General features: G+C 41.9%; 3 protein-coding genes and 1 pseudogene across 8 annotated transcripts; 1 reads left to right on the top strand and 3 right to left on the bottom strand.

Annotated features, from left to right (window-relative positions):
* Positions 1–13,632: 13,632 nt before the first annotated feature.
* Positions 13,633–84,402, top strand: ARMC8 (armadillo repeat containing 8). Of its 6 annotated transcripts, XM_066620449.1 has the most exons (23): positions 13,633–13,847; positions 20,375–20,451; positions 39,487–39,558; positions 52,090–52,232; positions 52,316–52,413; positions 56,031–56,123; positions 58,838–58,897; positions 63,849–63,929; positions 65,754–65,829; positions 65,920–66,010; positions 68,350–68,410; positions 70,202–70,402; positions 71,473–71,568; positions 72,935–73,017; positions 73,305–73,386; positions 75,152–75,238; positions 76,744–76,836; positions 77,325–77,474; positions 77,871–77,966; positions 79,752–79,847; positions 80,201–80,273; positions 81,335–81,428; positions 82,361–84,402. In XM_066620449.1, exons 1-23 carry the CDS (start codon positions 13,803–13,805, stop codon positions 82,392–82,394), a joined length of 2,082 nt encoding a protein of 693 aa, XP_066476546.1. In that variant the 5' UTR covers positions 13,633–13,802; the 3' UTR covers positions 82,395–84,402. The 6 variants fall into 6 exon arrangements, with proteins under 6 accessions (XP_066476546.1, XP_066476548.1, XP_066476549.1 ...); XM_066620451.1 differs by lacking the exon at positions 39,487–39,558; XM_066620452.1 differs by lacking the exon at positions 56,031–56,123.
* Positions 84,403–89,053: 4,651 nt separating this feature from the next.
* Positions 89,054–99,278, bottom strand: AGXT (alanine--glyoxylate aminotransferase). Its single transcript, XM_066621911.1, has 11 exons — positions 99,033–99,278; positions 97,390–97,582; positions 95,721–95,785; positions 95,255–95,355; positions 94,397–94,467; positions 93,451–93,535; positions 92,557–92,652; positions 91,966–92,035; positions 90,890–90,985; positions 90,101–90,229; positions 89,054–89,161 (listed from the first exon to the last, which is right to left on the bottom strand). The coding sequence occupies exons 1-11, from the start codon at positions 99,276–99,278 to the stop codon at positions 89,054–89,056; spliced, it is 1,260 nt and encodes a 419-aa protein (XP_066478008.1).
* Positions 92,789–92,911, bottom strand: LOC136647200 (5S ribosomal RNA; annotated as a pseudogene).
* A 4,194-nt stretch (positions 99,279–103,472) lies between the features above and the next one.
* On the bottom strand, positions 103,473–122,913 carry LOC136645254 (allantoinase, mitochondrial-like). The gene is made up of 12 exons (XM_066621490.1): positions 122,880–122,913; positions 121,127–121,284; positions 119,100–119,251; positions 114,036–114,150; positions 112,971–113,117; positions 111,831–111,876; positions 111,075–111,168; positions 109,884–110,070; positions 107,836–107,974; positions 106,063–106,235; positions 105,326–105,358; positions 103,473–103,634 (listed from the first exon to the last, which is right to left on the bottom strand). Exons 1-12 carry the CDS (start codon positions 122,911–122,913, stop codon positions 103,473–103,475), a joined length of 1,440 nt encoding a protein of 479 aa, XP_066477587.1.
* Positions 122,914–126,170: the final 3,257 nt, after the last annotated feature.

Below are 126,170 nucleotides of genomic sequence, written 5' to 3'. Positions count from 1 at the left end.
GCTTGGAAAGGGAAGCAGCTCAGGCTGCAATCCTGTCCTGTCCACACTTTCCTGGGAGTAAGCCCATTGACTAGAATGGGACTTACTTCTGAGTAGTCAGGCAGAGGACTGAACTCTTAAGTGCACCTAAGGCTGCAATCCTATCCACACTTTTCCTGGGAGTAAGCCCACTGACTAGAATGGGACTTACTTCTCTGTAGACAGGCATAGGTTTGGGCTCTTAGTGTGTCAGCATTCACTTTCTAAACCACACAACTGTAAAGCTCTGGCTCAAGGCTGTGGAACCTTTGGGTCTGTCTGGCATCTCCAAAATGCCAGCTGCAGTTTCCTGTCTCGTTTGACTCCAGGGCTATTCCAGTTCTCTTCCCATACTCAGTACACCCGCCCCATGTTATTTGGCTCATACTTGCTCTCACCGCACCCATCTTGTGCACTCATCAGCTCCATCCCCGCTGGGCTGACTTTGGCTCTGATTTCTTTATTCAGTTCAGCCATGCATCTACAGCTGGAATAATGTGCGCCTAGCCCCACTTTCTGGAAAAGCTTTGGATCAGCCCAGAATGAACAGCCAAGGTTCTTGTGGCGCAGATATTTTAGCATAAGTGTTTGTGGACTGGAGCCCACATCGGGTTTGTAAAAACTTAGGCTAAAATAAAATTGGTTAGTCTTTAAGGTGGTGACACAAGGTTCTTTGTTGTTGCAGCAACCGACTGTAATTTACAGCTACTGTACATCTCTGGAAGGTGTCACTATGCTGATAGGGGCCTGGTCCTTGTGAGATGCCAACCCAAAGCTTTTTTTGCGAGAAAGCCCTCAAGCATAGTGGCATTGAGAATCCAGTTGTTCAGATATGGATACAGAACTGGGAATGGATCAATGCTACACACCCCAAATAGGTTCTTGGTCACGTCAAATGACCTCACAGTGACCGCACTGGAGGGCTGTTACTAGTGGCATGTCCAGCCCCCAAGCAACTATTACCAATACTAATCTGCTTACATTTATTTGTGTACCCTAAGTTCCCAACATGCATACTGGTTCCTTTCCAGAGGTCTGTCCAGAATTTGGAATGTACCAGCCCTATTGCGCCTGCACAAAAGCATGACAAAGGATGTACTGCACCTGTGCTAAAGTGCCAACACAGCTTTTCACAATCCAGATGTCCATACTGTAATAATAATAACAATAACAACACCTCAGGAAGCCAATACATTTGCTTGCTCCATAGGTACCTATAGACCTTTCCTTCCTTGGGGTGTTGCAGCATGATGGAAAGGAGATAAATGTCCCATCTCTGCATACGTCTTGATCCTGATTTCTCCCTGAAGCTGCTATTTAATTTTATTGGGGGGGGGGGGAGAAATGGAAGCTGCAATGATGTGTTTAGCATAATGTCTAGTTTGAACCTTATATACCATCTTTTCTCCAAAGCACTTGAGGCGGCTTAAATTTTATAAAAATGTATACATTCTTAATAAATATACATGCAAACTTTAAACATAACCAAAAAAAGTACACTAGCTTGTTTTCAAGTTCAGGGGTTAACAAAATTAGAGATGAGCCCTAGTGCCAATTAGATGGGTTCTCAGAAATTGCTGTCGAACCACATTCCCTACCTAGAGCACTGTTTTTTATCTCAGCTCAACACAGCAAAATGTCACACATCCCCCACTTTCCCAAGTGGTGAGAAGGCAGTGCTTCAGGGGTTAGCTTCCTTTGGATGAGAGAAGCAACATGGGCACTTCTTTAGCAGGAAGCAAATTCCCAGAATGTAATACACCCAAGGATGCTTCAACATCAACCAGTTTATAGCTCTTTCTTCAGCTTTATGTGTGTCTCCCAATTCAAATTGCAAATCTGCCTTTAGCTGCTCTCTACCCCTCCTTTTAGCTCAGAGGTATATCATCTTCTTTACTTTGGAGACTGGACAATCACTCTTAGTATCAAGAGCATGGCTTTTAACCATACGCTATTGGCTCCAATTACATTATAACGTGAAACCAGGCAGTCTCCTATCCAGAATGCTATCTGAGTCTGGTTCTTCTAAATGGTATAGCCAAATTAAATCAAAAATTGAATCAATTGGTTTTTCATTGGATTTTTTAAGTTTCTATCCATTCCCTGGAGTTTATCAAAGGGTAAAGCAAAGAATGCTAGACATTGAGGCACAAAACCTCTTTGAACTTGCTTCTAGAATTTGCTCCCCTCTTAATTTCTCTATTCTGCTAAAGTATGGGCAAATGGCTCCTTATCTGAGTATTCTGATCAACCCTTCTGAACGTCGTGCAATCTCCTTGGCAAGATTCAATGTGTTCCCATCCAAGGTCACAGAAGGCAGATATAGGCAAATACCATATAAAGAACGCCTCTGCCCTTGTAATTTGGGAAATGTTGAATCAATCATACACATTCTTTTTTATTGTCCTCGGCACACTAGATTCCGCCACACTTACATGACTCCACTTCTAGGCAAAATGAATGGGCTTTCGGATGAGGCAAAACTGAAGTGTCTCTTAAATGACTGCTCACCAGATGTGCTAGAGGGAGTTTCTAAATTTTTACTTTTGGCGATTTCTAAGCCTTCTTAATGTAATTTGTCAAAAATGTTGATATTTTATGTTGGACTGTAAATGTTTTATTAGTAATTTAGTTTAACTCCGTTTTTGATAAACGGGATTAGGACTAATTATGTTTGCTTTTATGATTTCTCTATCTATGCCTAATAAAGGTTCATTCATTCATTCATTCATTCTTTACTTTGGCTGAAATCCAGACCATCAAGAAAAACATCCACAGTCATTACAAAACATTAAGATTTTCTTGTCAACTCTCTGGCTTCCATCAGGTGACACGTCAGGCAAAATCACAATGAGAGAGTGATGGTGATCTTTATTGGAAAAACCTGCATCAAGCCTGACTGTTAGCACAATCATATGAATGTCTACTTAGAAATGTTCCACTGTGTTCAATGGGGCTTACTCCCAGAAAAGTATGTATAGGATTGTGGCCTGTATTAGATAATTTCTGGCAAGCTTTATCAATCTTGTACAAAGTGCTCAAGTGTATGGTGGTGGCCAACCCCAACTCCAGTGTTTTCTGATTAACATTACCAGTATCTATTATTCTTTTCAGTCTGGCTTCTGCTCCTTGTTTTGGAATTGAAATGACCTTGGTTTCCCTGGAGGGTGATCTATGCTGGAAAATAGATAGGGAATATGCTGACGGGAACTAGACAGATAACCAAAACCATGTCCCCGTTATTTTGGTTGACTTTTCAGTGACTTTTAATATCTTTCTTAAACCACAGTTGGCTGAGCTAGGTATTGGGGGGCACCATCTTCCAACAGCTCTGGAAGGAATGGTCTGAGAAAGTTATGCCAGGGAATTCTGCTTGACATCATGGCCATTGACTTATAATGTGTCATAAGGTCCCATTTGTCCTCTTACCTAAGTTATTTAACATCTAAATGGAACTGCTGTAGGCATTTGGAAATTTGGTTAGCTGATGACATTCAGGGCCAAATCCTATGGCCCTCCATTGCTGGTTCTGAGCTCCAGCATTGGCTCTGGGTTTTGTAAACATGCTGTAAAGCACATTTATGACATCCTGTGAGGAGAGATTGCCAGTGCTGGCCCAGCACTAGTTGGCAAAATAAGAGCTCTGAGTGGCAGCAAGGGCCTTCGGGGAGGGGGATAGGTGTTCCGGGGCAGGGGGGAGGGTGGATGGAGGGCAGGGCAGGGGGAGTGACTAGCCCAGGAGGGGGTGGGACCCACCAGATCCTATATTTTGGGCTGCAAAGCCCTACACAAAGGTTATCTCGTCTGCACCAGCAAAATAGCCAGTGCAGACTTGAGAAGCCCCATTGCAGGGCCTGGGGCTTTCTCAGGGGAAGGGGACAAAAGTCTCTTCCCCTGAGGAAACATCTGGTGGCCCTGGTGGGGCCACTAGATACAGCAGTTTCCATTTTAGCGCTGCTGCACCTGGCAGTGTCACTGGGGCTAGGAGGCGAGGGAGGTTATGGAGGTTCAAAACCAGTGCCTGGAATCAAAAAAGGACTGGTGGCCGATACTGTTGGCCAATACACTGAAATTTAATTCAGACAAAACTGCTTCTGGACAGTAAGACAGCTGATCAGAGAATAAAGGTTCAACCTATTTCGGACTGGATTGCACTCACCTGGATTATTTGGTTTCATAGTGTAGGAGTGCTCCTGAACCCAATTTTGTTCCTGGATTCTTGTTCAGCAGCTGTGGCCCAAAGCAACTTTGCCCAGATTAGTTGGTTCACCCAATGGGTAAATTGGGTCTCTACCGGTTCCTAAAGAAGATAGATCTGGCCAAATTTACAGACATCTTTGTTACCTAGTTACATCTTTGTAACTAGGTACTGTAATGTACTATTATGCACTGACTTTGAAAAGTGTTGGAAACTTCTGCTGGAACAAATGCAGCAGCCAAAGTTCTGACTGGAGCCAGAGTATCTGATCCTTTGTTGTTCTGACTTTCACTGGTTACTGGTTCATTTTCAGGGTCAGGTTAGAGCACTGGTCCTAAATGGTCTTGTCCTGAATGGTTTGGGACTAGCACACTTCAAAGACTGTCTCTTATCATGCAGTTCTGTCCATTCACAGAATAGAGGGCCTTCTGCATACCCTGCTTCTATCAGAGGCAGAGTTGGTCAGAATACATGAAAGGGCATTCACTTTTGCATCACCCAGATTATGGCACTTTCTGCCCCAAAGGATTTGTTGGGCAGATTATTGTTGTATTCTGCAGGTTGCTGAGGACATTCTTATTCAGGCAGGCATTTAACCTTGCCACAGGTTGAATATCCCTGTCTGCCTTCTACAATTACATTAATTGTGGGCCCAATCTCATCCAACTTTCCAGCCCTGATAAATATGCAATGCAGCCCTGAGGTAAGGGAATAAATTTTCTCTTACCTTGAAGAGGCCTCCGTGACTGCACCCACACTGCTGGATCCAGCACACACCCTATTGTCATGATTGGGTAGGATAGGATTGGGCCCTTTATCTGCTTCGTCTGGGTGTGTGGTTTTGTTTCTTTGTTTGGATTGTTCTTAAATGGTTTCTGAACTGTTTTTAACAAATTGCTTTGTCCTTCCTTTGACAGTTCGCCACCTTGAACATTTCTTCCCTAACTTGAAAAGCTTATGTAAAAGTGTTCTTATGAATGGTACATAAATAATGATAATCTTTCAAACAAATGGCTCAGTCTTATCCAATTGCTGCATCAACATTGCATGGATGCTGGTACAGTGACCCCCAAATGCTGTGCCAGGAATTATACTATAGCATAGAGAGCAAGGCAAAAACAACTGGTGTGTGTAAAATCAAAGGACCAACAAGTTGTCAATGAACCTCTAGAAGACTGCTGCAAGAGCAGGGCTAGCGTAGCAACCAAGGTGTGCAGTGGCCAGTTAGTGACCAAGCCTTACATACCTAGCAATTGAGGCACGTTCATAGCCAAGCAGATCATAGCTGGTGATCTGGTTCATCTCCTCAGCATGTACCTGGGCGGGGAAGGTTGGAGCCCCATCCAGTCCATCAAGGAAAAGCAGCCCATCCAGCCCATCCAGAATGGGATCCAGGTAGGGCTGCACCACTTCCTCCCTCCTGCTGGAACACAATGGACTTGGGGATAGGAAAGACATGGAATCAGAACAGAAGATGACCACACTCACCCAGCCCTCAGAGATCCTCACTATTGTCTCCATCTGGGACAGCTGAGGAGCGCCCATGTGCAGACAGTGAGAGGGCTGGCACAGCTGCTAAGCTGAGGAAGGCAGCCCATGTGAGTGGTCTGGGGGAGGCAGAGGAAGGCCCTGAAGACTCCCCACTGTAGGACAGCTCTACTGCTGTATATGTGATATACAGTTCAGGGTAAGCTGGATGGGATTGGAGAGCAGACCCCCAGCCAGGGCCTCTGAGAGGAATTTTATCAGGGGGTACAAAGGTTTTGGGACTCCTTTTGGAAGTTCAAAGATTCTTTTGGGACCTTTCTCTTGTCAATTGGATCATAATTTCATATGATAATTGGACCATAATTTCTACAAATTACAGTATATAAGATTGTTTGGGCTTACCCAAAATGTGAATACTAGTCTTCCCACAATATATGCAAACATTTTCTGAGATCCCAGGAAATTTCCAGCTCCCTTACTTTAGCTCCCAGGCCCATTTTTGACATTGGGCCCAATGTATCCCCTGCACTCCCCTCTTATGGGACCCGATGAGAAACAAAAATGTCAAATTGCATGAAATTTTTTGACCCTATCCTTTGGTTCCTGGGCCCCCTTTTTGACACTGGGCCCAGGTACAAATGACTTCCTGCAACCCCTTCTCATGGGCCCTGCTCTCCAACTATTACAATACAACTTGTAACTTCTTGTAAAATGCAAGTTGAAAAATGCAGTTTACAAATGCACCCCCCATCTAAGCTGCTCTAAGGCCCATTTTGTACATTGCACATCAACAAAAGCAGAGTTACCAGAGTGTACATTCACTTGGGAGTGAATTATTATTGATTCTATAGACCTGTGGTTTTCAAACTCTCCCAGAGTTTGAAACTCACAGTAAGTCCTTGCGAGGGCGGGGTAGAGGCAGCAGGGGGAGGGCAGCGATGCGATCTCCAGGATTGCGCAGCTCAGGGGGCTATAGGGACAGGGATGCACTCACCAGTCCCTGCAGTAGCCGTCCCAGGGTGTGGGGAGCCCTGCGCGGGCGTCTGCAGGGCTCCCTAGGTCAGCAGAAGTGAAAGTGGAGCAATCGCGCCCCACCTCCACAAAATTGGAAGTGGAGCGCAGTTGCTCCACTTTCACTTCTGCTGACCTGGGGAGCCCTGCAGAGACTTGAGCAGGGCTCCCCGCACCCTGGGATGGCTGCTGCAGAAACTGGTGAGTGCACCCCAGTGGAGCGATCGCGCTCCACTTCCAGTTTAGCGGAGGCGGGGCTCGATCGCTCCACTTTCACTTCTAAAGCATCAGGGAGTCCTGCAGATGGTCGTGCAGGGCTCCCCACACCCCCAGGAGGTTGCAAGAGGCTCAGGTCAGTGCAGCCAAGCCCCTGCAGCCCCCTAAGCGGTGCAATCCTGGGGATCACGCCGCTGCCTCCTCCCTGCCTCCTCACTGCCCCTCCCCCTTAAGGGGAAAGAGGCCAGGGCCCTCAGGCTGGGGTGTTGCTGGGGTGAAAACCTCTGCTATGGACAATCATTTAATTATATAAATATTTATTTCTATACAGTACTTTTTTTTCAACAACCCAACATGTTCTCTTGGACCTATCAGATTTATACCAGTAAAGGAGCTGGCATAGATGTGAGGAGGCCCATTGGTGACCAGATGGCAAAGGTAAGTAATAAATTTCTTCTCTCCTGCTGACCAAGCCCCAGCTGGCCTGTGGGATGCAGCAGAGGCTGTGTCAGCACCACTGCACCCCACAAGCCAGCCAAGGATAGGATTGGGCTATGAATGTGTTAGGGTTATGGAGAGTGTAAAATCCTGGACTGCCACCACCTTTGTGTTTCTGGTACATTGTGGAGCAGGTGAGAAGGGTATAAAAATCCATCCTTGCTACTCTGCTGCTGCTCCCACCTGTCAACAGGTAAGTAAAGTCTAGGGGGAGTGTGCTTTGGGAAGGTGAAGAGCTGACGGAGGGCTGGAGGGGAGGGAGTTGGACTTTCCTCAACCAAGAATTGTCTTGGAAAATCATTTGGGAAATTTTCTTGAGGAATAGTGATAGCAATGTTGTGCTGCTTCTTCCTAATTGTGCAGTCTGCTGTTTTCATTACAAAGGTCCTCTTACCCAATCAGAGTTAGGCTCTTTGTGATGTCAGAGGTTTTTTCCAAGGAAAGTCAAGGTCTGGTCCAGAAACATGTCTTTGGTCACAAGGTAGCATCATGTTTGTGCTCATGATGGACATGCCCTACTGTGACTTTGTTGCAGGGCTGGAGCAGCTCTTGTTTCTGTTTCTCTTCACCATCTGGGGTTTCAGGTTGGTTTACCACTCCTGGGAAATGGAAAAGCCTCGGTGTGGGAGGAAAGATGAGTCCTGATCTGACTTGGTGGTCTCCCTTCAGGGTGTGTCTTCACCCAGGGAGGAGGAACTGAACCTGTTCACTAATGTTAAGAACATAAGAATAGCCCCACTGGATCAGGCCATAGGCCCATTTAGTTCAGCTTCCTGTAACACACAGTGGCCCACCAAATGCCCCAGGGAGCACACCAGATAACAATACACCTGCATCCTGGTGCCTCCCTTGCATCTGGCATTCTGACATAGTCCATTTCTAAAATCAGGAGGTTGCACATACACATCAGGGCTTGTAACCCATAATGGATTTTTCCTCCAGAAACTTGTCCAATCCCATTTTAAAGGCATCCAGGCCAGATGCCATCACCACATCCTGTGGCAAGGAGTTCCACAGACCATCCACATGCTGAGTAAAGAAATATTTTCTTTTGTCTGTTCTAACTCTTCCAACACTCAATTTTAGTGGATGACACCTGGTACTGGTGTTATGTCAGAGTGTAAAGAGCATCTCTCTATCCACTCTGTCCATCCCCTGCATAATTTTGTATGTATCAATCATGTCTCCCCTCAGGCACCTCTTTTCTAGGCTGAAGAGGCCCAAACGCCATAGCCTTTCCTCATAAGGAAGGTGCCCCAGCCCAGTAATAATCTTAGTCGTTCTCTTTTGCACCTTTTCCATTTCCACTATGTCTTTTTTGAGATGTGGCAACCAGAACTGGACACAATACTCCAGGTGTGGCCTTACCATCGATTTGTACAATGGCATTATAATATTAGCCATTTTGTTCTCAATACCTTTTCTAATGATCCCAAGCATAGAATTGGCCTTCTTTACTGCCGCCGCACATTGGGTCGACATTGGATCGACACTTTCATCGACCTGTCCACCACCACCCCAAGATCTCTCTCCTGATCTGTCACAGACAGCTCAGAACCCATCAGTCTATATGTAAAGTTTTGATTTTTTGCCCCAATGTGCATGCCTTTACACTTACTGACATTGAAGCACATCTGCCATTTTGCTGCCCATTCTGCCAGTCTAGAGAGATCCTTCTGGAGCTCCTCACAATCACTTCTGGTCTTCACCACTCAGAAAAGTTTGGTGTCGTCTGCAAACTTTGCCACCTCACTGCTCAACCCTGTCTCCAGGTCATTTATGTTGAAAAGCACCGGTCCCAGGACAGATCCTTGGGGCACACCGCTTTTCACTTCTCTCCATTGTGAAAATTGCCCATTGACACCCACTTTCTGTTTCCTGGTCTTCAACCGGTCCTCAATCCATGAGAGGACTGTGGAGTTTTTTTAGTAGCCTTTGGTGAGGGACCATGTCAAATGCCTTCTGAAAGTCCAGATATATAATGTCTATGGGTTCTCCCGCATCCACATGCCTGTTGACCTTTTCAAAGAATTCTAAAAGGTTCGTGAGGCAATACTTACCCTTACAGAAGCCATGCTGATTCTCTCTCAGCAAGGCCTGAAGACCGTGAAGGAGGGTTGCCAAAACTGCTCAGGTTCAGACTCTAGGACTGTTCACACATGTAAGTGAATGGAGAAGACCCTGGCTGATGGAGCACTCAGCAGTCAATGACTAACACCTATCTCCCCGCTTCACACTTTTAACTGGGAGTAAATAGGGAACAGGTAGCTCACACTGCCACCACCCAGTTAGAGAGCCTACATGGAAGGAAATTTTCTTGAGAAAACCTCCCCCAAAGGAAAAGTAGCCCCCAAACCTGGGGAATCTCCAAAGAATCAAGCAGCAATGGAATGTGTGTGGCAGTCTGTAACTGAAAAATAACATGAATTCAAAAGAAACAAAAACCAGATATCCTGGACAAATGGATAGGCTAGACAAATGGCAGATCTGCTCTTCCTGAGAGTTATTCTTATTGCATTTTTGCAGTTGCATTTATTGTAGTTGCATTTCTTACATGGGTTAAAAAAACAATCTGCATAAAGGTCAGCCCCTCAAAGGTCAGTACTGTGCCCCCTGAGGCCTGTGCCTTAGGCAGCTGCCTAGTTGTCCTAATGATTGCACTGACCCTGGTCACACCTGTGCACATTTTTTCCTCAGTTGTAGCAGGCGCAGCTCTTTTTCAGCTAGAGGCAAGGAAGCAAGCAGGAGAAAACACTCTCTGCTATTCAGGGCTTTCATCATAGTGGAAGCCATGCTAGTCCCTTTTCCTGCACTGCCAGTCAACCTTTGGCAGACTTCCTGACTCTGTGGGAATACCAGAAGCCCTTGTAGCAAACAGTGTGGGAGCTTTCCTCTTTGCCCCTCTGAGGGCAGGAAACTAAATGGTGTGCCCATATCATATGATTCCTCATTACAACTTTCACAGGGGAGTTCTTCCCCATGTTCTGCATCTCTGGTTTTCAACCAAGGAAAGTGGGGTTCCCTTTAAAGGGAACCCTTTTTGATAAGATGTATTGCCTAACCCTGGTTTGTTTCAAGGATGTTTCCCAAGAATAAAGTAAAGTTCGGGTCTTACTGTTGCAACCCACTGACCAAATCACTCACAGTGCCCAATATATCAGTCATGCCTCTCCTTCCTTCCCCAGGGCCTCTGAGTGGAATTTTATCAGGGGGTACAAAGTTTCTTTTGGGCCCCTTCCCAAAGGGGGAGGGGAGGGGATGAAACAGAGCAGAGTTGAGTAATGACAAAGGTGGGCAGAACAGGGGTGGGGAGGGGGCAAAACATGGCGGGAGGAAGGTGGCAACAGCCAGAAAAATCTTTGGAGTCCAGGTCTACTGGGCTTCCCAATGCAGAGCCCAAGTCAACCTGCCCATACAGTGTTGGCAGCAGATACAGTTGTATGGAAAACCACACAAACTTAATTCTCTCTAAAATCTTTTAAATATAGAAAATCATTGCAGAAAATTAGCTTCATTGTACTTAGGCTCACACTGTAATGGAAAATGTCCTGTTTGCACTAAAACATATTTTAGCAGCTGTAACCCCACAACTGTGTCCCTGAGCTCCTATACACTCCTTCATGGCAAGAAGATCTATACCCCAAAATGCTACTGTAGCAGACCAGTTTCTTTCCAGATTTGACACTGTGTTAAGGAGTGTCATGTATGCATTCCTTGGCCCTGCACATATGGCTTTTGGTAGCAGTAGCCACCGTGTACCTAGCATCCCATGTGGGCAGAGAGTCCAGGTAAGATAGGAAAACATAAGATTGCAGGAATTTCTGGGCTCTCTTCTTTGGCTCCTGAGTCCCCTTTCTGATCCTGGGCCTGAGTTCAAATTGCCCCCTTTATCCCCGTCTCATGGGCCTTACCCCCAGCAACCACTCACAGTATGAATCCATAGTATATTGACACCAGCATATTGATCCATCGGGGCTGTTCTTATGTTCTTATGACACCTCAGCCCTGGATAAGGTTGCGATGGAGAAGAGTGCAAAGGGGCTGCTGCCCACTGTTCAGGACATGGAACACAGCAGTCTCGTCATCTACTTTGGTGGCCAAGGCCATCCTTGCAGCCTTCTGGAGTCAACCCAGAATGTCAGATGTTTGTGGCATGTCATCCCCAAATTGGCACGGCAGCTCAGGGTACAAACAGCCTCACCTATGGCATAAATAAGCTGTGTACTGCCTGGTGTAACCATTGCCAAGACCCTAGCCAAATACCAGTACAGGGTCCTCTGTGGCCTGCTGATAGAGCTGTGCCAGCTCAGCCCATGTCCAGTTAAGGGCACAGGAGGACTGGGCCTTCTTTCCCTCAGAAGCAGAGGCAGGAGGTCAGGTCCTGCAGCATTTGCTGCAGAATGGGCAGGTCCTGCCTGGGCATCAGTGCACTGGCCATTGGAGCATCTATTACAACACTCCCTAAAACCTGACACCCAAACAGTCACAGCAGCAAAAGTCCTTTGAAACCCACACAGGAAGGGTACTTTCCCTGCAACAGATGGACACAGCACCACATTGGGAGGGTATTGTACTCACATCAAGAGGGTGTTACCACATCTTCTCCCCCATATAAGGGCACCTTACCTGGTGGATATAGTCATGAGGTTACAATGGAGCAGCAGCAGCATGAGGAACATCTGCAGGCAGCACCTGGTGTAGTAATTGCCCTGCACCTGAGCATTGGGCAGCCAGAGCCTAGGGGCTCATAGCAATGGGCTATGGCAGGCCCTGGTGCATGTTGGGGGTGGTGTGAGTTAATGTCTAGAGACTCTAGACCAGGGGCGTCAAACATAAGACCTGTGGCTGAATGCAGCCCATGGAAGCAATTTATCTGACCCCTGTTATAATTTGGGCTCTCCCAGCTTGATAACTGGTTCTCTCATATCTTGAAAATATGATTTGCACATGCTCTCTTCTGTCATTTGCAGCTAATGAGTTTCTGTGTGAGAACAAAGTGCTTATTTCTGGGCCATCTGCTTAATGACATCATTTTCTGCTTAATGATGTCACTTCCTGCCCTTAGCAGGCAACATGATTACTAATTTCAGCCCTCTTTATGAAACGAGTTTGACACACACACACACCCTCTAGGCCATCATTTTTCCCACGGGCTGCCTGGGAGATAGTATGTAGCATTCATGTGGAGCCCTTTGGTTTTTCAGAACTGCCACATGGGGGCAGAACAGTCATTTCTCACACATTGCAGACTCAGTCAGTGGAGGGAAAGGTATGGGAGGGAAAGGAGATCTCATGCTGTCACCCCCAACTGTTTGGGATTGTCATACTGTGTTCACTCACTCTTTACCAAGTAAGGTAAATGTGGCATCATGAACTGTTGCCATTCTTCTGAATTTTCCCTGCAAAGTCAAGGGTGGCCAAACTTTCAACTTTAGGGCTCCTGGACCTTTAACAACTGTGTAGTGGAGGAAATTTCAGCTGTTGCAGCTTGTCGTCTGTGAGATGACAAGTGGCAGGGCTAAAATTTCCTCTGCTACACAATTGGTAAAGGTCCAGGAGACCTAAAGTTGAAAGGTTGGCCAAACCTGACTTAGAGCCCAATCCTATGCATATCTACCAGGGAGATGCAGTGGGTGGGGAGGCAGGTGAGGCAGAGCCTCCCCACTGGAGCCCTTTGAAAAGTGCTGCCGCTTTGTGAGGTGCTTGAGCTCAAAGGGCTCCAGTGGGGAGGCTCTGCCTCACCTGCTTCCCCACCCACTGCACCTCCCTGATACCTACTCAGAAGTAAGTCCCATGGGGCTTACTCCCAGGTAAGTGTGGCTAGGATTGCAGTGTGAGTGCCTGGTCCTCATCAGATCCACAGCTGCACAAAGTACTAGAGCTCCCTTACACCCCCAAACCCGCAGCTCTACTGAGCCAAAGAACCTCTCCTGTGCAGGGGACTCTAATAAGGTGCTAGCAACTCGGCTCTTTTTCTCAGATTCTCCAGCAGGTGGCGCGCCTGTCCCGTAGCTGGTGCCCACACTGCGCATGCGCGGAACGCTCAAATGCCTGCCCAGCCTTTCCGTTAACGCCCGCGTCTGCAAAAGAAGGGCTCGCGCGCTGCGCCGGAAGAGTCTGGGCGCGGATGCACCTACTTCCGGAAATAGTACCGCCCCCTCGGACGCATTCCCACGACGCATGCGCACTGCTGGCCGGACGGAGAAGCAGTTTATTTTTTTCGTTAGCCGATTCGTGCCGAACGGACGTGCGCCGCTCGCCCTCCCCTCCCCCGCGCCCCCTCCCCTCCCGGCGATGTGGCCGCGCTTGGCGGCGGCAGTCGTGGCAGCGGCTCTCGCGTGGGGCTGAACGGCCGGCACTGGCGCGCATCAAGATGGCGTGTGTGCTGGAGGCGCCGCTCCGCATGAGTGTCCTGTCGGTGAGTGGAGGAGGCCTGGGGCGGCGGCGCTGGGTCCGGCGGGGCTAGCTCAGCGTGGGCGCCTGGGCTTGTCTGGTCCTGCGGTGCCCAGCGAGGGGAGCGAGCAAGGGACTGCCTACTGAGGCTGTTCTAGCGGGTCCCGCCCTCGCTGGCCGCCCATCCCGCTCTTCGCCGTCTACTACGGCTACAGCAGCAGCAGCAGCAGCCCCTCCTCTGGCGGGGCTGACACGGAGCCTCTGCCTCCTTCCCCCCCTGGGCAGGCGTTGTCGGGGCGCTCCGCAGAGGAGCCCCGCGTGCCCTGCAGGATCAGACCCCAGCCCTAGGCTGGTCTACTCAGAAGTAACTCCCATTAAAGTCAATGGGGCTTACACCCAGGAAAGTGTGGCTAGGATGACAGCCTCAGAGCCCAAGCCTTTGCATGTCTACTCAGAAGTAAGTTCTATTCAGTGGGGCTTACTCCCAGGAAAGTGCGGATAGGATGGCAGCCTCAGAGTCCACTCCCATTGTAGTCAATGCAGCTTACTCCCAAGAAAGTGTGATAGGATTGCAGCCTTGGGTGTGCTTAGGGCCTAGTCCTCTGCCTGTCTACTCGGAAGTTCCATTATAGTTAATGGGGCTTACTCCTGCAAAAGTGTGGATAGTATTGCAGCCTCTGTCTCCTGCTCCTCCCTAGGTCTCCAGACAGATGTGTCCAAAGACAGGCAGCCACAGTCTGATGGATGAGCCACAACTCTTGTATTGGGGTGTGTGTGAATGATTTGTCCTACTTCCATTATTCTCTTTCTCCTCAACTTGTGACTTCAGGGAAGTTTGTTTATAAGCAGGTTTCCCCTTGATCCAATTTTTTGTTGTTGTTTTAAACCTCTAACAACACCATCAGCAACACCAACAACAAACTTCATGTAGCATCAGAACCAGGAGAAATCTGCTAAAACTGAATGTTGGGAGAGTTAGGACAGAGAAAAGAGAATATTTCCTTATTCAGTGTGTAGTTAGTCTGTGGAACCCCTTGCCACAGGATGTGGTGATGGCATCTGGCCTAGATTGGACAGAGGGCATTGGACAAATTTCCCAAGGAAAAGTCCTCCACAGATTACTGCGGTGGGTATGTGCAACCACCTGATTTTAGAAGTTGGTTACCTCAGAATGCCAGGTGCAAGGGACAGCACCAGTGTGCTTGACCATCTCACATGGTGGCATGTTTTTCAAAGGGCTCCAGTGGGCAGACTCTGCCTCACCTGCCTCCCCACCCCACTGCATGTCCCTGATATCTACTCAGAAGTAAGTCCCATTATAGTCAATGAGGCTTACTGCCAGGTAAGTGTGGATAGGATTGCTGCTTTTCTTTCTGTCTTGTGTGCTCCCTGAGGCATTTGGTGGGCCTCTGTGAGATACAGGAAGGTGGACTAGGTGGGCCTGATCCAGCAGGTTTGTTATGTTCTATCACTGATACCACCACACTGCTTTGCTGAAGCCATTTTTGCCCAATGTTGCATATATGTAACAGGGATCAAATGTGTACACCTGTGAGCTGGACAGAAATGGGTTAAACAGAGCAACCAGCGTTGTAGACAGTAACTAACCATGGAAGTGCAGGCTTTCATGTATTTGTTGTAGTTCTTAGGGTCTCTTACTAATTAATGTGGGCTATTTGCCCCTTTCCAGACTGCAGTACAAAAAGGTTGTATGTTTGGTGAGCATTCTGTAATTACTGTAAGAGATCTTCATTTTAATTTTAATTAGCTGTTACACAGTAGAAATTTTACTTTGAATGAATATTTACTTTGAACATTGTATTTTGCTTTTTGTTTTTTTGCCTTCTTGGCAGGTTCATGAAGATTCTGTTTTAACTCTTTAGACTTATTTGGATTGTACTCTCATGCATTTGTACATATACTGTAATATTACCAGCCAGTTCGACTTGTTTCTAGATTGCTTAAGAAAATGTGAAAAGGTTGGTTCTTGTACAAACTCATGAAGGATTTACTGTCTCTCTTCTGCAAAATTTTCTAGATTTTCTTGGAACAGAAGTCATAGATAAGTTCTCAGTCTTGAATAGGGGCAATCCTTTCATTCAGTTGCTGTTTATATTTATCAAGAGCATGAGTCATAGGTCTTATGAAAAATCCATGTATATTATATTCTAAGAGTCAACCCCTCTGTGATTCTTGCATATTGTCTTGCATATTGTATATTGTTCACAGGTTGAGCAGTATAGAGCCTAATTCAGAAGAAGTGGTGTTCAGTGGGTCAGAAGTACAACAAACTTCCCCTGGGTAGGACCTGTAGCTTTAATTATGATTTCTACCAGCTTACTGGGCAGAAGCTGAGTTGCAAAGTATCTATTTCCCTGTATTCTGTCTGGATCTTTTAAAAAAGAAAAGGCAGAAAGGTAATCAAGTAATATTATTTTTTCTGTCTGGTATGGAGATCCTCTTTAATAGAAATTGGACTCTACATCCATTTCACACTTCAATTCTTCTAGATCTCTTCTGTGAAGATCTAATAGTGACTTTGCTACTGTTTTATTATTAGATTTTTCTGTGTTACAGTTCTTTCCAAAACATTGCTTCAAAAGTGCTTTGGATGTAGTTCTACAATGCCCTGCACGTTAAAAGGGGAATGTGAAAAATTCATTAGTTTTCCCATCTTGCTTTTTATGTGTCTAACATTTGGTAGTTTTGCTATGTCTGTGGCCAGTTTCTTGCTTCTGATGTATTTACCAATTTTATTACTGGTGACTTTTTAGATATTGTCATGGCATGCTTTATGGCAAACTTCTAATTTGCTGGGGCTTGTGGTGTTTGTTCTGCTTCTCTACCCTGTCACACGGCTTCACTTTGGCTTTCTGTCACTGGCATGGATGAAGTTGTGATGCCTTGGCTTTCGACATTTACAATTGGATGTAAAACCTGGGCTCTCAGGGCTGTCCCTTATCGGCAAAAAAAACTAGAAGTCTGTTTTGAGTAACTGTTTGAGAGCATTTAGGGGTGAGTTTTTAAAAATTTGGTTGAGGAAGGATATTGGCTAATGCAGTGGTTCTCAGACTTTTAGCACTGGGACCCATTTTTTCAGAATTAGAATCTGGTGGGTCCTGACAGAAGTGATGTCATGACTGCAAGTGACACCATCAAGCAGGAAAATTTTTGCAATCCTAGGCTGTAATCCTACCCAAACTTACCCAGGTGTAAGTCCCATTTACTATCATTGTTAAAAGCATTTAGAGAGTAACCTGTTAAAAGTATAGATCTGTAACATTTTCCCCAATGCATGGTAGCATCAAGTCTAATATATTAAAAATAAAATATTGAAAGGAATGGAAACCCACCTGAAATCAGTTTGCGACCCACCTAGTGGGTCTCAACCCACAGTTTGAGAAATACTGGGATGGATTCTGTTTTGTCTGTGACAGCTCAGGGGAGAGATCTTGGGGTGCTGGTGGGCAGCTTTTTGAAAGTGTCAACCCAATGTGTGGCAGCAATGAAGGAAGATTGGAATATTTTTCTGTCATTTGAATTGGCCATGGATGGCAGTTTTTTTTTGCCTACCCCAGACTAGTGAGGGAGGGAAGTTGTGTTCAGTAGGTTTCATGCATTAAAAATTGGTCAGTTGTGTTTAATAAAGTGGTCCAAGTTAAATCTAAGTGCAGTATCTTCATTAGGGGGGGGGGTGCAAGGGTAAATAGAATGCCAGATGCAGGGGAGTGGCAGTGAGATGCAAATATCTTGCCCACTGTGTGCTCTCTGAGGCATCTTGTGGGCCACTGTGAGATACAGGAAGCTGGACTAGACTGGCCCTGGGCCTGATCCAACAGGGCTCTTATGTTCTTAGTGTCTGCAGTAATTACCCCACCACCTGTGGTTTTTGTGTACCAGATTGGGTGCATGTGGTTTTGAAATGTATGCAAGACAAGTTAACATTTGTGTTTAAAATTTTGATTGGAATCTTTGTTGTAGTGAGTAGCAGTATGGCAGCTTTTCTTTCTTTGCATCTCTATGGGCAGCAGCAACTTCAAAAACATTTGAAGCACTGATTATGTTCCTGGCAGCCAGTTTGTGCTCTTTCCCTATAAAATACGAGGAAGTGACTATGTTGTGACATAGGGTGCATCATGAAGGACAACAAAAAGTGAAGTAGAAAGAGCTTGCCACCTGGAACGGTATCAGCATGCAAGGCCTGACCAAGTATGTCTAGCACATGCCCGAGAATCTTCTGCAACACACTGGTGGTACATGGCAAACATGCATGTGAATTTTGGCAGAAAATGAACAGTATTCTTTTGAGGCAGAAACTTTGGAAATCACAGGCTTTAATTTTTCTTGCAGTGCTGTCCTATGCACATTTACTCAGAAGTAATGTTCAGTGTGCATAAGATTTCATCCTAAGTGAACCACAAGAACTTGTTCATCAGCTAAAGATGCAGTCTTCTTTCTCTGTATTCCTGAGCTGGCACTTGGGGAGCAGGTTATCCTCTGAACCAATACACTACTGGAGGTGCTGCTGGATCCGTGTGTCATTTGTGACCCGCTTCCACTCTTTGTTATTGTTACCTATGTTTCTAGCCTTGTCAATGATCAATGCTGATTCCTCAGGTCTTCCTTCATGTGTCTTATCGACACTTTCTTTGGTGCTGTTGAACCCTCCAATAGGGAAGTCACTCGTACCAGAGGAGCATGTGTGGCAACTGGCTGGTATTCATTCTGCAAATGTGGCCAAATAATTGGAATCTGCGTTTTTGAATTTGTTCTTCAACTCATGGTTGATGATTGCACCATATCCAAATTGTCTAATTACAGTGGTGATTACAAAGAGAGACACCCTGGATCAGTCTCAAGTATTGCATTTGGAAGACCTTGAGCTTATCTGAGGAGACTCCATGTTTCTGATCCATATAGCAGAATTGGCAGGATCAGCGTTTAGAAGAGGTGAATTTTGGTCTTGATAACCTACTTCCAGAGGCACCATTTGAGTGATGCAAATGCTACTGTTGCATGACCAATCCTGCTGTGGACTTCAGTGATGGATGCCACTTTTTTCTCTGTACTAGCGATCCCAGGTATTTGCCTTTTTGGATCTGCTCAATTTGGGCTCCATTGAGATGAACGTTTGTCTGTGATCCCTCTGAGGTTATAACCTTGGTCTTAATCCACATTGATTCTTAGGCTGTAGGGTTGGGCAGTGAGGCCGATGTCAGTGGCCTCTACATCTGTCGGCAAATATGGCACTATGATCTACGAACTTCTAGCTGGTCAGGAAGTTGTTTACATCGTACGGAACTCAACGCCGGTCCTCGAATGCTTTCCTCAAAAAGGCGTTAATCAAAATATTGAAAAGCAAAGTCAATATTTTCAGTATCCTGCTTTTCAGTTTTCAAAGATGCAATAGCCTTAGCTCAGTTACCATAAAGTGAATGGAAATCTATATTAACCTATTTCTACCTGACCCACAGGTGTACCCATTTGGTCCCTGCAGCGTATATGCAATGTTGGGCAGAAATGGCTTAATGTTGAGAGGCTTAAATCATGTTCAACTATAATTTAACTTCAGCAAAGGGAACAAAATGAAGATACTAGATTTAGAATATTGTCCAGTAAAGATTTGTTTGTGCTTATTGATTCCACCACTTGTAAAAATGCATTGTGTATCCCACATAGAAAAGATTCACAGTGATACTAGCATGCATGTTCCTATGTCTTGAACCTGTCAAGAGCAAACAAAGCATCCTTTCAAGTTACAGAAATGTTATCCAAATGAAAAAAAATCCTGAAGTTGTTCCTGGAAAAACCAAGGCTACAGTCATATGTCTGCTTGCTTGCAAGGAAGTTGCTTGCATGGAAGTTGCATTGAGTCAGTGGTTGGTTGGTTATCAGTAAATATGTGTACAATATAGTTTTTTTAAGCATAAACAAAGACATTTTGATTGCAGAATTAATCTTGTGAAAACCAAAAGAATTGATACAAATATTTTCTCTACAATGCAATATGCCTCTCAGAATATAAATTTCAAAAATGTTTTGTAAATAAGCTTGTCTTTAATCAGTTTATTTCTGATAACTGAAGCTGGAAGCATGCATAGAGGACGGTTTTAGGAGGACCCCAGCTGAACACGAACTCACTAGGTCAAATCAATGTTCACCTGGGAATTCAGAAGGCAGGATAAAAATGATTGCTGTTTCTGGTGGTGGTTGTGAGTAGGCATCATTTCTGAACATGTATAAATGCTTTTGTGTTAAATTTATGTGGGTTTACTTCCTATAGAAATTAAAGACACCATGTGTGCTGCAGTACTTCTTTTAATATGTAGGTTTTACATGGGGGAAGAGTACATCTGAGTTTGGAGGAAATATAATGAAGGGCATTGTTTGAAGTTGCTCTGCCTGGCAATAAGTGATGAATTCAGTTCTAGTAAAATACCTTGGACAGAACTTGGAGCAACCCAAAAATACCCCTATTTTGTTGTGTGATTATGGATTTTTGCTTTATTTGAGTGTTTAAAACTAATGATATGCATATGTTTTTGCCAACAGGAAGTCACGGCTAGTAGTCGCCATTATGTTGACAGATTATTTGATCCTGATCCTCAGAAAGTCCTGCAGGGTGTCATGTAAGTAATACAGACTTTTTGCTGTCTTGTTGTTACTTGCCTAGGTTTATTTGTACCTTTCTTGTAGCTTGCCTTTAGCCATTCATATTCGTAACTGTGTTGCACATCACTTGGCTTTTTCTGAGTTGTTACTGATTGTATTCAGCCGCTATGGCCTCATTTAAATGTAAGAAACAACTGTAGTTCAGATCTATAACTGATTTGAGAACACATTTAAGTTTTGCACAAGCAGAGTTTGCCACACTTGAATTGACAAACTAGAAGTGAAGCCTCTAATCTGTTTTCATACATGAAGGAGAAGAAACCATGTGCAAGGCCAGAGGTTGCTGTGTCTTGTTACCATAATAGCAAACTGAGGGCCCAATCCAGAGACCTTTGCACTGGCTTACCACTGGCACACACTGTTGCAAACGTGCTATGAGGCGTGTCTGCAACCATTACTGCAGACACAGTGCTGGAGCTAACACAACGTGAGCCCATGCTGGACCAGCTTCAGCGCTGGGCCTGCATTCTGCCAGCTGGCACTTGCTTGAACTATCAAGTGGCGGAAAAGTGAGTGGGGCATGGGGGGGAGGCATTCTAGGGTAGGGGGAGGGTGGGATGGTAGAGCTCTGCCAGATCCTGAGCCCCATGTCAGTCCTCACACAGGGCTTCATTCTGTTCCAGCTCAAGATCTGCTGCAGAATCAAGTAACCCCATTACAGGGCTACTTCCCTTACTCAAGGGAAGGTGATGAAAGCTGCAGCAGGCTACCTGGTGTGTGTTGGATGTCGCAGTAGTCATTCTGGTACCGCTGCAGCTTCATGCACTGGGCAGCTCAGGATTGGGCTGCCTGCCTATGTTCGGATGTGAACTCTTTGCCTACAGGGAACCATTTCTTTTACATTGTCTAGAAAGGCAGCAAATGAATATTCTAAATAAGAGGCTAATTTTTTTTATAGTTCAGAGGTGTTTGTTTCCAGTGAGTAAGGTAGGATTACAGCCCAATCCTATCCAACTTTCCAGAGCCAGTGCAGCCATGCTGCAACCTCAAATTAAGGGAACAAATGTACCCTTATCTTGAAGAGGTCTCTGACTAACCCCATACTGCAGGATGCAGCGCACGCCCCATTGGCATGACTGAACCAGTACTGGAAAGTTGAATAGGGTTGGGCTGTTAGTCTTACTGAACACGATGGGCTTACTTCTGAGAAAGCTAACATTGTTACCTATAACTAGAGGTGTTTGTAAACAGTCTCATTCTTCTTTTAAACCACCTGCTTTTGGCAGTTTTGAAGTTATCCAAGTTACTACCTTAGGGTGCAATCCTGACCAGGTCTACTCAGAAGTAAATCTTATTGTGTTCAATGGGTCTTACTTCCAGGAAAGTGAGGTTAGGTTTGCAGCCTTAGATGCACCTAATGATTAATCTGTCAAGCCTAATGGAATCCACGTCCTTTGTGTAGCACGCATACTAGTTTTCACCTATAATTGTAGTGAGAGTTCTGGGTAAACTAAATCAGATTATTAAATAAAATAGTTTTTTGTCAATTATAGTACCTGTCTTCAAAAATAACGTCATCTTAAAATGAACAGTTCGTGCGAAATGTATGTATTCAAGCATGTACACGATTTCCCAAAATTCAATCACCAAAATACCTGCCTATAAGCTGAGGGCAGGTTTTTGAACCAAAAATAATGGAATTTTCTATGACTCTCAAACAAATTGGGGAGGGGGAGGGCTTAAACTTAGGGGGGGGTATCTGACTATAGTTTTGTCTGATTTTACCTGAGGCCAGATCCTGAAAAATAAGCTACCAGTAATTACCTAAGAACTGTACAGTCTCTATTAAATAAAAATGTATTTTTTACTATATTTTTAAGTTTTTAAATTCTGGTCTTCACAGCCTTTTTGTAAACACTTATCAGAGTAAACGCCCTATAAAGAACATGCCACTAGTCCAGCCTGGGGTACATGTACCCCCAGGGGCATTTGATAGGATCTTTAGGGGTACTTGAGAGAGAATTGAATAATGGCAGTAGTATGGGTCAATGTGTGTTCTGGTCACGAAAAGGAGACCGGATTCCTTGACATGTTAAATGACTGTGCCTTAGAGCAGCTAGTCATGGAGCCCACCAGAGGACAGGTGACTCTGGATTTAATATTGTGCGGTACTCAGGACCTGGTTAGAGATGTCAGTGTTACGGACCCGTTGGGGAACAGTGATCATGCTGTGATCCGTTTCGACATGCATGTTGGGGTAAGAATACCGGACAAATCTCTCACAAAAACCCTTGACTTCTGATGAGCGGACTTCCCTCAAATGAGGAGGCTGGTTAGAAGAAGGTTGAAAGGGAAGGTAAAAAGAGTCCGATCTCTCCAGAGTGCACGGATGTTGCTTAAAACAATAGTCATAGAGGCGCAGCGGAAATGTATACCACAAAGGAAGAAGGGCTCAACTAAGTCCAGGAGGGTCCCCGCCTGGCTAACGCGTCAAGTTAGAGAGACCATAAAGGGCAAGGAAGCTTCCTTCCGTAAATGGAAGTCCTGACCTAATGAAGAGAATAAAAAGAAACATAAACTGTGGCAAAAGAATGTAAGAAGGTGATATGGGAGGCCAAGCGAGACTATGAGGAACTCATGGCCAGCAACATTAAGGGGAAAGATAAAAGCTTCTTCAAATATGTTAGAAGCAGGAAACCTGCCAGAGAAGCGGTTGACCCTCTGGATGGTGAGGGAGGGAAAGGGGAGATAAAAGGAGACTTAGAGATGGCAGAGAAATTAAATGAGTTCTTTGCATCTATCTTCACGGCAGAAGACCTCGGGCAAATACTGCTGCCCGAACGACCACTCCTGACCAAGGAATTAACTCGGATAGAGGTTGAAAGAGAAGATGTTTTAGACCTCATTGATAAATTAAAGATCAATAAGCCACCAGGCCCTGATGGCATTCACCCAAGAGTTATTAAGGAATTGAAGAATGAAGTTGCTGATCTCTTGACTAAAATATGCAACTTGTCCCTCAAAACGGCCACGGTTCAGAGGATTGGAGGATAGCAAATGTCATACCAATCTTAAAAAAGGGAAAGAGGGGGGACCCAGGAAACTATAGGCAGCCTAACATCTGTACCGGATAAGATGGTGGAATGCCTCATCAAAGATAGGATCTCAAAACACATAGACGAACAGGCCTTGCTGGGGGAGAATCAGCGTGGCTTCTGTAAGGGTAAGTCTTGGCTCACAAACTTTTTAGAATTCTTTGAAAAGGTCAACAGGCATGTGGATGTGGGAGAACCCGTGGACATTATATATCTGGACTTTCAGAAGGCGTTCGACACGGTCCCTCACCAAAAGGTACTGAAAAAACCCCACAGTCAGGGAATTAGAGGGCAGGTCCTCTCCTAGATTGAAACCTGGTTGAAGACCAGGAAACAGAGAGTGGGTGTCAATGGACAGTTTTCACAATGGAGAGAAGTGAAAAGCGGTGTGCCCCAAGGATTTGTCCTGGGACCGGTGCTTTTCAACCTCTTCATAAATGACCTGGAGACAGGGGTTAGCAGTGAGGTGACAAAGTTTGCCGACGGCACCAAACTTTTCCGAGTGGTGAAGACCAGACGTGATTGTTAGGAGCTCCAGACGGATCTCTTCAAACTGGCAGAATGGGCAGCAAAATGGCAGATGCGCTTCAATGTCAGTAAGTGTAAAGTCATGCACGTTGGGGCAAAGAATCAAAACTTTTGCAGATGATACTAAACTTTTCCGAGTGGTGAAGACTGGAAGAGACTGTGAAGAGCTGCAGAAGGATCTCTCCAAACTGGAAGACTGGGCAGAAAAATGGCAGATGCGTTTTGATGAGTGTAAAGTAATGCACATTGGGGCAAAGAATCAAAACTGTACATATAGGCTAATGGGTTCTGAGCTGTCTGAGACAGATCAGGAGGGAGATCTTGGGGTCCTTGTGGACAGCTCGATGAAAGTGTCGACCGAATGTGCAGCGGCAGTGAAGAGGACTAATGCCATGCTTGGGATCATTAGGAAAGGCATTGAGAATAAGTCAGCTAATATTGTAATACCGTTGTACAAATCGATGGTAAGGTCACACCTGGAGTATTGTGTTCAGTTCTGGTTGCCACATCTCGAAAAAGGTATAGTGGAGATGGAAAAGGTGCAAAAGAGAGCAACCAAAATGATTACTGGGCTGGGGCACCTTCCCTATGAGGAAAGGCTACAGCGTTTGGGCGTCTTCAGTCTAGAAAAGAGGCACCTGAGGGGGACATGACTGGGACATACAAAATCATGCAGGGGATGGACATAGTGGATAGAGAGACACTCTTTTCCCCCTCACATAACACCAGGACCAGGGGACATCCACGAAAGTTGAGTGTTGGGAAAGTTAGGACAGACAGAATATTTCTTTACCCAGCTTGTAATTAGTTTGTGGAAGTTTCTCTTTGCCACAGAAAGTAGTGATGGCATCTTGCCTGGATGCCTTTAAGAGGGAATTTGACAAATTTCTGGAGGAAAAGATTATTATGTGTTTCAAGTCATAGTAGGTATGTGCAAGCTCTTGGTTTTAGAGGCAGTCTTCCTCTTGATTGCCAGATGCAGGGGAGGGCACCAGGATGCAGTTTGTGTCTGTTGTCTTGTGCGCTCCCTGGGGCATTTGGTGGGCCACTGTGTGATACAGGAAATTGGACTAGATGGGCCTTTGGCCTGATCTTCTTATGTTCTTAAGTGAAAAAAGTTTGGGAACCACTGCAGGAGTACCATTAATCAAATCCTCTTTTAAGGTATCTTGTATGTTAAACCAGAGACTCTACATATAACATGCAACATAAAACTGGGAGTGTGCAATTCACCTTGGAGAGACAGACAACAAGAAATGACTGTGACAAATGCAGCTGCACATAGTTGCAACCTTGTTTAGTCTGAAGTAGACCTATTGCTTTCCATGAGTGTTCTTAAATAATGGTGCACTGAATTGTAGCCTCGGACTTTGTTTCAAGGAAACAAGGATTACACCCTGGTGTTTTTAAAAAAAAGACCTCTGCAAAATGCAAGCATTTGCAAAATGGAAAGAGGCTGCAGCAGGCTCTGCTAAAGAGAAAGAGACTTGCTTGTATTCAATAGAAGTCTCAGGAGCAGTGAAAAGTTTAACTTTGGCTGGATCTTGCCAGGGGTTGCCTTGGATATTAGTCCTCTAATTATCTCTGCCTTACTTCTCTTGTGCCACTTGAAAAGCAGCTTCTCTGGAGTTGCTTGATAAGCTCTGACCCTGAGCAATCTTGGAGATCAGGTGGTGATGATCTAAGCTTCATATATTGGCAGAAATTTCTTGCCCTATAGGCGAGTAACTACGGTATGTTCATTTATCAAACATAGATTGAAATGCAACAGGAAAGCATGGTTTGTTTAGCCAGATCATGGATTTGCATTATGCTGGAACTGGAATCTGTCCATAATTTATAGTCTGTTTGAAACCAGCAAATCAGGTTCTGAAACCATGATTGAAGTTGATTTGCAAACCACAGTTTCTGCTTTGTTAATGTTATGTCTGAATTCAGACCATTGATAGGGGTGTTGCTGTTGGGTTAAGACCGTTGTTCTGTCCCAAGAGGTTGTTGCACTGCAGAGATAAGATTGAATTTATGAAGATTATTCCCAAGCAGATGGATAACAAAAGCAAACAACAAACTCTAAATCATGGTTTGCCTGTTATACATATAGGAACTCAAACCATGGTCTGAGTTCTTAGCAATATTTTGCATAAACCATGCTTTTAGTGTTATGTCTGCACCCAGCCATTATGTCTACTTTTCTAGGTTAAAAGATAATGAAGTCAAGTATCATAACAGTAGTACCAACTTTAGTGATTATAGCCAAAGGGCATCCCAATTCAGAAATGGGGGAAAACACTTTAATACATGCCAAACTAGATATCTTCGCCACCAGTTAAAAACACTTTTAAAAATTCTTGAAGTGCAGTTTTTATAAAGACGACAGCAATGTGTCAAGAAGACCTCCAAAATGCTAAATATTGGATAAAATGATCAAGAGCGCAAAACGTGCCATAATATTTTAAATACTAGTCTTGAATTTTCTTTATCAAGACAAATGTTGCAACACTCATTGCCAGTTTTGCAACTTTCAGTCCTCCATGTCCCTCCTGTCAATTAACATTGTTTAGAGCCATACCGCTGCAAAAATGTTCTTACTTTTTATAGGTCACTATAAGTATACAACCATATCGATGCTGGCTGCAGGCAGCCTGAATGGGCTCCCTGGATCTGAGGATAACTGAATCTGCAGATATAGGGGTCCATACGTACTGGCAAAAATGTCCCTTGGGTGATTGCATAAAAGGATAATTTTAGTAAAGAGTAGCATCCTTAACTTCTCCAGATTCACATATGCAGAATTTTTGTTTGACTGTTTAGTGAATTGCCCCTTTGGAGAAGCAGTAGGTGTGCACTGAAGACACAAAGATGTGACAGATTTCTTAAAAGGAATGACATTAAAGACTATAAATTACTGCTTCCAATCCAACGGATATTTTATACAAAATACTATGGAGAATAAGCTGTATTTGCAACATAGCACAAATCTAATAGCTTGGAACAAAAACACATTTTTTTTTCCTTTGGGGCAGCTGTTTGTTCTTCTAGAAGGGAGGGAAGGATAAACCCTCAACGTGAATTCAGTTGGCATAGAAAAGGGCTCCAGTGGAATTCATGCAAGAATGTCATGACGCAACTTGCTGTTTTTCTTAACCATTCTAGGCTGCCAAAGTGTGTTAAGGTAACAAACCTTCAACCAATGAAATTAATGCTGGATGTAGAATGCAATTCTGCTAATCTAGCATCTGCCCTTAAAAGAGCAGCAGGTGTATCTTGAGAAACTGCTAATAGGAATTTCACAAATATTTTGTGCCTCTTCTAAAGTGGACTCCTCTCTCATCTATTTGTGTGTGCTTTTTACTGGTCTAAAGAAGTAGCAAATTATTGCAGATACTGGTGCTCAGGAGATGTCATTCTGTATTTCAGCAGGATCATCTATATGGCTGATCTTGTATTCATATTTTCTTTCTCCAGTGTATGAACTCTGATATGATCAAATCTGAGTGCTAGCAGTTTTCCTAGAAGCTTGTTTTTCTTCTATTTTGTCTAATAACTGCAAGTCCTTGCTTTTAAATTGTTCTGGACACATTAGGTTATCTTAACTCAAGGTCCTGCGACAGTGTGAGCGTAAGATCTTTCCTGCATGCTTGTCTCCAATGTAGATACCCAAACAGTAACTTCTAAAGGTTGCAGGGGACCTCAGAAATGGAATTTAGGGAGCAAAAGGAGGGGAAATTGCATAAAACTGGGTGCATGCATTTCCCTGCAAACAGATGTAATTTTTTAGCAAATGTGTACTGTATGGCAAAATGTTGAGGCTATGCCTTTAAGTTGTATCAATATAAAATGTTAGCTGCAAACTAGCATGTTTTAACTGTTATAACAACCACAACCAACATGAAGATGCGGAGAGGATTCTTGTTGGTGTGAGGTCACCCACATGCATACTTGACCCTTGCCTGCTCTGCTTTATAATGCTGCCGGAGGTGGTGGGCAGGAAGGTTGACTAATTATCTCATTATCAGAGGATTCTGTTCCTTCCTGACTTATGATAATAGTACTTTCACCCCATTTCTGTTAAAAACAAAACGGGTCCATGGACCCACCTGTGGAGGACAATTACTGCCTGGTCTCTGATTTTTTTGTGTGCAGGCAGCTCAAGCATATGAGGGCTACCCATCTGTAGGAATTCATGGTTGAAACCGATCATCTTGATCAGTCTGGCTTCTAATTTAGGTTTGGGACTGAAATTGGTAGATCACACTGGTAGATGACCAGTACCCAGAGCTAGATGAGAAGAATGCATCTATTTTGGTTCTGCTGGATCCTCAACAGCTTTTAGTAATAGTCAGTCAGTATTGCTCAGTCAATTGGTCAGTCAGATTAGTCAATTGATCACAGTCAGTAGTGTTCCTGGGGGTCCCCATGCCTGGGGCAACCCCCAGGATTCTGCCCCCACCCCGTTTCGCCCCCCACGCACCTGACCCGGGAGTAATTGTGGTGACGTCATCATCATTGCAATTACGTCCGCGAAGCTGCCTCCTCCATTCCCCCTTTGAAACAAGGTAGAATGGAGGAGGCAGCCAAGGCCCCCATGGAGCCTTCCGCATTGCGGGGGTCTCCATGGCAGCAGTCTTGGGGCTGCTTCCAGTGGCCCCAGACCACTGCAGTGGAGACCTCCGCGCAGCTTGTAAGCTGCGCAGAATGCACCGTGGGGGCTGGGACGGCACATGTCTCCTCCGAAGTCGGAGGGGGTGTGTGCGACTTCCTCTCCGCCTCTGAGGGCCACCGTCAGAGGCAAAGCGGGGCGACCCGGGCCGGGAAGCGGTGCACATCCCCTCCAAACTCGGAGTGGGCGCGCGCCGCTTCTGCTCTGCCCCTGAGGGATCCCTCAGAGGTGAAGCATGAGCGACCCGGCCGGGAAGTGGTGCACGTCCCCTCCAGCCTCGGAGGGGGTGCATCCTGCTTCTTCTCTGCCTCTGAGGGATGCCTGCAGAGGCAGAGCAGGGGCGCCCAGGAGCAGCTCCTGGGAGGCAGCATCTCGGCGCAGACTGGGCCGCCCCCTCCCTTCCTCCTTTATAGGAGGAGACGAAATGGGCGCCGTAGAGCGCCAGTGCCTCTCTAGGGCGCCTGTCTCCTATCCTCCTAAAAAGGAGGAGGGGAGGGGCGGCTCCTGGGGTGCGGGGGGCGGCTCCTGGGGGGGCTCCTAAAAAGGGGAGGGGCGGCTTCTGGGGGGGCAGGGTGAGGCTCTGAGGCACCCCTGGAGGGTGCTCGGGACATTTGCCCCATTTGCTCCTCCCCAGGTACGCCAGTGATCACAGTAGCCTTCTGGAATGTCTTGTAGGAATGTGCTTAGGGGACTAGTTTTGAGCATGCAAGATTGATTCCAGAAGATGGTCCTGGGTGCTCATGTGTAGTTCTTTGGCTTTGGGGATCTTGCAGGTGGAGTTCTGTTCCCATACTTTTAACATCTATGTGAAACTGCTTGGTGACCTCTGAGCATTTGGAGTTGCATATTGGTAATATGCATAGCACCCAATGTACCTTTTCTGTCTTTGGAACAGGCAGCAGTAGATGTCTGGAGTCAATAATGGGCTGGATGGGGGCAGACAAATTGAAATTGAATCTGTACAAAGTGGAGGCCCTGTAAATCTGTACAGGGCCCTGTACAAAGTGGAGGCCCTGTTGAGGTGAAACTTTGTAATTTGAAGAAACTATTCATCTTAAAAAGCAGGGAAGCATATGATGTAGAATCACAATTCATAGTTCCACCCTGATAAGGTGCTAAAAATTTCAAGGCACACTACCAGTTTTTTGACAAGGCACACTGTGCTTCCAAGGGGGGGGGGGCTTACATCCCCAAAGTCCCTCAGAATTACCCTCCCCCAAACTCCCATGACGCACCTGCAAATCTTTTGCAGCATATTAATGTGCTGCAGCACACTGATTGAAAATTGCTGCTACTAGGTATTCAAAACTGTAAATGTAGCTGAAGAGCAAAACGCAAACAGATCAGTGGACTAAACTCAGAACAGGACAAGTATGTGTTGAGCAAATTTTGAGCTGTTAACAAAAAAACTTGTGGGTTTTTGTATTAGTTTGGGTCTGTAACCTTGTGTATTATGTATATAATTGCATTTAGAATAGTTGTGTGTTAACAATAATACATGTTCAGCTATCCTCATTCATACTGTTTCAAAATTCCGTATGGAATAAATTCAAAGGAAAATAGTTTGTACTTTGAAGCTAAATAGCCTGTGAGTTATTGATGGCTACATTGCTATCCTGCACACCTCCGAAGATATTTTGCACGCAGAAAAGATTGCCACACTTTGTAAATGTATGTGTTCAGTATTTATTAAGCAGTTTTTAAAAACCTGGAAGTTTCTTATTGCTAGCACAAGTGGCAGTCCAGCCCTGCATTATATCATGTGGCACCCTCAATTTTCCAATTCCATGCACCTTTTAAATTAAGAAACACCCAGTTGCCATGAATTCCTCTTCAAATGTCCTCATGACTTCAGAAATTGGAGTTGTCTCAAAAAGTAATGTAAGAAAATAACTCTGATGCATGCACTTGGTCTTGAGAAATGCTTCCCCTATTGCCAGAACATTGCTGTGTGACACAGTAGGACCTTCACATTACATGTGATGTGGGTTTCTGTATCCCCCAAATGATTTGACCTATAACTTTTGAGGTTTTTCATGTGACTGGGTATAATTATTGTATCCTAGTACACTAATGGCCATAACAACAGCCACTAATCTCATCTGATCTCGGAAGCTAAGCGGGGTCAGGCTTGGTTAGTACTTGGATGGGAGACCGCTTGGAAATACCAGGTGCTGTAGGTTTATACCAGGGGTGTCCAAACATTTTGGCAGGAGGGCCACATAATCTCTCTGACACTGTGTCAGGGGCCAGGGGAAAAAAGAATTAATTTACATTTAAAATTTGAATAAATTTACATAAATGAATTTATTAGGGATGGAATTTATATGAATGAATGACGGTCATGCAGTAGCTCAAGGCTGTAAAAGGCCTTGCACAAAGCAAGGCCAACCTTTCCTTTTCTGCCACTGCTGCATCACAGATGTGAAACAGCAAGTAGTGGAAGGAGCTCTCATCCCACAACTGAGGTGAAAGGTCGAACAGTCGTCCTCATGCTGAAAGCAGTTGCGTCAGGCCAGCACAGGCTCTAGCAAGTCTCCAGAGGGCCAGATGCTCATTGGAGACTGGGGGCTCCCTGCGGGCCTGATTGGGAGCCCCTGAGGGCCGCATGTGGCCCCCGGGCCGGGGTTTGGGCACCCCTGGTTTATACCATAGTCTTTCGAGACTGAAGGTTGCCAACCAACAAACCAATGGCCATAAGGCCAAAATTACTTTGGGCACTCCTTGAATAAGGTATTAAGAAACTGCAGTACACAGACATCTAAACACAAACCTCTGGTCAGCTGACAATGTAAACCAAATATTGTGGCAACTATGCAGGAAGAAGCAAGTTTGTATCTGTTGTAACTGTGCAGCGTTGTTTGGTGTGCTGTAATGATTAGGAAAACTGCTTCTTCCTCTTTGAAGGATAGAAAATTTCCTGTAAATGGGGAGGGGAGTTCTTTTCTAGTGCAAACTTATCCATAACTAAAAAGAGGTTTATTTAAAACTTTGTATTGGCAACCTTCAGTCTCGAAAGACTATGGTATCGCGCTCTGAAAGGTGGTTCTGGCACAGCGTCTAGTGTGGCTGAAAAGGCCAATCCGGGAGTGACAATCCCTTCCACACCGGGAGCAAGTGCAGTCTGTTATTTAAAACTACTGTTTGGGAATTATTGTTTATATGTAATTTTTTTCTATGAAGTGGAATGTAGTGTCTGCAAAGACCAATGTGTTCAGATTGAACACTATGAGTTTAACTTATTAAGAAACTTGGCCTCTTTCTACACTTGGTTGAAAGAAGAAATCTTCATTTTAAAGTATTTACTTTGCCTTTTGGGGTGGGTGGGATGGAAGAAAGGAGGGTGGGTGGGTGTAGAAGTCTGAATTTCTGCAAGTTTTCAGTGCCTTGTGATACTACTGGAATTTCACACAAGAATAGCAATGTGAAATTTGTCTGCTGAAGGACATCTGAAGTAGGGGCGAAATCATTCAGTATTGAAGTAATAGGAAAGATTTCCTTTTTAGGTTTGAAGAACAAGGAGTCAATTCCAAGGAGATTATCAAGTTAGTTTTTTATGTTTTAATTCTATAACATGGCAAAGTATTGCAGTTGATTCTTTTCTGTTGAATGACAATTTCAATATGTTGCCTGGGGCTGTTTTTTCTAGAGATGTAAAATGCTTTGTATGGGGGTGGGCCTATTGGACTGCATATAAAGTTATGACTTCTTGATGTCACTGCAGCTGACTTTATTGATGAAGTTGTCAAACTACTTCTTGGGATGGTAGAAAACATGAAGAAATAGGAAGGGATTAAAGATGAAATTGCATTGGGAAGGATGTATTGCTACATGGGGTCCCCTTTGTAAATCAGGGTAAGGGACCAGAAAGCTTGGACAGACTGGAATGACATGAAAAGGGGAATTTTCCTCCTTGGGAAATAGTGTAAATGGGGGGTAATGTGGGCCATATATGTTGCTGCCACTACTAGTGGAGGGAATGTTAAGAGCCCGTCATTCTCTCTGCAGCCAATAGAGGAAGTAGCAGCGGCGGAAGCAGTAGATGCTTCAGAAGAGAAGTAAATGGGCAGGAGTTGGGTTTCACTCTTCCTATTGTTCAAATTAAAGCAATAATGGCAACAGTGTCAATATTGGCAATAATGTGAGTAATTTCCACTTAAGAGCTTGGACGATGTAGGGAGGAGAAAGCATGCAGGCCCAGCAATGGCAAAAGCTAAATATTGGGGATGTCCCTTCTAAGAGCTGGGAGGAAAAAGATATGTGCAAGCGGGACTACAGCAGTAAAGGATGCAAGTGTGGTGAATTCTTATGCTTAGTTTTTTAAAAGGTTGAGGACTTAAATGCTGGGAAATGTAGAACAGAGACTTACAACAGGGACCCTCTGTAATCGGTGTTTCAGTGGTGTGTATTGTATGATGGGTCTAGGAGAGTGTTTTCCAAACTGGGTCGGGATCCACCAGTGCTTTGCAAAAACTTTTTGAAACATTTTTTTAAAAAGCTTTGCAAGCACCCTTGCCTGGTTTGCAGAAGAAAATCATTAATTGGAATGTTAATCTGTTGTATGAGGTAACCTTCATACCCACAAATTAAAATGTTGCATTTTCTGATTTTCTCTAGTAATTAGTGTGTTGTACATCATGTGTGAACCCAGTTTCAGCCTTTTGTGTGGCCTGGAAGACCCTATCTGTGTAACTTGCTCTTCAGTTTGGCCTGCTGTGTACCCTAGAGTGACTGTAAATGTTTTGGGGAGTGGTCCTTGAACTCCATTTCTAAAGAGGGTGTAGCAAATGTCTACACACACATACTACAATGTGTAATTATTTAAATTGAAATCTTTAGACTAGAGTTTCTCAGTTTCTTGCAACCTGATTGTTGTTGGGTCGTGAAGCTGAAAATGACACACTGATAGCCCTGAACAAAAATGCACAGAGCCCTATGGGAAGTGAAACTCAGCCACACTACATATTTACTCATGAGTAGATGACTGTGCCTTGGTCCGTTGCAATGGGCAGGCCAAGAGGAATGCAACACCATCAGGATGGTCCTGATCCATTAAATGCAGCCCTCCACAAAGGGCTTCTCCTATGGAGAAGTCCCTCCCTCCAAGCTGACAAATATATTGAGTCCTATGAAAAGCAAAACTAAGCTACATGTTTGCATTTACTTGCAAGTAAGCAAATGTGCCTTGGCTCATGTTGAAGGTCAGGCAAAGGGGAATGCAAGGCCACCAGAATGGTCCCAATTTGATGAATGTGGAGTTCAGCAAATGGTCTAGAAGGCAGCCCCTACCCGAAGGATAAAGCTAGAGGCTTCAGCTGGGAAGGTGAAACATTTTTCTTTTTTAGTCTTGCAATGCCAGGTCTTGACTGTCATTTTAAAAAAAATGGTTTCCAGTGCTGAAAGGTTTGGGAATCACTGCTTTATTAGAATGCGTTGTTGTCTTTTCCAAACTCCCCTTCCTCTTCCCCTCCCCCCATGGAGCCTCATTTTCTCTCTTGATAACTCTGGGATTTTAATGATGTTTAGAGGGAAGCTTTAAAACTCAGTCCAGCCCAAACAAAAAATAAGTTGGATTTAAGACTGATTTTTATCCTGAACTGGCTTAAATACAAGAACTTCAATTGAACTGGGAACTGGGTTGGGCTGAAAATCTTACTGGTCTATTTTTTTTGGGGGGGGGAGGTAGGAGGTAGGAGGTTGAGATTATTGCAAGCAGGCTACAGAGAGAACTCACTTGGTAGAACAGGGCTGGCTTCCCCTTGTCATATCCCCTTATTTGTTTTACTTTAATTATTTATAGCCAGCCTTTCTGGGGAAAATGGTGCAATTCCAGTGCTTGCCATGGGCAATTTCAGTGCTTGCTGCACTCAGGAAAGCATTTCGTGCTTGATGATGTCACTTCCAGCCATGACATCACTTCCAGGTTAAGTGGATCCCCATGCTAAAACGTTTGAGAAGCACTGCTTTCAACATTTTTGCTGTCACACTGACACTTGCCAAGTTTTCCTATGGCCACATGGGTTGAAAATGTTCTTGTTAATGCTTGGTTTATGTATTAAATCAGTAGTTCCTGAACTTACTGTGTTCATGGCACTCCTACAGTTCCATTGTTGTGTTTCAGTTTAAAATTTAAACTTTCCCATGATGCCCCTGTGAGTTTGCTGTGGCGCCCCGGGGTGCACCAGTGCACAGTTTAGGAACTGCAGTATTAAAACAAACTTGTACCATTCACTGGTGAGATTTTGTGAGGAGGGTGATGCTAAAACGTAAAAAGCTGAAAAATTTATCTAGCTCCTAAACTTTTGGCCTGGTTTCTAGGTCTAATATCAAGACCTACTGTAAGAGGCCTTGCTCCATTTGTATATTTATTCATGAGAAAATGCCATGTATGGAGAAGTGGGGCTCACTCTTCTATGTATAAATAATTATTTCAAGAGTTAATCTTGTAACACACAACTCTTCCAGTAAGTGTCATTACAAGCTAGGCATACCTAGTCCTCAATTGAAAGAATTAGTGTGATTTTATGTTTTTTGTATTTTCAAATCACTTTGGAAGTTCATAAATTAGAATAAAAATTCAGTGACTTTGCTGCTTAAACTTTAACCATATATACCACCAGTCATTCAAGTTACTTTTTTCCCCTAATATAAAGCCTTTGAGTAGGAAAAAGGTACCAGGGTCATAAACTCACATGTTGGGGGAAAAAAATTCACTGTCTAAATCTTAACTAATAGCTCTTTCCACTGGAGCCTGTTTTCAAACAGATCCCTGATCTGTAGAATACGAATACCAAGTTAAATTTCCACATTAAAAGCATCCTGGTTCCATTCAGGAGGTTTGTCTGGAACATAAAGAAGTGGAAACAACCAGCTTTTCCTGCCTCAGCACTATTGCCCCTATATGAAAGCCCCAGAACAAGTAGACTGTGCCTGCGAGAACGTGCCAGCCTGCACATTTGTCTGTAAATCAGACATCTGTAATTTGGGAACCCAGTGTATACAAATGATTTCCCAAAAGAGTTTGCTGCTTTCAAAGATTTTCCTGTGGGTTTGTTTGTACTACATCTCATGAATATAATTTCTGATATACCTATATTAAGCGTTTTAATCTCCAGTACCTCTTAGCAATTTAGGTCACTAACTGGAAGTGCCAAAATACTGGTGCAATTTTGTTTCTTCTTTTTGGGCAATATCCAAAAGTGGTGACTTTGCATACATTGCTCCTTGAGGAGATATTTGTAATGCCATAACTCAGTAGTTCTCAGGCGTTTTAGACCAGGACCCACTTTTCATGATGACAATCTGTCTGGGACCCACCAGAAGTGATTTCAGTAACCTGGAAGTGATGTCATGCCCGGAAAAGAGATCATCAAGCAGGAAGTGACATCACTGTGATGCTGATGTCGGAAGTGATGCCATTAAGCAGGTGGGCCAGGTTCTCACCTAGGAACTCGTAAACTTCAAATGACAAGAGGAAACATTCCAGCACAGAAGCTTTTCCAATTCTCTGTCCCATGCTACCATTGCTACCAAGCATTCCACCTGTAAAATTCAATATACTCCTTGTAATGAGGTGTGTTTGAAGAGTGTGCTTGCTTCCGGCTAGTGTTGAACATGGCCCTGATATGTTTTGAATATGCCCATCAGTGTTCATGGCACTAACTAATCTGAAGTCTCCTACAGATGGAGCAAAACCAGACTTGTCTGCACACGTATAAGACGTATAAGGAGTCCTCCATGTCACTTAGCCCTACAGATCACCCACATGCTCAGTCCAGGTCCCCCACCCCTCCCTCTCCTGGGTGTCTCAGTGCTTTGTAGGAAGAATTACACCTTCTGCATTTTGTTGCATATCAAAACTTTCACCAAGTGAATCCTTCATTGTGGGAAGGAAGATCCTTTTCTGAGCCCTGAATCCCCCCTCCCAAATTTTGTGCAAGAAGCTTTTCAAAGGAGCCCATCTGAGGCAAGGGGGGAGGGGCAGCTTCAGACTCCCACCTAAAATTCAAGAGATAGGCTCTTCTTTGCTCTGCCAACACAGCCATGCTCACTGGAGAAATGAAACGGGTGCTGCCTCGCTCCTTTGTGCCTGCGCATGCTGCTCTTTTAGACCTCGAGGGAGAGAAGCTTCTCCCATACACGACTGATGCAGGCTTGGAAAATGGTGGTGCCCACTGCCAGAATCCATGATGGCACTGCCCAGTTCATTTTGCCAGAATCCAAGATGGCGTCACCCAGCTTTTTTCGACCCACCCAAAATCGAGTCGCGACCCACAGTTTGAGAACCTCTGCCATAACTAGTTATGCACATCTAGTTATGCACCTAGTTATGTACATCTTGCCATTGAGTGGTATGTACTTTGCTGTTTCCTAAATGTGGGTGTGTCTTTTCAGTACTAATGCATAGTGTTCAAAACTGTCTTCAGTTGCCAGCGAAATAGTAGACATGGGACTTGTGCAGTCCAAAATCCTCATAGTACCACCAACCATTGCTTTAGTTCCTGGAGACTGTAAAACTTAACATGTTCCTTAAATTCCTTTTCTGTATTAATAACCTCTGATGACAAATGATTTTTTAAAAATATTGTAAAGTGTCTTCTATGCATTTAAGAACAGAGGGTCTAAGGCAGGTTTGTCCAAACTCTGGCCCTCAGGAGGATTTTAGCCGGCACCCAAGGTTCCTTAGTTTAGCTTTATTTTAGCTTTCAGAGCTAAAAATAAATCAAAAGACCCACTTCTGAATGTATGCCACATTCAACCATTAGAGCTGCAGAATGTAATACAATGTAATGGGAAAAAAATTATTACATTACATTGCATTACATTCAGCACCTCTATTGGCTGAATGAGATATACAGGTTTAGTCTCATTATTCGTGAGGGTTCTGTTCCAAGAACTCACGTGGATGGCACTATAGCAGTGTTTCTCAGACTGTGGGTTGGTACCCACTAGGTGGTCGCGAGCCAATTTCAGGTAGGTCCCCATTCATTTCAATATTTTTTTTAATGTATTAGACTTGATGCTATCATGGTATGTGACTGCATTTGGGGAAATGTTACAGACCTGTACTTTGAACAGGCTACTCTGTATATGCTTTTAATAATGATAGTCAATGGGGCTTACTCCTGGGTAAGCGTGGGTAGGATTGCAGCCTAGGCTTGTTAAAAAATTTTCTGCTTGATGTTGTCACTTCCAGTCATGACATCTCTTCTGGTGGGTCCTAACAGATTCTCATTCTAAAAAGTGGGTCCCAGTGCTAAGTGTGAGAACCACTGCACTATAACATATCAATTTAAAAAACAAAGTTTCTTTGCTCTGGTGATTTAAAAACAGCCCTGATGTCTTTTGTAATGCACACAGTCAGTCACTCTATCTCTAGGAGCTTAGGCTTCACTAGGAGGCAGCAATCCCTCCCTTCACCAGGAGCCCCAGCAAGGGGGAAAGAATGGAGAAGGTGATAATTGCTGCCATTTAGCCTTCTTTCATGTACTGGGGGGGGGGGAAGGATTGTCAGCCGGCTGCCCATTCTGGCATTATGAAAGGACTGTTTTCCTTTAATTTAAAGGGCCCTTCTCATCAACTTTGAGATAGAAAAATCTGTGGATACTTAGGTTATACCTGTAATCACTTGTGTGACTGTCTCTGCAACAGTAAAAAGCAGTTTTTAAAACTGATTTTAAAGGAGTGCATTTTTCCCCTTCTCCAGGGATCATCAAATTCCTTCTCATTTGCAGGGGCCATTTGTGTTGAGTCAAATCCGTGTATAACAAGGCTGAACCTGAATACTGATACTGAGAGACACGGAATATAAATATAGATATATTAAACTTAAAATGGAACAGAAACTGACAAAAGTTTGAGATTTGCATCATAGGTTCCTTGACACTTTTTCAAAATCTATTCCCCCCCTTTTCCTGTGCAAATCAATTTTGCCTTCTGCTCTCCTCCTCCTTCCCCTCCCCCACTCATTGTATTCAATCAAACTCTCAGCACATCAATCCTCCATATATTTATTATTTATTTATTTTCTGGCCCTTGACACTGTGTCAGATACACGATGCAGCCCTTGTGCCTAAAAGTTTGGACAGCCCTGTTCTAAGGTAATGTTATAAAAAGACTCTGTGGCAAATCTGAATTGACTGTATTTAAATGAGGGTGGAGGTGCTGAGGAGGGGTGCAGAAAGGTTTGCGGATTACAGTTGTATTTTGTTGCATCACAAATATGGCTGGATATGAATGGACAGAAAATGGCTTCAGCATAAAGATTGAAGTTGAGGAAGCATAGTAAGATTGTAGTTTCCAAAGAGGGAAATACTGCAAGCCCAGAATATACACATAAGCACTATGACTATGCGAAGAGTACAAGAAAATGTGGGATGTGCATCTTTATAAATGCTTTCCTTTTCATTTTCTATTCTTCCAGTCTGTCCCCCGATATATTATGTTAACTTGATGAATCCTTAGTTTCTTTACCAGAATTTCACAACTTGATATGTAACACGGATGCCAGATGAATTTACTATGAATGACCAATGTCATCTAACTTTCTACACTGCTTCCTAGTATGCAAGAATGAGCATTTCTGCTGTTTGAATGACTGGGGCACAGAGAAATACTAGCAATTTAAGTTGTTGTCAGAAGTCGTGGGAACTGTTGCCTGCATCCTCTTCAGTTATAGTGTGGCATACTTATTGAACTACATTATGCAAAACTGAGCCCATAGTACCTCAGCATAATTTACTAGGGTCTTTTTCTTTCTGGATTTACAGAGATATGAAAAATGCTGTAATTGGAAACAACAAACAAAAAGCCAACTTGATTGTGTTGGGAGCAGTTCCAAGGTATGTCTTCTGCTACTCTCCTTTTCACTGATTCACAGCTGGTCTTAAGTTAAGCTGTTAAGATTCTGGCACTTGTGTTGGCTCTGTCTTCACAGTAACTGAGATTAGCATACCTTTTCTTTTTACAGGGGTAATTGTGTAGACTTGTCTATGCTACAAAAGTTAAATTTGTGTATTTTAAAATTTTGAAAATATGATACCCAAGGCATGCTGTTAGCAAAGCCTCAAAGAAACAGTGCCATTGGGAGTAACTGTAGAGAAATGTCTATCTTCCACTTACATTTGGATTGCATAGATTAATTAAAAAAACAAAAACAGTAATTTTGACATAGCCTGCAATCCTAACGACACTTTCCTGAGAGTAAGCCCCATTGAACAGAATAAGACTTACTTCTGAGTAGACCTGGTTAGAATTGTGCCCTTAGTCTTCCTCTTACTATAAATTCCATTTTGGATTGCAGTATTTAATATATTTTGTAGCTGAAACTAAATGTCAAAATTTGTGGATAAACTATGGACTCGGAGACCTGCTAACTGCAAGCCTTTTGCAGTGTAACATCCTACTTGCATGTTGCATGTGAGGGGAAAAATTACAAGCAGGCTGGTTTGATTATTTTCCTAAGATCATTGTGGGCAGCACATTAAAGTAGTTGTATGTGTATAGTACATTGGTTCCTGGAGCCCACCTTGTCCTCAGTGGTGGGTCACAATACGATGCTCCTGATGGTGTCGGAATGCTTTTGGGAGGCCCTAGAGGCCAATTCCATGTTGTGCAGGGCCAGTGGGCCTCCATGGGCCCCAGAATGACTGCAGAAGAGACTGGAAGTTGCATCACCAAACTGAAAGTTACTTTTGCAGACAATCCTGAAGTCCACAGAGGCCAAAAGAGTGGGTCATGAGCCTGGCACAACCTGGAAGAGGTCTCTGGGGCCTCCCAAAAGCATTCTAGCATCACCAGGAGCATTGCGTTGGGCCAGGTAATGTGGGCTTTTGACCCACCAGTGGGATCATGATCCACAGTTTGATAAATGTTGGTCTAGCTGATACTGATATCCTTAGAGTCACTTAATCCAACATTCTTGAGCGTTTCTGGTGGTGGGAAATTTTTCTTTTCTGCCTGTGGGTATGAAGGTTCATTGTCAAAGGCCAAGCCTTGAATTCAGTACGCCTTTTCCTCTTTATATGTACCTAATCTGGTCCTGAAAATTATTGTTATAGTGAAAATATGCCAATAAAGGTACTGAAGTGTGTGAAGTGTGTGTGAAAATATGGATGAATACAATTATTGCATTAATTTAAATGGGAAAAATTCTCATTCCAAAGCCATTTCAAGTTCACTACAAAATCACCCTGAATGCTTAATTCCAGAAGGAAAAAGTTGTGTAACATGATAAAATAGAATAACAATAACATTATGTGGCATCTGTAAAGTGCTAAACTCAGTTATGAAAATGTTTCAGAAGTTTTAGCATCTCCACTTTTTCCATGATTTGTTTCATGTTCTTTAGGACCTATATTCATAGTAATTTGTAGAAACACAACACAAAAACAGATACAGTACACTCTAAAAGGAAGTATGTAATGCACATGCCTTGAAGGTGTGGTGACACACTTCCCATCAAGCAGTGCATCTCACAGGGAGAGCACTTCTTCCCCAGCCATTGTTGATCCTCTGAGGGTCCTGAAGTATGCTTCCCCTAAAGCCTGCAGGAGCACACCAGAGAAAGGGGACACTTCAGGACTTCTGTCCTATCCGGGAGAAATCCAAAATTCGATCCAACTTCCTGGAACTCCTTCTTTGGCACGTGAGGCAAATTCGTTCTCTGTCTCCAGAACTCAAAGGGGGAGGTGTACTCATTGGATCAAATGGGAGATTGACCTTGCCTCCTGAAAAGATCCTTCCTCCTTCCTGTTCCTGAACCTTATATAAAAAGTATTGGTGTGGATAAAGAGGGATGGTCTTAATGTCTCCAGTATGGATAAGTGAAAATCCTTATAGTGAAAGTATTTCTAAAAATGAAAGTATGTAGTGATATCAATGATATCCATCAATAAGCCTAACTGGCTCAAGATAGACCTTTTGTATGTCTAAGGGTGCAATCCTAAGCCACTTTCCAGCAGTGACGTAAAGGCAATGCAGCTCTGAGGTAAGGGAACAAACATTCCCTTACTTTGAGGAGGACTCCATGAGTGCCCCCCCACTGCAGGATGCAGCACATGCCCCACTGGCACAGCTATGCCAGTGTTGGTTAGGATTGCGCCCTAAGTGCTGGTGAGGGCTACTTTTAAAATAATGTTTTGAAGACACAGCTACATATTTTTAGATATGAACAAATTATACAAACGTAGACAGTCATATACATATTTTCTGGGCAAGTTAATACTTTTTTTGTCCTCCTTCCAGTGTTGTGAAGAATTGCTGACTAAGGCAGATTCAGGCACTCATTTAAATTATGGTTTAGATCAGCCATTCTCAACCTTTTTTTTAGTTTACAGCTCTTCTCAGGTTCCAGTCCCCCCAGCAAATAAAGATACAACGTGAACATAAAATCTTGTATTGAACACCAAGAAAATCTGAACATTCTGACATTCCGTGCTCCCCAGGGGGCCATATGGCTTCCGCTGAGAATGGTTGGTTTAAATCAGTGGCACTGAAACCCACAACTGCTGTGTGTTGGGAATGTGATCCCCGCCCTGATTGTATCCAACTGCGCAAAGTCTTCCTCATTCAGAGGATAGGAGCACTCTGGGCAGTCGCATCTGTTGCCTGGCATCCCAGAAGACTGCTCAACAGAAAGTCCAGGCAGATGCCACTGCCCTGAGTGTCCCTGTCCCTCAAACGATGAAGACTTGGCATGGTGCCCATGTGGAACGGAATGGTCTGCTCACCAGGTGAATGGATCTGCCCAAATCCCGGATCCGTTCCCTGGGCCAGAATTTGAGCGGCCCTGGTTTAGATTGTTGTGAATGAGCTTCAGCAATCTTTGGGCTACATACTCCTCCTCCTCTTTTATGCACAAGGGCAGGTGATTGAAAACCTCCACTGTCAGTTTGAATGAAACACAGTTTTCCATTTTATCTGAACTTGGGAAACTGTTTTTTTTTCTAACTGTAGTTAGTTCAAACATACCAGGATCTGAAGCCATGTTTTGGTCCTAGCTTGTTAAAATAAGCCATACTTCCTGGTTTTGGTTGTAATGAGAAACTAGTGAATTCAAAAGTAGAAGTTTCCAATTTCCTTGCTGTGTGTTGAGGACGGAAGGGCAAGCATGCAAGCCTGAGGCTTGCTGTGGGTCATTCATGATTATCTGAACCATGAAACTTGAACAGTATCTTTCCTCTGCGAATGGACTTGCTGTGTTTAAAAAAAACAAAACAAAAACCCAAAGCCATAATTTTTCTGCAGAAAACGTGTTGCTGTATCTTAAGTTTAGGTAGTAATGAATAAAAATGTGGGATGACCTGTATTTGTGCTACCCCCTTTACTGATCTCTTGTTTGGAACATAAAAGAAACCCAAACCAGAAATCATATGGCCCCCTCAAATTAACAACTAGTTTTTAAAGCAGCTCTGCATAAATAAGGAGTTCTGAAGTCTGTAACACATTGATTTTCAACAATAGGCATTCAGTTTTGTACTTAACCAGAGTATTTTCTTCCAGCCTTCTCCATGAAATAGTTCATGAAAGTATGGAAAGTTATGTTTTTGAAGAAACAGATGGATATATATTCATCTGAGTATAGTCAAAAGGAAACTTTGGGCCATGTGGATTACTTTCACCCCAATGTGCAATACCAATGGAACTGTGAATCAGCTTGATCTGATTTCACTTGAGAGTTTCAGGACATAGATATTTTAAAGGACTATCACTTAGTTTTTCAGTGATTGATATAGGCATGCTTTTCCCCTTCAGGCTTGTGTGCTCCTCCTACCCATCCCTGCTTTAATTCTCCCCTCTGTTTTCAGTGTTAACAAAGTTTCATGGCAGGTAGCACCTGCATGGTTAACCTTTACTTTAAATAAAAAGTTTGATATCCTAGCTAGACATAAGTTCAAATTACCATTCAAAATTGATGTTGGTATTCTATTTAATGCAGATATATTACTAACTGTAGTTACCACTGGAAAGGGACAATGTGATTGAAGTGGGGGAGTTGCAACATGTAGCATTATGGCAGGTGAGGAGCACATTAACAGGAGTGATACATGTGCTGTCATAATGGTAATCGGAGATCAGAAAGTATTTGCACTAAAATAGTAAAATGCACTCTGAATGGTACTGTAGAATGTTTAGAGACTTTTGTAAAAATTTGGTCAGTTATTCTTCATCTGTCAAAAGAAAAGTTGGTGGCAATAGTTCTCTTGAAACCACTCTCAGGAAAACTGTTCTATGCAGAAAACTTTCCCATGTTGTAGACGCTTAGGTAGACCTTTATCCTGAAGGTGCATCTCTAAAGTTAATGGCAAAAAAGTATTTGCAAAGCTACATCTTGGTAAAATTTTGCTAAAGAGCAATAATGCCCTTTATTTAAAAAAAATAGCATAAAAGAAGCTGGAAAAATGAAAACATATTTTTAGAAAATAAATGCCACTGACACTTAGAAATGCCTCTTTAGGTTTTTTTAAGGGTATCTAACATGGCCAAGTGTATCTGGACAGAGTATTTTTAAAGTCCAAACTCTCCCAACTCTGATAGACACCACTGTCTCAGCAAACAAACAAACCTGGCATTTCAAGAATCATTTTTGCTTTAAGGCCACATTACTAAGCAAAGGTGATCCTTTCATATCCTAAGAAAGGTAATTAAATCATGTGGGACTATTAAACTATGTGTAGATGAATGGGCTGTATAGTTAATGGTACAATTTTAAGACTCTTCATCTTGATGCAGAGTAGAAAGAGTGATGCATATATCACTACTATGATAGTGATGTAGGTAAACCCTACAGATCAATGAGAAGCTCTCATGATCCATTGGTGTTTAGCCTGGCAGACATATGCCTTTCTGAGAATAATACTAAGCAAATAGACCAGCCAATAGTCAGTTGTACAGAATTCTGTCTAGAATTTGAAGTGCTAGTTGGACACTATTTGCCACTCAAAAAGTCAAATGGTGCAAGTTCACTGCAAGTAGAATTTGTACAAATAAAAACTATGCAGACTCTAATAAATTTATCTTAGTTTATTAAACAGAAACTGATGTTATTAAAGATGTTATTCTTGCTTGGTTAAAATACTGTCCTAAGGATTTGTACACTAACTCACTGACCCTTTTAATTTTAGAGAGACTCTTTATAGGAGCACAATCTTTTTACCTTGTAGCTAAAAAAGCAGTAGTGGGAAGGCAGAAATATCTATTTCTCTTTTTTAGCCTTGCTTTCTTTCTAACCAAAGCTGATGGTGATGAAACAAATAATGTTTGCACTTGCACATTTTTTCTGAGAGTGCAAAGAGCATCACATGTGTTGTTTTGATATTTTAATGTTGCTCTTGTAATGTCCCTGTAAGGTGAGCATTGTTATCCCCATATAGCAACTGGGGAACTGAGACTGAGGAGTTGCCTGCCTAAGGCCGCTTGATAATTTCATCCCAGAAGTTAGATTTGACCTGGAAAATTCTGATTCAGAGCTCAGTCTCTTAACCCTAATCTGTACCAGCTCTTGATAAAGTTGTGAATGAAGGTGGCTTATCAGGAGCATGTCTGAGATCCCTAACTAGACAGCATTTTTCTGTATAGGTGTTCTCCATCAACTGTGGGCAGTCTGATTACCTCTTTGAGTCCTATCTATCTTCTCTGACATATGAAGAATCAAGGGGCTAGCACTGATTGCTTGAAATTTCTCATTTCCTTACTGGAAAGCATGTGGAAATGAGGAAGAACCACAAACAATGGTGTGGATTAGATTCAGTCTGAATTGCTATTTGTCTATTCCTAGTTCAATATGTCATTCTTGCAGTTGGCTTATACATTCCTTGGCTGTCTAATACTCTGAACTGGATGAAATCCTTCAGTGCATATGCAATTATGAACATGTCTCAAAGTATTTAAATGAAGTAAAGTTAGGTAAACCGTATTGGCGATCGGATTATCTGTGGATTCAATGCAGAGGAGAGAATCTAGTGGAGATAGGTAGTAAAAGTTAGGTTTTATAGTTCTCAGTTTTAATTACCAAAGCTATTGAGGAAGATGATTAAAAAATTATAAATGCAATTTTTACAATACTCTACTTGATAGATATGCTGAGCATGAGAAACTATGATCATGATGATAAACTGAGTCTTTGTTCCATTAAGCCTATCTTGTTAAGCTTGTTCATTCTCGGCACTTGGAGCTGTTTGGACCTGAAGAAAGTAGTTACCTACATGCATTAAAAAGATTGTTTTGTGCAATTTCTTGTTGCTGAAAAAAGGCATTGATTGGTTGTAGTCAATCACTGCTTATGGTGCTTTGTCAATACCTGTACTATCTGCTGGTTTGGATTCTGTTGCAATAGTGATTATGTCCCATTCTCCCCCCCTTAGCTAACAGCTCCCCCCCCAATGGCTAGTCCTTGTTCTTGAAAAAATCAGTTTATGAGGGGAAGGGCTGTGCAATTTTACTTACCTAGTTCAAAGAGTTAGCACCCTGTATTAACAAGATCAGTATTAATTGTCCTCAGTAGGTTATAAGTACAATCTTGCTGTATTCTATGCTTTATGCCTTTAGTACATTGGTTCCCAAACTGGTGGATCATGACCCACCAGCCAGGAAAGCACTCATCTCTGCCCCCTGAAGAGGTGGGGCAGGGGATGGCAGCAACACGATCCCCAGGATTGCACTGCTGCCAGGGACAGAAGCGTTTTTTTCACACTACACCTGGCAGCGATGGCCTCTAAGGGGAGGGGGTTGCTCCGCAGACACTTCCTCAGACTCCTCAAGCCTCAGAATGAGTAAAATTAGCATTTGGAACCCACTTCCAGTTTCGCGGTTGAAAAGAGTTTGGCCTACAGTTTGGGAAACACCGTCTTAGACTCACTCACCAGAGAGCTGTGAACTCCCTGTTGACTGTACATCTTAGTGGCAAATACAAATTTTTTCCTCATCTAATGACCCCATGAGATATTTGCATTAAGAACTGTTTGTTATATTGAGTTAGATAGGGGCACCACTAATATATAAAAACTTTAGTAATGAGATCTGAATAATCTTAAGTTTAGGTAATTGTGATTTTGCTATATTACACCTTTGACATCTTCCAGTTGATTTAGAAATAAAACTAGTAATGTTTCTTGAGTGCCTACGTTTTCAGTCACTTTGGTTTAAAGGCCTTGTCAAACATCAACTGTTCTGTTCAAATTTTTTTGATGTCCATGTTCCAGTGGACTCTTTCTTTTGCATGTACTATTTGAAACATGCTCTACAGAGACTCCTGCTAAAGAGGATTAATATAATCTCGTCTTATTAAGGAAATTGCTTTTCTTCATGGGATATAAAATAAAAGGTTGAAGTGCTAACTTTAATTGGCGAGTGAGGGAGGGAGAGAATATAGGAGTGTTGTCTTCATGAAATCTTCATGAAGTCTGATATGCATCTAGATTAGAAATAATGTTTAACCCTTTAGAACAGTTGTTCCCAAAGGTGCATTGTGACACCCTAGGGCCAACATGGATCAACTCAAACTTGCACTGGCACATTAGCAGATGTAGGTCCGAGTAGACCTGTTGCTGCAGCTGACAAATGTCCCCTTACCTCAAGGAGACCTCCAGACCTCATCCAGGATAAAGTGCAAGCAGTGCTGCCATTGCTGTGGGGGAATTTCAATAGAATTGGGCTTCTCACCTTGCATACAAGTCTTCAAAATTATGAGCACGTGCGTTTTTACAAGCTTGCTTGCCCACATGTACCTGTGCTTAGTTGTTCATGTTGTCAGACCCTGCATATCTATAATGCTGGAAGAGTATGGGAGTGTTTCTTGTAAAACAAGTGTGTATATGTATAAAATTTCAGATTTATACAGTGGGCTCTCAGTATCCATGGGGAAACCATTCCAGAACCCACCACAGATAATTTACTCTGCTGTTGGAGCACCGCAGAGGAACTCCTGGAAGTGAATCCATAACTCAGTTTCTTTCAGTGCTGTACTCTCCTGTTGTAGGGGGGCTGCAGATGATAAATTTTAAGCTTTGAACTCTGCATGTGCAACCTGTGGCTTCTTTCATGTAGCTTTGCAAGGGTCACACACACAAACAGCTAAAAATCAGAGGACGTGGCACAATTTCTAGTCACCATGGTGAGTGGGTGACCTGGTAATTTATAAGCCTGATGTACCTGTATTTGGATAATTAGGAAATCCTATTCTTTGTCTAGTCTCATTGGATGTTTGTTCCATACCATGACTGAGAAAGTCAAAATATTATATAGTCAGCTTCTCCAGTATTTAGCCTTTGCCAGTGAAAAGATACTTTACCAGTATTTAACCTTTGCCAGTGGCTTATACAAAAGGTCTAGTGTTACCAACATGGGAAACTTATCTCCAGTACAGGTTCAGTCATACTCTGTAACTTACGTTATTGAAATAGTACAAGATTTGAAGTTATGTAGAACTCTTTCCTTCTGCCTTTTAGTTATGGTTATGGTCTACTGAGTTATGGTCTCCAGCTCTTGCTGAATTTCAGGAAAAGCTTTCTGTAGGCATCAAATAACTTTCCTTTTTCTAGGTGATTATTTAGGTGATTTCCAGTCAGAAGTAACATTTCCATTACACCAAATATTCTTCTTGAATTATTGCTCACTCACAGTTAAATCTCAACAAACAGATCATGTTTGTTTCTAAATGAGCCTGTATTTGTCATTTCGGACATCAGAGCTGGTTGTGGCTCATTACAGTCCATGAAAAGCAGCATCAATTCTTCCCTCGCATATCAGAGTGGGGAGTGGTATGTGTTCCTGAGGCTAGGAGATGTTGCATGAATCCATGGTTTAATTCTGACTTTGTGTCTGAACTGGCTATGCCTAATGCAAGCAAAAAGAAGCTGCTATAAACAGGCGTTCAACTAAAGTCTGTTGTAATAAGGCAAATATATTCCTTTAAATGGAAACAGCTCTACACATTGTTGAGAGTTACATTTTATCTGTGACGTCTTTGACCTCAAATAAATTTGAGTCTGAATGTGTGGGTGTTGAGCACACAGATGTATTAAAGATGATACTCTTATGAGAGTGGGTTGTTTACAGATTCTTATTTTAATGTACAAACCTCATGTTAAAAGACAGAAATTACATATTTACAGCAACTTATAACAGTTTATGATTTTAAAAAATTAATGTAGGAAAAACCACCTAATGACACTAGTTGTATTCTCTGAAAATCTCCAGTTATTCCCATGTGAACTAGCTATTTTTATTGTCCACTGAAGAGTAGCTAGGAATTGAACATACTGTTTGTACCTCTTTGCAAAAATCTGGATGACTGTTTAAAACAGGGGTGCCCAAACCCCGGCCCTGGGGCCACTTGCGGCCTTCGAGGTCTCTCAGTGTGGCCCTCAGGGAGCCCCTAGTCTCCAATGAGCCTCTGGCCCTCTGGAGATTTGTTGGAGCCCTCACTGGCCCGACGCAACTGCTCTCAGCATGAGGGCGACTATTTGACCTCTCCCATGAGCTGTGGGATGAGAGCTCCCTCCACTGCTTGCTGTTTCACTCTGTGATGCAGTAGCGGCAGCAAAGGAAAGGCCAGCCTTGCTTTGTGCAAGGCCTTTTATAGGCCTTGAGCTATTGGAAGACCTTCATTCATTTATATAAGTTCATCTTTAATATATTCATTTATGTAAATTTATTCAAATTTTAAATGTAAATTAATTCTTTTTTTCCCTGGCCCCCAACACAGTGTCAGGGAGATGATGTGGCCCTCCTTCCAAAAACTTTGGACACCCCTGGTTTAAAATATATAACCATTATTCATGAGTACTTTGTATGATTTGCAACTTAAAGCAATTATCAGTAAAGTAGAAGAAAGTAAAAACCAAAAATAACAAAAAGAGGAAGTATAGATGAAAACAATATAGAGCAAGACATAGCAGCAATTAATTCTTAAAGGTCAATTGAAACAAAGTTTTACTTTGAGTGCTGCCTTATCTCCCTACAGCACTCTTTTCCCAAGCTGAACATACTCAGTTCCTTTAAATGCCTGTGCAACTTTCTCTGTTCATCCTGTGTAGATTTATCCTGGGATTTCACAGTTCCACCCAAACTTCAGTGTGTGTGGCTTCCAATTTTTGCATACAAACACCCATGAGCATTGTGATCTTTTCTTTTTTTGTTTCTAACTTTGCTGCTATAAATGTTTTCCCCCTTTTACTATTTGACTTTTAGTTGTCCCTGCCTGCTCATGGTTGTCTTGTTCATGGTTTGAAGGCATAAAATATTCAGATATGGGAAACTTAGTCTTGTCTTTTGTGCTCTTCCATGGCCTTTTGGCTCTCTGTTTTTAGTACTAATCTCAGATACAGGTATAACTTAATTATTCAGATTATTCAACCTATTCTTCCTCCTTATCCATATGTTGTTCATCATGAATGCACTTCCTGTGTTTTGTACAGCACTAAATTAAATATGGTAGAGAGTGGCATTTTCCTAGTGAGATGTATGGTGACATACAGATTCCCATCATGCCTCACGTTGCCAGAGTTCACTGTGATCTGCCTTAGAAGCACTCAGCCATGATGTCATCACTGCACATCTCTAGTCTTAGGGCTGAGTGACAGCTACTCAGCTGAAATAGATGGCAGCTGAGAGCTGGCATTGGCCTTCAAAGGGAACTGTGGAAGAGGGAAACTGAGAAAGGTGGGTGAAAGAAGGAAAGCAGAACAGGGAAGAGGAAGGAGGCAGGCAAGGAGAATAGGAGGGGTTCTATGAAGAGGGAGCTGCAGTGGGGTAGGGGGCAGTTCATCCTAGGTGCCAGCTTTTGGGGGGGGGGTGACACCACAAGTAATCAAAATTGCTAAAATTGTAATTTTTAGGAATAATACCATCATGTCATATACTGTTGGATGCGGAATTTACAACAGAATGCAATGAAATAAACTGGAGTGAAATATCCATTCTATCAAAAGTTATGGCTGAAAAATCAGAAAACAAATGTTTGGAGTTCTATAGAAAGTGAAACTGAGACATATTGCGCATTTACTCATGAGTAGGCGAACTTGCCTTAGTCCATTGGGAAGGGCAGGCTGAGGGGAATCCAATGGCACCAGAATGGTCCCAATCCAATGAACACAGTTCCCAAAAAACACCTGAGAAGGAAGTCCTTTCCTCCAATCTGAAGAATGTATTGAGCCCTATGGAAAGTGAAATTAAGTATTCATGAGCAAGTATTTACTCATGAGTAAGCAAGTGTGTCTTGGCTCGTGGTCAGATCAGGCAAAGGGGAATGCAAGGCTACCAGAATGGCTTCACGTGATGGAACTGGAGCTCAACAAAAACTCTAGAAGGCAGCCCCCCTCCCAAATAAAAAGAATAAAACTGAGGCTTGAGCTGGTAAGGTGATTTTTTTTTCTATTTTAGACTTGTAAAGGTAGGTAGATCCTGATAGTTATGTGCTTGAAATGTAAAAACTTAAATTGAACTGGGCAGGGCTGAAAATGTCACTGACCTTTTTGTGGGCGAAGGGGTGTTATTGCAGGCAGGCTACAGAGAAAATTCACTTGGTGGATTAGGGCTGGCTTTCCCTTATTTGTTTTTCTTTAATTTAATTATAATTTTCATTTGCTTGATGTCACTTCCAGCCATGACATCACGTGAAAAATTATGTCGTATGGGTTGACAAAAATTTATGGACCCCTGGTGTCAAATGTCCTAGCTGGGGAGCTGCAACTGCAGAAGGGAAGGAAGAACAGGCTCCAGAGCATGTGGAAAGAAGCAAGGAGGGAAGGGGCTGGGGAAAACATAAGGGGAATGAGTGCATGGTGACAAAGAAAAGGAAGTTGGGGAAGGAGCAGCGCCCCACAAAATGTCTAGAAGTCTGTCTATACTGATGTAGAGCTCTTGGAAGAGTTGGAAGACCAGAGGAAGGAGAGGGATGAGGTTTAGTGCTTGTGGAGTGGATTGAGGGCTCCCCTTTGTTAAAGAACACCCCCAAAGACTTGGTGCCCCTGAGGTGGAGAACTCTGTAGAGCGCTTGGTTGGGCATGCTAATTGGGCACTGTGGATCCCCTTGCACAAAACTTATGGGGGTCAGCATGCCCCCGCTTGAGGGCAGTAAACTCCCTGGACTGAGGGGGGAGGAGTTTAGCATGGTGTGAGGCAACCCATATCTTTCTGTTATCTCCCTGCTGGGAGATATTTATTTAAATAATTTATATTTATTGCATAATAGAGAGTGTAGATTGTGGCCCACTGGCCTCCTTGGCCATGATATGTCGACCCCCTTGGGATGAGAGGGAGGGTGGGATGGCTGTCACAGGCTAGAACCTGTTTCCTTTTATGTAGAAGTAAACCATTGTGCACAGTGTTTGGTTGTCTTTAGTCAAAATGTTCCTTTGTATTTCCATGCATAGGTTGTTATACTTACTTCAGCAAGAAACCTCTAGCACAGAGCTGAAGACTGAATGTGCAGTGGTGCTAGGAAGTCTTGCAATGGGTACAGAAAACAATGTAAAATCTCTACTGGACTGCCATATCATACCAGCCTTATTACAAGGTACCATCATTTTCATGACTGTTTGGCTACTTACTTGTGCAACTTATAAGAACCGGAAAAAGTATCTCAACTTGTATTCACAGGATTACTGTCACCAGATCTTAAATTTATTGAAGCTTGCCTCAGGTGTCTTCGCACCATTTTCACCAGTCCAGTAACTCCTGAAGAACTGCTGTACACGGTAGGTTGCAAGCAGCAGATGGATATCTTCAATTTCCATTTACACACCATACCTTTACTTAGCACATGTTTGCCAGAGCATGTGTGTTGCTATAATTTAAACTTTTGCAACTCTAATATGGCCAGTAATTTTTTTATAGTCTTAAAACGACTACATGTAGTGACATGCCTTAGTAGAAGGAGAGCTGGCTTTGTAGAATCATAGGAATTCAAATCTAGAAAAAAATTTCTAAAGCTTTCTTTCTCAGTGAGGCACTTGCAGCATGTACCTTCAAATACCTATTTATTTGGTTGGATCTAAGTTATTAAAGTGAATGAATGAGAATTCTGTAACTCAGCACAAGGCATATGCCACTGCTGCCATCTGTTGGGACTTAAGCAAGCAAGATGTTCTCTTAGTACTTATAGGTAATAGCTTCCCCCATATATGTTTGCTGCTGATATCATGAATATTATTCAATCTCAGAGATTGCAATAGAAAAACCCCTTTGTATTATAGCAGGGGTGCTCAATAGGTGGATCGTGATCTACCGGTAGATCGCGAGGCAAAATGAGTAGATCGCGGAGCCCTGTCTCTCCAAACTGTTAATGTCAGTTTTGTCTAGTGACTAGACGAAACTGACATATTTAGCTGACACTAAACTGACACTGAAACTGACACTTTAGCTGCTCTTCAGGCATGCAGCAACAAAACTGACGAAACTGACTAGACTCCAGCAGGGGCTCCATACATTAGAGGGGGTGTCTGTCAGATGCTTCCTTCCCCCCTGGTAGATCTCTGGGCCTTGGTGGGTTTCAAAGTAGCTCTCGAGCCAAAAAAAGTGTGAGCACCCCTGTATTATAGGAATGACTGCTGGCAGTTTCCTCTGTTAAGTCTTGAATTGAAAGCCATTTGTAACTAAATTATGTATTTACATTTTTCTTAAGTAGAAAGCATCTCGTTTTTTAATCATGGAAAAAATTCATATTCTTGAAGAAATCGAATACAGAAACTGAAGAACCAACACAAGACATCTTAATTTTCTTGTTGGTATTTGTTTCTAAAGAAAAATATACAATAGTACAGTTTTTAATTTGTTGATGCTTGTTAAGAATACAAGAATCTCTGCTCTGTGATTAAGGGGTAGGTTGCCCAAATTTCCTTCCCTTGAAACTTACTGTGTGTGGTTTCCTAACTGCCATTGTTAGCTAGTCACATCCACCTCCCCTTTGCATTACTTGAAGAAAATAGCAAGAACTGAATGGGTATTTGTCACTGCTTGTTTCTGGGTTTGAGCCCTGAGTAAGCTGCCAACAGCCAGAGGAATGTGGCCAAGCAAGGCTACCTTGCTTCTAGAACTTCTTTTGCAGTTGGATACCAGCAGTAGTGGACCCAACTCCTAGTGGTAGTAAAAGGGCAGTACAAAACCTGTTGCAGGACATCTGACCTATTTCCAGGTCCAAGCCCTGAAGAAGCTGCCAGAGGCCACAATGTAGGGGCGATCCGAAGGGCTGCACCAAAGGATCTTTTGGAGCAGTGAAAAAGAATGAAGGGGATCTTCAAGTTGCAAGCAGAGTTTAAGGGAGACTAAATATATACAGTTAAGTAGATTTGGGCTATTTGATAGTTCAAATTTGTACTGATCATAACATTTCTATGGAGAACAGAATTACATTCTAATGGATTCTGAAATTATGGGTAATATTCTTCCCATTACATAAACTTGGCAGTGATGGTGATATATTGGTAATTGATGGTGGTGTTTTGTGGAGAATGTAAAAGAAAATTGCTAAAGGAACTTGGTGATTATCTGTAATTTTAGTTCTTGACCAATGAATGGCTATTGACTAGCAATTATGACAACTGGAACTGCTTTTACAACTAAATTAGGGTTGAAAGTTTAGTTGCTAATCAGTTAGAAACCTCTCAATCAATTAAAAGGGCAATCTTGATTATTCAACTAAGATTTATTTAAATGAGTAATAACCTTAACCTTAATAAATAACCTTCCATGTTTATATGTATGGTTCTGTTTAAAGATTTATGATTTTGTGATTAATGAGGTGAATTTATTTGTAGACTTCCCTGTTGACCTAAAATGTATAAGTGATGCTTATGGTGGTCATGTGTTACAGTGGAGAAATAACTTCTTTGCATGTGTAACTTGAGTGTGAGAGCAGAGCTGTGATGTGTATCCCAAGCTCAAATTATCTAATTCCTTACAACAGTTTCTGAGAGTATTTATTGTGTTTGTGTTCATATACTTGTATGTATACGTATGGGCACTCTGTCAGATGTAGATGATTGAAGCAATACAGCAAGCTTATGAATGATAGATGTGATTGGTGATACCTGATTTCTACTCTTTCATTGTTATACCTTGATGATAGAAATATTTTCATTGTCTGTACTAGTTCTTTAGTCTGCATTCCCACTATTTCCTCAGTCAGGTCTTCTATGACTAGGAGGATAAGAGTGCAGACTTACAAAAATGTTATTATCAGTCAGTGTCGGAGTCAGTGCCAGAGTTTGCAGTTACTCTCTCACCTTGTCATTCCCATTGTGCGGATAATTTTCAGAGACTAGATTTCTAGACTTCCCAGTTCCATTATAAGAATGCATTACATTTTTATTTAAAATAGATAAAACCCAGACAGTTTGTGATCTTCTAAGCTTGAACATATCCAACTAATCATGAATTGTAGCCAGACAAGTGGGTGACAGCCCCAGTGTCCACATTGTCCCAGAAAAGCAGCAAAAATGGAAGTTTTATTTAGCTCTGATAGGCTGATATTCATGGCTGATAAGCTGAGTTGGGGATGGTGGGGTTATGGTTTATATAGGCCTGGAATAGATTATGAAATTGACACATTCATATTTATCTTTGCATGTTTTATTTTGCCTTTAGGATATATAATTTTGTAGCATTTTGAATTCTTTAGGAAGGGAGTGGCAGCCCAGTGGGGTCTCAAACATTAGGACAGCCAGTTGAAATTTAGATTAAGCTCCTATCGGGCTGGTCATGCTATTCTATAAAGCACTCTGTATGACAGTAAAAGTGAGTTCTATCAAACTAATGCAAGACTTTGTTTTAAAGATTACTAAAAAGTCCCTTCAGGTCCCTGCTGACTTATAAGTCTTTAGCAGATACTCTCCCTATTACTAAACTTTCTTTCAACTATCCTTTTATAAACGAAGCCTAAAGATACTCACCTATCAGTCAAAAAACTTATGTCTAAAAACTGACCCTGAAAACCTGGCTTGACTTATACATGGGTCAATACAGTGAATGAAGCAGAAGCTTCTGGGAAGCTTAGCAGCTGTCTGGTGAAGTGGGGGGGGGGGAGGGTTAGAACTGGGCTGAGAAGCAGGACATGGGGGTGGAAGAAAAAGGAGAATTTTGACTAGTAATTATGATATTCAGAGGCAGCCATTTTAGCTTTTCTAAACAGGAAAAGAAATGAAGATACTTCCAGATACAGAAAATTTAAGCACCCTGTGTTAGAGCTTTAGGCTGTATGTCTTTGTGAACCTCAGCAGAATATGAAAGGGTAGTCTAATGCATGTTGCAAGTATAACTGCTTGCTGGTGTTTACGTCTTTAGTTTTAATGTTCAGTTTTCTTTCCTGACTTTCTAGGATGCTACAGTTATTCCCCACCTCATGGCACTGCTCAGTAGGTCTCGATATACTCAAGAATACATATGTCAGATCTTCTCACATTGCTGCAAAGTAAGAAAGGAGCATGAATATTCTCTTCAGGGATCTGTAAAACCAAGTATCTTACCTTTTTGACTTTCAAAATACTGGTTTATTAAGATAACTGTTGTCTTTGAGCGAAAGCAGTGAGCTAGACACAATAAAATCTTTTCTTTCAGTTGCTTAACGAGCTTCTAGGGTTTTGCTCTTAAAAGCAAAAAGAAGGGAAAACAGGAATTATGATATACAATTTATAAGCAAGTTATCTAGACATAAGGCCCCTTACATTGATAAAGTGAGTTTCTTATTGAAGCTTTCAAATCGGAGCAACACGAACCATATTTTGACTTTGCAGAAAAATTAACCTGTCCCTTTGATCTCATTCCAGGTGGTCTGTCTGGGCAAAGAAAGGGTTCTTGTATTTCAGACTTTGTTTTCTTAATCTTTAAAGTTCAGATTTGGCCAACTGCAGCTTATACCTTACAATGTTTTTTGTCTTCAGATTGACTGACTAAAAAATTAGCAGTAATTACTTGCAGAAACTACGTAGGACATTGCATTCCCCAAGTTCAAAATCAGACAAGAAAAAGTAATTTAGACTGTGGTTAAGTCATTAACTTTGCTTCATTATTTCTACCCTGACTAGTCTTACCCTGATCTGCAGCTTATTGTGTTATCTCACATGTTTCCAGTGTTTGGCTGTATGCATATGACAGAGTTGCAGCAATATTTTGAGTTAGCTTTGCATAAACAATGTATAGAGATTTTTCTAGAATGTTACTAGACTGTTACTTCCATTAAAATGTCTAATATCCTTAAAACAGTTGTTCTCTTGGGAAATTCTTGTGAGTCTCTGACTCTTGGCACATGCATCAGAGCTTTTCTTGATGGGAGGGGGTAGGGTTAAAGCTTCCTGCTCTCACCCCATCTTTCAAGGTATTCTGGATTGGGCCTTGTACATGACCAATTTACACACAAAAGGGCTAAAGGATATAAGATAGGATATGATTAATATAATGGCTAGTTTTGTTTACCTAAGTTTTGGAAATAGTTCCTGAAAAAGAGGACAGAATGTTATAGTTCTGTGCTACAGCATCACTTCTTACCCTATGTAGACTATGGTATACATGAGTTTTTCCTGTCTTTTCTTACATCTCTCCTGTGTCAAGAATTTGTGCAGGCTATAAATAGGAATTGAATGACTCATAGGGATTAATTAGGTTCACTGAATGACCTCAGCAAAGCCCTGAAAAAGTCCTATACTTGAAGCACCGAAAAGCCAAAAATTAATAGGTTGTGCTTGAGGTGGAACAAGAGATCTGCACTCAAAAAATCTCACAATTGGATGATTTTCCTCCAAATATCTATTTCAAACTAGAGTAGTTTTAAAGTAACAGCCTATCGACAATTCTGAAAGAGTCAGACAAGGAGACTTTGAAACATGTGGTTTCACACCTGCATTTTGAAGTGCAGATAAAGAAGGGCACTGTTGCTGTGTGCTGTTTCTGAGTTTCTGTATCTGTTCATCTTGTGTGACAGATACAAAATGTTCTGTTGGTCAGGGTCTTGTGCAATTATTGCTCAAACAGATGCAAGTATTACAAAGCAGAAATAAATTGTAACAGCTGATGTTGGACTAGAACACACTACAAGTGATTTTGTCAAGGAATGTGTGTCATTTTAGAAATGTGCCATGCTTTATATGTTGCCTTTTTAAAGTTATAAATTCCAGGTGATCAGGATCAAGTATTTAACTGTATTGTCTGCTAGTTTAGTGGAGATTGCTTCACAGTAAAATCTGGGTATTTGTAACGTAGTATTGATGGAACAGAGAATGCTTGGAAAAATATTTGTTCTACTGTAACATTCAAACATGAGAGAATTTCTGTGAAATGTAAAGGATTTTGAACCCTGTGTGAATTGGAATAATTACAATTTAGTACCCTTGATCTTATGTTTAAAATTTATTATTTTGGTACAAAGCAAAACTAGTAGTGTTGCACCAGAGAGTTGGAAAGATTGCAAGTATTCTTAAAGTTTATTGTTGGAAAAGCTGTTTTGTGTAAGTTGAAATTCACCAGGAAAAAGTTGAACCTTTCACAGTTCTTCCCTGCCCTTAATTAAAACTGCCCCTCCCCAAGTTTTAGAAACGGTTTGAGATAGTGTGCTATAAATAATACTTAGCCTTTATTTAGCTTTTAGAGCCTCCAAAGCACTTCACATACACTAATATCAGTAGTCCTTACAACAGATTAATTTTTGGTAGGTAGCTCAGTGTTGCTGATGGCAGACTGGGGCTATGGGATAGTAACTTCCCAGAGGCTGTCTAGAAAATTCATGGCAGAAGTGACATTTGAATTAGAGATTCCATAGTTCCCAGCTCAGTTTCATTATGACTACACTAGCTGTTGGTCGCAGAGTATGTGTCCATTTTTTGAAATGTATACACTGCTCTACTATTAAAATGTATTGCTTTGTTGTGCATTGAATAGTATTTGAATTCCCAATGGGGTCCATAGTGGTCCATTGTATAGAATATTGGACATAGACCTGGCAGGCCATGGGTCAAATTCCAACTTTGAAGTCACTGTGTCATGTGTGAGAGAGTTTATGGGGGCTGGATGGTAGCAGAAGTAAGGGTGTAGACTTGCTATGCCCAGAAACTGCAGGGTAAAAAAAAAAATAGGCAGACAAAATTATATTTGACTTTAATTTTATTTTTACATCTTTCAATATCTGTTCTTCAGCTTCGACACTGGCATAGCTGCGGCTTTAAATCCTCGCCTCAGCCACTTCTATGTGCCAATGTAAGTTTTTTTTCCTTACAAAATGGTATTTTAATTGCATTTTTAACCAGAAAAGTAGTCAGTGGTACTAGCTGAAGTATCTCTTAAGAGTTTATATTCTTTTTGTGTGTTACTAAGTTGGGTATTTGTAGCACGACATCACATTCCCTTGATTTAGTGTATGTTTTGTTGGCAAATCAATTTATTGGGGGGAAAAAAGGATGTTCTGTTGCTCTGATTTGGAGCTGCGAATCTTATGGGAAGAACAAAACAATACTGTTAAGTTGTAAATTGAATGGGGCTACTCTTCATTTTGATTGATATGTATATTTTGAAGTTAATAGCTCTAGAAGAGCCCAAAAGGCAGTAAAATCTGAAATTGCCTGCCTGAAGCCAGGGTTCTCCAGTTATCAACTCCTCATAGATTAACTCACATAATTTGGTTTTAATGTATTGCAGCTATAACGAAGCAAGGTTCTTCATATCACATCATAGGTGCCTATGGAAAATCACTCTGGATTAACTTGAGTCTAGCCACATGTTATGGGGAAGGGGGAAAAATATGATAAATCCTGGACACAAAGCAAAATCTAGATATTGGGCCTCATCAACCTCTTGGCATGTGTTAATCGTTTTCTTTTGTGATGGGACTTGGCTGTTCATTCCTTTTGCTTGATATACAGAAGACTGTGATGGTCTAATTGCTATCACATAACATCCACAGGACTTCCTTAAAGGAACCAAGAATAAGTGAATAAAGGTGCAATCCTAACCCCCTTTCTAGCACCAACATATGGGCAATGCAGCTCCAAGGTAAAGGAACAAGCATTCCCTTACTTTGAGGAGACCTCCATGAATGCCACCCAACTGCAGAATGCAGCACATGTCCTATTGGCACAGTTATGCCAGTGCTGGAAAGCTGGTTAGGATTTGGACCTAAGTTTCTGATGGACTAATACAGTAGTTCTCAAATGTTTCAGTCTCCCGAGTTCTTTACACTCCTAAATAGAGTCTTGGGGAGCCCTGCCAGTGCATGTGTGCAGTCTTAGGTAGGCCCAGAGCACTGGCACGTGTGCTGAGTAGTGCAGCATCAAGCAGATGTCAGCCCCTTAAGGTGTCCTTGGGAGCCCACAGCTTATGGAGAGCACATTTTGAGAAATGCTGGACTAATAGATATTTTGTATGATCTGTAGTGTTTCTGAAACTTTTTGTTTTATTGACATAGAACTTTGACTTTATGGTTCATGTTCATTGTTTTTAAATATGTGTAATTAGGCATAGAGTACTGTGGCAATTAATAATGAATTTATTATAAGATTACAAAGTTCTGTGAAAATATGAGGACACAGGGCTTGACGTAGGTTTACAGTCTACTTATAAATAGAGAATACAGTTGAACGTCGGTTTCCAGAATTCTGTTCCTGAATCCACCACAGATACTGAAACCTGTGGATAAGCGGATCCATAGGTTCAGTCCAATATGCCTTCCAGACATGACCAGAGGTGTTCTGAGACCTGGAGAGGCTGCATGTAAAAACTGGAAGTGCTTTACTGGCACCGCATATGGCCTCTGTGGTCCTCAGAACGCCTCCTGGTCATGACTGAAGAACAGCTCTAGTCGAATCCAGGAGTTCAGGTCGCCCCCCCCCCACTGCAGTTTTGGAACCCACAGTGAGTTGTCTGTGGTTCCAAACCTATGGATAAGCAGTGCAGACCTGTATAGGAAATGGGGCAGAAGAATGGAGGAAGGAAAGGCAGTGAATCAAGCAATATATTAAAAAGGGACAAGAGGGATTGCAATTAAACAGGTTTTCAGGTGTTTTATAAATAGGGTTTTAGTGAGAAGAGTGTATGTAGCATGGAAGGTAATAGAGTGCAACTCAAGAAAAGGGATGAACATGAGCTATTTATGAAGAAATGTTGAACACCTGCAAAAACTGCAGCAAAAAAGCAAAAGCTTGATCAGTATTTTTGATCAGTATCTTTATAAAAACCCAATTGTAATTGCATCTCGTTTCCAGTCATTACAGAAACATTACAAATATGATGAATACCCATCCCAAGCACAAGCAGGAAATTTTTTCTTTTAACATTTAAACTGAAAAAAAACTCAGGACTTTCTAAAGTCTTAAAAAAATAAACATACATTTATAAACTAGGGAAATTAACTTAGATTTCTTTTGCCTGGCCAGGCTGTAAACTGGAGTGACTCCACTCACTTTTAAAAAATCACTGCCGTTAACATAGCTGACTTTACTAGTCAACTAGAAGCACTAATTGCAACTAGAGGAATTAGAGAAGTTTACATAACTTATTTAGACAATAGGAGATAAGGCACATGTGATAGACAACATGAAACAAAGAAACATGAAATAAACTGGCAGCATAAAGTTAAAATCATAATGAGTTCATTACTTAAGTTCACAGTCACTTTGGAAGTGACGCTTACTAACGTTTACATAACAATTAGCAATTCCTGTGAGGGAAGAACTTTGACAAAGAGCACATCATAATACTACAACATGTATTATATTTACTTTATTACTTTCATTTTTACATTTTACATATGTCTATGGACTTTAAATACTTTAAACACATTACTTACTTTATATACATTTACACTTATAAATAGCATATTTTACATTACACATGCTTATAATTTACAGCTCCAATGTACATGCAAAAGAATTAAACATTTCATACTTACTTTAGACTTCTCTTCATTTTGAGGTTTTTAACACTGAAAGTACACTTACAGTACAATTTTATTTCTCTTCTCTTCAGATGGTACGACAGTCTTATTACTTTAGGTACTAACTTCTGTTAGATCTTATTGTTGGATCAACAATAAGCACATTGTCTTTTTTAACTTAACTTTCTGCGTATTTGCTCCTCTTAAATTTTTACTTTGCCTTATATTTTTTTTAAACTAGCACACAAAAGCACACAGCTCTGTTTAACTCACTCTAGCTTAAAACAACACAGCCTTAGACAGGAAGCAGATTCACTGACTATGTTAGGAGAACTGCCAAGTTGCTAAGCTGCTAAGGCGAACTTTTCATTACAGAAACTACTTAAGTAACAAAGCATCACTCTAATATTTACAAATTTAAACTCTCTTTCTCTGTCTCTAAAACAGTGAGCACTATAAAGTTCGCTTACTAACTTCCCCACAGGTATGTCTACCACACACAAGGGTCCAGACAATTTTTTTCCTGTTTCACCACAGTTCTGGCCACCCAGAACTGGAACCTGCCTTACCCAGACAGTAAAATCACCGGGGATACACACAATTGTCCCCAAGAGCCCTTATTTACCCAACAAGGTTTACTTAAGGTACTAGACTAGCAGGTTTCCTAGTCTCCTGCTCCTACTGTACCCTGTACTTACCTTGTTGTATGGTACCCTGTACATTACTGTACTACTGTACCCTGTACTACTATACCCTGTACTTACCTTGAGGTCCACACCCTCATGCAGCAACTCCACTGCAGCAACTCTACTGCAGCTCCACTGCAGTAGCCTCTAACCTCTGATCGACCAGACAGAAAGACACTTAGACAACACTTACTTGCTTGCACCACTCACACCAGTAGACATCATGTGCAATCGGGAGAAATCATCATGTACAGGGAGAACCTGTATCCCATGTCCTTTCCAATTTAAGTTGCTTGGTTTTTGTTTTTTCTAACTGCTTAGCAGAGAACAACCAGAGTCCCATCTGGGTCGCCAACTGATAGAGAGCTTTCCGGGACTTGGTCTCTGGGTCAAATGCTAAGCAGACATAGACTCCTTTAAAGCATATAAAAAATTTATTTACATGCTATTTACAGATTAAGAATAGATTAGGATGGATACAGGTTCAAAGTTACTCCATAGTGGATCTTTGATTTCTCCCTGAACCACACCCAAAACTCCTTTACTTATACTCTGTCACAAACAAGTGACCCATGTTATATTCATGTCACTTCCCTCTCCTTATTTGGCATACTGGTGCATGGTTCTAGCTCTAACTGGGAAGTCTGTTAGCCATGTATGGAGAAGTTCTGGCCTGCAACTTTGATTACCCTGGAATGTACCCTGGAACAAAACCCTGGAATGTTTCTTTTGGGAAAGCTATGACGCACATGTTTTTCTCTCTCTGCAGGTCATCTTGACATTTTCTACCCTGTTTTTAACAGAAAAACACTAGTCATGCTTTTTCCTAATGTTCCTCCTCTGAGAGAAGTTAGGTTAACCCCTAAAATCTCTATCACCATTTACCAGTATCTTCTTTAGATCTCATTGCTCTACTCATGTAGAGCATCTTCTTTAGATCTCATTGTCCATACCCATGTTTCTACAGCTTGTATTCTTTCTTCACCACCATTGTCTTTACTTGTTCCTTACCAAGACCAGTGATGGACATGCTTTCTGTAGACACCTCCTGCAACAGTTGCATCCACTGCCAGCCAATTTAAATCTTTCTCTTTTATATTTTTGTCCAAAGTGCTTAGTAATGTACTGCCAACTGGTGGTTTCACAGCACTCTGATATAGGACTTGAAAAAATTTATCAATACTCAGATACCCACCAGTCACACACAACAGTTGGTGTAGGCAGAAAGACTGAGAATTTCCACTTTAAAGTGTAAACTGAGGGTGCCTTTATCACCACCTGATATTCAGTTCTTGGAAAGCTCAGGTGATTGGTGCAGTGGTTGCAATGGTTATGCAAAAGGGTGCAGTGGTTATGCATTTTTAAGGGTGCAGTGATTCTTTGTCGATTTGAGATGCACATCTTGCAAAGTGCTCAAATCCTTTTTCTTTGTTTTATGCTGAAATACCAGTTTTAGTCTTGACTCTTAATTAAAAATATTCAATTTTGAAAAGTAATAGACCCACAATAAAGTGTGCTCTTAATTACAAATTTCAAAAATAATTCTCTATTCTCCCTTTGCAATGTGTTTAAAGATCACTGACTTTTTTTATAGGGTCCAGACCACCAGACAGTCCTGTTCAACCACGGAGCAGTGCAGAATATTGCTCATCTGTTAACTTCTACATCCTATAAAGTAAGGAACTACTGTAATATAATCCGTTTTGTTAAGTAAGCTACTATTTAGAAATCTTGATGAAACATTGATGGAGAGAAGATCCACCAGCTTCCATTCAAGCAGAGAAAGGGCAGTAAATATTTTCATTGTAGGCTGAGACTGTATACAAAGATGAGGAAAACAAAGGAATATGAAAGAGATAAAGTATTCTTTTGTATTTCCTATGAAGGAATATTTTTGGATCAGGTCTCATAGTCAAAGCTTCTAGGTCCTGGAATATGTGATACTGTTAGGTGTGTTGGAACCTCAAGGTTCTGGAAGGTCTTGATTATTCTGGACCCTTTCAGTCTTGCCAAATATGGTTACTACAGGGTTCATTAGCAACTCTTAATGTTTGTAAATTGAGCAAATATTAGGGTTGTGTGCTGTTGAATGGATAATAAATTGTGTTAAGAACTATGGCGTCCCTACTAGCCTTCTAGCGGGAACTAAAATCTTCTCTCTCATTTAGCCTTTTTAATTTGTTTTGTTTTGGTTTTTTGTTTTATTTTTGCACTATTTTATGAGTTCTTAAATGTGTGAATTGCTGGCTTTTAAATTTTTCTACAGTTGGGATTTCATGAATTTTGTAAGCTGCCTTGTAATCAGAATGAAAGGCAGAGTATAAATATTTTAAATGTTCATTAGGAGATTCAGTGGATAAAATTGTATATGTATGCAGCTGGCACTTATTTATTAGCAGTGGAGAACATAATGTGCTCATCAGTATGAAAAGATTAAGTAGTTACCCCAGGGGTTCTCAAAATAGGCTATCCTGAGCATCCCTATGTTATGGGTGAAAAAATAACTGCCAAAGGGCCCAATCCTGTCCAACTTTCCAGCACCAGTGCAGCCCTGAGGTAAGTGAAGGAATGTTCCTTTACCTTAAGCAGTCCTCCATGAGTTATCTCTCCACTGCATGATGCATTGCACATCCCATTGGCACTGCTGCCCTGGAACACTAGATAGGATTGGGCCTACAGTGTGTTAAATGGAATGGAGGAGAATGAAGATGTCTATATGTTGTCCATGTTAGCCCTCAGTGAGCAACAAGTGAGCTTGTGAGTATAGTACTGGTTAGGAGGAAATCAGAGGTGGGTAAGCTCACTTTCAGACCAAATCATGATGCACATAGAACAGTTTCAGAGGGATTGGAGGGAAAGTCATATCTCTTTAGTAATGAGCAGTGCCTCTCTTTAGGATGACAGCTTCTTACTTTGACTATAGCTCTAGACCAGCAGGCACCAAACCCCAGCCCACAGGCTGAATCTGGTGCCTGCAAAATGCTTCCCCCTTGAGAGCAGTGCTTACCATTCTGTGCTGCACCCTGTTAACTTCCCAGCCAAACTTCTTGTAAAGTCATGCTGGGCAGCTGTTTGTTGCCCCAGCAGTTTCTGCGCCCAGATTTCCAGGTGGTAGCAGCTGACCAGAGTGACTTTGCAAGAAGATCAGCTGGCAAGATAACAGGCCATGGCATGGAATTGTAAGCTCTGCTCCTGATGGGGAAGGCTTTATTTGAGAAATAAAGTTCTCTGGGTTCTCTGGGTTGGAGGGACTGCTCTAGACTCTTATAGCACAATTATGTGCATAACTACTGAGAAGTCCCATTGTTCACTGGGGCTTATTTCCAGAAGAGTGTATATAGGATTGCAACCTCAATTTTATTAATTCTTTGTGAGAACTCTCTTTGGTGTACTTATGTTTATTTTCCCCCAATGTTGTCCCAACAATCTTGCATCAAAAGTAATATTGTTGCTTTCCCTGAGCTTACATCAAACATAACTGTAAATTCTGTGTGTACAGGTTCGAATGCAAGCACTGAAATGCTTCTCAGTACTCGCCTTTGAAAATCCCCAAGTATCAATGACTCTTGTAAATGGTAAGCTGGAAGCTTCAATGTTAAGTTTGCAAATTCAGAAAGTAATTATAACTGAATTATTTCCTGTAAATTATTTGCTTTTGTTTTCAGTGTTGGTTGATGGAGAATTGTTACCACAGATTTTTGTGAAGATGTTACAGAGAGACAAGCCCATTGAAATGCAGCTCACATCAGCCAAATGGTAATACTTTTGAGAATCTACAAGGGGAGACACTTTAAAGTACTTGATGTCTTTACCTGTGAGCTAAAATAATATAAAAAAGTTAGTCATGGACACAGTGCACTAACACATACACCAAATCTCTAAACTGAAACAGAAGTTTTTTAAACCTTTGTGATCAGCCTATATATAATGAATTTGCCTCTTTCTTAGTCTAATACTTGCCTATACAATCAAACTCCAAATCTGATAATTGAAAAGTGTGTGTATTTAATTCTGCCCCACCCTTTCCCTTTGGGGGATTTGAGGAACAGTTCACAATATCAGTTAAGCACAAACAATACAAAAATACAGTCAACCAGAACCGTATTAAAACAAAAGCATGAAGAATAACAAATCAAACAAGCTCAAGAAATGCTTTTTTAAATAGTCAGTTCTTCAGTATCTGGTCAAACACTGATAGGAAAGAAAGCAGTCTCGCAGTAGAGATCAGATGATTCCACATTTTGGGGGCTGCCGTCAAGAAGGCCACCATGAATACTTTTGCAAACCAAACCTCAGAAGGCTTCAGGACATGCAAAAGAACCTCCCTCACTGATTTTTAAAAACCAGATTGAGTCATATGGAAGAAGGAAGGTATCTTGATCTCATTTAGGGCTTCGAAGTTAATAACTAGCACCCTGAATTGTGCTCAGAAACAATGGCAAGACATTATCAAATCTCATACTAAGAAGCATCCAGGCAGCTTCTCAAAGGCCTTCAGGGGCAGCTCCCTATAGAGCGTGTTGCAGTAATGCAACTGGTATTACTAGGGCATGGATCCATCATTGCAGGATGTATCTGAGACAAACGGGTGCAATTGGTGCACCTGCCAAGGCTGGGCAAAAACACTGCGGGCCACAACCACCACTTGTATATCCAAGTAGTACCTCCAAACTGAATCTGCTCCTTTGCAAAGAATGCAGCCCCATCCAGAACAGGCTGACACACCACTGTCAAGTCAACATGCCTGCTCACCAAGAGAACTTCTGCCTTGCCCTGGTTTAATTTCAGTTTGCCCACATCCAGCAAACACTAGTTCAGAATCTCCACAGCTGCCTGAAAGGCAGAGAGAGAAAATACCTGAGTGTCATTGACATACCAATGACAACTCACACCATTCTAAATGATATCCCCTATTAATTTAACGTAGGATATGGGAGACAGAATAGAATGCTGCAGGACACCAGGTTTAAGCCAGGGCCATGATGTTGAGCAAGAGCAGCACCATCTTCTGGAACCAACTCCAAGAATGACTGCAGTACAGTGCTTCCCTGACAAAGGCACTCTGGAAGAATACCATGGTTGATTGCTGTTGTCAGCCACTAAGAGGTCCAGCAGAATAAACACGGACACATTCCCTTGTCAGTGTAGATCATGTACTAAAGCCCACAAGATTGTTGTGGGTTCAAAACCAGACTGAAAATTGGTGAAGGCTGTTCATTTGACTATTAAGTTGAGTCATACGTGAATTATAGGCTTGTGTGATCTTCATTTTGCACATTGGCAAAGGAAAGAAGAGACATACATAGGGAGTTCATGAATTTAGTAGGACAGCTTAGCACTGCTGGTAGGAGAGCCAGAAGTAGTTGTCATGAGGAAGGGACAAATTTCTGTCTCTAGGACAATGAAGCAATATCGGACACTTTAGTCAACACTACCTCTGCATTGCTAAACTTTGCAACCATGAGGATTAGAGACATACTTTTTTGAAACAAAAGATAAGGTTCTCCATCCACTACAACAGATTTCAAATTTGCCTGTTACGCATAGTGCTCAGAGTAGAAGATTTCAAACTTGCGTGTTCCTACTCAGAGTAGTAGCTCCTTATGTTGGGAGAAATGTTAGATCTCTTATTTTAGGGAATACTATGTGGCTAACCCAGACTTGGACATTATAACCAAAACTGAAGTAGATTTAATTCACTCCTGTTGTCAGAAGTATATAGTTTTCTTTAGGCTAGTGTAAGCCCTCTAGTAAGCCATTTGTTCTTTTGTAAGTTATTTAAAAAAACCATTTTCTAACACCTCTACATATTGGTCACTGTAGGCTGGTTGGGCTGGACTGGGGGGGAGTGCATAGGTAATGACTGTGGCTGCATTTGCTGATATCACCTATCTAGTCTGCTTTTAAAATGATTATAATTTATAATGCTGATTTATAAAAATACACTCTTGGAATAAAACACATAATGCCACTTCTTGCACTTTTCATTTTTGTCAAAAAAAGAAATCTGCAAAAAATAAACATTTCAGAACACTTCTAATCATAATGTAGATAAATTAAACTAAGAAAATTAACATTTTTATTTTGCATTGTAGCCTTACTTATATGTGCAGAGCTGGAGCAATCCATACTGATGACACTTGCATTGTGTTAAAGGTAGGTTGGTTTAAAATAATACCTCTGAAAAATAATTCATAAACAAAATATATGTGAGATTCCAAGCACAAATTGTGTGCGCTCTCACGAAAATGAGAGTTTCTACTAGGGATTTAGAGCCCAATCCTGAGCTCTTTCGTGCTGGCGGTATGAGTGTACTGATGGTGCTGGATGTCGCAAACGTAAGGGATGCCTGTGACACCCTGCACCGAGTTAGTGCCGGCACTGGCTGGACACCACCCAGAGGTAGATAAGAGCTCTGGGCGGTGATGAGGGCCTTGGGGAGAAGGTCATTCTGGGGTGGAGGGAGGGACTGGGGCGGGAGGGTGGCTCTGCACCATTGGATTCTGAAATGTCAGGCTGGAAGTCTCTCAAGTCTGCGCTGGCTATTTGTCCCCCCGCAGACTTGTGCTGGCTATTATGCCAGCGCAGATTTGAGAAGCCCCATTGAGTGGCTTGGCGTTTTCCCCGAGGGAAGAATGACTAACGTCCCCTACCTCTGGCAGCTGCCGCAGGATGCAGCGGTAGCCGCTTTGGCACCGCTTCACCTGGCACCGCTGCCTTTAGGATTGGGCTGCCCAAAAGTAGCTAACACAGCTGTTTCCTGTGGAGGTGGTGACTAGGAATTGCTGACTAGTTGTATATGAAAGGTTTGGATCACTTTGGATTTCTATTATCTTGGCTTATCTTGCTGTAGTAAGTATATTTGTTCAATGTGAAGAGTCCTTTGGAGTTATGTCAGAGGTTGCAGTTTGTACACAGTCGGGTACTTTGCATCAGGAATCGGTTTGTCAGACTAGATGTATCCTCAGATAGTTTCACTGAATGTTGTCTTGGATGTGGAATGGTCCTTGTCCTGGGAATGGGGTGGCTATGGAGTCAATCTCTTGTCTTCCTGGAATGAGGAGCAGCCTGGAAAATGGTTGGTGCTGCTGCGTGGCAAGTGGCACATTGGGGCATAATCCTGCCTTCCTTTGTAGGAGTTACTGCTCTTCAAGGGGGAGGGAGGGCACACGTTTTTCTGCCCTTTCTTGAGATACTTTGAGTTGTTTCAGAATAATAGAACCTGAAGAAATACTCATTTTCCTCACCAGTCACAGATGTCTAACTCCAGAGAAGAAAGGTGCCATTATATATCCAATTGGCAACTAAAAATTATTTGCTTTACACACTGAATTTTTAGAAGGACCCCTTCCCTTTACACTTGATTTTTTTGTCTCTTCTGGGCTGTGCTGGGCCGGTGACCCACTCTACAGGCCTCTGTGGGTCTCAGAATGACCTGTAGAAGCCTCCAAAAAGCTACTTTGGTTGTTGGAGTAATGCCAGTCCTATCCAACTTTCCAGCACTGATGCAGCTGCAATGCCGCCCTGAGGTAAGGGAACAAACATTCCCTTGAAGAGGCCTCCATGATCCCCCCCCAACCTCAGGATGCAGCACACACCCTGTTGGCATGGCTGCATCAGTGCTGGAAAGTTGAATAGATTTGGACCTTAAGTGAATTTGCATTTATCTCATGACATTGTGTTTACCTCAAGTAAAACTTGACATGTCTAAGTGAATGTTGCAACATTTTGTGCAAGGTTCTTAGCTTGCGCACATGATAAAATATATGCAACTGTCACAGTGGCAAAGAAACAGTAGTAGTGGCAGACACTTATGTAGTGCTTTGAAAATGTATTTGGTTAGAAAATACGCTTTTTTAAAGTTTCTCTGATTGGCACACCTAATAAACTTACAGAAAACTCAACAAATTATTTGGGAAAATCTAATTATAATTTTTCTACCCCCAGACGCTACCATGTTTGGTACGGATGTGTAGTAAGGAGAGACTACTAGAGGAGAGAGTAGATGGAGCAGAAACTCTTGCCTATTTGATTGAAACAGATATTGAACTACAAAGAATTGCCAGTATTACTGACCACCTTATTGCAATGCTTGCAGACTACTTCAAATATCCCAGTTCAGTCAGTGCCATCACTGATATAAAAAGGGTAAGTGTTTCAAATTCAGAACTCCCAAAATCACATGGTTGGGGCGGGGGGGGGGAATGGTTAAAGCATAAATGTGTGATTTGGGTACTCAGGTTTGGTTTAACATATTGTACTGCAGACCTGTACTACTCCAGATCCAGTATCTATGGAAATAAATGGAAAGTTTGATAAGATCTTCAGTGATGCAGCTTTAATTAAAACATTGCAGATACCATTTTAGCTCAGCATTGTAGAAAACAGTCACAGTTGAAGCTCTAAATGTCCCACATACTACCTAGATATTCCTCCTACTTGCCGTGGGAATAGGAGTATTGCCGTCAGTTCTTCTGATAGTGCATCCAACTTTACCTTCTTTTTGGGGAGTCCCCAACAAGAAAAGTGAGAAGGGTTGTTTTGGGTGCAGCTCACCAGTAAGTGGTATATAGTTTGAGTGCTGAGGGGATATAATAACTCTGCAGAAATACCTTGAGTATTTTTGGTCACACCAGCCAGGAGGTAGCATTCTGCAAAATCTATCATCTTACTAGTATCTGAGCATCCTATTCTCAGTAATTAAATGCAAGGTGGCTTAAGATTTTTGCATTTGACAAGCTGCTAGCTGTCACCTTTTTGTTTTGCTTCACTTACAATACAAACCTATACATGTTTACTCAGAAGTAAGTCTCATTGAGTTCAGTAGGACTTACTCCTGGGGAAATGGGTATAGGATTGTTATCTTGGTTTTCTTTGCTTTAGTTGTTCGGGTTCTAACCTTGGTAGTTAGTACCTATTCATTAAAGTAGCAGCTTGATCACTAAACAGAAGAGGGGCAGTGCTGTTTGAACAGTAAAGATTAGAATGAACAGTCTGTGTAATGGTATTTTTTAGTACAAATACTACAGAAAGTCTAGTGCAGATGAGACTCTTAACAGTGCTTGGGCAGTGGTAATAGAAGCAGAAAGTGTCTAAAAGCAGAAAAAATATTTTTGTCTTTGGTTTTTGATGTTACTCAAATCCCAGAAAGAAGTCCCTATCAAGATCTTAGAATTCACAAGTTCAGAATAACCTGAATTTGAATATTTGTTAAATAGCTTGATCATGACCTGAAGCATGCACATGAACTGCGTCAGGCTGCATTCAAACTCTATGCTGCACTTGGAGCTAATGATGAAGATATACGAAAGAAGGTGAGTCTGGAAATGGGTGTTCTTCAGTTCAGTAACTTGTGGTCTTGAAGGGAAGTCTTTCAGGAATATACAGTTTTCACTTGTCTGCTGAAAAAATACCGTGGGCCCTAACATTTCTCCTCAATCTCAAACATCATGTGTGGTATCCACAATCATAGGACTTTAGAGGTGCAGGGAAGTATTTCTTCCTTTTCCCAGGAGTGTATCTTGGACAGAGCCTGAGGGGTCCTGGTAACATGCTGGGGGAGTGCATGACTGTCCCAGGCTCTGCCCATTCACCTCTGGTTTTTCCCTGAAGGTGGGGCAGTGGTGCCTTCGCAGCACCCCATCCGGCTTCTGTGAAGGCTCCCAGCTTAATCTAACCTTTTTAGATTAGCTCTTACTAGAGTATGGAGGGTAGACCTTTCATGTTATGAAAGGTGTTGATGCGATTAACATTCTAAGGAACCTCTCCAAAAGAACATTAAGGGTATATGTGTTCTGAAAGTTTGTCATAAGCATGTCTTATTTCTTTTACAATACCCTGAGAACAACTTCCCAGTGTGATAGCTTATCCATATACAGTAGAGCAGAGAAAGTGGCTGTTCTGCTGCTGTCATTTCTTAAAAAAACAAAACCAGTAGCTGTACATTCATGCATGTGTCATGTGAAGTGTCGGTTGCTCAACATAAGTTAATTTTACTTTATTTTGTTACAATAAAATATCCATTGATACCTGTGACATTTGGAACAACTGTGTTTTGTGCACACACACATTATTTCGTTAATGAGTTATCTCCACAAAGAATGTGATGTTTCACAACTGGAAAATGCAACAGAGTGTCTGGGAAGTATATTGAAAACAAGAATGTTGCCTTGAGAAGATGTGTGTACATTGTTCAACAAAAGAAATGCAAACTTTTTTGCTAAAAATACTCTTAAAAACTTGGAAATGTGGTTGAAATAGCAAACACCTTTTTAATTCAAATACTCTTGCTTAGAATGATATGATGGATTTGCTACTATTTACATGAACATACTTCATCTGTATTAGACGCTGCTGTTTTTGCCATGGAGAAATCAGTATCTGAGCTTGAACTTTACACTGAATGATGATGGTTTGTGTGTATTCCAAGAATGTGAGAACCTTCTGCATGTTCTAATGCTTTATATGGATAACTGTGGTGAAGCTCAAAATAAAACCTGTCTAGTTTTCCTTTAGGAATTTTGTGACAATGACACCTTATCTAGTTCACATTTTTATTTACTTCATGCAGAGCTTAGGAAATGAGAAAAAAATATGCTAGATACCATGGTCATTGTGGCAGTTATTCTACAAAAATAAGTCTTCCAGCAACTTATTTGATCCCATAAACTTTCTCCTCAGATAATTGAAACTGAAAATATGATGGATCGTATTGTGAATGGCTTGTCTGAGTCTAGCATCAAGGTGCGCTTAGCTGCAGTCAGGTATGAATTTACCTACTGTGAATAGCATTGCAACTAGTGTGCTAGCCTACTTTGCACTTCATTAGTTAGAATATGCAGTGATCTGGCTATAACACTTTAGGGTTGTAAATCACCTTTGGCATAATAACCATGGATTGGGAAGAGTTGAAATAAGGCCTGAATTTTCATATAGTTCTCACTTAGCTTTGCATGGAATTCCCTCCCCCCCCCCAAAAAAAAATTTCTTTAAAAAGCTATCTCTATCAAACAGCTGGACAAGTCTCATGGCTCACATTTCACTTTTGCAGATGTTTGCACAGTTTGTCACGATCAGTTCAGCAGCTCCGAACAAGTTTCCAAGATCATGCTGTATGGAAACCCTTAATGAAGGTAAATGAAATTGCCAAATTATACACTTGCAAGTGTGCAGTAAGATACAATGTCATCTAGTGTCATTTATTCTTTATATGTGTAATTTGTAGTTACCTTGTTGTATGAGTTACAGATAGACTGATATTCAAATGAGGCTCACCTGACATTTTTAAAATTTCCCTGTAGATGATTTTGTGTTCTTACTAATGTGTAAAGTATCAAAGTGTCCAGATCATCACTCACCCTAAAAAAACTGCAGTGTATTCCCATTTCAGAAGAATGGTTATGATGAGGAACCTACCATTTGCATTGTTTTTTGGTATAATCATCTGAATGTTGCACTTTTCTAATAAGTAGTAAGAATACAGAATGTCTTCAGGGAACATATGTTCAAAATGTGTGGTGAACCCCCTCATACTACTTATCTGTGATGTGTCAGAGCCTTAAAGGCAATCCAACCATGCCAAAATCACACCTCTGGTAACACACACCTTAGCTGTTCGTTTGAAAACATGATCTTGCAAAGGATCTAGGAATAGACTTGTCAAGGTCTGGGACCAATTAACTAGTGTTCATTAGTGAATGGATTTGTTTGAGTGTAACATCTGTGTGTAATAATTGTGAGCTACCTATTCTAGACATTTACTTTAGCATTAATATTTTTAATTGTCAGTGACAACTGAGTTATTTATTACCTCAATACCTATCGTTGACATTTGACACAGCAGTTCCTTGTCACAGACTTCCACAAATCTCCCTGGTTCGTAATGATGGCTGTAGTGATGGCTTTTTTAAAAAAGGATAATACAGTGGTGCCTCGCAAGACGAAATTAATTCGTTCCGCAAGTCGTTTCGTATTGCGAAAATTTCATCTTGCGAAGCGCGGTTTCCCATAGGAATGCATTGAAATTTAATTAATGTGTTCCTATGGGCAAAAAAAGTCAGAACAAAGTCAAATTTGGTTTACAAAGTGTTTATTAAGTGCTCTTTAAAGGCATACATACTGTACAGAGGATTTCAAAAATTTCAAGCACAAAACTTCAACTTTTTAATTTTAAAAATTCGTCTTGCAAAGCACGGCCATAGAAAAAATTCGTCTTGTGAAGCACGGCATAGAAAAATTCGTCTTGCGAGTCACCAGAAAAAATCACAAAAACACTTTTGTCTTGCGAGTTTTTCAGTGTGCGAGGCATTCGTCTTGCGAGGAACCACTGTACTCATGTTGTGGTAGTGGTAAGCAAGTCCTTCAATATCACAGAATATGCAAAGTGCTGTCCCAGAGGGTGGATGCTCCTTAAATCTGTGCTGACTTCGTTCAGTAGCAATGTCCTTGTGATGAGTGTGCCACCAATTTGCAGATGAAATAACTTGTAAAGAGTAATTACCTATGCTATTTTTAAATTATGAAAAGTGAACTGTCAGTTGTTACTCCTTCACTCATGTGAGGTGACCACTTGAACTAGGCCTCTCAGATCAGGGTGAGTCTCCATCTGGTTTAATTTCTGGCAAGAGAACAGCAGCGCTTTGTGGTTCTGGCACTTGAAGAGCTGGTTTCCCAAGATTCTGTTGTTGGGATAGGAAAATGTAGTATCCACAGAATCAGTTGTAGGGAAATATACCAGCTGTGAATGGTAAAAGGTTAAGCTGGGAAGGAGTGTTCACAACCTGAACTAGGGAAGGTTAGAGACTGTAAGAAGTGTAGTTAGATTTTATAAACTATATTCCAACATTTAAAGGGGGAGAGTTCTTTATACCAATAGTTTTAATTCTCTTCTCTCTTTAGGTGTTACAAAATGCTCCAGATGAAATCCTAGTGGTAGCATCTTCCACTCTATGCAATCTTCTCTTAGAATTTTCTCCTAGTAAAGAGGTTGGTTTTATTAATAAGAAGAAATATTTGTGACTTTTTTCAGTTCAAAATTGTGAGTCATGTGGGCTTCATCATCTGCACTGGGCTGAAGTGAGGAGAGTCTGGTTTTAGCCTACGGAGATTTGACATCCCTCTGGTCCCTTTTAGTTGTTTAACTGTCGTAACTTCTTAACTGTATCGGGAGTCTTATTCTGCCAAAGGAGGCAATGAACTCACAATAGGTCAAAATGCTCTTCTAAGTAACAATTGCCCAGATTCACCAAGTTGTTTACCATCTAAAATCTGCTTGATGGCATTCAGCAGCTAGAGCAGAGCAGACTGAATGATCTAATTGTGGGTGCAAGCTGGAATTCGCTTCTGGTTGTTTCCCCAATGCGTTCTGGGGCACACAGAAGCCAATGGAGTGGACCACAGCCCCAGCATGACCTGAAAGCAACCTCAGGTGGCTCCCAGTAATGCTTAGCGGGACAACAGCAAGCATTAGGTTGCAACCCACAGTTTGAGAAATGCTAGTCGAGATCAACAGAGATCTATTCCAAAAAATTCAGGAATCCAAACAGATTCATAAACTTCCAAAGTTGAACCTAAATAATAGTCTGTCATAGTAGATGTGAAAGACTGAGCAAAAAGTACTGAGAGGGTAGCATATACTAATTCTTTTTATCTCTTTATTTAATAATTGATCATATGTTGTTACCTGCCCTGTTATGGTCATGTGCTCAGATTTTTTTTCGTGAGTTTGCAAGGTCAGTGTGATTGAGGTAAAGTCAAGATCATCCATTTTTATTAAACATGTTTCTACATAGGTGAATACACTCATTTGGATCACTGAATCTGTATTAGGAAACTGTTAGTTTTATATATCAGTGGATCTATAAATGAAGCCTTTAAGGCACTGTTTCCCAAACGTTTTTGATCATGTCCCTAAATACGGTTTTTTTCTCAGGTCGGGCAACCCATAGAATTGATATATATTGATGATGATAATTTTAAAATCAATTTTGGTAAAATTAACACACTGGGGTCGGACATTCCCAGATTGTTTACTCAACTGCCTCAGGCACCCCCACTGAACTCGCGGCTTGCTCTGCCGTGACTCTTGACACTGTGGGAGGCAGTACGTCGTACTCTGGAGACTCATTGAAGTCTGACACTTCGAAAGTGGCCTGCTCCACAGAGGGAGGCCGTTGGCAGCAGCTTGTCCGGGTCCACTGGTGCCAGGTGAGTCTGGACCCGGACATCAACAAAATTTTTTCATCCCCAACACCTTTCCGTGATCCTTGTTTGGGTTACGATCCATGGTTTGGGAACCATTGCTTTAAGGTAATTTTGCCCAGGTTTTCTAGATAATTGTTAAATCCCAGCAGTCAGAATCTTAACCAAATTATAAATGAATGTGTTTTATAGGCAAAGCACCTAATATTAAAACTTTTCATATTTATGTAAGGTTGGTAAACTTCAATTTGGATTATTAAACTAATTGAGTATGTTTTTGTTCAATATAGCCTATTCTAGAATCTGGAGCCATAGAACTGCTCTGTAGTTTAACCCAGAGTGACAATCTTGCTTTGCGAGTGAACGGAGTTTGGGCTTTAATGGTAAGAATTAAGGTTTATCAGATATTTTTGTGTACACACCATCACTCCTTAACATGACACTGTTGTAATCTTGAAAGTAAGAGACATGTATTATCATGTAAAACCTAGATCCACTCATTCAAGCTAGCAGAGTTCTGTATTCTGGGTGTGTGTACATGACCAGTTTCTTTGACTTATATTTATGTGCAATAAACTAATTTTTTTAAGTAATTTTCAGCCGATAGTCAATTGCTAAATTAATTAAACTGTAAGGAATAGAAGAAACGTATGAGAATCAGCAGAGAAATTATAAAATTTCTTGAGCCCCAGGATGTATTTCAGAGACTTCGGGGAACCTTGCTTACTACTATGAAGTGTTTCTTTGTGCATTATAATTTTTTTTTACATTTGTATGCAGCACATGGTGATGGTGTAATGAATTTTTGTTCTTTTTTTGAAAAATATTGGAATGATTGCAAATACAAGATTAGGTTTCTCTGTCCTTCTAGAATATGGCATTTCAAGCAGAACAGAAGATCAAAGCAGACATTTTACGAGGCTTGAGTACAGAGCAGCTATTTCAGTTACTCTCTGATTCTGATGTAAATGTACTAATGAAGACTCTGGGACTACTTAGAAACCTTTTGTCTACTCGTCCTGTAAGTATAAACCATGAATCAGTCTTCTAAAAAAGCTGTTTTCAGAATATAAACAGCAGCTAGATCCTATAAGGTGCTGTAGCTTGTATGATTATATACTACTCACAGTGAAGTGGGTTTACCTTGATAATCATAAGTCCTTGCCCAAGCTACAGTACAAAAGTGCTGTGCAAATGACAAGGATGGAATTCTGTCCTGGAGTTCTGTTACCACATTCTCTTGAGCCTTATGGAGTGAAAGCAAGTACAGCCTGAGAGGCGGAAACAGATAGTTCTTTGTCTCTTGCCAGATATAGGATCAGTACTGAATCAGACACATAAATACGTCTATCAGATTATTTTGTGCCTTGTCTGTTAATCTTTCATTTGCTAATTTTATGTTTTAAACTTTTGGCAGCATATAGATCAGATAATAAGCACTCATGGAAAGCAAATTATGCAAGCAGTGACCCTCATTCTGGAAGGCGAGCACAATGTAGAAGTCAAAGAACAGGTATTATGCATGGCTGTGCTAAATTGTACGTATAGAATAGTATGAACACGGTGTGCCTGCTTCATGCTAAATAAAACTCCATTTGCCATAATAAGCAACATTATTTGTCTTGAAAACCTGAATTTGATAGCCTCTCTATGAAATTACTTCATAGTTTTGAGTATTACATATAGTCTTTTTTCTACTTACTAAATATGAGAATGCAGAAATGAAAGGTCCATAATGGGAGGGGGGAAGTTCTGCAGGGTTTCTTATCCTTGCCTTAAAGATAAATCCAAAGACAAATCCTCCAAAACTGCTGGAGGCTGAAAGTTTGGGTGACTGAATTTAAGTATTCCTGTTGCTTGCTTCCCTTCAGCCCAGCTAAAGTCTCTCTGATGGTTTGGTTGCTGTGGGAGAAAGAGAGAGAGAAGCTTGCTTGCCCTCTTGCCCTTCAACCCCATAGCCTTCACAGGTGCAGAATGCCTTGGATGTGGGAAGGGAGGTGACTACATCAAGATACATGGAAGTTTCAGAGTCTCAAGGACAAAAGGGAAGGAAAACAAACTTATTCCACACTGTTTGGGCCTCAGTACAGGGCTGTAGAGGAAGCATCTCTTGCCCATGATTTGAAAGATCTTCCTCTAATCTCAGTGAAGTTCCTTAGAGGTCCTCATGTGTCTAGTACTGAAGCCCTGACCAGTGGAAATCTTGTTTGATCCTCTTGTGCTCTTCTTGCTTTTCCCCACCTAGTTCCTAGATTTAACACTTTACAACCTTAAACCCTGGAGACAGTCTTAAGATAGATGAAAGCTCAGATATTTGCAATGCTAAGTTATGTGCACAGTACTAATTTCTGGAGTTGCTTGCTCCAAATGAAGGTGCTCTTGCTGCCAAAGAAGAGTAACTCTGGATACTGCTTCATGTGTCTTGTGTACTGCATTTGCAGAATATAAGATGGGAAGAGCAATCTGTTCTCCACTTTGCATTAACTCTTTGAAACCTTTTGTCTGTGTTACACTGTTGGCACTGAGCTCTGTAATGGAACTGATTGTTTATACAGGTCTACATCATGTATTATGACTCCTCAGATAAGATAGTTTTATTAAGCATGATGCTGTAGTCTTGTGAAGGTGGTGTTTTCCCAGGTATGGGGAGTAGATTGTGAAACTGTGCAGCTGATAGCTCATACTTGGAATTCTTGCTCACAACCACACAGTAATTGTTACCCATAAAGACAGCAATTCCCAAACCTTGCATTGTGACGTCCCTGGGCGTTGCATGGCACTTGCCGGGGTGTCATGGGCTGCCTACTGCCCCTGCAGGAAGACCATGCTACGCTGCTCCAAAGAGTGCTTGGAGGTTTGGTGCAGTGGGATGAGATCCAGCGCATGAAAATCACACTCTCAGAAAAGCCTGGCCGCGCTGGTCCTCTTACTGCTGTTTGTGGAGGCATTTGAGCCTCCAAACTTGGAAATAACTGGCAGTGACATCATTGCTAGTCACTTTCAGGAGCAGAGCACTTTCCGGGGCAGAGCAAATGCAGCATCTCAAGCATCACGGATTACAACAGTTTGGGAATTGCTGCATAAAATTGTTCTTGGGATTGTAACTTCTGCATGAGTTCATAGCTTCATCCCTTACGCACTATTACTTGCAACCACAAGAGTGTGGGATACTTGTCTTGGAGGCAAGCAAGCTGTGAGGCCTTTTGAGGGAATGTCATGGAATATCAACAAAACATCATTCTGAGAGAGAGATTGTTTTATGTTACATGTTGATTCCCCCCTTTTCTCTTCCCCCCAGACATTATGTATACTTGCCAACATAGCAGATGGAACAACAGCAAAGGAGCTTATTATGACAAATGATGATATCTTGCAAAAAATTAAGTATTACATGGTATGTAACATTTCATAATTTTTTTTCTACTGAAAAAACTTTTAAGGAGGGGCCATAGCTCATTGAGACAGCTCTTGTTTTGTCTGCCAGATGTCTCTGGCATCTCCTGTTGAAAGGAACTTGGGTGTTAATTCCTGGGAAGTGCCACTGCCTGAGACCTTGGAGAGCAGCTCACATTTAGTGTTAATGTACTTATGCCCTACCCTTCAATGTAAAACATTTTGCTTAAGAGATAAATTTCAAAATTGAGGACCATAAACAAAATCAAATAAAAATTATGACAAAATGGGAGAGATTTAAATAAAGCATTAAAGCAATATAATCAGCAAAATGTGTATTTTGTTTCATTTTAGAGTCACTCGAATGCTAAACTTCAGCTGGCTGCCATGTTTTGTGTATCTAACCTTATATGGAATGAAGAAGAAGGTAAATAGATCTGATGTGTCTGTGTTGTCTAGATCAGTGGTTCTCAAATGTTTTGGCACTGGGACTCACTTTTTAGAATAGCAATCTGTTGGAACCCACCGGAAGTGACTGGACATGATGTCATGGCAAGAGATGACATCAAGTGCCAAAATTTTTAACACCCTCCATATGACACAATAAAATCAAATTAAGTAAATTAAAAGTTCATAAGTTTAAAAATTCATTTTTTAAAAAAGGACCCTGCTTACCTTCCCAAGCAGTTGTTGATCTCTTTTTAAAACATTCCCCTAAAATCTCAAAGGCTGCAATCCTATCCATACTTACCTTGGAATAAGCCCCCTTGATAATTATGGTTAAAAGCATAAACATAGTAGCCTTTTAAAAGTACAGATCTATGACCTTTCCCCAAATGCAGTCACATATCATGGGAGTATCAAGTCTAATATATTAAAAATAAAATACACCTTGAAATGAATGGGGACCCACCTGAAATGGGCTCACAATCCACCTAGTGGGTCCAACTTTAAAAAACCAAAAACTGTATTAGCACGATTTGTCTTCGCAGTTTCTGTGCCATCATACAGAGCAGCTTACTAGCTGACTTTGATCCCATCCACTTTGGGTGACCTATGCTAGACTTGTGGGTTGTCCATTCATCCAGATAAAAAAATTCCATAAGATGAGATATTTTATTTAACAATAAAATTCAGTACATCAAACTTAATAAATCATTTAAAATCATTAAAATCATTTTAAATTTGTTTGAAATTTCTAGCATATGTGATGCATTTTGCTGGAAGCTAAGAATGAGATAGGAACATATTACTGCTTGAAGTGAGATTGTTCAGTTTGTAGATGAAAGGGCCAAAGAAGGTGCTGGCTTTATTTCACAGATGGTGCTATATACACATAGGAGAAGATGTTACATTTGTGGATAGCTACTGGAAATCTGGTTGCAAAAGTCCCTTTCCCTTTGTATAGCATTATACTATATACTTTAGTGCCCTCTGATCAGTCTTGGCAAATCACATAGTAATGTTCCAACTATTTTATTGTATTAGGTTCCCAAGAACGTCAGGATAAACTCAGAGATATTGGAATAGTAGATATTCTGCACAAACTGAGTCAGTCACCAGATCCAAATCTTTGTGACAAGTGAGTACAAAAAAACTCCAAAACCAGATTTGAAGCATCTCTGTTTTAAAAGATGCATGTCCATATACATATGAGTGCTATACTTAGATGAGGGTAGATTTTTGTACACTTGGATTTGACTGTTCAGAGCTATTTGTGGAAGGCATTGTGTTGAAGCAAAAGGCATTGTGTTGAAGCCCAGCATTGCATATACGCAACAGGGACCAAAAGTGTACACTGGGCCTGACAGAAATGGGTTATTAATTTTCTTGCAGAATCGTCCCTGTTTCAATGATAGTGAAATGTGAAATGTCCTTGGGAATAACCTTTTGGGATATTTACTTTGGTTTAATACTACAAAGGGGCTGGGTTTTTTCTGTCTCCCACTAAAAATAGCTATGCCTGCATACAGCTGTAGGTTTACTATGGTATATTCTTGTGCCTCCCCAAGCAAATGGCAGTACATATATTAAATGCCCACCTAAAAGATGCCTTTACGTATAGTCTCTATGTTCAATTTTTCTTGTAATTTTTAACTGGTGTCCATTTGATTTTATGCACTTGTCATCCAAAACTGTTTCTTCCTAAGCAGAAAGCCTGCTCTAGAGGCTTTCAGAGCTTTACACAGCCTTCCTAAAATCAATAGCTTCTTTCAGTTGATATTTTGGAGCAGCAACTTGACATAGTATACAGGGAGATGCATTGGTTCCTGTCATGTTGTAGGCTTATGTGGTGGTCCATTTGAGTTTGGAATCCAAGTCTGTTCTCTGTTAGCAGCTTCATTTTTAGCATTCCTTCAGAGTACCTCAGAAGAAAGATGAGCTTTTAATTTTGTGAAAGGTCTCTGTTGTACTTCAGGCTTCTGCTATGTTACTGACCTTGTTAAGCATCTTATAGTCTGCATGAATGTGCCTTACTTGTCTCAATGACTGATACAGGGTTTCTCATTACAGGGCAAAGACAGCACTCCAGCAGTATCTTGCATGATCAAAGACAAATGGAACTTTTGTACAACTCTCAAAGTTATGTAATGAGGAATAACGGGAAATAGCTGCACCTAATTCCTTATCTTTTGCACAAGGCACCTTGGGCTGCATTTCTCTCAGGTGCAGGGAGCTGCTTGGCAGGAGCAGTTTAAGTGATCAGGTCTCCAATGCACTTGAGGACTTTATTGAGGTAGTTCCTTTACTCAGAAGACTATTCTGGGATGTATTTTTCTGAGCTGCCTGAACTCTACAAGAACAATCAATCATCTTTTTCCCCCCATTGGGCCTACAGTTTTCTGCTTATACCACAGCCAGTGTATGGCTGTGTCTGGGTGGGTGTGATACCTCAGAGCTTGTTTTCCTTTTTTGTGTTTTTTCTACAGATTTTCGAGGGTTAATCATTCTTTGCTGTATGAAAACTTAAAGAATTATATACGATTTGAATTGAAATGTTATTTAAAAACAGTTTTGTCCCATGAAGTTTATTTTGAACAGATGAATGTTTTTAAGTAAAATATATGCATTTGTAAACCTCAGTTAAATGTACCTGTACTTCCTCTTTTGAAACAAAAATGAAGTGAGATCTAGATGACTGATGGAACGTGTAATATGACTAAAGCTAGTCTCCTACTGCCATGTGTTACTAGCTCCCACTCCCTGGACTTGGTACAGCAAAATTCTGAGAGCCCGAGGTAGGGCATTTAGATGATACCAAGGTTGAACTTGTGGAAATCATACCAGTTGGGTTTACCAAGCAAGGAAAACTGTTGTTCCCTGTGCCAGTGCCACTGCTGCCTCAGAAAAATACCATTTATTAAGCTCTGCATCATTTGTAGAGAACTTGAAGCTGTGATGGATATTGTGAAAACTGGCTGCTCTTGTTTGGAACCACATGGTAGAAAACCTGAGACAAGAGACCCATCAAATATCTGACTGTAAATTGCATCCCAAATCCAGCCCCCCCCCCCTCGTATTGTTCCAGAAGTGCATGATTGTGGGACTAAAGATTTCTTGCATCAGGAGAGAGCAGGATTAATACAAGATTTTTAATTCTGCAAAATGCCTGCCATTGGCCTTGTGCCTTCTGGTTCCCCAAATAGTTTTCTGTCATCCACGTAGACATTTGTGTCCAAGAAGAAAAGTGCCAGTCCAGAGGCCAAGTGTCTCATTTCACTCACCATTTTTGTCATCCCAATGCTAATGAACATTCACATGTGTCGTTGTATCGCATTGCATCACACTGATCATGTCAAGGCAAACATTAAGCATTTGGGACCCTGTTGGAAATATTAGTGAACTGGAGGGAGATTGCAAAATAACACCAGAGTTTTTATATACATTTTAAATGTTACTGATTTACTCTGAAAGGCAAGTAATAGTAATTCAGGGATAGTAGTAAGTGATGTCATTTCTCAGTGTCATTGCTACAAGCTTGTTGGGGTTGGACTACTGCAGGTCTGCACAGAGTGTGCCCACCTGCTAACTAGTATCTCAGAGACTAAGCCTTATTTAAGTCATTAAAGTGACTGTAGCCTTAATAATACTGAGAAAAATCACTTCCTTGTCAGATTAATCCAAATCTACTCTCCAAAGCAAGGGGTGGGAAGAAGGGAGGGCTTCTTTGGCCTGGCTGCTGCTTTTGCACTCTGGATTATTATTACACATGCACTTCCAATGTTGTAGTGATGCCTACATCACCCATATACATATCCATTTACTCTGAAACATAGGTATGCCTAAAACTGTGGTGAAGACAGCTGAGATGTGCAAATTTTCATCTTCAGTTTGGAGGTAACTTTTTTTTAATAGTGTGGCCCTGTATGTACCAGAAGGATAGAAATCATGCTAAGACAATCTGGGTAATGTTTGGGGAAAGGTTGATGAAATATTAGGATGGTAGGTGATAATGAAGTGGCATTTTGCACTCATTGTGAATACTTTTTTGATGTTGCTATAAATATGTACAAATAGAAAAAAAACACTGTAAATAAAAAAAAGACCTTTTACTGGAAAACATATTTCACATGACTTGGCCCCATTTTTATTTTATTTTTTGTTTTCTTAATGAAAAAATTAGTGCAACTGTGTTTAAGAATAGGGAATGCAGTAAAAATCAAGTGTGCACAACTAGCTATACCTTGTTGTTAACTCCATTCAGGCTAATGAATAGGCTCTTTTCTCAGATTTCTACCCAATGTTGTCATGACTGGCTTGCACAAATTCTCAAAATTAGGCAAGGGTTTAATTTTAAACCCCTTTTCTAATCCTCATAGTAGTTGAGAATGAAGGAGTCAGCCACAGTTTATATCTGTTCAGCAACGTTAGTGGTTGCTTTATAATTTTGCATGTTGATTTGACTGTGTAATAACTGAATTTGGGTGTGTGTGTTAATAGTTCTAGGACAGAGTGAAGGGAATCAGGCTTTTGACCATGCTCTTTCCTATTCTGTTTTCGACAACCATTTTATGTATACCAATTGCTTCCTACTCAACAATCTACTCAACAAAAATCTACTTTTTCCCCATGTTTGCTAAACTGCAATTGACTTATTTTGGGAGACCCTTCCAAGCCCTTGTAACAATTAGATTAGTAACAGATAGGGGTGTTTTACTTAATAAAACCCAGAAAAACCTATTGAAATGTTTTTGGGAGCTAGGAGTGATCGCAAGATCTCCAAGCCCATCCTTATACCAATATATTTAACCCTTTAACCTGGGTCATGTTGTTAAAGCATTCCTCCAACTGGGCAACAATCTTTGGCATAGGAGCACCTTGTATGTGTTCCCTGCTTAACACATACACTGACCCATGTGTCCTGGATAAGTGAGGCAAGTGAACCTCAGCTGTATTCAGTTCCTTCCTGTTTTTAGGTGTAGACTTTGAAACTGGATGGGAATCAAAACCTTCCTACACTATAACCCTTAAAGAAAAATTGTCTTGGCCCACTAACACATTCATTAAACTGTCTTCCATTTGTTTTGTTTCATTAGCATATTTATACCCTGTGTTTTCCTAGCAAATAAACTAGGGAACCTTGCATAAAAGAGAAATTGAAAATAAATGCTTGTGAAGCCTGCGGCAACCTAACATTTAACAATTCTGGATAAAAATTACAAAAGTTAAATAAACCCTGTTAGAAAGCTGTTAGGCAGGATGGCCTGTTAAACAAAAAAAGATCTTAATTGTCCTTTGGAAAATGCTTAATAGATTTTTGGAGGATTATTTAATTTACTAGTAGTTGTTAGTAATGAAATCTAAATGGAGCCTCCAGATCATTTGGAGTTGGTGTTCTGAATATCAGTTGATGGAGGGGGGTAAATGGCAAGGTGAATGAGGGCTGTTATCTTTTATGCACTTTCTATGGACTTTACAGAAGCAATTGGTTGGCCAGCTGGAGATCTCTTTCTGGTCAGCTCTGGCTGTTATCAGTCAGGTCCTGGTGGTGCTCATTGTGTTCTTGGTACAGGATGAGGTTTTTTATCAGATTTCCAGGACAGATTTTACTTGAGCACTGATCAACTTATAGAGTAAAATATATATTATCTCAGCCATAGGAAGAAAATGAGCAGGGAAGGCACCATCTCACTATTCTGTGAGTATGAATATTTTGCGTGTATCATGCTTCTGTGTATAATTCACAGTGGAATGAATGTAGGTGCAATGTGCTACTGTAGTTTGCCAATGTGAAGTTCTTACGAGCTCCTATTCCAAGAGGGTGGACTGGCAAGTTAATGAGGAAGTAGGGCTTGAAAGAATGAAGTGTAGGAGGACAATGCATACCCTTTATCCACAAATCATCTTCTGCAGAGACACATTCATTATTTCAATAAAGCAAAATATTCATGAGGAAACTTACTTTACACAGAGCCTCTCAGTAAAATAGCTGAGCTCTAGGCTGGCAAGTAAAATTTAATGGGTACAGTTAAGTGCCTCTTGAAGAAACTGCTTCCTCTGCTTGTCTGTATTCAAATATAACTTTTAACAGGAAGTAAATGAGATGCAGATCTGTCTTCAGAAGTGCATTTTATGTTTTGGGCTTGGCAGGTCCTGGCTTATTTTGAATAGTTTCATAGATATGGTGAAAACCCCAAGCTGTATTTGACCTTGGTTTCTAGACTTAGACTGTCTATTCAGAGAAATGCGTAACTGCACAATGCAACCTATGAAAGAGTCAGTTTCTTCAGAACAATCATATAAACTTTGTTAATTCTATATACAGTAGCTTGAAAATAACCGCACACTATTCATGACAAAGTTTATTAATACCTGCATAGAGAAAATTAGGAATTTGGCCTTTTGAGCAGGTGCCAGCAAAGGGGGAGGGTATTAATCACAGGAATGTAGCAACCAGCATTTGATCTCCCATGGGAGGGCAAAGGCACAGGAATATAATGTCCAAAAAAGAAAGATGCTTTAGAATAGGTGGTGTTAGTTTAAAAACATGTATATACAGTACTTTCTTTCTTGCCTTAGCAACTTAGCTCCATTTCCACTTGAATGGACTCAATACTGTTTTGTCCTCATTGGCTGTGTTTTCATTGTCAGGAAAATATAACACCTAAACCTCAAACATTTGTTTCTGTCCCCATATGGCTTTAGGGATGAGTCTTTATTGTATAAGTATAAGGTGACATTGACTTAAGGTGACATTGACTTAAGGTGACTGCCAGCCTGACCTTGATTTTTCCAGGTTTCAGCCAGTTCACTTTTTCTTTGGTTGGAGGCAACTCAATCTTTTCAGGCATTGACAATTATACAATAGTCATAACCTACTTGTGGTGGGGTGCTTGAACAAAAAACAATAGTGTGCACACACCACAGGGAATGATGGTTCTGTCATACTGACTTCAACTCTGTGAAGAGACTATTATCTGACACCAGTTTTAATAATAAGCATATTTATATACTGCTTTTCAACAAAAAAAAATTCACAAAGCAATTTACGGTGATCAAATAACTACTGTAAATATGTCATGGCTTTTCTGCACAATATTTTTAACCACCAAATGCACAAAAGTTACTAATTTGGTATATGAGATCTACACATCTGTCAAGAATACCACTTCTGTTGTGGTGGTAAAGCATTGAAAATAGTATTTTGATATTGGAGGAGACTTCAACTCTTTCCCCAGCTAGCAGTCTGCTGTGAGCTCTCCATGAAATGTCATGTGAATGACGCATCCTTTGTGGATTCTGTTTGTTGGAACTATTTTTCCTTGCCCATTTACAGATGCAAAAGATTTCATAAAAATCCTTTTAGTTTTTGGAGGCGGTGTGTTCCCTTGCTCCAGTGTTCCTGCTGCATTCAATGAATTTATAAGAGCTTGTTGCAAGGTATAAAAGGGGGCAGAATCTGCAGTGTAGAATGGGGAGGATAATTGGGTAAGTTGAGCTTGTTTGCAATCTGTATATAAATGTAACAGAGTGGGAGCTGCTAAGCAGAGACCCCCCACTGCAGTTGCTTGCACCATCCAACTGCTGGGTTTGGCAGTTCATGGATGTGGGTGAGAGATGTGCCTGTAAATGTACCACTGCCTACTGTTTGAGTTGAAGACAGCTACCTACGGCTGCCACCTCAGAAAAGAAAAGGTGAGAACAAGATCCCAGCACAATTAGTGACAGTGGTAATGGAAAAGGCAAAGGATTTGTCTAGAGCAGGGGTGTCCAAACTTTTTGACAGGAGGGCTACACCATTTCTCTGACACTGTGTAGGGGGCTGGGGGAAAAATTTACATTTCAAATTTGAATAAATTTGCATAAATTTGCATAAATGACAGTATTAGAGTGAATTTATATGAACAAATGAGGGTCTTGCAATAGCTCAAGGCCTATAAAAGGTCTTGCACAAAGTAAGGCTGGCCTTTCCTTCGCTGCTGCTGCAGCCTCACAGATGTTGAAATAGTAAGTAGTGGAGGGGAGCCCTTGTCCCACAGCTCACGCAAGGAATTGAACAGTCGCCCTCATGCTGAGAGCAGTTGCGTCAGGCCAGCACAGGCTGTAGCAAGTCTCCAGATGGTCAGAGGTTTGTTGGAGACTGGGGGCTTCCGGTGGGCTGGACTGGGAGTCCCTGAGGGCCGCAAGTGGCCCCTGGGCCGGAGTTTGGGCACCCCTGGTCCAGAGTCTTAAATTCACCTATCATTGTACCACCAAAAATGTGTGCTTGCACATATGCCAGTTTGGACAATGCAGCATGCATCTGGTCATTTTCTTGTTTTGTTTGTTGCAGATACCATCTGCACAGCTCTGGCTTATGCATGCACACACACACATAAAGCCCTTCAGCCTTAAAGGAACAAACTGCATATAATTTTGTTAGGTTGATGATCATAGAGGAATATGTACTGAAAACAAGAGTTTACTCCTGTGTGAACTGTAAGCTTATACTGTAGTTACACTACACTTACGGGAAGGACTTGGGGTGCATGGTGAGTTATTTGTGTGGAAAGGCCCTCTGGTACCTTGCTGGGCTTGCATCTTCAGCCTTGCTGACTGCCTGCTCTAGTTCATCTGCACAATGTAAGAGGCTTCCTTGCCATGTACACTGTGAAGGGCTGAAGCAATGGGTTGGAAGGAATGCTGGACAGTAGTGGCATTGGGTAAATTGAAATGAAGGAGGGTAGAGAAGGATATGAACAAATTCTTTGAATAGTGGGTGGGATTTCATAGTTTGTTCTTGAGACAGTGCTGGAGGGCATCTTGTAGGGCATGGAGAACTCGGTCAACATTGAATTTAGTGGAGTTGTAGCCCATCAGCCCTATTCGAAGTACCTGGCAATGAGAAAAAAGTCTCAGAATAGAAAGCATTCAGTAATTCATTCCCTTAGAAAGCTCTCCTCTTATAAACAATTTTTACATTTGACTTACATATATTGTGATCTCTTCAGATACTGAACTCAAGTGGACTAGGTGTAAGGCTGTTGCTTTCTGGCAGTGCATGATCATAAGTAAGGTATTCTGCAAGTTTTCATTTAATTGCATTTCTTTTTTAAAAAAATACACTTTCCTTCAAGGCACTAAGGCTAGCATAAAGCACCTTCTTTAGCCTCACAACAACCTACAAGACAGATTAGGCTGAGAAGTGGTGAACCCTCAGCATTCCTCCACACCACGTATGGGTATAATGGCTTGATGTGCTGTATACAGGCTCCCCTTGACTTACATAATTTCCATTTTCCACAACATTTGGACTGCAAGACAGCCACCCAAGCTTGCCTGCATAAAGCTGCACCTCTCTAAGCTTGAATAGTTCACAGCATGTCCCACATTTCCTCTCTTGTAAAAGATAGTGCACAGAGGAAGAAGTGAGATTGCTGTATTCTGGGCCTTGCCTTCCTGGTGGAGCAAGGTGGATCCAGTCCTTGAGGATTGGAACAAAGCAGCCTTGCCCCTTACCCCACACAGGCCCTTTGAACAAAAGAGGGAACTTGGGGTTCACTGGGAATGATCCCAGTTTTGTTTACAGAGCTGCAAGCATAGATGGCTCCTCTTGTGCAGCCCAGTTCTTACTTGCATAAAAAATCAACTTACATAAGCGTGTCCAGAATGGAAAAATTACATCAGTTTTTTATGGGGGGGATGCAGTTTGAAATTAATACCCTGGTCTCTGTGGTTTACCAAACATTGCTCTTGGTATTGCCAGATGGCAATTTCTACAAAAAGTTGCAGTGTCTTTTTTTATAAATTCTTGCCGTATGAGCTAGTATCTACCTTGCCTGCTGTGGGACCCAGGCCTCCTGAAATCTCAATCTTGTAATTTTTCATAATATACGTGGTGATTTCTGTTGGGTCATATTCATCAGGCACTAAAACCGTGTTGACTGTTGGAAGCCTGGCATGCTGAAAAACAAAGAATGAATTCAGAAGCTTTAGAGGAGTCACTCTGGGTTTATGTAAACAAATCTGCAGGATTTGTTGCAAGCTGTGCTATTTAGATGACAGTTTCCCCCATCCCTACCAGCATCTTGATGTTTTTTACCCTCCCTCTCTCACTGGGAGTCCCTTTAATGTGCAGTAGTGCTTTTTACCAATGAAATAGCTGGTTTGTTAATTCACTTGTGTGAGGCTGGAGTTCAAAATAACTTTTTTAAAAGATGAAAATGCTTTCAAGGAAGCTTCATATTACATTTTTATCCCACAGTCACGCCTGATTGAACAGGTTTTTGAAATAATGCAACAGCCTGATTACCAGGGCCACAAACAGGGTGAGTGTACATGTCAAAAGCAGGTCTTTCTCTTTCAAATTAGCTTCAACTCAGCAATCCTGCTTGTCTCTAGTATGTTTCACTGATACTAGCCTGATAGAGAAAAGTCTGTCCAGTGTACCTTTTTAATTCTGATCCCCATTCTGCTGCCACCTTACTATTTAGTCCAGCCTGCAATCATAAAGATCTTCTTTCTCTTCATCCCTCCTCTGCCCTAAGCAGCTCAAATAAGTTACAGTGCACACTCTTGGTCATCCTGCAAATCCTACACATGGAATGGCAATCTTAGTCCTACCGGTTCCTTCACATAGAGTTGGAGGCCAAGCTTCTGCAGTCCTTCACACAGGTACAAACTATTCTCTTCATGAAGCTTCCAGGAATTCTCCAACCCCTGTGTGGAAAATACAGGGTCCGTTCATTTGCAGGCATCTTGGTGTAGTGGCCTTATATGTTCACAGCATGCATGCAAAATGGGATGAATAATTGTATCTTATAAAAGAACCACACACAGCATTTTTAAACTTAGTAGGTAGTGACTTTCTATGAAATCAGTATGATACTGAAAAAACTTAGCATCATTGGGGTCAGTTTCAGAGCCACTTCCCCAACTGTGTCCCCCATTTGGTGGGCTTAAAGAGTTGCTCTGCTGCCATTAAACAAAGTGTATGGACACAGAGGTGGTTTTGGGGATTGGCAATGTGCCCTTCTTAGGGTCCTCAGTAGCTGCTCAACAATGTTGACCCTGGCCCTGAAACTGTAAAACATAAAGCTAAAACATAGCTTGGAATTAAAACATTCCAGTTTGAAAGTATAAGCAAAATGCAGACTTATAAATGAAGTATTTCATGATGATTGGGATCCAGCAGGGACTGCTTGGTGTTTTTCCAAGAAACGTGTAGGGCAGATGGCATTCCTAAAATATTCCAGGTTCAAATCCCCCCTCAGCCATGAAGCTTCCTGGGTGACCTTGGGCCACACACTTTCTCTCAGCCTCACCTCACAGGGTTGTTGTGAGAACAAAAGGAAGGGAACACCTGTATACACTGCTCTGAGCTCTTGGAGGAAGGGCGGTATTAAAACGTGAAAAATAAATAAATATTGCAACCATATGTTGTTGAGCCCCAATTTGGCTCACCAAAGCTTGTCCATTGCATAGTCAAGCTTTTAATATGTCTATTGTGGGAAATGGGTGTAGCACCAGTGGAATGTAGCTGTGGCACATGATGTGTACATCAAGTTAAACTTTGAAGCAGTTCTAAATCTCAAATTTAATGAAACAGCAGAAGTAGCACAATGTCAGCATTTTTTTTTTCATTCCCTCTCCCTCCCCTCTTCAACCCTTAGACCTTGTGGACTTGAGCAGTGACTGACCTTTTCTACAAGAATTGCCAAGGCCTCTCGCAGAGAGAAGAATGCGTTGATGGGTGCAGTATGATGATACCTGCAGTATCAAGCATATGTACTTAGCTTATGTATACCAAATAACCAGAAATAATTCCATAATCTAACATTTCACTTTTCTATCCCACCCCATAACACGGGAGGTGGTGGGATAATAAAATGAGGAAATGTGGTACTAATTCCTCTTTGAGATAAAGAAACTATTTCAAATGGGGTCTTGCCCAGTTTTCTTTGATGCCTCAAGTGTTCCCAAGGCTCCAAGTACAATAATGCAATTTCCTCCCTCCCCAGCCAGTGGTTTGCCTTTTATAATGCAAAACAGCCTTGGAAAAATGTCCAGCAGCTCAATGCTTTCCCTTTCTGCCATTTGTTCACTCACACTTGCCTTGTGGATGGATGGTAGGGTCTTGTACTTTGAGCACTTGTCCTGATTTGAAGGAATGGCAGTGCAACAGTATGGATGGATGACAGTCTAGCCTAGTGTGTTGTTCCTTTGAGGCAATCGCAACATGGTTTTGTGCTGGGAAGGGTGACTGAAGGAGAGCTACAGGTTGTTCTTACTTTATTAAGTTGTCATCGCAGCCCCAGTATTTACACAGCTCTTCCATGTCCAGGTAGAAGGAGGATGGCTTTGTCTTCCTGCCACGAATCTTCTTCCTAACAAAATGGGAAAGAAAATATTGGGCACTTCAGGAGATTCAGCTATGAACTACAACCTTTGCAATCTTACTATAATAAGTGATTGCATCAAGCATATGGTTGGCAACCTTCAGTCTCGAAAGACTATGGCATAAGCCTACAGCACCTGGTATTCCCAGGCGGTCTCCCATCCAAGTACTAACCAAGCCTGACCCTGCTTAGCTTCCGAGATCAGACGAGATCAGGCATGTGCAGGGTAACAGTTGCTACCATATACCAACAGAGCAAAGATGAGTTTTGCTGTATAACCAAGGCATGGTAATTGGAACCTTTGGGAAATTAATCTGAACAGGAAATGAAATGTGCTGAGAATCTGAGGAAGCAATTGTGATACTGACTAGAAATTACCTGGTTTATGCTAGTGTTGCCATTCCTTCCAGTAGTTATAGACTCTTTAGGAAGTTGCAAATAGTGGAACTTAACAGAAGCTTCCTGAAAGGTTTTGGTGGGTCATGCCACAATGGTTCTATAGCAGTTGCCAGGCTTGCACAAGAAGAGTTGCCAGTTTTTGTACAAGCAGAATAAAACTTTCTGATCTTGTGTCATGTTTCTCACACAATGCTTTAGCATGAAGTAACAAACAGCTCTTCTGTGAGCAGAAGAATCCACGTGGCGAAGTGTATCTTGAGTCCAACCTGACAATGACTTTGGAAGGAAAAAAGCCTCTCACTGTTTCCTTAACGTGTATCATCTCCCATAAGACATGGATATGTCAATGTTAAGAATGATGTATCTGACAGACAAGTCTAGCCTTACCTGGCTCTGGTGCTGAAAGAGATGGGAGAAGCACCAGGTGGTGCACTTAAGACCTTCTGGGATCCAGAGTACAGAATATCAATGCCTGTATATTTGATAAGGGGAAAAGCTTATCAGAGTTCCTTCATCTTTACAGCTACTGTTGGTGGAAAGATGCTGAGCCCAGAGGGATAACCTGGACCTATTTGTTATCTATCTGAATCTGCACTATGCACTATGATAATCTTTAAACTTTGTTTCCTGCCTGGTCCATTTCAGATGTATCTATCAGTTCTATGGGATATGTTATAAGGCTCAGATTGTATTTCTGTAATGTCTACATTCCTCTACTGAAATTCTTGTGGGACGCCATATGCAAGGTAAGTTCTCAACAAATCTATATTGTTAGCATTAAGCCTTCCCTGGAGATAGAAAAGTGACAGTCCAATCGTAACCTGCACTGCCCCATATCCAGAGTGGGGTTGGGGCTGCCTGCAGCTCAGCCTGGGGCAGCAGCCTCAATGGGTGGCAAAGATTCAAGCAGCCCAAGTGCTGGATTCTGGTCCCACCCCCCCACTCGGCCCCAGACCACCCACGGACCTGCCTGCCATCCACCCTCCCCTGCCCCAGAATGCCTCCATTTCTCCCTCCCCTGCCCCCAACCCCCGTGTCAGCCTGAGATGGCCGGCATGAGCCTACATTTCCTCTGGCATATTGGTGCTGCAGGTGGTACGAAAGTGCCACCTGCAGCACTTCGTGACACCTCTGGGCCAGCCCAAGGGACTTGTGCCAGCCCAAGGGACTTGTGCCAGCCCAAGGGTCACTTTACATTGCACCCTAACTCAGGCTTGTGGAACTTTAGAGTAACTACCCATTTCTATAGATATTCCATTTTGTGTCAAACCTCACAATGAAAGATGGTGATTAATGGTTAGGTTACAGTGACAGAGTGCAATATCTTGCTCACCTTGTTGGTCCATAAGAAGTGGTGCACCTCCTAGTGATGCCACAGCATCGACCAGTAGCAAGCAATTATACCTAAAATGGTGGAAAGAATAGAGATCTAGGCTCAAATGAATTCCCCCAAGTTCTGCAGTTCTTTCCTTTGTATTTTTTTTAATCCAACGCAGCCTGTCCTGATTTTCTGTGAGGTGGAGTGGGGGGAACATTCGGGGTCCCCATATCTTTACCCTTGCAGATGAAAAAGCAGCTTGGGCAGGATGAGTTTGAACAGAAAGCGACTGAAGGAGAAAGAGTTAAGCACCTCTCCTCCTTTTCCACATATCCTCCATTCAGTTTGTCGAGGTTGCTTCTGAGCCTTTGCTATTTGTTGCCTCAATGTATTTGAAATTATCCTGTTCATTCTGGATTTTAGTTGCATCTTTCATGTTTTCCCAGACCTGTATTTCTCAAGCATCCTGAGCATCTTTACAGTGTTTCACTTTAATTATGTTTTGCTGAAGCACTCTAACCATGAGATGGTATTAACCAAGCTCATCCTTCATTGGTGACATGAGTAGGCTGTATCAGAGTGCAGTGTAGCATAATTTTCTGGTAAATGTCTTTTGCATGCAAAGCACAGTTCAGTCATCGCACTAACTTCTCCGTGGATCTTAGTACCCAGTTTTCCTGCTACTCTATGCTGTTGCCAGATAAGACAATCCATTTGAAATAGTTTTCCAGGAAAAGCATGAAATTTGTGGGCTTACAGCATGCACAGTAAATGAGCACTACAGCAAATTAGTCCATTTAGATTCATAGCCTCTCTGTCTCAACTCGACAGCACCAGCAGCACATAGTTTCTGACCTCAATGACCCCACTGACCTGTGACAAAGATCTCCAAGGCCCTCCAGCGGCTGAACCACTCCAGTGGATGACTCTCCATGAGTGATGAAAAATAACAAGGGAGTGTACTGAGCCAAACCCTATGAGAAGCCACAGTAAAAATAAAATCATACCAGAGAAAAGGTGACACACTGTTGATGTTTTAGTAGGTGGGAGGCTACATTTCTAGGCTTGTCTTGTCTTGGCCATCTATGCAACAAAGTTAGGAAATGATCTCTATTCAGGATTTACTTGAAGTGGTAGACATACTCATTGTCTTCTTTTTATATGCTACGGAGAAGGACTGTAGCTCAGTAGTAGAGCACAGGCTTTGTAAACAGAAGGTCTCAGATAGTTGTGGGACAGATCTCTGCCCCTGCTATCAGTCAGCATAAACAATACTGAGCTAGTGGACCAGTGCCTTTACTTGCTACAAGCCAGCTTCACGTGTTTTTGCACAACTCACCCTCTCTACTTCTTCTAGAGTAAAATGCTCTCCAGGGGCCTTTACTATCTGGTGAACTTCAGCTCCTATAAAGTAACAATTGACAAATAATGTTATACAAACTTGACTGCCAATGAAGAAACTGTTGTGACTCATGGAAAGCACCAATACTTATGGAACTATCTGACATTAAGATAATAGGGAGGACTTGGCCTTTATTGCCTACCACAAACTTTGGGTGACTCCCCTCCGTTCGCTGACCTACAGTTTCCGTGAACAAAAATAAAGGAAATGCGCAAGCTTTTAGACGTCCCAATCAACTAGGCTGGGTTTTGCTAACTGAAAGATATAAAGGGAATGCACCCATCTCTGGCTGGGACAGTTGGCTTTAAGGCATCTGTGTAATGGTGACGGAACAGACTCTGTAAATCTATGAAAGCCGTACTGTCATAAATTGAAAGTCATAAATTGTAGCAGGAGGTCTAGTCTAGAGGGTAGAGCCTCCGTTTGCCTGAAGATAACATCTGAAGGTCACCAGTTTGAGGCCACCAGCACCGTGAATGGCAAGACCTTGAAGCAGCTGACAAGCCGAGCTGAGTTATTCCGCCTGCTCTTTGGTGTGAGCGAAGAAGTGTCTTGGCCTCCCTTCAAGTGAGAGATGAAGGAGGCAACTGGAGGCCAGAAGTGATACCAGATCAGAAAAGATCCATCTGAAATGTTGTGCGGTTCTTGAAAGACAGAACCTTTCTTCAATTGTAAAAATCCCTACGGGGATTTAGAACAGCCTCCCTATGTAAACTGCCTTGAATTAAAGTCTGAGGAGAAATCTGACAGACCAAGAAAGGTGGTATATAAATACCTGTATTAATAATGATGATGATAATGATAATAACGATGATAATAGAGGGCTGGTCCAATAGGAGTCAATTCCTGTTCAACCACAATGCTTTAAATAAAGTATGAATCAAACTGTAGTGGAAGGGTTGGGCCAGATTAGCATTCTTGGTGGAAGTATTATATGCTAGTAATTATCCACAACTTTCCTTTAATTCTCATTTGGTAGCAGAGCATAGCTTTTCTGCTCAAAATGAGTCATGCATTAGTTTAGTGCATAGTGACAGCCTATCAAAGTCCAATCCAGACTCTGGGAACAGCAAAGCATAGTATGATTAAACAGAAAAGAAACATATTAAGCAACAGGATCAGTTATTATTTCTTAAAATAAAGGCACATTAGGTCAAGGGAAAAACAAGTGCAATAGCAGACGTGACAATATACAAGGCACACCACATTGCTGGTGGGGGACTTGCATCCCCCAAAGGCCCTACTAATAAATGACTGTCTCTCTAACACCTGCAGCACACTGATGTGCCTCACTACAGTGATTGAAAGTCACTGGGCTAAAGTATTAACTGTGGCCTATATTTTCAGATGCACAGGTTTTCACTGTCAGTCGGCAGAGGTACATGTTTATAGCTACACAAGAAAACAATGTACTGTAACTAGTAGACCTGATTATCCCAAGTCAAATTTGGATCCTATGTTGCTGTACATGGCATGACACCATTTAGACCCACTGATGACGAAAGTCATGTTTTCTACAGAAGAAGCATCATCGCCTCTACTCTGAGCACCACTGAAACTAACTAGATATTAAATGTGGAGGAGCAAAAAAATCCAAAATTCTTACCAAGTCTTTTGGCAATGTCAGTTGCTCGTTCACCCCAAAATCCATTCACAGCAATTAACACCTTATCTCCTGGCTCAACCAAGTTGAGGAAGGCTGCTTCCATGGCACAGTGCCCTGTGCCACTGACGGCCAGTGTTAATGGGTTCTTTGTCTGGAATGCGTACTGGATTCCCATCTTGATTTCGGTCATTATCTGTGGGCAAAGAGGAGACAATCGGAGTTAATACAGCCTTCTTGAGGAGGCAGTGTGCATGTATTTACCTGCAGGATTGACCCATTCAAGGTGTCAACTGATGCAATTGCCTCAGGCAGCAGATTGGTGGAGAGGTCTACTATGTGTATTAGCTTGCCCCTACTACACTACAACCTCCTCTTCCTCGCACTTGCTGGACTGGAAAAGGAAGATGGGGACAGTGGAAGATGAAGTGTGGAGGAGGGGAGAATTGTAAGCCTAGAGCATTAGTAACACTTCATACATCCTCTTTTCTTCCATCTTCACCTTCCTTTTCCAATACAGGAAGTGAGAAAAATAGAATTTGGCCAAGGGTGTTTAGAAATCTATGAATTCTGTGGCTGATTCACAGGCAAAAGGGAAAATATACTCTGTCACCAGTTAGATTGGAAATCGCTTTTTGAAGACAAAAGATGACAGACAAGGTAGAAACCATCCAGAACACTATTCTAAATAGATAGATCAGACTAGAAAATGGAGCAACCAAACCAGATTTGAGGTTCTACTCCTGGCTCTACATTTCCTTACAGCAGATAACATATTAGTTGCTCTCCCATCACATGACAGGAAGAGCGATCATGCTGTTTATATGAGGGAAGATTTCAAGTACTAAATTCAACCCAGTCTGAGGAGGAGAGTAATCATGTTTTCTGATACAACAGATTTTAGACATGATAGGTACGGCAGGGGCAGTCTTTTGCAAGTTTGTGTGTGAATGCTTCACATGGATACTGACCATACGGGTCCCTCTGAAACAGCACTGTTCCTTTAATAAGGTTCATGGCTAGATTATATGCAAAGGCAATCTGCTCTTTAAAGTACTCATGTCTGTGATCACTTCTACCAACAATTCTTTTCCTTAGATTATATGTCAATCCCTTTCCTGACTGGGGCAACAAAAATGAAAGGAATATCTGTGTCATCTTGACTGACATCATTTATAAGGAATTAATTAAATAGAATTAAATAGGCACAGGTTGTACAGGTTCAAAGGGATGGCTTTGAAGGTTCAAAGGTTTACATACACTTACTAGATCAAGCACAGAAGAATGCCTGCAGCTCTTACGGGGTCAATAGAATCAGGCTCTTGAACATGTGGAAGCATGAAAAATATAGTCTCATTGCAGAAGAAAAGCCAGATGCTAAATCCAGAATGGCCTCATTTCTAGTTTAAGCAATCAGAACTGTGGTTTTAAGGACTTTTATTGATGATTCCTTAGTCAACAGGGGTTGTCAGAGAATAACTTTTTAAAAAGTAAATAAAAACTAATGCAAATCAATTGGTTAATAATTAAAAATTAGTAAGAAATGCTTAAGGGGTGGGAGGGAACAGATTGTGAAGGCAATAAGTGAATTCTGATGGAGAAATCTTTGCTAATGAACCCCATGAGAAGTTGACTGTAGTCCTTACCTGGATCATCTCTTTGTGGACATGTCCTATGAGCTGTCGACCGCCTGCAGCCAAGATCCGGGGAGGGCAATTGGAGGGTCCAGGTCCCAGCAGTAGCCTCTCTGGGACTGATAGTGGCTGTAGCAAAGGTGCAGGGGGTGGCACCAAATATTGGAATGACATGGTGCGGCAATATTGAGTTAGAAACACAGGAAGCCGAGCACGAGCCCACCCTGCTGCCTGCTGTACTAAGAACACACTGCCCATCACTGACCTTAAATAGAGGACTTGTTGGGGGCAAGCAAAACAAACAGATGGAAGATGAGATAAACCCAGGTGCACCTCCCTCTTCTGAAAAAAATCTTCCAGTGATGCAAAGGCTGTTCTGTCATTGGCTTCCAGGATCTTGTCAATATGAATTCAGTTCTGAAACTACAAAATACTGCTCCTCACTTACTCACTTCTCTGTTTGCTCCCAGAAAGCTCTGCTTTCTGAAGGCTTCAGCCTGAGAAAACTGCACCTGTTAGGAGTTGAAAAGTTAAACATCATGCAGATAAACTTCTGCTAGTGACAGTGTTCTTAGGGAAATGCAGACAGGAATCCAAAGTTTGCCCAACCCTTGAAGAAATCACTGACCAATTAGGAACAGTACCATTGAATCATTTGGCTGGAATTTCTGTTCCGGATCAGTGAATCCAATTAAGCCATTTCTGCCCAACGTTGCATATATGCAACAGGGATCAAATGTGTACACCTATGGGTTGGGCAAAAATGGGTTAAGCTACTACAATAAGTGAAAGTTCTGTTCTTCATAGTAGTTACCCTGGGACAGTATGTGAAGTGATCTTTGTTAATAGTTTGCCAGGAGTAGCAAATACTGGTTTAGTGAAGAAGTTAACAAATAACAGTATCTCCCCTTTCAGCAAATGGGTATGAAGCTCATTCGTTTCTCAGAATGAGAAAGAAATTGAGTGCTGCATGAAAACACAGGGGGGAAAAATCAGAGGAGAGGAGCCTTCAACAGACCCTTTGGGTATAAAACTCTGCTTCAGGAGCAACTGAAATGAATAATGCAGTATTTTCCCCACCATATGCCAACCATAGAAAGCCTCATAGGCAGACTTCACAGCTTGTGCAGGTCCTCCAACACTCCATGCTGGTTGGTAGTGACAGTTGCTGCCTGTATGGGCTCTGCAGCTTTCAAATGAGCAGAGTACTGTGCAGACGTATGCTAAAAAAAGCACCTGGTACTCAAAAGTGCAATGAATATGGAGGGAATCAGGTGGCAGTAGCAACAGGCAATTACCAGTCAGTAAGCAAGTACGTAGGAGGGATCACTGGAACTGACAAACAATGGGGTGATAGGTTCCAGCTCCATAAATTATTTAGCCTGGGCCGACTGCTACAAAAAGGGTTGTCGATTGTGTTGCGCAAGATCTCCATTTAAAACGATTTCAGGCTGGCGGGAGGCAGTAGCCCACTGTAAACATGTCTTTATCTCACTTTCCTCAAGGTCTTTGATGCACTTTTTTAAAGCTTGTGACTTTCCAAAGGTTCCATTTAATGCACACAGTGACTTGGTGTGCAGATTGCAGATTTTTTAACCCTTTCCCCCATGCAGATCACCCAGTAGAAACTGCCCCTTGCAGTTGTCATTAACTGCAGAAGGGAAAACATACAGACACTTACATTTTGTCCTTTTCTCTCCCCCCCCACCCCCGTGGTTGCTTTTAAGCAAAGGTGGGAGACTCAATCATAAATTTGCTGCATTGTATGTAGTTTGGTTCTAAGAATATCCTCATTGTAATAGACTTAGGGCGCAATCCTAACCAATTTTCTAGCACTGACCTAGCTGCAGACTCAAGGTAAGGTAACAAACATGCCCTTACCTTGAGGAGGCCCCCTTGACTCCCTCCCCACTGCTGGATGCAGTGCACACCACATCAGCACAGCTATGTCAATGCTGGAAAGTTGGTTAGGATTGTGCCTTTAATGAAGTTTTGAAGATTTTAAAAGAGCTGCTCAAACAGACTATTATACAAGCAAGTTCCATCCATGGACTGCCAGAAGCTCCCCAATAGAATACAGTGCAAAGAAGGAATAGTCGGCAAAGAAGGAATATATTGCAACCTAAGCAATATGAACTAAAGCCAAACTAGTGATTGTCTCAGCCAATATGTGGTCCCAATCCCATGCTTGCTGGGAGAAAAGCATACAGTATGTCAAGCAAGTCATTGGCTCTGGCATGCTTGTTTTATTCTGTGGCCCAATCTAGCAACTGCAAAGTCTAGATCGAGTCCATAGTACAAGACCCCCACTGTGCATCTGGATCACTTTCCCTCTGCAGACTGGGGGAGGATTGCAAACTCTACAGCATTGTCTCAAGGCATCAGTCTTCAGGTGAATACTGAAAGAAATCCTGGAGATTCTAATAGGCCCTTCAGGAACGCACAAAATTACATTTTGTTGAAAAAGACATCACTAGGGATAGTTTCAATCAGTGTAGGTAACCCCACCTGGAGAAGCTGTCTACACCAGGAGGAAAGCTATCATTGGTACATGACCATTTCCCCCCCCCCCAGATGATTTCCTAGTTTTGGAGACCAGCTAGGTAGGGAGGAGGGGCAAAGCATTTGCAAGCAATAATAGGTAGACACCCTATCTCACCACCAATTCTGCTCTTTAAATGTCCTCCAGCCCCTACAATAGTGCTACAGGAGAATCATAAGGTTGAAAAACTTGTTGTTGAAAATGTCTTGTTTGCCCCTAAAAGCAATGTAGTTAAGAACATAAGAACAGCCCTGCTGGATCAGGCCATAGGCCCATCTAGTCCAGCTTCCTGTATCTCACAGTGGCCCACCAAATGCCCCAGGGAGCACACCAGATAACAAGAGACCTGCATCCTGGTGCCCTCCCTTGCATCTGACATAGGCCATTTCTAAAATCAGGAGGTTGTCTTGTAACCTGTGATGGATTTTTCCTCCAGAAATTTGTCCAATACCCTTTTAAAGACATCTAGGCCAGATGCCATCACCACATCTTGTGGCAAGGAGTTCCACAGACCAACCACACACTGAGTAAAGAAATCTTTTCTTTTCTGTATCCTAACTCTTCCAACACTCAATTTTAGTGGATGTCCCCTGGTTCTGGTGTTATTTGAGAGTGTAAAGACCATCTCTCTATCCACTTGATCCTTCCCGTGCATAATTTTGTATGTCTCAATCACGTCCCCCGTCAGGCGCCTCTTTTCTAGGCTGAAGAGGCCCAAATGCTGTAGCCTTTCCACATAAGGAAGGTACCCCAGCCCAGTAATCATCTTAGTCACTCTCTTTTGCACCTTTTCCATTTCCACTATGTCCTTTTCCACTATGCCCCACTAGTTCCAGATTGAAGTGAGGAATTGTCTGTGATCAGTATTACTGGAACCAGTGGAACTAACTCAAGGGCAGGCTTAAGTGCCTGGAGCTAGGGCTGGTGGCAGGTTATTGGGGATGCTAGGGCAAAGGCCTGCACTGGAGCCTGCATGGCGCTCTCTGATGGTGCACTAGGTGCTATCACTGCCACTGTTACTGAGGGTTTGGGGATCAACCTGATTAGATTTGCCCTCTGATATACCCACCCACTGCTCAACCTCTGATATCTTCCTTGCCTGAAGCATTTCTGTCTCTGTGTTGCCCTTATGTTTCCTTTTGGGATTTTGCATTTTAAGGATGTTCTTTTTGTCAAGCCACACATTTGATTCTGTGCATCGCTCCTTTTTCTGGAAAAGCTCATTATGTTTCTAATATAAAGCTCTCTCGTTTTTTTGTTCAGTATTTCTGAACCCTTGCAGCCAGCTAATAACACTAATGTACAAATATTCTGATGGGATGCAAACAGCCCAAACCTAGCAAGCAAGAGTCTCATTTGCCTATAATGTAAGTTACAGGAAGGATCATAATCAAATAAATTTACTGATAACTCATCACATTTTAGCTTATTGCTGCCCTGTTCTCTCTGAGTTGCATAAAATCTGTTCATTCAAAGGAACCATCATTCACAAAAATGAAACACTGTGAGATGAAGCAACCAGAACCAAGGACGCTCTTCACCCACTCTTCTGCCTTTTCTCCAGATCTTTAGTAGTTACATTTATACTAATGGAAGGAGAACAACAGAGGAGGAAGTTCAGACTGGGGTTCTGCTACAAGAACCTGTCTCTTTCTGTTCCATTGATGCATATGCTTGATAAATCAGCTGAAGCTGTTGAAACCATTTTATTTATACAGCAATTGTAGAAAAAATCAGAAACTTTTTTTGTTGTCCTCATTCTGATTATAGGCCATGGAATGGCAGCTACTTCTTCCCATTTTTCATCCTTGTCTCCTCGCTCAATCCTATTCCTCCAGGAGCTTGTATTCTTCAGTCCAGTACATTTTGGTCTCGCTACTATATGTGTGTGGTTCTTTCACTGCCACACTTTAATAATAAGGTGAGGAGACTTTTGTGGGCATCTTTCTTTCTGTCACAAGGAGGTCTCCTTGTGGTTTGGATGCAAATTTCCCATTCAAATAAGCCAGCCTACCACGTATGACAGTTGTAAAGACCTTGCCATGTAGCTGGAAACCCAAATATGGGGTTAGCTGGGGGGAAAAAGAGAGAAATGAGAATGAGAAGTGAGAATGCAAAAACCGGATCCTGGGTTACATGTACTACATGGGCCAGTGTGTGAGAGAGCTGAGAATGCAATCAATCTGGATAAGGTAGAGTCTGTGGACAAGATGCACACTGACAATACCACACAGATGAAACATTGTCTTTTCATGAGGTTTCTCCTTGATCAGAATGGCCAGACGTATGCTGAGAAACCAAAATCTTCTCTGTACTTTCCTGGGTTTAGTTTCTTTTTCTATTACACTTTTGCATAGATCAGCTTTGTGTCTCCCTCAGTTCCTTCTTCCTTCTGCATGGCTGAATTCTTCTCAGTTCTGACTTCTCTTCCATGCAGGTGGAAGGGGCAGCTGTGGAAACCACACAGAAGGAAGGGGGAAAGACAAGAAAGGTTGGGAACAGCTGATGGGCTGCTGAATTTTGTTTCGTGCTTAAGCAAGTGCATTTTGCCAGACTTGGGTTTGGAAAAGAACACCAAAGGAGAAGTCAACTGCCTGAACTTCAAGAAGTCTTCTGTAATTTGGAGGCATGGAGAAATTATCCCATCCTTCCCTGTCAATCATCTTTTTTTCCTTTTTCTTTTTAAGTTTTGCTGTAGCATGGGGGGGCGGGGGTTTGCCGGTGCAGAGAAGAAGAGTGTCCCATAGGGAAGAGGGAGTGGATTTCCCCCCTCTTTTCATCTCTTCCTTCTTTTTAGCACTGCAGTGGGAACACACAACAGTTTGCATGGACTGAGAAATAAAGAATTTTCTTTTGCTTCTTTCTCCCACCATCCATTTTCTTTTATTGCTCTGACAGCAGGTGGAGGGTTGAGAGGGAGGGGAAAATTTCTCCGAGCTGTCTCAGATTGGCTCAGTAAATTTTCCAATTTCTTTCTGATTTGTGGGGGAAAGATTGTGGATAATTTTCAAGCACATCCAGGATGAGCTCAGACCAGCTCACCCATCTCTAGATGGAAGTGAGATGACTAAGCAACTCCTAATAATATTCACATGCGACTTCTCAACTAAAAAAGCTCATAAAGCAGTTTACATAACTGAATAAATGAATGAATGTTATTCTCTACCTACCACCAGATCTGGGAGAGATGTCCCATTTGTGTAGCAAGAAAACCTGCCTTAATTAGAAGCCAAAGAATTCACTGATGGGTAGCCCAATCCTACCCCTGCCACTGCCGCTGGATGCAGCACTGCAAAAATGGTGACCGCGGTATCCAGCTGTCCCATGGGGGCCATTGGAGGTCTCCTCGGGGGAAGGGAACTTTCATCCCTTTCCCCTGAGGAAAGTCCCAGGCCCTGCAATGGGGCTTCTCAAGTCTGTGCTGGTTATTTTGCTGGCACAGATTTAAGAACCTCCATGGTGGGCTTTTCAGCCTGATACGGAGGATAGGATCCAGCGGGTCTCACTCCCCTCCCAGGTTGGTCACTTCCCTTGCTCCGCCTTCCCCTGCCCCAGATTGCCTCCACCTGCCCCAAAGGCCCTTACCGCCTCCCAGAACTCTTACCTTGCTCTGGGAAGTGTCAGCACCAGCGCGGGGGGGGGGGGTCATAGGATTGGGGCCTTACACACTCAATTTACACCAATGAGTGAGGAGCCTAGGGGTGTGCGTGTGGGAACAGTAAGAGTTCTGGAAGAATTTAAAAATCTCAGGTCTTTTCCATACCTTGTGCTTGTGATGAATTATGTTTCTATTCACCTGAGAGAACAAGAGAGAGAATTCTCTGCATTAGTATTCAGAACAATGACAATATTTTCCAAGCCTGATTGATATTCTTGCTCTTGAGTTGCATCAGAGAGAATAGGAAATCTCTAAACTGACATTTTTCTGCAGTTACTTAGGCCGGATATGAAAAATGGGCTTATGGGCCGCAAAACTTGAAAGAAAGTAGTGCCCTGGCTACTTGGTTGGTTGGTTCCAGAGGCTGAAGATTCACTACACATAGCATTTTATTAATGTCCACCCCCACACACCATTATACTGATCCAGCTTAAGGCTCCCATGGCTACTTTAGGAGAAAAAAACACATTGGGAATCTCAAGCATGAGATTCAACAATGTGCTTGATATCAAATCTAGTTTGATCTGCCTGTCAAGCTTATCCTTTTGTTAAGAAGCACAAGATGGGTTCAAAGGTTGAAATAAACAACACTCCTATTATGTATTTTGTACTGGAAACTTTCAAGAGCAAATAGCTCCTCAAAGTCCTCTCCAGTAACTCTCCAGACACACCTAATTCTCCATGTGGTATGACATAACTTGCTTGATTTCTACAATGACAATATTTTGTTATTTATAACACTTTCTTATTTTATGTACAAAATCTACCACTAGCCTTTCATCCAGTCCCAGGATGACTCTCAAAATTAAAAAGGAAAAAAAAATGCAGTCTTCCGTCATTACCTCAAACTCTGTTTCAGGATTCCAGATCACCAGGTCTGCATCCATCCCTGGGCTCAGTGACCCTTTGCGATCTTCTAGTCTGCTCAGGATGGCAGGGTTTTTGCACATCAGTTGCACTAGGTCATGCAAGGAGAACCCCCTGCGTCTTGCAGAGGTCCAGAACAGAGGGAGACCTGTGTGATTTCCAAGCATAACGAGAAGAGGAATATATTGGCTTGGTGGCTGTTCTTACTGGATTCATTTTCATTAACTTGCTGTCACTTAAAACAGCCAGACCTGATGACTTGGCAAAGGTTGATAAGACTAAGAGCAATCATTTTTCAAGCCGAGACTGCATGTATTATTATTTAGATGCCAAAAATTCAGCTAGTCAAGCATTTTATCTTTCTAGCTCTGGCTACACTTCTTACCTAGAAACTGAACTACCCCTATGTGTATGTGTTACAGTCACCGGTGTATATGATTTTCTAAGAAGTGTGAATCTTAAAAACTATTAATTATTTTTTAATGCAGCTACTCATAAAAACTGCAAGCAGCAGACAACATTTTTGAAAAGCATTCTGCTTCCCTCATGCACAAGAGGCAATACCTCTTCTAAGATTATGCTTGCCATGATGCACAGATACCTCACGTTACTGAAGTAAAATTTTTACTTCACATTCATTACTCCACATTCACGCAGAGTTAATTAATCCATTACTTTACTTAAACTGATATAATTACAGCTATATAGTTACAGCTCCCAAAACTAGTAGCTGGCTTACCATCTTAAGCAGTGCTCTAGTAGTACGCTAAACCACGCACAAAAGCAGCCCTGCACACAGCAGCAGGGAAAGGAATGCCTGCTGCCCCTAATGAGTCAGTGGGGAGGGTGGAACAGGTCAGAGGGAGCTGTTTCAGAGGCAGGAAGAGGTGGCACCCAGTGCGGGTGACTTGCGCCAGATGCTATCCCTTGCAGGAGCAGTTAACATACCCCTTTTGTCTCCTCAGACTTGTGCCAGCTAAAGAGCTGCTTCAACTCCAAGGTGGCCCTCTCACAATCAGGAGGCCTTTGGAGGGGTAAGGGAAAATATTTTCCCTTTCCTCTCCCAATCTGCCCCTCCACCATAGTATACAGCACAGCCTGTTCTAGAACATGCTATAGGGGGAAGGATAGGATTTGGCTCTTAATACTTTAAGGGCGCAATCCTAACCAACTTTCCAGCACTGACATAGCTGTGTCAGTAGGGCATGTACTGCATCCTGCCATTGGGGGGGGCAGTCACGGAGGCCTCCTCAACGTAAGGCAATGTTTGTTCCCTTACTTCGGAGTTGTATTGCCCTTGTGTCAGTGCTGGAAAGTAGGGTAGGATTGCAGCCTAAGTTTTCTTTAATGGGTGTGTGTGTGTGTGTGTGTGTGTGTGTGTGTGAGGCAGCACTAATTTACATAGAAGTAATCTCCACTTAGTTATATGAAACTTATTTCATAGTTAACATCCTTAGGATTCCAGCCTGTGAACATTCATCTGAAAAAATGATTAGTTATTTTGGTTTATTCAATGAAAAATGAAACAACTGCATACAGTACTTGTAATTTAAATGAGGTGACAGGCTATATAGGGTAGCTATGCTTACAGATGCCAAGGACAGCATAAAGTTAAGTCTTCCTGATCAAGAGGAGAAACCTTTCATTTTTAAATTAAAAATTTTTTTTAGCAATGTTGCTTATGGAACAAAGAGAAATGAACAAATATTGATAATAATATCAATAACAAATATGTTCACAAATATTACCAAATTGTAGAGAGGCAATTCCTGCCTGAGCCTTGAGGAAATCTCCACTGTCTGAATCTTTCAGGTCTAGGGACCAAGAAGTATGGGCTGAGACAACCATGTCTATCTGCCCTGATTTCAAAGCTGCCCATAGCTGCTCCTAGAGGTATTAGAGAAAGTGAGGGAAAGGTTATGACAAGGGGAGAATTTCACAGTTCTCTTTTGGCAAGCTGAAGTCACTGAACTACTACAGTGCCCCAAGTAAACAGAGAGCTAACTCACTCACTGATATGCCTGCACATAGAAAGCTAACTCACGAGAGGTAACTCAAAATTACTCACTTGGGAGTAAGTCCCATTTAATACAGTGGGACTTACTTCCAGATAAACATGCATAGGATTATGATGGCACATTAACTTCACACTAAAGGTATCGGAATGGCTGCATGAACTTTCTTCTCTAAAACTGACCCAAAAATAACAAGGGTGGAGTTGCAGTTGATGGCTAGCTGCAATTGGCTTGGCAAAGCAAAGTGGAATGGACATGGAAAGGAAATGGTTTAGGTTGACAGTCTGCACTGAGAAATAAGTTCATATAGGTTTTTAAAATGTTTTAAGGTAATTTTTGGTTGTCTTGTATTTCTTTATGATTGTACACTACTTTACAGGACTTTGCTAAAAAAAAACTGCCTATATAATTTTAAACAAATACAATATTCTGAGAAATAGATTTTCGGAACCCTTTTCTAAGTTTTCACATTTTGTAAAGAGTTGCTTTATGATATTCATGACAAATAATTTTTGCTTTCCCAGTTTACAAAATTCATCATGAATTTGTGCAGATAATTGCCACTAACTATACTGATGATCATCTGATAATACATACAGTGCTGTTTTGCTTTAAGCTGGTAGATACAGCCTGTTCATTTCATGTCTATGTCTCAGAGACTCTGCCTTTGTATCTGAGAATTTTAATAGCGCTTCACAATTATGTAGTGCTTCAAGGTTCAAGAGGAATAGAAAACAGGAAAACAAACACTCTTGCAAATTGAGCTTTGCAGTTATTTTGGAGTGACTGAGAGGAGTGCAAGCCACCTTCACCACCATCTCTTGTTTTGAGACCCCAGAATCTCTCTCTGACAGCCAAAAAGTTGCATAAAACAGAACTTATATTGCCTTAGAAGGAGCAAGAAATAAAAAACACTGAGGCCAAAATCCTACACACACTTTCCTGGGAGTAAGCTCTGTTAAACACAATGGGACTTATTTCTGAGTAGATATGCATAGTATTGTGTTGTGAGTTCATCTGTTTGTGTGCCATGTTGGAGTTAATGCTTTTTCTACCTAATGCCTAGGTTCCTTATGAAGCCCTGCCTTATACTTCAAGTGCAATGAGTTTATATAAAATATTACACAATGCTCAGATCCCAACCGAAAAGCACATGGGTGTGAGTCAAATATACTCTCAGTGTTATTCTCCTTTATTTCTGTTTCTTGTGTTCTTGTTTCTAATCTAATGTACAATATACAGTCATACATTGTGGTGATCTGGTGGCAGGTAATCAATAGTGCAAAGCTTGGGGCTGACTATGTTCTAGAAGTGATAACTCAATATAATCACTTATATGTGTGTATGCACTCTCTCTTTCTTGAATGCTGTTTTAATAATCTGTCATGCCTTGTTTCAGAACATTCAGAACAACCTATAACCGCAGCAGGCAAGCAAAGATTGATGACCAGATAATCAGTTCTTTACTTATTCCATTCTTACTGAAATCTTGCAGATATTACCAAAAATTTCTTCTTAGTAAGTTCTGTCTGCTTATGTCCTTTCCTGTTCCATCATTTTAGTGTTTGAACAACTGGGGAGCAAGAGTATACCTTGATTGGGCTAATATTGGAGGGAGTTTGGACATAGGTTCTGCGCATTTCATTAAGGTTTCTCTGTCTTTCCCCACATGATTCAAGCAAGGCATCATTTATATTGTTGGGGAATGACTATTGCTGTTTTATGTTATTTATATTGTCCTTTTGCCCCTGCCATTTTCCATATACTTCATGGCTCCTTACCTGGTTGCTTTTCTCCCTTATAGGAGGAGAACATTTGTAGTAGGTGCCTCCTGGAGGAATGCATTCAGATGACAAGTTGAGGTAGTGATGTGTGGTTTCTACACTGATTGGTGCTCCCTTTTGACGTGCATCCTGAATGATGGGCAAGGCTTGAGCAGAGGAGAGATTAGTTATGTGACACGGTATCCTGTAAAGTTGAAAGCGTAAGGTGGTTATGTCTTCACTGCGCTCTCTCTCTCTCTCTCTCTCTCTCTCTCTCTCTCTCTCAAATTCTATACACAGTTGCTTGAGAGTAATAACAATTGAATGCAATGGGATAACCTTTGAGTAGATGTACATAGGATTGCACTGTTGGAGAGTGGCTCAGCATTGAATTTGGTGTTTTCTTAAAGGTTCTGGTTAAGAATAGCCAAGAAGCTGGGACGTAAGGACATATTCACAAATGGAACCAAGTTATCATCTGTGAAAAAAAATTTGTTTCCAAATTCCTTTTCCAAATGATTTTTTTCATAAATAAATTTCAGCCACTTTAAATATTACAATGCTTTGTCCATATTTGCAAGAATACATTGCATGTGATATATATGATTAGCAGTCCCTATTGCAGGAGGTGTGTGTCTAGGGTAGCTAGACTTTGTGGGCTGTAGCAGTTAAATCACATCCCAGAATGCCATGCGGCTTCTGGGTCATGCCCCAGAATGCAAGGCTGCAAGGCTTTTTGGGGTGCGATGCGAGCAACAAAGTGGGTTCATATGCAAGCGCTATCCCAAAGTCACAAGGCATTCTTGGGCTTGACATGACATAGAATGCCTTGTGGCTTCTGGTTAGTACTGGTCCCACAACCCACCAAAAATCGGGTCACAACCTGCAATTGGAGAACTGCTGGTCTAGGGTATTCCAGAGGCTCACAGCTCCTCCAGTTATAACTGGCTTTGGGTTTTGCATTATCTCCTAGCTCTGGTTCAGAATCTCTTGACTCAAGCATGGTTTCTTGACTATTCCTTTTACCACAGATAATTATTTACTTTCTTTTACTTTTTTAGATCCTGAAATAAGGAAACATTAGAGATATGCAAGCAGCAGGCACATCTCTGCCAGGGATTCTTCCATGTGACACTAGCTCTACAGTAATTGAACTTTAGCCTCACTCTCAAGCCTACAACCAAGCTGGTAATAAGATCATTTTCTCACTTGTACTGGAGGCAAAGCTCAGCAATGGTGAAGGTAGCTTCCACTTCCATGCTATCAGGGTGTGAGTCCAAGAATATGCTATACTCTGTGGGGTCTGTGTGAGCAGAGGGAAAAAGATACAGATACTCACTTGCATCTTGCAACATTTTAATACTGGCACCACAAGGGAATGTCTGTCATTTGCTGGCACAAGTGGCTGCTTTAGGAGATGGGCTTCAATTTAAAAGTTCCACAGAGAAATCTTGCAAAGGTCATGGATGGCTTAAGCAAGATTATTCCAAGTTCATAAACATTTAAAAAATTACTCCAAATGTACGTACATTAAAATGCACTTATTTTCCACAGAACAGGTGCTCCCAACTACCTTTACAATATATAAATATTGTACAGTACCTGCTTCTCTCCACAACCCATATCTTCCTCCCTCCTATATTGTAAGAGGAAGGCCATTCTTGACATTTTGGGTAGTTCTTCAGTCCAGACAGTTCACTGCCTGGGAGTGCAGCTTTCTTGCTCTCTCCTCTGTTATCCCCTTTTACAACTGTGTCTCCTCTGTTATCCAGCCCTTTGGTGGTGCAGATAAACTCTAAGCCCAGCAAACAGTGCAGTTTACAGGAACATTAGGACACAAAGGGATGACCCTGGGCTCATGATGAAAGAAAAAAAAGACATCCTTGTCTCCTGGCAGACACAGCTGAAGAGGGGTGGTGGTAGTGATAAAAGAAAAGATACAGGCCAGATTATCATCATACCTACCCTCCAGTACAGGTGTCCACTGATCAGGCTCCTGTTCGGCATTGAACTGGGAAGACAGTTTAAAATAGAAAGTATGTTTACCATCAAGCTTTTAAAATGCTGCTATGAGAATTTACCATTGCGAACATCTTTCTTTTTTGTGATGGACTTGTTTTGGGCAAGACCTGTGCAAAGTAAACTGCATAGTGCTTAAATTAGTGAGGGGAGAGGGACCCACTTTTCTTGCACTAAGAAAATCCAAAGGACCCTTCTGATGAAAGTTGTAGGAAGTTGTTACAAAGGACCATTTTGTAACAAGTCCTTTTTCTGAGACTTGGTACCAACAAAGTGTTTTTGCTTTGTCTGAGAGGTTGCTAATTATCACATTGGGAATCCACATACTTTAAGGGGTCAAACTAGACATTAATTTAAGTACATGATTGGGGCTGGGGAGTTTTCTGTTTTTGGTTTTGTTCAGTAAAGCAGCCAGGCTGGCATGCTCTAGATTGGATCCATGGTGTGTTGGAAAAGAGGGCAAAATGCAGTTGCAGGGAGGGGGGGATCTGGATCAAGATCATGGGGGGGGGGCAGAAGGTTAAGCTCTGTGGTACCAGTCTGGCTGCTTTTTATTGAATGAAAAACAAGCATGCTAGCCTCAATCACACTCTTTGGGGAACATTTAATTTGACCCTAAAATAATAGGATCTGTAGCAGGGTCCCAAGACTTAGCTAAATGTTGTCCTTTGATTCTTTTCTTCTTTGCATTTTGTGTAATCAGTAAGAATACCCACAAGTTAAAAGGGTGAAATTTTGCTATTCAAATTGGGGGTTTGCTGCACATCAAGAAGAGAATTTTGGGGGATACAGCAAATAAGTCCACAAAAATTGTAGACAGTTATTTTGGGTCACTAGAGAAAAAAATTCCAAAACACAACTAAGGTAATATAACTTACTAACTACAGTATACAACTAAAATACCACAAAATAACGAGTAAGCATTTTGGTTCTCTAGAAGTCTTTATCAGATTAGATGTTAAGGAAGCCAAAGTGGGGGCAGTGGGAGAAAAGAAATTTCCCATGATGGAAAAGCCCCAAGCCTTGCAAACTGTAACAATCTTAAAACAGGTGATGGAAGGGACAAGCAGGAGCCCAAACTCTTACCAGAAGTACACAGTCTGTGCCTTGCAGTTCATTCATTGCCATATGCAAGTCCTGCAGACACACATGGGAAAAATCCTCCACGCCAGTGGCCCTCAGGAAGCACTGAAATCCAGGAATGCCAGCCTTCAGCATTGGCAGGAGCTCAGCCTAAAACAGGCAGCACAAGGATAAACAGAATCACAGGAAGCACAAGGCAAGATTAACAAAAGAGAAGGCATGCTAGTAGATGAGGGAAGCAGACAAATGGATGAGGCATACAGTTTAGTAGGTCCTATATCTTACAATTTCTGGAAGCATCCCAGCCTCTTAACCATCAGGTTTTTAGGGCCAAACTGAATATATATGTGAACATGTGCTATAAGGTGTGCTTCCTGCTAGAAGTGGTAAGGGGGTGATTTTTACTTCAAAACAGCATGCAGGGGGAAAATGAACATCTCCCTCTCTCTCCACGTCCAGGTCTTAACAGGGCCTATACTTCCACATGAGAGTTTTTAGTAAACATGGAGTACATGCAATAGATAGAACATCTCTTTAGCACAAACTGGACCCACATCTGGACCCAGGAGGCAGGACTTCCATGTCAATGAATTTGCTATCTGGATATACCTTGGGTCCTCTTGTCTATTTCTTGAGAAACTGAGAGCTAGTTCTGAAGCCCTGGTATAGGTAGGACAACTATTATATCATGGTGAAATCCATTTGCATACTGAATGGGTTGTATGGAAGCAACACATTATTTCTGGAATCCTCTCTACTACTCTTTCTTTCACTACCCTCCTTCCACAGTACATAATGTTAGCAGAGCTGAGGGAATAAATCATTTGGTTAAGAACTTTACTGCAACAATGAAAAAACTGCAGCCATTGTTTCACAAGCAGAACAAGAAGACAGGAAAAGAAGCCAAAGCAGAGATTAATCAGATATAGAGAGAGAAGCTTTTAAAATCAGCAACAAGATAGGTTACAGTTTCTCCTGTAGGAAGCTTTCTAATGATATACATTGCATTCTGCTTGCATTCTGTTGCTCCATCACATTAGACATGTAGTTGCATTGCTGGATGCAAACCTGATTTCCAGGAACAATGCCACCCCAAAATGCAACATCAACATGGCACTGCCCTTTGGCCAATTGTAGCTTGGTATCAAGGTCTGACAAAGTTGTGGTAGGAGGACAGGAGTACCTGGGTGGCAGAGATGCAAGAAGGAAAAATGTTATATGGAAGTTAACGAAACTGAGTCCAGATTTATTTCTAGTCCAGTATTGCTGCCAATCTTGGAACACAGTGTGCCATGAATCTTGAGCATTGAATACATTAACTGAAATTCACCAAGTAACTATATCTGATAGCCACATGAGACTCATTTTAAACAAAGTATCGAGCATTAAAGACAAGCTCTCCCATTTTGCACAGGAGCTGACTGACTCTTGTAATAGTTTTAGTTTTCTACCATTAAGGCAAAGTTCAAAGTGCTGACGTTTTGCTTATATAAAAGATTCCAGAGATTCCAATATCTATTACAAAGCTTTCTCATCAACTCTGCAGTAAAAGTCCTTTTAAAGTGTGAGCATAATTCTAAATTCCTGCTTTTAGCTTTAATAACTTTAATTTCTTCAGCAACTCACAGCCCAATCCAATCCAGTGCTGACATGGCAGGTCTGCACAGCCCATGCAGTATCCAGTGCTGGAACTGAGTAGCCTGGAGGTCTCCTTGGAGTAAGGAACATTTGTTCCCCTAACCCCATGTCAAGCTCCAGCTTCCCCAAGGGGGCTACTCAGATATGTGCCAGGGAACTTGCTGTAGGGTTTTCCTAGGGAAAACTCTACAGGGTTTGTAGGGAAAACCATGTAAGGTTTTCACGCCTGGGCCAGGGATTAGGATATGGTGAAGGCCTCCTCTACTGATCCCACCCCCTCCCGGGCCTGATCCACCCCTGTTATGCTCTCCCCCAACCTGTTACACCTCCTCCCTGCCTCCATTCTGCCGTCCCCCCACCCCTGTGCCACATGGAGCAGTTTTTACCTGCTCCAGTGGTTGTAGCTCAGGCTCAGCACTGGTGAGCCAAGCCTTCCTACTGGCGCTGCTTATTCTCCCAGTGCTGAAAAGCACTTTATGGCTTTTGTGGCATAGCACTGGTGCTGTGGCTGCCTGTGTCATTCAGTTTAGCTAAACTTACAGAACTAATCTGAACCCAAATCTCTCTCCTAGCAACCCAAGTGCAATTTAACTATAAGTAAACAACATTAATAGAGTCAGTTTATCATTATATTATGTTGCTACAAAAATATGCCACAAACCACCACGGTTTTATAGATGATTGTGACCAGTACTTAGGGGAAATGTTGAGGATCTGTGAGACCCTGTTCTATAGCCCAATGCCAAATGAAGTTTGATGAGCTTTTTTCTATAAGGGGCAGGGCCTTTCCTGTGGTGGTGCCAACCTTAGAGGAGTCTCACCAAAGATTTAGAAGCTCATTAGTTCTTTAAGATGCCAGGCCAAGACTTGTATTTTTTAAGGACTCAAGTCTTAATGATTTTGTAAAGGTCAACTGCATTTGCTTTATTTTGCTCTGGTGTATGCAGTTGTATTTTATTGTATTGCTGCTGTATGACCATGGATTAAATCCAGTCTGTTATCTGTAAACTGCTTGGAGTTACTTGGTAAGAGAGATGAGAATAGCAAGATATACAATTTCTAATAGCTCAAACCTAGGAGCTTTCCAGCTGTTGCAAATGACATGCCGGAGCATATGGATTGGCTGCCACCACAAGTGGTGAGTAGCTGGCTCTGTGTGGCAGTGGACTCCGGACACCTACTAATCCTGGTGAATACATGAAGGGATGGATGGAACAGGGTGGTTATGGGGGTAGGGAGGAGGTTGGATTTGGATCAAGATGGGGAGCAGGTTTGACCAGTGCAGCTACACCTGTGCCAATGCAGCCATGCAGTGGGGTATGTGCTGCATCCAGTGGGGGAGTTTCAGACCCTGGAGATCTCCTCCAGGTAAGCAGACACTTGTTCTTTTGCCCAGAGGGAAACCTCTCACTGCCTCATTGCTCTGCTGGGTCTACTCAGCTGCTTTGCTGGTACAAATCCAAGTATACCCAGAAAGGCAGATTGAGGCCAGGAACGGGGATGGTGGCGCCACTGTCACTGATACTGCCCACTTTTTTGCCTCAATCTGCTCCCCTCCCTACCCCATCTCCTCCCTGTTCCACCCCTTCCCATTCTGTCAACCTCCCACGCTTGCTGCTTTCTGGATCCGGTGGCAGGCCTCCTGCACTGCCACCATTTATGGCAGAGTTCCTAAAATGACTGTCAGCAGCATGTTGTGTGTGCCACTGAAACCCATTTTACAACACAGAATGTGCTCTACTTTTGTAAATATGTTCTGCTGTGTTCTACTGTCTACTATTCTATGCTGGCCCAATCCTGTATTATAGCAGCAGTTCTCATACTGTGTGTTTCTAGAACCCACCAGTGGGTTATTTCACAATTTTTGGTGGTTTGTGAAACTGAATGGCAGATCAGGCTAAGTGCATCAAGGGTTAAACAAGCTGGTACTTGGGTGGGGAGCACTGCTGCCCAATTACCACTACAGCCACACTCCTTGGTATTTATATATCAGGCAGCAGCCTCTAGGGCCTCTAAAACATTTGATAACCACTGCAGTATAGGATTGGACTGTTAGACATGGAAGATCCAGGTTCAAATCCCCGCTAAGCTATGAAGTTTCCTGGGTGACTTTGGGCTAGTCACTATCTCTCAGCCTCACCTGCCTCACAGGATTGTTTTGAGGACAAAGGAAGGAGGGAACCACGTACACTACCCTGAACTCCTTGGAGAAAGGGCAGCATCAAAATGTGAAAAATAGGTAGATATCTGCTTATAAATCTCTTCCATTCACTTACTATGTCAGAAACCATAAGCAGGGCTGAATTTACACACATGTTAAATAAGATACAGTTAAGGCCTCACAGTATGCAGAACCTCTGTTAATCTATTGCAGTTTTTTATAATATAATATGTTAAATCATAAAGATGATTAATTATTTTAACTTGAAAGTACTTCATAATGCCAATAAACTTAGTGCAAGATTTGTAGGAGTTTTTCATTGCACCTCTACCTATGAATAATGCAAATATAAAGCTTTAATATTTCTATTTTCTTTGTCGTTTCTGTTTGTATAATACACACTTTTGTCAATGTTGTGGAATACAGCCTCTTAGGCTTGACATTGTTTAGGGCCTCAGCACAGCTTAATCTCGCCCTCACCATGAATTTGATTTCCCGTAACTTAAGAGCCACTCCCACCCAATGCATAAAGATGAATGTCTTTATGATATATGTGTGTGCTGGTGATGTGCTACAGTTATGGTGTGTATATGTGGTGAGGCCTCAAGAGGACAAGCTGTGCATTTAGGTGTGGAAAGAACTTGAAAAGGCAAAACTACCCTGGGTTACTGGAAGGTATTGGCACCTACAGCACCTAAATTTGACCAGCAGATGGCACTGTAGGACCATACATGACATTTTAGGAATATGTGGACAGCAGCAATTATGCAAAGATTGTTATTTGGTACAAATAGACAAATGGTCCATAGACTGTGCTGGTATCAGATTACCCCTGGCCACAGTGCATATAAGCAGAGGACCAGCATGTCAGGAAGACCATCCTAGACAGTGTGAATTAGGCAGGCATCTGATAAACAACAACAGGCAGAAATATCTTATATTCTTCCTAAAAACTGACAGAGCAAATTCTTCCATCTAAAGATTGTTTTTCTTCTTTCAAACCCTTATAGCATACCACTGGTCTCTCCTGCTTCCCTGATATGCCTGCTCTTGTACAAGGGACAAGAGAGAATTCTGCTATCCAATTTGACTTCATTTTGTCTTAGCTTATACTTAGGGTGGCTCAAAACATTTGTTACCTGAATTTAAGAAACCCACTATAATGAAGTTTGAGGGCCAAACTAAACAAGGGAGTGTTATGCTAAGGGATTTGTGACTGGATGTTCCATTCTTCCCAAAGAAGGCACAAGAGAAAAGGTCTCAGGGCCAGAACTGGAACAGAAGAGCAGTGCTAGAGGAGAGAGTATCTAACCTTCCCCCATACCAACCTTCCAACCTAAATTGTCTCCATTAAGCCATTATCTGTCCTACGGGAAAAAGCATACTGTACAGATATGTGTATGGTGCCTGTAAGTTTTTCTCTTTAGGAGGCAAAAAGTATCTTCTGTGGGCAGCGGGGCTGATTTAGATCAGGAAAATGGCATGGGGGAAAGAGTTGAACACACTTGCCCACAGTGCCACTCCCCTGAACTAACGAAACAAAAAGCGACAGGAGATCTAATTACAGATCTCCCAGAATCTCATCTAGTTTGGCCCTGAGACATCTTTAACTAGCTCAGACCTAACCTAGGGAAAACAGTAATGGTGGTATTTAGGCCAGGAAATGTGAAATGGTTATTTTATAGATTAGTTCCATGTGACCTGATCTATATTCTCAGGTATAGCCAATTAAGATTTAATAACCTGACATATTAGCAGATGCTACATTAAGTCTTATGCAGTTCTCACAATGGTATAATATTAAACATATACAAGATTTCTATCTGTATGATCTAATTTTTCCACTTTGAAGATGGCTTTCGCTTCTCTATGTTTTGAAGCTATGCCCACAGCATACCTGGAAGGCAGATGTTCAAACATCCCTGTAAACAGTTATGGTAGTGAGCAGTCACTTGAGGATGTAGTTCATCAAATTAGAGAATGTCCTTTGCATACACCTCCTAGGGACAGATTTCCTATTGACTTTCGTGCTAGACCTATAACCAGGATCTGATTTGAAGAAAGAAAATGGTTTTTACTGGCATAAACTTATGCCAGTGTGTATCGAGAAGTCCAATTAAGCTCAGAAAGGCTTACTCCTAGGAAAGTGTGCACAGGAATTCAGCCTTAATTTTCCTGTGTGTGTGTATTTACTCCGCCCCCACAGGTGAGTTTCCTTTTTAAGAAATGAAAGTCAGTTGACCTAGGGAATCTCCTTGTCCATTCTGAATTTAAAAAGGAATAGGAAGCCTGGAATAATTCTATTTCCTCCCTCCAGTCATCTGATACCGTACAATGGCATGTCAACAATGGTGGTGACGCCTCCTGCAGCTGCAGCTTTGGTCACAGATGTAAATCCCTCACCAGCTGGTTGTCCAGGCTCACATATATGCACGTGAGGGTCTATTATTCCAGGCATGACCACAAGGTCTCCAACATCTAGCACCTGTAGGCAGAAGAAATCATTTAGACTTTAGGAGATGGTATTCTGAGCTTGTCCTCGGTATCAGAGCAAAAACAGGTTGGGTCGGGGACATAAAACACTTGTATCCTGTACAGGTTGTTCTTAGCACAAAAAGCTTGAAAGTGCAATGACACAGCATTTAAAACATGTGAGTACTTTAAAAGTGCTATTGAAATGTTATAATTAGCATCCTCACAAGACTATAGTGTCCAGGATTACTTTAGGGAAGGCATCACTGTTAATCAATTTTCTGTTAATTTAAGATAGTAGTTTACCTATACCCTCAGCATTAGGCAGCACTAATGACATGCAAATTCTCTTCAGAACATTAAAAATCCAGGTAGAACATTAGACAGGTGGGCTTGCACATGCCAATATCAGTAGGTTGGCCAGCTAGGGCTACTGTTCTTACTGATCCCAGACAATGAACTGTGTTCTGCTGTCATAAAGCCCTCCGTGTGCTGGCCCAGTCCATGATAGGATTGGGACATTAATTAGCAAGCCATTCAAAATAATACTGATTTGGAACCAGAACATTTTTTCTGGGAAAAGCACAGAACACGCTCTCCAGTTCACGTCTGCTTAATGTTCATAAGATAGTCTATGCCAGTGGTTCAGTTACTCGGTGAAGCTGTAGAGCTGTATGCTCAAGTATTAATATGGGCTCGGTGTATTGCTGGCTATATCTTTCACTGCTGAATCATACAGATATGCTATTTTTGTAGGATAGAGAACCAGTAGCTTTTCCACCAAAATCTGTCTTGTGAGCTAGACGGTGCAAGAAAATCATGGGCTGTTCGTGGACAATCCACAAACAGAGTAAGTTGTATGCACTGTGTCAATTATTACCTAAGAATATGGATAACACTGTGAACAGCAGCAGGCACTGATAAAGGGTCACTGGCCAGGTAACCAAAAGTTCAGCCCACAAGGGAAAATGGGTAAAAATAGAGCACTGTATCCTGGCCCATAACCAATGCATTAGCCATGAACTTGGATCCCTGCTCCTCATGGACATTATGGCCAGAGGGCCTTGTTCTTCACTCAGTTACAGTGAAGTCAATGGAGTCACGGCAGCATATAACTTGTGTAACCGAGTGGAGAATTAGCTCCAAGGGATGTAATGTTTGGCATTGTGACAGTTCTTGTCTACAAACTACCTCATGCAAGTTCTCCAAATGCTGTGTTCTGGTATGCCTTTTCCTTTTTCTTTCACAAACACATGTGATGTCATTTTAGTTATATCTTCTGTGCCAATGGTTTTGTTCTTCATAGGAAGAGTGGAGTAATGGGATCAATGGGAGCAATGTCCCATAATGATGCTTCTTCTTAGCTACTAATAATAGGAAACTGTCTTCAAAAAATGGATCAATGTAACCCAGATCTAGCACAGAATTTCTCATTAGTAAAGAATAACAATGAAAAACCATGATTTTCATCTGTGTCTATAACATGCTATAAAATATTTTAAAATGCCAGTCCTATCAGGTATTGAATTTTTGCCACAGCTGATATTTTGCCACAGCAACATTTCAATGCTTCCAAATATCTTTGAAATGAAATCTGTTCATAAAATATATGCATGTTCACATCGACTTCTAAACGTTCAACATTTGAAATCAGCACTCTATAACAACATTTTAAAAATTTGAATATTTGTTGCAATGCTTTTGTTTTCACTCCATTAATCTGTTTGACTAATACAATGTCATCAGTATAAATGGGGTGACATCATTGCACATTTTCTGCAAATGTGAAATATCCTCTGACCAAAAACCCAGTTTGTCATCTTTGTTTAGTACAATACAGTATGATGTTCCAGCTCATGTTATTTGATGTATCTAACTTAAACCGTACCTTCTCTCCACTGGATTGAGCCCAGTTTCTCTTTGGCAGAACATCAACAATCTTGCCATCACTGATGATAATCTCCGCTGGACCAATGGCATTAGCTAATACTACCCTGTTGCTTCTTATAGCCATAATCTCTGAACCTACTTCCACTTTGGCTGCCCCTTGAAATTAGTAGAAAATGAGAAATCAGTAAAAATGTCTACATTTTTTTCCAATTTCACTACTATGCTATGCAGGCATACACACAGGATGGAGTACAATCTATACAATATGTTGCATTGAGTTTTCCTTCAACTTGAACATAGATCAGATAGTACAGGAGACATTTGAACATTTGTCTATTTTGTTCATTTTGCTGTAACAACACAGACAAATCCAGCTCTTTTACTATCATAAGATTGTGGATCAAATAGGTCTCTGTTTTGGGGAAGAAGAAAAGTGAAATCTCTGGTCAATAATAGAAGCAATCTGCTCAGAATACTGGAAAGGTGATATGAGATTTTTAATTGAGATTAATATTCCAAAAAACCTCCCAGTGTTTTTTCCTCCCTCCTAGCTGGGTATTCAGTTTTGTTGAATACTTATTGACCTCAATCCAGAAAGGCAATTTGCAGATGGAAGCTGACTTCTAGGTAAGGATCCTGTCTTGGGTCAGGAGTAGCACATGGCAAGTCACTGCATGTGCTGTTCTTATGGCTGGATCCCTGCATTTTAGCATCTAGGGTTGTGTATATAATTCCCCCTGTTGTACTGGGATAAGCTAAACAGAAGCAAGAAAATTGGAGCTTTGACAGTCTGATTCAACTGTTCAGGGAGATGAACAGTACAATCCTATGTACATTTATTCAGAAGCAAGTCCTACTGAGTTCAGTGGAATGTACTCCCAGGTAACTGCATATAGGATTGTACCTTAAATCTAGTCCCTTTCCTCGCAAGCAGATGATTGTCAGTGTCAAATTGAGGATAGTTTGGATTCTATCAGCAACTAAGAGCTCACAAAAATAAGTCTTTAGTACTTAATAAACCAGCACAGCACCAAAAATGGCTAAAGAAATGACTCAGGGAAGAGATGGAACCAAATACACAGTTTGTGGAGGTCACACCAACCTAGCTGCTATGTACAAACCAAAATCAAGAGTAACTGGAATAAAACTGAATGTAGTAGGCACAGGCAGATCCACTAAAACAGCTCTGGCGGCCAAGACTGCAGAGGAGTGCATAAAGGTTCTTGCTTCATATAACTGTAGAGAAAGGTGTGCCGTCATTGCCACTCATAATCTTTTTTCCCTTCTCTCTTCTCTTCCTCTATGAAAACTGATGCTTTTAGAACAGCTATTTTCAACCAGTGTGACGTGGCACATTGGTGTGCTGCAAATGCTCCACAGGTGTGCTGCGGGACTTTGGGGAAGGGTCATTGATCAATAGGGCTATTGGGAGATGTGAGTCCCTCACCAGCACCATGGCATGCCTTGTCAATTGTCAAAAAACTGATAGTGTGCCTTGACAATTTTAGCACCTTATCAGTATGCTGTAAGATGAAAAGGGTTAAAAATAATAATAGCAAACTGAACACAGTAGAGAAGAAAAGTTTTGCTGAGTTTGGGCACATTCTATGGCAATACATCAAACTTCTCTCCGACCGGTCATTTCCTGGCTGGTTTGATATTGCTACCTTTCATCATTCAGATGAAACCTTCCATCCAGCATCTCTTTATCAAATTCCACTATGCTCCCTACCCAGTGGCTCCTCACTTACCTGTCTGTGTGGCACTGCTTCTTCTAGATGTCATGTTAGGCTGGTGATAAAAATGAAAGCCCTTAGGTATTCCTTCCTTCCTGATACTAGGGTCCCTCTTGCTTTCTGGTACACCTTTGCATGAAGCGTTAGAAGAGAATAAACTTCCTGAACTGCACAGCGGGTTGCTGTGTGGTTGATCCTGGCCAAAAAGTGGGACACAAACTGGGCAACGAAAACAAACCAACGAGCACATTTCCCATATTCCGCTTCTGTGACCTTGGAGATTAGTGACTGTACTGGTGTGGAGTTAATCGTTAATTGTTTGACCTTTTGCAAATAGAAAGTTCCTTTTTTTTGTAAACTGGTGGTGACCAATTTTATGAACTATTTCTTATGTCCAGATTCAAATATTGTAAGTGCGACTAAAGCGGCATATGGTGACAGTGCAAAAGAAGTTCCACCATCTCTCTTCCAGGAAACACAGGGAGCAGTGACAGTGCCATAACAGTCACATGGAACCACTTTTATCATCTCCACAGAAGGAATTTTGACTCTGGGTTGGCTGCCCAGTGTGGTAGCTGAACAATTCTAACACTGCAGTAGTATCAGACAACTTGGTATCCAAGGAGCTAATTCATATGTCGTGGTGCAAACCAAGCCTTGCTCTGCAATAGCTACAGGCAGAGCTGTAACTCGGGTGGAGTCTGAGGGGCACCCATCCCGGATGCTCTGCCAAGGGGGGGTGCAAGATTGTCCCCAGGCTCCACCCTACTTATGGAGGAGATGTGAGCTGCAGCCACCTTCTGTGCCCTATTCCATCTCTTCTGGAGGCTGGGAGCCTCCAGAGGAAAAGCAATGGTGTGTGCAAAGCCACTGCTGCACCCTCCTCCAGGGAGAGCCTGGAAGACACTGCCTTCGTGCTGCTTGTGGCACAAAGGCAGCCACCTCCGGGCTCTCCTGGGAGGAGGGGACGCTGTCCACTTTGTGCGCCAGCCCCCTCCTCAGGGGTGAACCTGGAAATGATGCCACTATGTCATGTGACATATGCCTCAGGCACTGGAGCAGGACATTACGCCTCTGCCTACAGGGACATCTTAAGAATGACAAGTGAGGCAGAGAACCCAGCTGTGTGCCACCTGCCTGTAATGAGCTTACGCTCTCTACGTTCTGGATAAAGTCTTGTGCTCAGTTACAGAATTCTAGGCCACTCTGAGAGCCATTAGAATCTCATGGAAAGAAACATGAGCAATTTTACTCACTTGGCACTGCATCATGTCTGCACTGGAATATCAATTGAGAAGTAACTCTCATTGAATTCAGTGGGATTCATTCCTAAGTAATTATGTATAGGATTGCAACTTTACAACCCAATCCTAACCCCCCTCCAGCTCAGAGCATCTGGCAATGCTGATGGAGTGTGTACTGCATGCTACTGTGGGGAGGTAGCCAGATGGCCCAAGAGGGGTATATAAAAAACTATTTTGTGTCTCCAATGGGTCTCTTTCATCCTATGTAAGCTCTTCTGCTGGACTAAGTCTGAGGAGACTTCTGGGGTCGGGTCTGGTCTGGGAAGGGGTGTGGGTACTTGGCATTTGCTGCTGCTGAGATCCTTTCCTGAACTCTCCCTGTTCAACCCACTCTCCACCCCAATCCTCCCACAAACTGCTCTAAACCACCCCCTCTGCCACCTTACCTACTAGGACAAGGAATCTGGGAGCTGCTTGCACATGCATGGAGCCTTCAGTTGTTTGCACCAGTGGCCCCATAGCACATGATGGTGGTGTGTCATTTGTAGTGCTGGACTGGGTCTTAAGGCAGCAGATCATAAGATCCACCACTGTAAGAGCCAAATATGTTTGGGCTGTTAGTCACAGTTTTCCAGACAGAAAATAAATTCTAGGGCAACAGCTTCACAGATTTAGGGTGCAATCCTAACCCACTTTCCAGCACTGACATGAGGGCAATACAGCTTCATGGTAGGGAAACAAACATTCCCTTACTTTGAGGAGGCCTCTGTGAGTGCCACCCAACTGCAGGATGCAGTGCATGCCCCATTGGCACCGCTATGCCAGAATTGGAATGTTGGTTAGGATTTGGACCTTAGCTTCACAGATTGAGATCCTACTAATTTAAATCCTATTGTGAAGCAGATGGGTTCACAGATTAAGATCCTACTGCAGAACTAGTGATGGTTTACCTGCATGCACTGTCTGCTCCTGGATCCTATGAGCCACTTGTTGCCTCAGTGAAGACACCAGGATAAATCTGTAAAGGTGATGCAGGTACCAGTTGTTGAGAGGAGCAATGCTGCTCAGCAATGTGGAGAGGGGTGTCCCCGGGTCCTGTTGTAACCAATGTGTTCTGTAATTCATTGTTGTAGATTTTGGTGATAAGCCTTTGCAAATAGCCACCTCCGATCAAGTACTCTATTGAGCAAAAAAACACTCAACTCACCGCCTCCATTTCATCTGCCATCATAACAGCAATGCTGCAACCCTGCCAACTAGGCATTAAATAATGACAGTGCAATGGAGTGGATATGCTCCTGCAGGGTTTGAGGCAAACAGGAAATGCTCCAGCTGGGGCCAGTCAAGTGCAGCAACCTATCTTCTCCCTTAGATCAGAAGATGGCTGATGCAATGAAGGCAAGAGGCTTTCACTGTGAGCCTAAGCAGCAGCAGCAGCACAAAAAGAATCCACAAAGGTTGCTATCAATTGAAGTGAGAAGTTCTAGGTACAAGGAAAAATCTTTTTGTTACGCTCTGCTGTGTGGTTGCGCTGCCTGGATTCAGGGTTTAATATTTCAAACCCAGGAGTCTCTGTTGCAAAATATACATAGCTGATGCACACACATCATCAGACAGTTCATCACCCAATAAGTTGCAACTAAATGTTTGAACTGACACCATTGAAAAACAACAAGTTTGAGACAATGTGAGGTTATACGGGGCGCACACTGATCCTGTTAAAGAGAGGGCTTAAATTTTTTTTCTCCTATAAGAGAGTCTGGCATCCACTGACTTTGCAAAATAAAAATTCTGATTAAATTGTCCCTCCATATCCACCTGAAAACAAATTAAGCAGCACTTGCAAGTTTATTCAGTTTAACCTTTGTTTGTGGTCTATTATGACTGTCTATCAAACCCATACTCAGTTTTGAATGAGTTGAAAACCTCATGGGGGGAGATGGATACCTGATGCCAAATGCCCTCAAACAGGGCCATCCATGAGATATGGCAATGCAGGTTGCATCAGTAGCAGATTACAGGGGGCAAGACAGTGGCAGATTCACTCCGCTGCCACTGTCTC

Source organism: Tiliqua scincoides, chromosome 3, assembly GCF_035046505.1.
Source record: "Tiliqua scincoides isolate rTilSci1 chromosome 3, rTilSci1.hap2, whole genome shotgun sequence".
Classification (NCBI taxonomy): domain Eukaryota; kingdom Metazoa; phylum Chordata; class Lepidosauria; order Squamata; family Scincidae; genus Tiliqua; species Tiliqua scincoides.
The sequence above is the reverse complement of the archived record's forward strand: the minus strand, read 5'-3'. Positions and strand labels throughout refer to the sequence as shown.

Bases quoted from the DNA above. Each gene is read 5' to 3' on its own strand.
- AGXT (XM_066621911.1), bottom strand. From the start codon at position 99,278: ATGGGCAGTGTGTTCTTAGTACAGCAGGCAGCAGGGTGGGCTCGTGCT. The intron at 97,583-99,032 runs GTAAGGACTACA...CTTTGCCCACAG, and splicing joins TCCACAAAGAGATGATCCAG to ATAATGACCGAAATCAAGAT. The intron at 94,468-95,254 runs GTCAGTGGGGTC...CCACCATTTTAG, and splicing joins CTTGGAGATCTTTGTCACAG to GTATAATTGCTTGCTACTGG.
- ARMC8 (XM_066620449.1), top strand. From the start codon at position 13,803: ATGGCGTGTGTGCTGGAGGCGCCGCTCCGCATGAGTGTCCTGTCG. The intron at 71,569-72,934 runs GTGAGTCTGGAA...CTTTCTCCTCAG, and splicing joins ATGAAGATATACGAAAGAAG to ATAATTGAAACTGAAAATAT. The intron at 73,387-75,151 runs GTAAATGAAATT...TTCTCTCTTTAG, and splicing joins TATGGAAACCCTTAATGAAG to GTGTTACAAAATGCTCCAGA.
- LOC136645254 (XM_066621490.1), bottom strand. From the start codon at position 122,913: ATGACATCTAGAAGAAGCAGTGCCACACAGACAG. The intron at 114,151-119,099 runs GTACGGTATCAG...TCTGCCACCCAG, and splicing joins ACCATTGTTGACATGCCATT to GTACTCCTGTCCTCCTACCA. The intron at 103,635-105,325 runs GTATGGAAAAGA...TTTTCCCCCCAG, and splicing joins TAATTCATCACAAGCACAAG to CTAACCCCATATTTGGGTTT.